Source organism: Heterodontus francisci, chromosome 41, assembly GCF_036365525.1.
Source record: "Heterodontus francisci isolate sHetFra1 chromosome 41, sHetFra1.hap1, whole genome shotgun sequence".
NCBI classification, from domain to species: Eukaryota; Metazoa; Chordata; class Chondrichthyes; order Heterodontiformes; family Heterodontidae; genus Heterodontus; species Heterodontus francisci.
The window spans coordinates 35196865-35341043 of record NC_090411.1 but is presented as its reverse complement, the minus strand read 5'-3'; the positions used below and the strand labels follow the sequence as shown (position 1 = coordinate 35341043).

The following is a 144179-nucleotide window of genomic DNA, read 5'->3' as shown; positions in this document are numbered from 1 at the left end:
TTCCCACCACTGATGTAAGGCTCACCGGCATGTAGTTCCCTGGCTTATCCCTGCTGCCCTTCCTAAATAAAGGTACAACATTAGCAATCCTCCAGTCTTCCGGTACCTCACCCGTGGCTAATGATGATACAAAAATCTCTGCCAGGGCCCCAGCAATCTCCCTTGCTTCCCATAGCATCCTAGGATACACCTGGTCAGGCCCTGGGGATTTAGCCACTTTAATGTGCTTCAATACCTCCAACACCTCCTCCTTTGTAATGTTGATATGCTCCAGGATATCGCTGTTCCCTCCCTTGAACTCACTAGCTTCCATGACCTTCTCCACGGTAAATACGGACGAGAAATATTCATTTAAGACCTCGCCCATTTCCTGTGGCTCCACACATAGATTGCCACACTGATCCTTCAGGGGACCTACTCTCTCCCTAGCTACCCTTTTACTCTTAATATACTTATAGAATCTTTTAGGATTCTCCTTTATCTTATCTGCCAGGGAAATCTCATGGCCCCTTTTCACCCTCCTAATTTCCTTCTTAAGTGCAGTCCTACATCCTCTATACTCCTCGAGGGACTCGCTCGATCCTAGCTGCCTATACCTTACATATGCCTCCTTCTTTGTCCTGACCAGACCCTCAATATCCCTCGTCAGCCAAGGTTCCCTAAACTTGCCAGCCTTGCCCTTCCATCATTGAGATTTCAATGAGATTATTTCTCATTCTTCTAAACTCCAGAAAGTTCAGACCCATTCTACTCAAACTCACCTCGAAGGACAGCCCTCTCATCCCAGGAACCAATCTAGTAAACCTTCACTGTATCACCTTCCTTAAATGTGGAGACCAAAACTGCACACGGTATTCCAGATGTTGTCTCACCAAAACCCTGTACAATTGTAGCAAGACTTCACTTTTACTCCAGTCCATTTGCAATAAAGGCCAACATTCCATTTGCCTTCCTAATTTCTTGCTGTACCTGCTTGCTGACTTACTGTGCTTCTTGTCTGAAGACAACCAAATCGCTCGGAACATCAACATTTTAAAGTTCCACACCTTTTAAAAAATATTCTCCTTTTCTATTCTTCCTACCAAAGTGAATAACCTCACATTTCCCCACATTATAATCCATCTCCCGTCTTGTTGCCCACTCACTTAACCTGTCAGTATGTCTTTGCAGCCTCTTTGTGTCCTCCTCACAGTTTACATTCCCACTTAGCTTGGTATCATCTCAGTCTCTTCATCTAAGTCACTAATATAGATTGTAAATAGCTGAGGCCCCAGCACTGATCCTTGCAGCACTCCACTAGTTGCAGCCTGCCAACTTGAAAATGCCCCATTTCTCCCGACTCTCTGCTTCCTGACAATTAACCAATCCTCCATCCATGCTAATATATTACCCCCAACTCCATGAACTCTTATCTTGTATATTAACCTTTTATGGGGCAGCTTGTAGAATGCCATTTTGAAAGTCAAATATACAACATCCACTGCTTCTCCTTTATCTATTCTTTTAATTACTTGCTTTAAAAAACTCGAATGAATTTGTCAGACATGATTTCCCATTCATAAAACTGTGTTGGCTCTGCCTAGTCATATTATGATTTTCCAAGTGCCTTGTTAACACCTCCTCAATAATGGACTCCAGCGACAACAGGTTAACTGGCCTGTAGGTCCCTGTTTTCTCCCTCCTCCTTTCTTGACTAGCAGTGTTACATTTACTACTTTCCAATCCATTGGGACCATTCTAGAATCTAGAATCTAGGGAATTTTGGATGATCAAAACCAATGCATTCACTATCTCTGTAGCCAACACTTTTAGAACCCTAGGATGTAGGCTGTCACGTCCAGGGGATTTGTCAGCTTTTAGTCCCATTAGTTTCTCTAGTACTTTTCCTCTACGATATTAATTACTGTCAGTTCCTCATTCTCATTAGGATCTTCGTTCCCCACTATTTCTGGTGTGCTTTTTGCGTCTTCTACAGTGAAAAGAGACACACAATTGGTTAATGCACCTGCCATTTCCTTATTCCCCATTATAATTTCTCCTGTCTCAGTCTCTAAGGGATTCACAATTGTTATTCTCGTCCTTGTTACATATTGGTAGAAGCTCTTACAGTCTGTTTTTATATTTCTTGCTAGTTACTCTCATATTCCATTTTTCCCATTTTTATCAATTTTTTGGTTCTCTTTTGCTGGTTTCTAAAACTCTCCCAATCTTAAGGTTTATTCCTATTCTTTGCAATATTATAAGCTTCTCCTTTTAATCTAATACTATCCTTAACTTCTTTAGTCAGTTACAAATGGGTCACTTTTCCTGTAGAGTTTTTGTTTGTCAATGCTATGTATTTCAGTGAGAATTTCAAATTATTTCTTTAAAAATGTTTACCACTACTTATCAACTCATACTTTTTAATCTATTTCCCAATCAACCTTAGTTAGTTCATCCCTCATACCTATGTAATTGGTTTTAATTAAACTTTAAGACTCGTTTCAGATTTAAGTATGTCACTCACAAATTTAACATGAAAGTATATCATATTCTTATTACACTGCCCAAATGATCCTTTACTATAAAATTATTAATTACCCTGTCTCATTACACAATACAAGATCTATTCCCTGCTTTGTTCCACAATTGTTCTGGAAAATTGTCTCGTTTGCATTATATGAACTTGTCCTCCAGACTACCTTTGCAAACTTGATGTGTCCAGTCTATATGAAGATTAAACTCGCCCACGATTATTGCATTACCTTTGTTACAAGCGCCTCTTTTTTCTTCATTAATGCTCTGTCCAACATTATAGCTACCTTTTTCTGTGGGAGGGGTGGGGGGCCGGGAGTGGGACAATAAACAATTCCCACCTTGTTATTCCTTATCTCCACCCATTCTGATTGTATTTCTTGTTCTTCCGAGCCAAGATTCTTCTTCACGACTGTCCTTACTTCATCATTTATCATCAGTGTTACTCCACATTCCCGCCCCAGTCCCCACTGCAAACACTGCCTTTTCCATTCTGCCTGTCTTTCCGAAATGTCAAGTACCCAGGAATATTTAGTTCCCAACCTTGGTCACCTTGCCATCACGTCTCTGTAATGGCTTTTAGATCCAACCCATTTATCTCAATTTGTGCGATTCATTCATCTGTCTTGCATATCCTTCCTGAAGTGCAGTGCCCGGAATGAAACACACTGTTCTTGCTGAGGCCTATCCAGGTGTTTTCTAAAAGTTAGAAACATAACCTCCTTGCTTTTGTACACCATGCCTCTTTTTACAGCCAAGAATCCTCTCTACTTTTTTAAACAGCCTACTCAGCTCATCCTGTCACCTGCAAAGAGCAGAGTGCAGACACCACCAGGTCTCTCTGTCCCCGCACCAGGAATAAAATTGTCACATTTAGTTCACATTGTCATGTCCCAGCCAACACTGCAGAAAAATGGTCCAGAGTTAGTGATCACAATTTGCTTGAGGAAGGAATGTAAAATAAGAACCATGGAACCAAAGAAAAATTAAGGCACAGAAGGAGGCCATTCAGCCCATCATGTCTGTGCTGGCCGAGAAGAAATAAAACAATTGCAGCCCAATCTAATCCCAGTTTCCTGAGTCACTCTGGGATAGTCTGACCCAGCGCACGGAAAATCACAATTATTTGCTTTAAAGTTTAATGACTCTCATTACATGGGTGATAATGCAAACATTCAGCACAGTGACAAGGTAGCCGCAAAAACAATGAGACAAGCGGCTAATTAGGGAGGAATGTTTACTTGGACAATTGCCTGCCCTTCCGACAGTACAGCGCTCCCTCAGTATCCCAGTCTCTACCTGGATTATGTGGTCAATTCCCAGAGTGGGGGCTTAAACCCACAACATCCTGACTTGGAGGCAGGATTGAGACAAGGAGAGTGGCTGGTGCTTGTGATTAATGAATAGTTCTGGATGATGGTATTTGTAGTTTAAACACTAATTTATCAAAAATGTCAGGGAAAGACTTCAATCATTTGTTGATAAATTCCCCCATCTAGTGGTTAATGCATTTTATCACAAGAAATGTTGGGTTAGTTTACGGTGGCCATTGTTTATATTTAGTCTGCATGAGGGGCAGCAGAGGTTTCCCTGTGTCCCTAATCCTGTTTCTCCACAATAATCTGTTACAATTGGGATTGTACAGCTCATTCACCTGCCTTTTTAAAATTATTTCTTTGTAGAATGAGATTGTTGCTGGCTAGGTCAGCTTTTACTGGCCAAACTTAATTGCCCTTGAGAAGGTGGTTGTGAGTTGCCTTCTTGAACCGCTGCTGTCCATGTGGTGTAGGCACGTCCACAGTGTAGACGGATATCCAGATATTAGAAATGTTCAAACCGGGATGGGAAAAATCAGCCAGGATTCCCAGTCCTGATCGCTGGGCCCCAATCCTACTTGAGTTCAACTATGATGCCCTGACCCTTTCCCAGGAGTCAGCCGTGGCTCATTGGGCAGGACTCAATTGTCTGAGTCAGAAGATCATTGGCTCATGTCTGACTCAAGAGACTTGAGTCCATAATTCAAGCTGACACTCCAATGCAGTACTGAGGGAGTGCTGCACTGTCAGAGGTGCTGTTTTGAAGATGAGACGTTAAATCAAGGGGAGATCTCCTCAGCATCCAGACCAATAATTATTCTTCAACCAATGTTGCTAAAACAGGTTATCTGGCTATTGCCTCAGTGCTGTTTGTGGGATCTTGCTGTGTGCATATTAGCAGTTGCATTTTCTCCATTACAATACCTAATTTACTCCAAATGATCAAATTTACCAGACTGTGCTGCCCCCTGTCTGTACCCTCAGACTGTGCTGCCCCTGTCTGTACCCTCAGACTGTGCTGCCCCCTGTCTGTACCCTCAGACTGTGCTGCCCCCTGTCTGTACCCTCAGACTGTGCTGCCCCGTGTCTGTATCCTCAGACTGTGCTGCCCCTGTCTGTATCCTCACTGTGCTGCCCCCTGTCTGTACCCTCAGACTGTGCTGCCCCCTGTCTGTATCCTCAGACTGTGCTGCCCCCTGTCTGTATCCTCACTGTGCTGCCCCCTGTCTGTACCCTCAGACTGTGCTGCCCCTGACTGTACCCTCAGACTGTGCTGCCCCCTGTCTGTATCCACAGACTGTGCTGCCCCTGACTGTATCCACAGACTGTGCTGCCCCCTGTCTGTATCCACAGACTGTGCTGCCCCCTGTCTGTATCCTCAGACTGTGCTGCCCCTGTCTGTATCCACAGACTGTGCTGCCCCTGACTGTACCCTCAGACTGTGCTGCCCCCTGTCTGTATCCACAGACTGTGCTGCCCCCTGTCTGTATCCTCAGACTGTGCTGCCCCCTGTCTGTATCCACAGACTGTGCTGCCCCCTGTCTGTATCCTCAGACTGTGCTGCCCCCTGTCTGTATCCTCAGACTGTGCTGCCCCCTGTCTGTACCCTCAGACTGTGCTGCCCCCTGTCTGTATCCACAGACTGTGCTGCCCCTGACTGTACCCTCAGACTGTGCTGCCCCCTGTCTGTATCCACAGACTGTGCTGCCCCCTGTCTGTATCCTCAGACTGTGCTGCCCCCTGTCTGTATCCACAGACTGTGCTGCCCCCTGTCTGTATCCTCAGACTGTGCTGCCCCCTGTCTGTATCCTCAGACTGTGCTGCCCCCTGTCTGTATCCACAGACTGTGCTGCCCCCTGTCTGTATCCTCAGACTGTGCTGCCCCCTGTCTGTATCCACAGACTGTGCTGCCCCCTGTCTGTATCCTCAGACTGTGCTGCCCCCTGTCTGTATCCTCAGACTGTGCTGCCCCCTGTCTGTATCCTCAGACTGTGCTGCCTCCTATCTGTATCCACAGACTGTGCTGTCCCCTGTCTGTATCCTCAGACTGTGCTGCCTCCTATCTGTATCCACAGACTGTGCTGCCCCGTCTGTACCGACAGACTGCGCTGCCCCCTGTCTGTATCCTCAGACTGTGCTGCCCCCTGTCTGTATCCTCAGACTGTGCTGCCTCCTATCTGTATCCACAGACTGTGCTGCCCCCTGTCTGTACCCACAGACTGTGCTGCCCCCTGTCTGTATCCTCAGACTGTGCTGCCCCCTGTCTGTACCGACAGACTGTGCTGCCCCCTGTCTGTACCCTCAGACTGTGCTGCCCCCTGTCTGTATCCTCAGACTGTGCTGACCCCTGTCTGTACCCACAGACTGTGCTGCCCCCTGTCTGTATCCTCAGACTGTGCTGCCCCATGTCTGTATCCTCAGACTGTGCTGCCCCCTGTCTGTATCCTCAGACTGTGCTGCCCCCTGTCTGTATCCTCACTGTGCTGCCCCCTGTCTGTATCCTCAGACTGTGCTGCCCCCTGTCTGTATCCACAGACTGTGCTGCCCCCTGTCTGTATCCACAGACTGTGCTGCCCCCTGTCTGTATCCTCAGACTGTGCTGCCCCTGTCTGTATCCACAGACTGTGCTGCCCCTGACTGTACCCTCAGACTGTGCTGCACCCTGTCTGTATCCACAGACTGTGCTGCCCCCTGTCTGTATCCTCAGACTGTGCTGCCCCCTGTCTGTATCCACAGACTGTGCTGCCCCCTGTCTGTATCCTCAGACTGTGCTGCCCCCTGTCTGTATCCTCAGACTGTGCTGCCCCCTGTCTGTACCCTCAGACTGTGCTGCCCCCTGTCTGTATCCACAGACTGTGCTGCCCCTGACTGTACCCTCAGACTGTGCTGCCCCCTGTCTGTATCCACAGACTGTGCTGCCCCCTGTCTGTATCCTCAGACTGTGCTGCCCCCTGTCTGTATCCACAGACTGTGCTGCCCCCTGTCTGTATCCTCAGACTGTGCTGCCCCCTGTCTGTATCCTCAGACTGTGCTGCCCCCTGTCTGTATCCACAGACTGTGCTGCCCCCTGTCTGTATCCTCAGACTGTGCTGCCCCCTGTCTGTATCCACAGACTGTGCTGCCCCCTGTCTGTATCCTCAGACTGTGCTGCCCCCTGTCTGTATCCTCAGACTGTGCTGCCCCCTGTCTGTATCCTCAGACTGTGCTGCCTCCTATCTGTATCCACAGACTGTGCTGTCCCCTGTCTGTATCCTCAGACTGTGCTGCCTCCTATCTGTATCCACAGACTGTGCTGCCCCGTCTGTACCGACAGACTGCGCTGCCCCCTGTCTGTATCCTCAGACTGTGCTGCCCCCTGTCTGTATCCTCAGACTGTGCTGCCTCCTATCTGTATCCACAGACTGTGCTGCCCCCTGTCTGTACCCACAGACTGTGCTGCCCCCTGTCTGTATCCTCAGACTGTGCTGCCCCCTGTCTGTACCGACAGACTGTGCTGCCCCCTGTCTGTACCCTCAGACTGTGCTGCCCCCTGTCTGTATCCTCAGACTGTGCTGACCCCTGTCTGTACCCACAGACTGTGCTGCCCCCTGTCTGTATCCTCAGACTGTGCTGCCCCATGTCTGTATCCTCAGACTGTGCTGCCCCCTGTCTGTATCCTCAGACTGTGCTGCCCCCTGTCTGTATCCTCACTGTGCTGCCCCCTGTCTGTATCCTCAGACTGTGCTGCCCCCTGTCTGTATCCACAGACTGTGCTGCCCCCTGTCTGTACCCACAGACTGTGCTGCCCCCTGTCTGTACCCTCAGACTGTGCTGCCTCCTGTCTGTACCCTCAGACTGTGCTGCCTCCTGTCTGTACCCTCAGACTGTGCTGCCCACTGTCTGTACCCTCAGACTGTGCTGCCCCCTGTCTGTATCCTCAGACTGTGCTGCCCCCTGTCTGTATCCTCAGACTGTGCTGCCCCTGACTGTACCCTCAGACTGTGCTGCCCCCTGTCTGTACCCTCAGACTGTGCTGCCCCCTGTCTATCCTCAGACTGTGCTGCCCCCTGTCTGTATCCTCAGACTGTGCTGCCCCTGACTGTACCCTCAGACAGTGCTGCCCCCTGTCTGTACCTTCAGACTGTACTGCCCCTGACTGTACCCTCAGACTGTGCTGCACCCTGTCTGTACCCACAGACTGTGCTGCTCCCTGTCTGTACCCTCAGACTGTGCTGCCCCATCTGTACCCACAGACTGTGCTGCCCCGTTTGTACCCTCAGACTGTGCTGCCCCCTGTCTGTACCCACAGACTGTGCTGCCCCCTGTCTGTACCCTCAGACTGTGCTGCCCCCTGTCTGTACCCTCAGACTGTGCTGCTCCGTCTGTATCCTCACTGTGCTGCCCCATCTGTATCCTCAGACTGTGCTGCCCCCTGTCTGTATCCTCAATGTGCTGCCCCCTGTCTGTATTCTCAGACTGTGCTGCCCCTGACTGTACCCTCAGACTGTGCTGCCCCCTGTCTGTACCCTCAGACTGTGCTGCCCCCTGTCTGTACCCACAGACTGTGCTGCCCCCTGTCTGTACCCTCAGACTGTGCTGCCCTCTGTCTGTACCCTCAGACTGTGCTGCCCCGTCTGTATCCTCAGACTGTGATGCCCCCTGACTGTACCCGCAGACTGTGCTGCCCCGTCTGTATGCTCATACTGTGATGCCCCCTGACTGTACCCGCAGACTGTGCTGCCCCGTCTGTATCCTCAGACTGTGATGCCTCCTGTCTGTACCCTCAGACTGTGCTGCCCCGTCTGTATCCTCAGACTGTGATGCCCCCTGTCTGTACCCTCAGACTGTTATGCCCCGTCTGTATCCTCAGACTGTGCTGCCCCCTGTTTGTACCCTCAGACTGTGCTGCCCCCTGTCTGTATCCTCAGACTGTGATGCCCCCTGTCTTTACCCTCAGACTGTGCTGCCCCCTGTCTGTATCCTCAGACTGTGCTGCCCCCTGTCTGTACCCTCAGACTGTTCTCTCTCAGTCCTCCTGTTGATTGCTACCACAGTCGGGAATTTTTTCTCTGAGGTTCTTTGCCCAGGAGGCAGTGGGCTGGGATGGTCAAACTCATTGTACATCGAGTCAATGGGGAGAGGAGACTGGGTTGGATTTGAACTGAGCTTCCACGGAGGAGAAGCCAGTTTGTGGAGAAACGACTCTAAGCACCAAACCCTGAAAGGGTCTCACTTGGTGCAGTCAACATTCCTTCCTGAAGCAATCAGCAGTTTATTGCAGTAAAATATATTTGTATTTCTCTTCAGATAGAAAGTGATCATCCGTCAGTAACAGGTTCCTGATTCCCCATTGGAGCTGTGGCCAGACACAATGATTTCCACAGCTCACAATTGCTCCCAGCTTGTTTCTGGGGCTCCATCTGCCAAAAGCTCTGGTGTTGCCCTCGGCCTTTCTCCTGATCTACACTTCCCGATCTCCAATTCTCTCCCCTTGTCTTCTGACCCTCACGGGTACAGTCCCACCCTTCAGTATCTCACCACAGTGTTAGCAGGGTGTATAACCCAGAGAAACGTCACAATGTCCTCACACAAACATTCCCGCAGGAGTTACTGGAAACTGATCAGGAATGTGAATCCTGGCTGATTTTCACCTCCCTATCCCAGGAAGTGGGATGGATCGAGGGAGCTGCAGTGTCCCAGGATGTGGATGGGTTAAGTGAGCTGCAGTGTCCCAGGAGCTGAGATGGGTTGAGGGAACCGCACTGTCTCAGGAGCTGGGATGGGTTGAGGGAGCCGCACTGTCTCAGGAGCTGGGTTGGGTTGAGGGAGCTGCAGTGTCCCAGGATGTGGATGGGTTGAGGGAGCTGCAGTGTCCCAGGAGCTGGGATGGGTTGAGGGAGCTGCAGTGTCCCAGGAGCTGGGATGGGTTGAGGGAGCTGCACTGTCCCAGGAGCTGGGATGGGTTGAGGGAGCTGCAGTGTCCCAGGAGCTGGGATGGGTTGAGGGAGCCGCACTGTCTCAGGAGCTGGGATGGGTTGAGGGAGCTGCACTGTCCCAGGAGCTGGGATGGGTTGAGGGAGCTGCAGTGTCCCAATTGTACCAGGTTGTTCATTCTACTCAGCTGGTGAAAAAAACCATTGAAATGTAAAGTGGGATTTTCAGCTGAATTCGGGGCCCTGAGTTAACACCCAGTCTGAGATTAGTTTTCGATCCTTCAGTAGATGCAGCCCCTGAATCCGAGATCAGAGCAACTCTCTCCATCACAGTGTTAGACAGTTCATTAATAGAGTCAAAATAGTTCAAACTGGATAGTGAAATATCATCTTCTAAATAACCAAATCATTTGAGAATTTTTATATTAAGGAAATGGTGATAAAAGAGCCTGATGAAACCCCAAGGGATAGGACAGAGTGTGTTGCCTTTTGCAGTAGAATAGCAGCATGTACTGGTCCCCCAGGGCTGGGCGTTTCATTGTGGGGATGGGGATTTCGGGGCTAAACTGGGGTTAATTCCACCTAGTGACCCCGAGCAGTCACCTGACACAAAACTAGGAGGGAATGTAAGTTGTGAGGAAGATGCAAGGAGGCTTCAAGGGGGTTTGGACAGGCTAAGTGAATGAGCAAACACATGGCAGATGGAATATAATGTGAATAAGTGTGAAGTGATCCACTTTGGTCGAAAAAACAGAAAGACAGACTATTTCTTAAATGATGAGAGGTTGAGAAGTGTTGGTTTCCAGAGGGACCTGGGTGTCCTTGTTCATGAGTCACCAAAAGGTAGCATGTAGGTGCAGCAAGCAATTAGGAAGGCAAATGGCATGTTGGCCTTCATCGCAAGGGGATTTGAGTACAGGAGTAAAGATGTCTTGCTGCAATTGTACAAAGCCTTGGTGAGACCGCACCTGGTGTATTGTGTACAGTTTTGGTCTCCTTATCTAAGGAAGGATGTACTTGCCATAGAGGGAGTGCAACGGAGGTTCACCAGACGAATCCCTGGGATAGTGGGATTGTCTTATGAGGAGAGATTGAGGAAACTGAGCCTGTATTCTCTAGAGTTTTGAAGAATGAGAGATAATCTCATTGCAATTTACAAAATTCTTACAGGCCGTGACAGGATGGATATAGATAGGGTGTTTCCTCTAGCTGGTGAGTCTAGAACCAGGAGACATAGTCTCAAGATGAGGAGGAATTTCTTCACTCAGAGGGTGGTGAATCTTTGGAATTCTCTACCCCAGAGGGCTGTGGAAGCTCAATCACTGAGCATGTTCAAGACAGAAACCGATAAATTTCTGGAGACAAATGACATCAAGGGATCTGGAGATAACACGGGAAAGTGACGTTGAGGTAGATGATCAGCCATGATCTAATTGAATGGTGAAGCAGACTCGATGGGCTGAATGGCCTACTCCTGTTCCTATGGTCCTAATTGTTGCTTTATTTGTATATTATCCCAATGGGTGGTAAGTGTTGTTCCCTGTGATGAGGGTCGTGCATCTAATGGGAACAAAAGGTTAAATATAAATGGGGTAAATCAGAAACTCAATATAATGACTTTGCAGAGTCCAGTCCAGTGATACCATTTGCTGCCAGTCCAAACCTCCCAAGAGAGTGGCCCTGTGCCAATGCCAACTGCCTGCGATGTCAGTACAAGATAAACTTTCCAATGCAAATTATTTTATATATTGTGAGCATCCGATTAATCTCTCTCTTGGGGAACTCAAACTGCTCATTCCCTCCACCTAGCTGTGGTGTGTATTTCTTCAGTTGTTAATGAACACCTTTTTCAAGCTCCATGTCCCCCACCTCTGCCAAACATGGAAGGATCACTCAACGGGGTTTCCTGTCTGAAGGGTAGAACATCGATTTTCAGGATCCTTTGATCATCTCACTTTGTAATAATCGGTGCCATGGTCATGGATGAGGTAGACGTGTTTAACCTGAAGAGAAAGAACTTGTATTTATAAAGCACCGTTCACAATCTCAGGATTTCCCAATATCCCCAATGTTGCATTTGTATAAAATATATAAATATGTTCAATGTACAAAAACCTCCCAAGGTGCTTACGGTGATATGAAGAAAAACAAACACTGAGCCAAGAGGGAGATGATGACCAAAAGCTTGGTCAAGGAGGACCCTGCAGAAACAGGTAATCTTTGCATTGCACTGACCCCTCCCTAGCTACTCAGCAAGGGGAGGCATCAAAAAGGGAAAAGGAACGGTAGCAATTTTGGGAAATCACTCGAAACCCTTGAGGCAATCATCAATCAAAGCTCAGGGAAATCCCTCATGATCGAGGATAACTAGTAATTCATTCTCTATGAACTGGATGCAACCTCTCCACTCTAGTTTTCTATTATATTCTACCTACCACATGGATTCATAGCATGGTTACAGCACAGGAGGCCTTTCTGCCCTTCCTGTCCGTGCCAGCTCGCTGCTGGATTTGCACTATTACAATGACCAAGATCTGTCAGGGGCTCTAGTAACCTGTCTGTGGGATCTTACTGGATGCACATTGGCTGTTGCATTTCCTACTTTACAACAGTGACTTCTGAACTAATTAATTAGCTGTAAAGCAGTTTGGAAATACAAGTTCCCTTTTTCCTCTTTCATGACTCTCAGCGTCAACAGTCTGTGATGATTGGTATTCACATTCCATACTTCTAATGTGGAAGAATGAGTTCAGCATTCCATCATGGTTAGAGAACAAGCTCTTCACAGGCAAAGATAACTGGGTTAGTTAGTTCCTGGGATAAATCCATATGGTTAAAACTGAAAACTGCCCTTACTCACAGTACAATAGCCCTAATGCATACAAACCTATACATACATGCATATATGGCTCATGAGCAACTCATACTTCTTGACCTGTCTACAGTCATTGACATAGTCGATAACACCATCCTCCTCCAACACCTCTGCTCCATTGTCCAGTTGGGCAAGACAGCACTCACCTGGTTGCATTCTTATTTAGCCAGTCGTAGCCAGAGAATCACCTGCAATGGCTCCTGCACCATTACCGCTGGTGTACCCCAAGGATCTATCCTTGGCCCCCTATTTCTCATCCACATGCTGCCCCTGACCGGCATCATCTGAAAATACATTAGATTCTACATGTACGCTGACAACACCCAGTTCTACCTCACCACTATCTCTCTCAACTTCTCCACTGTCTCTAAATTGTCAGATTGCTTCTCTGACATCCAGTACTGGGCAAGCAGAAATTTCCCCCAATTAAAAATTGGAGACCGTAGCCATTGTTTTGGATCCCCACCATAAACTCTGCTTCCTAACTGCTAACTCCACCCCTTTTGCTGGTAACAGTCTGATGCTGAACCAGACCATTCGCTACGTTGGTGTTGTATTTGACCGAGATGAGCTTTTAATCACATATTTGCGCCATCACTAAAACCACCTATTTCCACCTCCATAATATCGCCTTACTCCACTCTGCTTCAGCTCTTCTTCTGCTGAAACCCTAATCATGCCTTTGCTACATCTAGACTTGGCTATTCCAAAGAACTCCAGGCAGATCTCCATCTTGCACACTCTATAAACTTAAGTTAATCCAAAACTCTGCTGGTCGTTTTCTAACTCGCACCAAGTTCAGTTCACCCATCACCCGAGTTCACTGACCCACATTGAATCCTGGTTCAGCAACGCCTTGATTTTGAATTTCTCATCTTTGTTCTCAAATCCCTCCATGGCCACACCCCTCTCTATCTCTGTAACCTCTGCCAACCTTACAACCCTCCAAGCTCTCTGTTCTTTTCCAATTCTGGCCTCTTGAGCTTTCCCAACATTAATTGTTCCACCATTGCTGGTCGTACTTTCAGCTATCAAACGTCTAAGCTCTGGAATTCCCTCTCTAAAACACTCTGCCTGTCTCGCCTCCTTTAAGATTCTCCCTGTAATCTACCTCTGACTAAACTTTTGGTCATCTCCCCAATGTCTCGTGTGGTCAGATATCAAATTTTCTTTGATAAAGCTCCTGCGAAGCACCTTGGGACATATTACTATGTTAAAGGTGCTATATAAATGCAAGTTGTGTATTTTTGCAGGTGAATACGGGGTCTCTCCAGTCACAGTGAACAGCCCCTCTCTGTCTAGTCATCAGCACCTGTAACTTAAACAAAACCCACCCGTAGATCTCTCACACGGAATTACCCAGAGTAACAACCCAAGTAACATCATTGAGCCCCTCGCCCTCCCGTTGCTCGCTCTAAGTAGGTGCCAGCCACGATTGCCAAATGGGTAAGATTTTCCTTGGTCCCTGTTTTAAAGGATCCTGCCTCCTGAGAAGGGGGGTGATCAGGTGACTACTTTTACATCCATCCATTCATCACAAACATAAAAAAGTTTGAATCCTTTCTTCATCAGAAAAGATGCAACTGTAAATTGCATTTCAAACCGATCGATTCAGAATACAAGCTTCAAAGGACATGACATCACCTTCATCACCTGATTAAAGTTTAAAATAGTTTTATTAAAAACCATGAAGATACAAGTGAGAATATTTCTGTTACAATACTTTGAGAAGTTTTTTTTCAAAAAAAAAAGCAAACATTTTGAAACAAATCAACCAAGGGTTTACCTCGAAGGCTTGCGATATTCTCATCCCTATCTATGAAGCTGGTAACAAGTGAACCTGTACTGAGGGAGTGTTCGAATGCTGAAATATAGACCGGACTCTTCTCATCTCTCCTACCCATTTCCTCCTTCCTCTGGTCCCTGTAAGTTGCATCAAAAAATAAGCATGACAGAATCTCAGTTGAGTATCAAAATAGGTAACCATAGATAACTGGAACTGGAGACTTCATTTGTTGATCAGGGCGGGAAAGTCCCATTGTATTTTGCCTTCTCCCCTCTGCCTCCCCTACCTCGACACCATCTGGAAAATCTACCCGGTTCCACTTTAATCTAAAATGATGGTTTCCGCTTCAATAACATTATACTGATGAAGTCGAGGTTCTACTTCAGATGCCGTGGCAGAAAAATCCCTTTGGAAATTCATGCATTTTTTGGCTGCCATGTAAAGGAAATGAGATTTTAAAAATTACTTAATGCTATATAGAAGTGTACCCTTGCTATGGATTATTCACCTTGTTAATATTCCAGCCACATTACCAGGGCAGGAAACCCTGTTTGAATGATACCCAAGCCTGATGATGGCATCATTCATTTAACCATTTAGTTTTTGTACCTTGTTTAAAAACAGGGGATTAAAAATACTCAGTCTGTATTCCTGCACCAGCTGAAACCCAAAGAAATGCTTTGAATCTTTTCAAACAGCAAGTGGTCTCTTTGCAGCACGACCCATTGGATTGAATCGATGTCCTTTGTGCAGTTGTATTCAGAGACAAATTGGGATCGGAGGAGGGAGAAGGGGAAATCAGTGTTGCTGTTCCACGTGCAGTTCTTTCATGTTATGTGCACTTCCACACACACACTGCCATGTTGCCCCCGAAATACATGTATAGAATGTTCTTCATCTCATGAGTGACTTCAAACCCAAATCCTTCACCGACCACCACATGCCAGGAAGCACCAAACCTCTTGTCCATTGTTTCTTTAATCATTTTGGCTGCAGTCTGTGGAAAAGATGAAAAAAGTTGGGCTTTTAATTTAATAAGATGGGGAGTAAGATTGTCAACACAGAGGAAACTAGTCTCTCTAGACACCAGAATTAAGCTGTTTATAACACATGTATACGAGTAATTTGGGACACGATGTGTGCTGAGTGTATGAGTTTGGGAGGAACAGGTGACTTTAAACTGATGGTTCCCAAAGCTCTCCAGCACTGGGGGTTTTCCTCACCTCATGCCTGGGTCTGTTGTAGATTCATTGATAGAGATTGATCGCTGTGATTAGTCAATAACTCGATTATGATTGTTTCATGTGACTACTGGATGGTAGAAGGTGAACGAGATGAACTGTGGTCTTTCTTTTGCCCAGAAATTCAGATGTTAGAGCACAAAAAGCCTGGTATCTCCTTCACCCAGCTTACCTACACTACCAACAGCATTGTAGACCCATGTTACTAATGCGTTTCTGCTACGTTCAAATAAACGCGGGAGCTGCTGTCACATTTCGGACTCAGTCCCTGTATTAGCAGCAGAATCTAACTGCTCTACAGGGCCTGGTTTCCTGATAGAGAGCGGGGCAGATACGTGGAGATTACTCCAAAATAGGATCAAAACTCATTTGTGGTAGTATGTTGGTTCATTGAGTTGACAGGACAGAGCTGCTGCCTACAATGCCGGATACTCCAGATCCCTCATATCAGTCTATTGGGGAGACACACGAGCTGGGCAGATAGAAACATAGAAAAATAGGAGTAGGCCATTCGGCCCTTTGAGCCTGCTCTGCCATTCAATACAATCTTGGCTGATTATCCAAACTCAGTAACCTGTTCCCACTTTCTCCCCTTGATCCCATTAGCCCTAAGAACTATATCTAACTCTTTCTTGAATATATTTAATGATTTGGCCTCAACTGTTTTCCGTGGTAGAGAATTCTTTCCGTGGTAGATGATGTTCAGTTGTTTGCGACTGATCGAGTTGTGCCTTTCCTCCATGCATTACTTCCCAAGCCATTTACTCTAGTGAAATTGTACAGGTTGAGCATACACCAAATCAAGTGGTTAAGACATTGCCAGAGAGACCACACTTCTGCTAAAATATAGTAAAAGCAAGAGGCACAGTGACTCCTCCTCCCCTCCCACCCCAAATCATTCTGGGAAAATTTGCTCTTTGTTCACCCATATAAGTCAACACCATGGAATTCCTAATGACCAAATCGCATTGTGGGAGCAACACCACAACAAGGACTGTAGCCCTTCGAGAAGATGGCGCACCACCACTTTTCCAGGCAACTAGGGATGGGTAATTACTGCAGCTTTGTCAGCTTCACCCATATCCAGAGGAAAAAAATTAGAAAAGGGAACACTGTTTACCTCTAGTATACAAAGAAAGAAGAACTAAAGCGCGAGAGGAGGTGGTTTGAGAAGTGCAAACCAGTGTTGTTTTATTGGAAGTGGCGATGTTCTCTTTTCACAGGATCCAGAGAATAACCAGTCATGCCCAAGTTGGCAAGTGGAATTTTACAGCATGGATACATGAACACAAAGAACTGGTTCATACCTCTTCCACTATATGCAAAGCGGACTATTTATTTCTCCTCTCCTCTTCAAAAAGGTGCTGACTTTTGATGGGCCACAGTTCCACAAGCTCACGCACATGGCACAAGTGAGCACTGGCAGGCTATTTGATCACGAAGGGTATCATAGCCAAGCTCGACAGAGACACAAACAGGAATCTCCAGATAGTCGTCAGGACCAGGAACCCTGGCTTATCACAGTACTGAGATCGGCACCAATCAGATATCAAACCCATTACAGCTTCCTGATCTATATGGCTTAGTATTATGTGCAATGTTCCCTCTTTTTGTTGTTGTGTGCAGACTGTTTGCTGCCCTGCGCTGTCCTTTTAGGATTGCTGCGCAGCCGTGCACTCCCGCAGCTTATAGGAAACATTGATCATGTGTGGCAACACCTTCAGCAACTGAACTATCGGGGCAGCATCAACTGCCACAGCAGAACAAGGCATCTCAGTCAAACCCCCACCTTCGACCCTGCCCATCCAGAAACCTGCTGCATATATAAATCTGAAAAATAAACACTCACCTCATTGTTAGCAGAATACTTCTCACAAGCTGTGACACATAATTCCATTGTCTCCACTTTCATTTCCTCTGGCATATCACAATGCTGTAAACAAAAGACAAGAGACTAGGAAGCAGCTTCCACCGAATGGAGAACTTTGTGTGTAATTACACTCAAATTTGCTGTGGAGGTCACAACTAATCGGCATACTTTCCCATCTTTTAAATATACAGCAGTAATTTACACAGAAGGTTTTCGCTTTTGTAAATTTATTCTGAGGGATATTAGTATTGGTTAATGGAATAATTTTCTAATTTTGGACACTCTGCATCCAACATCCAGCAAGAAATTAAACCCCTTCTACTTTATCCCAACAATATTCTTCAACTCAACCTCTCAAGTGCAGTAATGTGATATTTCCCCCCTTTCCCACACTTCCCCCAAACTCCTGAAGGCATTTCAAAAAGCAAAATGCTGCAGGTGCTGGAAATCTGAAGGAGGTTGGCTATTTGAGGGAAATTAGAGGCAATTTACACTATGGGTAAATACCCATTTTGAACTGGACCAAGACTTCTCAAACTCATTTCACACATGAACCCGCACCCATCCCCCCAAAGCAGCACACCCAGGTTTAAGTGCACAAATATCCTCCACAATTTGGATTAATAATTTTTCACAAGATGAGAGTACATGGTGCCAGAATTTGGGCTACTTAACACAAAGCACACCACGAGTTTGTCAAAGATGAGACTGAAAGTAAAACCCCTGCGGAACTGTTAGATTCTTTGTTGGTTTTAACAGGTGAGACTTTGGTGGGCCTTCTAAAACCCGGCCACAGAGCTCTGCTGGGACAATCAGCCAATCATTGCTCGTTTTCACCATGACCAATGACTGACCAGGGAAAAAGATGTGTAGGTGCGACAAAGGCTCACCACCATGATCGACACCATTTACTAATAGTCCTCAAATATCTGGTGGCAAAAGATGTAAAACAACTTATCTTATTTGGCCCAATATAATGGCTTCAATTATAATAGTATCTAAATCTGGCAAGACAAGTCAGTTTCCCAAGGTTAAAATGAAATTCAAATTATTATTTTATAGCATGAAGCATCAGTTAATTAATTAATGAATGTTACAGCTACTGCCTGTGGGTCTGACCTTGATAAGATTGACAAGAGGTTAACTGACATTAATTGTGTGCTTGTCTAGTGCAAGGAACCCTGCCTTGACAAGTGAAGTTTTGCTCTGGATTTGGAAAGCTACATGCAAGGAACATTCAAGCATCAAAATGTTGGGAGACAACTCCACAAGCATAGGCAACATGTGACGCTTAGACTCCCAAGGCTGGGCTCGTTGAATTGAATGGGCTTTCTCAATCCGAACTGGGTACAAGCAGTTTGATTGGAGACTCACCCTGACGATGGGGAAGGTTTGAATGCGCCTGGAATCTGCATCTTCCTTCTTTCCCTCGGGCTCTGCCATTACACATAAACTCTACCCCTTTTAGGAAAGAAAGGGTCATTAATATTCCCATTTCAGAAAGATGATCACATTAAAAACTGAAGTGCTGGATTCCTTCTCAGTACTTTTAATCACACTGCTCCTCTTATGAGCAAACATCCCTTTAAGGCAATAAAACCCAGAACATACCATCTGCCACAGACAAACAGCAGTCAAAACACTCAATGGCCATTTGGGTGAGCTTCAGAAAGGTGCCTAGCATCAATGAAACTTTAAGCCAGCAGAAAAGGTAAAATATTCTCCAAAACTCATGAACCTCCCCATTATACGACAAAGCCTGAGGTTCACTAAGGCCTACAGGTGAGTAATATACCGCAGCATGAAAGTATCACTGAACCAAAAACTAGTCAAAAACCTCATTCGTAAACCCTTGGATTTTACACGGGTTCGACACCGCAGGATTAAAGGGATGTCAAAATCTGAAGGCATAAAAAGATCAAGGTGTACACAGGAAGGATTTACAATTCCCCACATCCATAATTAAATGCTCAATAATCTGCAGTTAAAGCAAGCAACTTATTTTTAAAAGGAGGTTTTTAACTAAAATGGAACTTTTCAGTACAACTCAGTATCACACAGGACAGTGCATTTACCAGGTGGAGCATCAGAATTAAGGAGGATTTGTTTTCACAGACCAGGAATCCAACCCAGGACATTCCTGGTCCGCAAGGCTCAGTATCACACCACACATTACATTTACCCACTAAACTACGGAAGGAGCTGGTTTCTACATTTCACCATTCTCCCCAGTCTAGCTCCTCCAGCTGAAACAAAGAAATGTATTTCCTAATAAAAAGCGTAATTAGATCCCCTTATCAAAAGCAAAGAAAACCAATCCCCTTCAAGTCTTACTAAAAGAATCCAACATATATTACTATCCCATCCAATGTAAACAGCACAGATCAGGCAGTTTTCTACCAAATGTCTTCCAGTCTACCCTGAATGCACTGCCTCATTCTAGAGCACTCTCTTCACATTCTCTCAGTGAAAGCCAAAACACTGTGAACAGAATATTCAACAGCAGAGATTCTCAAGCCCAAGTCCACCAGACATCACATACCCATCACTGCACAGTGATCGGGGGAATCCTGGTTGATTTTTTCCCCTTTCCTCAACCCAACAACAACTTATATTAATATAGAGCCTTTAATGTAATAAAACGTCCCAAGGCACTTCACAGGAGTGTAAATAAAATTATACACCATGCCAAATAAGGAGATATTAGGGCAGATGGCCAAAAGGCTTGGTCATAGAGGTAGGTCTTAAGGAGTGTATTGAAGGAAGAAAGAGTTATAAAGGGAGAATTCCAGAGCTTAGGGCCCAGGCAGTTGTAGGCACAGCTACCAATCACGCAACAATTAAAATTGGAGAAACCCAAGAGGCCAGAATTGGAATAGCGCAGAGATCTCTGAGGGTTGTGGGGCTGGAGGAGGTTACAGAGATAGGGAGGGGCGAGGCTGGGGAAGGTTTTGAAAACAAGAATGAGAATTTTAAAATCGAGGTATTGTTTGACTGGCAGCTGATGTAGGTCGGAGAGCATGGGGTGATGGGTGAATGGGACTTGCTGCATTAGGACACAGCAGTACAGTTTTGGATAACCTCAGGTTTACAAAGAGTAGAACGTGGGAGGCCAGCCAGGGGTGCATCAGAATAGTCACGTCCAGAGGTAATAAAAGATATGGATGAGGGTTTCAACAGCAGATGAACTGGGACAGGAGTGATGCTACCGAGGTGGAAATAGGCAGTCTTAGTGATATATGATCGAATGGACGTGGATATACGATCGAAAGCTCATCTCCGGGTCAGATATGACGTCAAAGTTGCAAACAGTCTGGTTTAATCCCAGACAGTTGACAGGGAGAGGGATGGAGTCGGTGGCTACAGTTTCTGATGGGGACTGAAGACAATGGCTTCGATCGTTCCAATATTTAATTGGAGCAAATTTCTGCTCATCCAGTACTCGCTGTCAGACAAGCAGTCTGATAATTTAGATGGTGAAATAATTTAGATTAGTGATGCAGTACCACTGGCAGGAGGTTGTAACTCTAAGGTTCCATAAGTGTGGATATTAGATTTTATAATGGAAATATAAAAATAAGGACATCATGTAGGACTTAAAATTGAGAGGGAAAAGGGGGTGAACTGCATCAGCAAACCATGTTCCAATTATCCCCCACCCTCTAACTGCACTTCACTACATCTCAGCTCCCAATATGCAACACAAACAAATCCTATATGTATAAATCCTTGTTCCCAATAGAATCTTCCAGCACAGAAGGTCACTCAACCCATCGTGTCTCTGTTGGCTGTTTGAAAGAGCAATCCAATTAGTTATACTCCCCTAGTTCTGTCTCCAAAACCATGTTTTTTTTTTCCGTTTGAAGTATTTATCCAATTCTATTTTGAAAGTACTATTGAATCCACTTCCAAAACCCTTTTCAGGGAGCACATTCCAGAACACAACTTAATATAAAACACTTTCCTCACCCCACCCCCACCCAGCTTCTTTTGCCGATTACTATCAATCCGCACTCTCTGGTTAACAAACCACCTGCCAGTGGACAGTTGCTCCTTCTTTCCTCTAGCAACATCATTAGATCAGATTAACCAGCCACTACCATACAGCTGCTTGTGGGATCTTGCTGTGTACAAAAGGGCTGCCGCATTTCCTACATCAGTAACTGCACTTTATTGGCTGTAAAGCACATTGGGACATCCGAAGGATGTGACAGGTGTTATAGAAATGCAAGTCCCTGTTTGTTTCTTTGAAGCACCTTGGGAGCTTTTCCACATGAAAATGCCAGTTATTTGCTCTATCCAAACCCCTCATGGTTTTGAGCCACTCGACTAAATCTCCCCTTAACCTTCGCTGCTCAGAGAAACAATCCCAGCTTTTCCCCGTCACTGAAGCCCCAGAGCCCCGCATGGCCCCCTTACTGTGAACCGGGGCTGCTTGAGGCCTCGACCCGCAGCCACTACGGGCAGCCCAGCCCCAAGCAGGGTCTGGAGGCCGGGGGAGGGTGCACTCACCTCAGCCACGGCCTGAAGCTGCTCCCGTTGTTAGGGGCAGAATCCGGGTCCCAGTAACAACACAGGAAGTACCGCCCTTCCAAACACCGGATTGACTGCACCGATCCTACATCGGCTTTTCATTGGCTAGAGGCGATGCCACTCAAATCACCTTAGGGGGCGGGGCCTAACGGCCCGCCTCCCTCTAAAGCTGATTGGCTCCTACTTTAGAACCACGCATCTCATTGGCGTCCTGGAGTGTCAGTCACCAGCTGGCGGACAGCCTCGATCACCGGGGGATTTGATGATCTTGAAGCGATTCCCGCGCTCGGATAATTGGATGTTATTTCTGTTTTTATTGTTGATAAATATTTGCAAAAACTGCAGCTTTTCCCGGTCCTTTCAGACAAGGGGGCCGGTTGGTTGTCAAGGCGCAGATTTGCGCCCTAGCAACCATTTAGCGGAAGTTCCGCCTCTGGCCCACACTGATTGGTTAAATTCGATGTCAATTTAAAGTGAGTTTGAGAGGCTTTAAAGTGAAAAAAACAAACAAGTGGAGAGAGGAGGACTTGCATTTCTATAGCACCTTTCACAACCAAGGTCTCCTAAAGTGCTTTACAGCCAATGAAGGGTAGTCACTGTTTTAATGAAGGAAACATGGCAGCCAATTTGAGCACAGAAAGATTCCACAAACAGCAATGTGACAATGAAAAAATAAAGAAAAAAAAAGAAAAATGACTAGATCATTTGTTTTATTGATGTTGGTAGAGGGATAAATAGTGGCCAGGACACCGGCGAGAACCCTCCTGTTCTTTTTCCAATATTGGGATTTTACTCCCAGCTGAGAGAGCAGACAGCACCTCAGATTTATGTCTCATCCGAAAGACGGCACCTTGGCCAGTGCAGCACTCCCTCAGTACTGACCCTCTGACAGTGCGGCGCTCCCTCAGTACTGACCCTCCGACAGTGCGGCGCTCCCTCAGTACTGACCCTCCGACAGTGCGGCACTCCCTCAGTACTGACCCTCCGACAGTGCGGCACTCCCTCAGTACTGACCCTCCGACAGTGCAGCACTCCCTCAGTACTGACCCTCCGACAGTGCAGCTCTCCTTCACTACTGACCCTCTGACAGTGCAGCACTCCCTCAGTACTGACCCTCCGACTGTGCAGCACTCCCTCAGTACTGACCCTCCAACAGTGCAGCGCTCCCTCAGTACTGACCCTCCGACAGTGCAGCACTCCCTCAGTACTGACCCTCCGACAGTGCAGCTCTCCTTCACTACTGACCCTCTGACAGTGCAGCACTCCCTCAGTACTGACCCTCTGACAGTGCAGCAGTCCCTCGGTACTGACCCTCCGACAGTGCAGCGCTCCCTCAGTACTGATCCACCAACAGTGCGGCATTCCCTGTGTACTGAACTGTGGGTGTCATCCTCAATTCTGTGTTCAAGAGGAGGGAAAAGCTCTATCTACCAATGTGGCAACAGCACTAAGAACAGCCATTTCCAACTTCCATGAAATTCAAACAGGTCAAGTCAGTGACTGAGAGATATAACGACAAATCATCTGAGTTGCTGGGCTGGGAAAGCCAGATTGGCGGGGGGGGTGAGGGATTGCTCAGTTAATTGACTGTTTAACCAATAACAGGCCGAGCCACTCAGGACTGAGATTTGCCCTCCAATCTCTACTGACTCACTTGATCACAGAGACAATTCCTGCTGCAGGTTTGCATACCTGGTCCCGAGGAGAAGGAAGAATTGAGGTCGGCCATGATACCCCTGTGGTCAAATAGCTTGCTGTCTGTCAAAGTTCACAACTAATGATTTGCTAACTGCTTTGGCAACAGACTGGAGAGCAACTGGCCCATTCGAACCAAGCCAAACAGTTAGCACCCTCAGGAGAGGGAAGTGGGCAGAAACTGCCAAGAATAGAAGGTATAAAGCTTAGTCACATCCAGTACCACATGAAGCCAACCTTTAGACGGAGCACTGTCAGCAGTGGCTCATCAATAATGCGTGTGTTCTCTGCAGCAATGGCCTCAATACAGGACTAGGGGGAGAAAATGCTCTTTGCATCACAAGGACTCATTGACACAGAAAAGAATGTTCTCAGCGTTAGCCAACAGCCTCGGTGGGAGGTAGAGCACGGAGGCTGGCCACCTCATCCCTCACCACAGGCAAGGTGGAATAATTGGAGATGCGTCATCTCAGGCTGTGTTCAAACATTTCTTAGCAGAATGAGGTGTCAATGATTAAAGGAGTTGATGGATAAGATAGAGAGAAACTATTTCCTCTGGTGGGGGGATCCAGGACAAGGGGCATAAAATCAGGGCTAGCTCATTCAAGGGTGATGTTAGGAAACACTTCTTCACACAAAGGAATATGGAGCCAAGGAGTTAAATGGAGTTAAGTTGCAGATCGGCGATGATCTAATTGAATGGCAAAATGGGCTCAAGGGACTGAATGTCCTCCTTACGTTCCAATTTTCCTAGATGGCAGAACTGAACAAGAGAGAGTGCCATGGAATAGCCACCTCCTTTCCCCTTAAACGGGATTGTTCATGCAGTGTGGCGGATTCAAAATGGACAGGACAAAAATCATTTTAAAAAATGAATGTAATATGTTACAAGATAGAAAGAAATAAAGAACTTTCATTTCTATAGCACCTTTTGCAACCTGAGGACACCCCGAAGTGCTTTTCGGACCATAATTTACTTTGTTACTTAGTATAGGAAACATGGTAATGCAATTTGCACACAGCAAGCTCCCACAAACAGCAATGTGATAATGACCAGATCTTCTCCAGATGTTGGTTAAGGGGGTAAATGTTGGCCCAGGACGCTGGGGAGAACTCCCTGTTTTTCCTCGATATAGAACAAACAAAGAACAAAGAACAAAGATAATTACAGCACAGGAACAGGCCCTTCGGCCCTCCAAGCCTGCGCCGATCCAGATCCTCTCTCTAAACATGTCGCCTATTTTCTAAGGTTCTGTATCTCTTTTCTTCCTGCCCATTCATGTATCTGTCTAGATACATCTTAAAAGACTCCATCGTGCCCGCATCTACCACCTCCGCTGGCAATGCGTTCCAGGTGCCCACCACCCTCTGCGTAAAGAGCTTTCCACGCATATCCCCCCTAAACTTTTCCCCTTTCACTTTGAACTCGTGTCCTCTAGTAATTGAAACCCCCACTCTGGGAAAAAGCCTCTTGCTATCCACCCTGTCTATACCTCTCATGATTTTGTACACCTCAATCAGGTCCCCCCTCAACCTCCGTCTTTCTAATGAAAATAATCCTAATCTGCTCAACCTCTCTTCATAGCTAGCGCCCTCCATACCAGGCAACATCCTGGTGAACCTCCTCTGCACCCTCTCCAAAGCATCCACATCCTTTTGATAATGTGGCGACCAGAACTGTACGCAGTATTCCAAATGTGGCCGAACCAAAGTCCTATACAACTGTAACATGACCTGCCAACTCTTGTACTCAATGCCCCGTCCGATGAAGGAAAGCATGCCGTATGCCTTCTTGACCACTCTGTTGACCTGCGTTGCCACCTTCAGGGAACAATGGACCTGAACACCCAAATCTCTCTGGACATCAATTTTCCCCAGGACTTTTCCATTTACTGTATAGTTCACTCTTGAATTGGATCTTCCAAAATGCATCACCTCGCATTTGCCCTGATTGAACTCCATCTGCCATTTGTCTGCCCAACTCTCCAATCTATCTATATTCTGCTGTATTCTCTGACAGTCCCCTTCACTATCTGCTACTCCTCCAATCTTAGTGTCGTCTGCAAATTTGCTAATCAGTCCACCTATACTTTCCTCCAAATCATTAATGTATATCACAAACAACAGTGGTCCCAGCACGGATCCCTGTGGAACACCACTGGTCACACGTCTCCATTTTGAGAAACTCCCTTCTACTGCTACTCTCTGTCTCCTGTTGCCCAGCCAGTTCTTTATCCATCTAGCTAGTACACCTTGGACCCCAAGCGCCTTCACTTTCTCCATCAGCCTGCCATGGGGAACCTTATCAAACGCCTTACTGAAGTCCATGTATATGACATCGACAGCCCTTCCCTCATCAATCAACTTTGTCACTTCCTCAAAGAATTCTATTAAGTTGGTAAGACATGACCTTCCCTGCACAAAACCATGTTGCCTATCACTGATGAGCCCATTTTCTTCCAAATGGGAATAGATCCTATCCCTCAGTATCTTCTCCAGCAGCTTCCCCACCACTGACGTCAGGCTCACCGGTCTATAATTACCTGGATTATCCCTGCTACCCTTCTTAAACAAGGGGACAACATTAGCAATTCTCCAGTCCTCCGGGACCTCACCCGTGTTTAAGGATGCTGCAAAGATATCTGTTAAGGCCCCAGCTATTTCCTCTCTCGCTTCCCTCAGTAACCTGGGATAGATCCCATCCGGACCTGGGGACTTGTCCACCTTAATGCCCTTTAGAATACCCAACACTTCCTCCCTCCTTATGCCAACTTGACCTAGAGTAATCAAACATCTGTTCCTAACCTCAACATCCGTCATGTCCCTCTCCTCGGTGAATACCGATGCAAAGTACTCGTTTAGAATCTCACCCATTTTCTCTGAGTCCAAGCATAACATTCCTCCTTTGTCCTTTAGTGGGCCAATCCTTTCTCTAGTTACCCTCTTTCTCCTTATATATGAATAAAAGGCTTTGGGATTTTCCTTAACCCTGTTTGCTAAAGATATTTCATGACCCCTTTTAGCCCTCTTAATTCCTCGTTTCAGATTGGTCCTACATTCCCGATATTCTTTCAAAGCTTCGTCTTTCATCAGCCGCCTAGACCTTATGTATGCTTCCTTTTTCCGCTTAGCTAGTCTCACAATTTCACCTGTCATCCATGGTTCCCTAATCTTGCCATTTCTATCCCTCATTTTCACAGGAACATGTCTCTCCTGCACGCTAATCAACCTCTCTTTAAAAGCCTCCCACATATCACATGTGGATTTACCTTCAAACAGCTGCTCCCAATCTACATTTCCCAGCTCCTGCCGAATTTTGGTGTAGTTGGCCTTCCCCCAATTTAGCACTCTCCCTTTTGGACTACTCTCGTCTTTGTCCATGAGTATTTTAAAGCTTACGGAATTGTGATCACTATTCCCAAAGTAGTCCCCTACTGAAACTTCAACAACCTGGCCGGGCTCATTCCCCAACACCAGGTCCAGTATGGCCCCTTCCCGAGTTGGACTATTTACATACTGCTCTAGAAAACCCTCCTGGATGCTCCTTACAAATTCTGCTCCATCTGGACCTCTAACACTAAGCGAATCCCAGTCAATGTTGGGAAAATTAAAATCTCCTATCACCACCACCCTGTTGCTCCTACATCTTTCCATAATCTGTTTACATGTTTGTACCTCTATCTCACGCTCGCTGTTGGGAGGCCTGTAGTACAGCCCCAACATTGTTACCGCACCCTTCCTATTTCTGAGTTCTGTCCATATTGCCTCACTGCTCGAGTCCTCCATAGTGCCCTCCTTCAGCACAGCTGTGATATCCTCTTTGACCAGTAATGCAACTCCTCCACCCCTTTTACCTCCCTCTCTATCCCGCCTGAAGCATCGATATCCTGGGATATTTAGTTGCCAATCATGCCCTTCCCTCAACCAAGTCTCAGTAATAGCAATAACATCATACTCCCAGGTACTAATCCAAGCCCTACGTTCATCTGCCTTACCTACTACACTTCTTGCATTAAAACAAATGCACCTCAGACCACCAGTCCCTTTATATTCATCATCTGCTCCCTGCCTGCTCTTCCCCTTAGTCACACTGACTTCATTATCTAGTTCCTTACAGGCTTTTGTTACTACCTCCTTACTGTCAACTGACCTCAATTGGTTCCCATCCCCCTGCCACATTAGTTTAAACCCTCCCCAACAGCGTTAGGCTCAGATCAAGAAGGCCCTTCAGCCCATCCAATCTTATCTTTGCAAAATACTATCCTCTTCTCCCAGTTACAACACCTCAATTTTAAAACTCTCATCCCCGTTTTCAAATCCCTCCATGGCCTGGCTATATCTCTGTAATCTCCACCAGCCCCACAACCCTCTGAGATCTCTGAGTTCCTGCAGTTCTGGCCTCTTGAGCATCCCTGGTTTTAACCGCTCCGCCATTGCCTTCAGTTGCCTGGGCCCTAAGCTCTGGAACGCCTTCCCTGAACCTCTCCACCTCTCTATCTCTTCTATCTCTTTCTCCTCCTGGAAGACATTCCTTAAAACCTACCTCTTTGATCAAGTTTTTGGTCATCTGCCCTAATATCTCCTTATGTGGCTCAGGGTCAAATTTTGTTTAATAACACTCCTGTGAAGCACCTTGGGACATTTTACTATGTTAAAGGCACTATATAAATGCAAGTTTTTGTTGCTTTCAAAGTCTACTTGAGCAAGAAAACTGAAGTTTTAACACCTCATCCAACAGCCGGTCATTCATTTGATGGACAGGCAGACAGTGTAAACATGAAACAGCTCAGCGCCATCCAAAAATAACCCCAGCTCCCGGTAAAAAAATTACCTCAGCCACTGGAACTCCGAAACAGAGAGCTTACAGCAACACAGTATCAGCCACATGCACCAATATTAGTAGAAAACATCTTGCACACAATACTGGTAAATGTACATTACAAAAATCTCCTGCTATTCAGTAACCAGGGAGGTAAAGCACTCAACTATCAAAAACACCGTTTCTCATACCATCATTTTACCAATAAACACGCAGAAAGGCTGAACTTCACATGCACACACCATGTGAATGAGTATTGAGATCACATGACCAACAACAGTGTCTATTACTCGTTTTTTATTTACTGACCAGAGATGAAGATAAGCACATCTGGATTCCCAATCAGCCACGTCTGGATAGCAGCTAATGTATCAGACAGCACTTTGTTAATGGAATAGCACCTGTGTCAAAATAGCACAGACAGCAATTTGTTGAGAGTAGGGTAAGCATTCGCAGAACAGTGCTGGACCATGACTTCTGTTCTTAGATACAAGTGCAGCAGGAAAGGGACCAGATATTGCACTCCTGCCCTAGATTGATAGGGAACGAGCGGGACCCTCTGTTTCATCACACAGAGCAACAGCCACAGCCTCCATGCCAAGCTCACGCCAGAAAAAGGCAATTGGAAAGGAAACTGTTAAAAAATCTAGTGGCGAGATTAATATTTTGCTTTCAGCAATGAATTTTTTTTTTGTTGCAAATCTGTCTGCAGGAGGCAGGCAGGAGACATAAATTTTTAATGCTGCGCCATAAAATCTAATTTGACAAGGCGTGTTAAAGATGCAGGCAAAGAGCAGTGCCGTTTGTTTGCAGCCTACTTCTCTTAGTGTGAAGAGGGGACATCCTGGGATACCTAGTGAAACAAATAGGAAACAAAATCTTAGCTCTGACTGAAATCAATTTATTTTTACGAGTACTGATTATGCCTTTGCATCACTGAATTAAATCACACACGTCTCCATTTATTGTACAAAGGAACAGTCTAGTCTTCACCGACGGCTGATTGTGTGAGTAGGCTGCCTGGTGTGGTACTCAGCCACAATCAGGCTCCTGATTGTACCCCTGTCCTGTGCTGAGTTGGCCCATCAGAGCTGGTATGGATAAGCCTGGCTAACTGGCCTATAGTGCTTGGATAAGGAGGGGCAAAATCAGCTTGGGTTCCCATCCCTGATCACCATCCAAATGGCTCGCCCCCTTCTTGAGTGGATGCATAGGAACATAGGAGTAGGCCATTCAGCCCTTCGAGCCTGTTCCGCTGTTCTAGATCATGGCTGATTGTCTACCTCAACACCATATTCCCGCATTATCCCCATATCTGTTGATGTTATTAGCAACTAGAAATCTATCGATCTCTGTCTTGAGCTTACTCAGTGACTGAGCTTCCACCACCCTCTGGGGCAGAGAATTCCAAAGGTTCACCACCCTCTGAGTGAAGAAGTTCCTCCTCATCTCAGTCCTAAATGGCTTGCCCTTTATTCTGAGATTGTGTCCCCTGGTTCTAGACCCCACAGCAGGGGAAACATCCTTTCTGCATCTACCCTGTCTATCTCTTTAAGAATTTTGTAAGTTTCTATGAGATCGCCTCTCATTCTTCTAAATTCCAGAGAATACAGGCCCAGTCTCCTCAGTTTCTCCTCATGGGATAATCCCACCATCCCAGGAATCAGTCTGGTGAACCTCCGCTGCACTCCCTCTATGGCAAGTATATCCCTCCTCAGGCAAGGGGACCAGAACTACACACAATATTCCAGGTACAGCCTCACCAATGCTCTATACAACTGAAGCAAGACTTCTTCATTCCTGTACTCAAATCCTCTTGCGATAAAGACTAACATACCGTTTGCCTTCCTAATTGTTTGCTGCACCTGTATGCTAGCTTTCAGTGACTTATGAACAAGGACACCCAAGTCCTTTTGGACATCAACACTTTCCAATCTCTCACCATTTAAGAAATACTCTGCACCTCTATCCCTCCTACCAAAGTGGATAACCTCTCACTTATCCACATTATATTCCATCTACCATGTTCTTGCCCACTCGCTCAGCCAGTCCAACCCCCTCAAGCCTCTTTGCATCTTCCTCACAACTCACATTCCCACCAAGTTTTGTGTCATCCACAAACTTGGAAATATTACAATTGGTCCCCACATCCAAATCATTGATATAGACTGTAAACAGCTGGGCCCCAAGCACTGATCCTTGCGGTACCCCTCTAGTCACAGCCTGCCAACCTGACAATGACCCATTTATTCCTACTCTCTGTTTTCTGCCTGTTACACAATCCTCAATCCATGCTAGTATCTTTGGCCTCCTTGTCTCGAGAGACAATGTGTAAGCGCCTAAAGGTAGTCAGTGGTTTGTGGAGCAGTGCCTGGAGTGGCTATAAAGGCCAATTCTAGAGTGACAGACTCTTCCACAGGTGCTGCAGATAAAATTGTTTGTTGGGGCTGTTACACAGTTGGCTCTCTCGTTGCGCTTCTGTCTTTTTTCCTGTCAACTGCTATGTCTCTTCGACTCGCCACACTTTAGCCCCGCCTTTAGGGCTGTCCGCCAGCTCTGGCGATCACTGGCAACTGACTCCCACGACTTGTGATCAATGTCACAGGACTTCATGTTGTGTTTGCAGACGTCTTTAAAGTGGAAACATGGACGGCCGGTGGGTCTGTTACCAGTGACGAGCTCGCTGCACAATGCGTCCTTGGGGATCCTGTCATCTTCCATGCGGCTCACATGGCCAAGTATATTATCCCCAATTCCATGTGCTTTAATTTTGCTTAGTAACCTCCTATGGGGAACTTTATCAAAAGCCTTCTGAAAGTCCAAATACACCACATCCACTTGTTCCCCCTTATCCATTCTGCTAGTAACATCTTCAAAAGCCTCTAACAAGTTTGTCAAACATGATTTCCCCTTCATAAATCCATGCTAACTCTGCCCAATCAGATCATTATTTTCTAAGTGTCCAGTAATCACATCGTTTATAATAGATTCCAGTATTTTCCCTACTACCAACATCAGGCTAAAAGGTCTGTGGTTCCTCGTTTCCTCTCTCCCTCCTTTCTTAAACAGTGGGGTTGCATTTGCAACCTTCCAATCGGAGGCACCATTGCCAAATTTATAGAATTTTGGACGATAATCACCAACGATCACTATCTGTGTAGCCATCTCTTTCAACACTCTAGGGTGAAGATCATCGGGTCCTGGGGATTTGGCAACTTTCAGTCCCATTAATTTCTCCAATACTACTTTTTTTCTAATCCTAATTTCTTTCAGTTTCTTAATCTCACTAGATGCTTGGATCTCAATTATTTCAGGGAGACTTCTTGTATCTTCCTCTGTGAAGACAGACACAAAGTAATTATTTAGCTTCTCTGCCATTTCTCTATTTCCCATGATAAATAATCCTGTCTCTGCTTGTAACGAATCCACATTTGTTTTTGCCAATTTTATTCCTTTTTACATACCTATAGAAGCTTTTACAATCAATATTTATATTTCTTGCCAGTTTACATTCATATTCTATTCTCTATTTCTTTATCAATTTCTTGGTCCTCCTTTGCTGATTCTGAAATTCTCTCAATCCTCCAGCCAGCAACTTTTTTTTGGCAACTTTATAAGCACACTCCCCCCACCCTTGATCTAATACTATCTTTAACTTCCTTTGTTAGCCACGGCTGAATCACCTTTCCTATTGGGTTCTTTTGCCTTAAAGGAATGTACGTTTTTTGAAAACCATTGTCATGCAGGCCGCCACCTGCCTAAGAATGAGGCATATTAATTTCACCACATGAACATTGATTTTTAAACTGGAGTAAAGAAAGAACTTGCTTTAAAAAAAAACACCAGACACTTGACTGGAAAGACATTTGCATATTACAGACAGAGCTTAAAAGGGACAAAAGACCATTTCCTGTCACATTCAATCCACAATGGACTTTTGATTACCAGACGTTGGGGGTGGAGGAGCTCACATTCCAGGTTAACTGCTAAGATGGCCGAATACACAAACAGACGTGGTCAGACCAGTTTAGTTACATGACTAACTGGCTGTTGGAGGTTTTTTTTTGAACTCGCCACGGAGAATTTGAACTCAGGAAGCTGTTTGCTCCTGGACTGAAAAGACCTCTCATGGCTGGCTTGTTGGAGCCTCTCCTGTCTGCTCTCATCTCTTTCTCTCGGAACTGAAGAGCCATTGAAGACACAGGAACCCCAAAAGAGAAAAGTCTCCTACAGCGAACAAGGTTTAAGAAGACTACTGGGCCCCAATGAAAAGCAATAATTACCCACAAGCAAGGACTACAGCAAGCTCGAAACAAAAACCCCTCCTCAGATATTGCATCAAACTGTTCCACTTTATCTTTTCTTCTGCTCTTTTCTGTCTCTACTTCCATGTGCGTATTGCATTTGCATGCTAGCATGGGGCATGGCGTGTATCCATAGGTGTTAACCAAATTAGAGTTTAAGTTTAAGTTTTAATAAATTTCACTTTTCTTCTTTAAACCTAAGAAAGCCTGTTTGTGCTCATTTCTTCGCCTTATAATTGGAAAGTGGTGAGCAAGGATTCACCAAGGGGGAGCTCTAAACACAGTGTGTTTAAAATTAAACCCTGTTACAGTAAGACCAGATGAAGGCTGAAAGCGAATCCCTAGACCTCTTTCTCACCTGGTGGTAACACCATGCATTAATTCTTTAAATATTAGCCATTGCCTATCTACCATCAAATCTTTTAAAGTATTTTTCCAATCCACCATAGCCAACTTGCTCCTCATACCTTCATAATTGCCCTTGTTTAGATTTAAGACCCTAGTTTTGGATTGAACTACATCTTTTTCAAACTTAATGGAAAGTTCTATCATACTATGGTCACTTTTCCCTAAAAGTTCTTTAACCACCAGATTGTTAATTAGCCCTTTCTCATTGCATAATACTAGATTCAAAATAGCCTGTTCTTTCATTGGTTCCTCAATATATTGCTCCAGAAAACCATCTCAGACACATTGCAGCAATTCTTCTTCCACAGCATTAATGCTGATTAAATTTACCCAGTCTATATGTATATTGAAATCACCCATGATTAATGCATTGCCCTAGCTACATGCACTTCTAATTTCCCGATTTATACCATGCCTTACATTACCACTACTTTCTGGTGGCCTGTAAACCACTCCTACCAATAATTGTTGCCCCTTGCTGTTTCTTAGCTTCACTTATACAGATTCTACATCCTGTTCTTGCTGAATGAAGACAGCAGCAGCCTTGTCTGTGGTGCCCTCCCTGGTCAAATAGCCTGCCAACACGTGAGGAACATCTTAAAGAGGAAAGAGAGGTGGAGATGTTTAGGGAGGGAAATCTAGAGCTTAGGACCAGGCAACTGAAGGCACAGTAGCCAGTGGGGGAGTAGTTAAAATCGGGGATGCTCAAAGCAATGAACTCCTGCCAGAATCATTGAGGATCAAACTGGACTCGAAGATGCATAAACTAACACAATTTTATTCAGTGACATCTATAATAACACACCTAACACCATTACAAGGTTAACCAGTGAGCACTTGAAGCACTTAGGTATATATTATTAATCAGTGTTGAATCACCATTTGCTCAAATGTTAAATATACTGCAGTATTTCAGCATTAGCTAGATTTTGCTTTACAACAGTGTACCAGAGTCACAGTCAATGGCCAAGATTATAACACAGGTTTGCAAGGTTGAGTTTACATTTTATCTCATCCTAAGCTCTGCTGCCCATATCCTAACACACAAATTCCTGTTCATCCATCACCTCTTGTTCACTGACCTACATTGGCTCCCAATTCAGCAGCGTCCTGATTTTAAAACTCTCATCCTTGTGTTTGTATCCCTCCATGGCCCCACTGATCCATATCTCTGTAACCTCCAGCCCTGCAGCCAGCTGAGATCTCTGCGTTCCTCCAATTCTGGCCTCTTGTGCCTCCTGTGCTGCCTTCGCTCCATCATTAATGCAGTGCCTTCAGCTGCCTTGGAACCTAAGCTCTAGAATTCCCTCCCTAATCCTCTCCCACTCTCTACCTCTCTCATTTCCTTTAAGATAGGTGTTACAACTGCTCAGGACAATGCCCCCGATCAAAATATAAAATTCTGATCGCGGTGGGAGCAACGCACTGTCAATTCAGTCCCGTTGCTCCACGGGTCGCATTATATTTCTTTAAGCTTTCCAAATCGGTAAAGAAAACAGCCAAATTGAACAATCTAGTAACCCCCAAAGGAAGTGAACCAAACCAATTATCTTTAGATATCAACAAATTATTTCTTTAAAAAACTAAAATCTTAAATTCTCAGATAAACCAATATTTAAAGACCTTCTTATTTAAAAATCTAACTCCCGTATTCATGTACATATACTCAAATTAACAGTGGTTTGGTTTTTAATTAGCTGCTCGAAAAATTTTTTTAAAAGCCTTTGCAAGTTACGTTCCTGATGAATGGAGTTTTCCAATACAACACAGTCAAAATTCACATGCAGTCTTCCAAGATCTGATGAAACCTAAGGTCCTTCCAAAGATAGAAATTCAGCAGTTCAGTTCAACAGTTGTAGCATAAATTGTCCCTTCAGTGATAAACACAGCAATACTGATACTTTGTTAAGTAAGAAAAGCTTTTCTTATTTTCTTAGGGAATTAATTCATCTTGTTGCTTTGTAGAATCTTCTTGAGAGAGAAAAAGCACAGCTCTTTCCCCTAGTTTAAATTGTCTCTTAGAGAGCTCTCTTTCTTCCTTCAATTGCTGGAACAGTCTGTCTCTGTCCAAACCGGTTTTTTGCCAGCTAGTTTTCAAAGTCTAAACTACTATATTGAATCTCTGTCCTCTCTCACTCCATAGCTGTTGTTTGGCAACCAGAAGGCACTTTGGCTCACTTTCTCCGGAGAGTTCTTAAAGATGCATCGATCTCTTTACACTTTTAAAAGCTCACCACAATATTTCTGAGGAGAGAAAAAAAAACTCAGGACCATGACACACTCTTGAAACCTACTTCTTTGACCAAGCTTTTAGTCATCTGTCCTAATATCTCCTCATGTGTCTCACTGTCAAATTTTGTTTGATAACATTCCTGTGAAGTGCCTTGGGACATTTTACTATGTTAAAAGCACTATATAAATGCAAGTTGTTGTTTTAGCATTCTACAATTTCAACATTGAAATATGAGCACTGGTGTATAACCTTCTTCATGTGGGTTGGTTGTGATTGAGTTTGGCTTTTCCTGCTCCCTCAGGTACAATCTGATTCAGCTCTGGGGATGTCTGTGACCAGGCACCATCCATGACCTCTTTAGTCATCTTCTTCTCATCCTAGCTTAACCTAAAATACCTTGCCTTTCGCTATTGTTATTTGACACAATCACTGTGCTCAAAGACTTCAGTTTCGAACATTTGTGATCCATTTTACACGTCAAACTCTGTCAAATTAATCTCTTAACTTTCCAACTTCACCATTAAGACTTTGTCTGTTTATAAGACCTGTTTCTTAAACTCCTCAAAACCTACTGGAATGTTCCACCACCTCCTGATATGCTTGCACAAAGTATGAAAGGGTAAATTGGGAGAAACTATTTCCGCTAGTTGGGGAGTCTAGGACGAGGGGGGCACAGTCTAAATATTAGAGACAGATCTTTCAGGACTGAAATTAGGAAACACCTCTACACACCGAGGGTGGTAGAAATTTGGAACTCTCTTCCGTAAAAGCAATAGATGCTAGATCAATTGTTACATTTTAAACCTGAGACTGATAGGCTTTTGGTACCCAAATGTGTTACAGGAAATGAGGCAAAGGCAGGTATCTGTAATTAAGCCGCAGATCGATCATCATCTCATCAAATGGCAGAAGATGCTTGAAGGCTAAATGGTCTCTTCCTGTTCCTATATTCCTATGATCTTCCATTCAACACGTTCCTTTTAGTGACTTCATTACTGATGGCCAAGCAAGGTGATGGATTCTGTCATGTGGTCCATTCTCAGGTGTCATACGATGAGGCAGACACAAGTCCAGGACTGTATTGGTCAGGTGTTAATTGGTCTGATGTTTGATACCAAACTGTCTGTCTTTTCCGAGTACCTTAATCAAAATATAAAAGATTCCTCAGTCTTATATCGAGGGTATGTTAAAGGCCTTCTTCATAACAACTGACTCATAAATTAGTTTGGAAAGTTAGTAATGTTGACAAGTCTCATTCCATTGGTACCAGTTCTTGGGAAGATCTGATTATTCCTAAAGAATCCTAAATTTGCCTGGGATTTCCCAGAATTCCAGTATTAATCCTTCATTTTTTCCTAGAATTCCACAGGAAGATTCAGCCCCTTGAACCTGTTCCACTAATCAGATAGATCATGGCTGACCTGCATTTTAACTCTCCCACCTTGGTCCCATAACCCTTAATACCCCTACCTAACAAAACCTACCCATTTTAGTTTTGTCGCAGTGTGATTTAGAAGGGCCACTCGTCCCACAGGTAATAAACAGTCATCGATAAATAGGAGCAGGCAAAGACCCATCAGCCCACTCAGTGATTACATTCGTGTTGCGACCCTCCTACCTTGACTCTGAGTCCCACTTTCTCCACTCTGCTTCCATTTCCCAGGCGAGTTTCTGTTGTGTTTATCAGAATGAACAATTTCTCCAATCTCAGTATTGCCTTTAAATCGATTCCTGGATTACCCTGTGCAGTGGCAAAGCGAGCATTAAGTGTATTTTTTTTAACTGCTGTGAATTGCCTCTCCATCAAGAGCAGAGAAAATATTGATTATTACGGCTGGATAATGAAATGGCATATTTGTGCATGAGAGAGAGAGGAGTTTTAATCGCACAGGACCTCAGCTGTAAACTTCAGCTCCTACATGAAATTGGATAATATGTCAAGACAACTACAAACTAAAACCAAGTTCACAGTTTAGAGAGGGAGCCTTGCTAATGATATGAGGAATAATTTCATTGTAGCATCCATACATTTTATTTCATTGCATATTTGAATCTTTTAAACCAGGACTAAGATTGTTACTGTGTTCAGCTCTGGTCTCCATATTACAACAAGGATATCCCAGTAGTGGAGAAGATGCAAAAAAGATTCACAGGGATGATTCCAGAACTGGCACAATCTAAACAGAAAATGCTAGAAATACTCAGATGATGAAGGGTCATCGACATGAAATATTAACTCTGTTTCTCTCTCCACAGATGCTGCCAGACCTGCTGAGTATTTCCAGCACTTTCTGTTTTTATTTCAGATTTCCAGCATCTGCAGTATTTTGCTTGTGACACAATCTAAAGATGAATAAGCTTGGGATTCTTTTTTTCTAGAAAAGGGAAGAGTGAGGGGACGAGCTGATAGAGGTCTTTAAAATTACAAAGGGGCTTGATAGGGTAGACATAGAGGATAAGTTTCCATTTATGAGTAAAACCAAAAGCTAGGGGCCATCAATATAAGATAATCAGTAATAAACAAAACAGAATTCAGGAAAAACTTCTCTACCCAGATGGTGGTGAGAATGTGGAACTCGCTACCACATGGAGTATTTGAGGTAAATAGCAGAGATGCATTTAAGGGGAAATTAGATAAGCACATGAGGGAGAAAGAACTAGAAGGGTATGCTGATAGGGTGAGATGGAGAGGATGGTAAACACTTACATAGACCAGTCAGACCAAGTAGTCTGTTTCCGAAGAAGGGTCACTGACCCGAAACGTTAACTCTGCTTCTCTTTTCACAGATGCTGCCAGACCTGCTGAGTGATTCCAGCATTTCTTGTTTTTATTTCAGATTTCCAGCATCCGCAGTATTTTGCTTTTATTTATGGTCTGTTTCTGTGCTGTACAATTGACGTCCTTGTACAATTGGGAGAATTAGTTTGAAGTAGTGACTCAGCAGAGCCATTAGCCCCATGGCATGTCACTGACCAAGTGCGTCACTTCAGCTGTGAATGCTTTCAGTTCCTCTCACACTCTCAGTTGCAAGAAGATTCGTCAGTTCCCCCAATTATACCATCACCCATCTAGGTTTAAATAAAAAGCAATGCAAAAATTAAAGGATCTGGATTGATATAGAGGAAGAAAATGACAACTGAAAAAGCAGAAAACACTGGAACCACTCAGCAGGTTAGACTGGGAGATATTACAGATTAATAGCTTCATGCTCAAAATTATGATAAAGTAAATAAAGACAAACTGTTTCCACTGACAGGAGGGTCGGTCACCAGAGGTCACAGATTGAAGATACCTTGTAAACGAATCAGAGGAGAGATGAAGCAAAATTGGGCTGAGTTTTACCCCGGGCTTCAGGAGCCAAAAAGTGGGCCCCAAGTCCACACTTGCCAGCAGCGGGACCAGCTTGGCGATTTTACTGCAGGCGGCCTCCTAATTGACCATCTGTGGGCTTGCTGTCCAATTAAGGACAGAGGGCGGGCTCCTGATGCTGCCAGTCCAATCAGACGGCAGGCAGCTCTAGACCCTTAGCAGCGTCACCAGGAGTGATGGGCATTGCTGAGGCAGGCAGGAGACTGCAGGAGCACCTCAAAATGGAGATGCCCTCATAGACGGTGTGTACAAATTAAAATTCAGGATGGCCAAGGGGAAAGGCCCCGTCAATCACAGGGCAAAACCATCTGGGGATCGTTGGAGCAATGGGGGCTGACTTTCATCCCTGTAGCCCCCTCTGTGGGGCATGAAGTGTCAGGCTGTGACAGCCTCCCAGCCTGCTGCAGGGAGGCTGCCTCGATGAAGCTGCTGGCCTCCCCATGTGGTGGGGGCTGCCCCACCGCTGGCAAAATGCCGTTGGCCCATAAAATGGCCCTTGATAGGGGCTTTAATTATGCAAATTGGCTGCCTTCCTCCTGGGAGTGCCCAACCTATCCACCTCACAGCCTGCCACTGGGAAACTTACCCGACAGCGGGACTGCATAGGACAGCCATCCCTACACAACTCCCCATTATTTTACCAGCTCCCCCACCTCTGTTCAGCCACCCAGGGGCCGGTGAAATTCTGTCCGTTTTTTACACATTGAGTTATGATCTGGAATGAGTTGCCTGAAAGGGCAGTGGAAGCTTTCAAAGAGGAATTGAATAAATAGTTGAAAAGGAAAAGATTTACAGGGCTACGAGGAAAGAGCAGGGTGGATTGGGAATAATTGAATAGCTGAAACGGCTGAATGGTCACTTTCTGTGCTTCAGGATTCTCTGATTCTAAGAAGGAACAGAGCGAAGGAAGGCAGGAGGGAAGAGAAATGACAACATAGACAAGAACAGGAAAAGAGTGAGCTGTAGATCAATTAGGTGGAGAAAGGTCAGTTGGTTAAATGGTAGAAGCAATAATAGAGTTATGCTGCAAAGAGGAGAAGAGGGTGAGGTATTTGTCCTATGGCAGAGCAAGTGAGGAGAGTTCAGGTGAGCAATGACTTGGTAGGATTGATAAATGAGATCCTGAGAGCCCTGGATATTGTGATTTTTTTTGTTTTAAATTAGTGTGTGAAGCCAGATAAAGGGCCAAGACCCACAGACCAGGACTGAAATGAGGAGGAGAGAACACCAAGTCAATCTGGGTGTAATATTTATACATAACTACTTGCTGAAAAGCAACCCTGGACCAGTACGCATTCACCAAACCTGTACATGTGTAAGATTCCATGTCCTGCATGGTCTTCGCAAATGTGAAGGAATCCTTCACCGTGTATGTGGAGAACCAGGCCATGCTTGCAAAACTCAAAACACAGTGTCCAACATTTGATGTGATTCCACGATTGGACAACATTTGCTAAATAATCTGCAGTGTGCTAAGAATTACGCTGACAACCAAAAAAATTGTCAGTAGGACTTGCAGTGTGGCACATTTGCGCGTATTGGAAGCTACATATATTAATACACAGGGCCCTGTTCTTTGCAGACAGAAAGAACACGTACACACATTATGCCTGTTTCAGCTGAACAAAATAAGTGACAGCCATTTGCTGGTTCATTCCTCAGGGCAATGCCTTCACCAATCAAAGTCAAGCTGCCTGGTTTAAATTTCAAACAAAGCTTGGCAGTTAACTGTCAGTCACCGTAAACTGGTGCATTCTCCATGGCAACGCCTCTACCAATCAGAGTTCACTTGCCAACCAATCAACACTCTCTTCTCTTGCAGTATAAGTTGCTGTGTTTCCTTACATTGGTATTCTTGCGAATTGTCCTGATGAGTGCAAGACCAAAAGCTTCGACAACATGTCTCTATTTTCAGCAATTTTGCAATGTCTTGTATCATTCTGGTTGCAAACGAGGATTAAGTGACTGTCTTTGAGGCCATAAAATGCGATTCTCAAACTATTCCTTACTCAAAGTTTGTGGGACTAACACACTGGGATAAAGATCCCCCCTTATATGCCAATGAAACCTCCTACGTGCATCTTTGCTGAAATGCCACTGAATCAGGATATTTGGTCGATGCTGCCAGATTGGAAATTTTGACATTTCAGGATTATGAAACTTGGCTCAGTCAGTAGGATTCTCACCTCAGCTGTGAGTCAGGAAGTTATTTGAGCCCCACTTCGGGACTTGAGCACACAATCTTCTCTGACAGTTTAGTGCAACAACAACTTATATTTATATAGAGCATTTAAATGATAAACATCCCAAGGTGCTTCACAGGAGCGTAATCAAACAAAATTTGACACCAAACCACATAAGGATATATGAAAACATTTGGCCAAAAGCTTGATCAAAGGTTTTAAGGAGCATCTTAAAGGAGGAGAGAGAGGCGGAGAGGTTTAGGGAAGGAATTCCAGAGCTTAGGGCCCAGGCAAGTGAAGGCTCAGCCACCAATGGTGGAGCGATGAAAGTCAAGGGATGCACAAGAGACCAGAATTGGAGGAGCGCAGAGACCTTGGAGGGTTGTAGGGCTGGAGGAGATTACAGAGATAGGGAGGGGCAGGAACATAGAGAGATTTGAAAACAAAGATGAGACTTTTAAAACCGAGGTGATGTTGGACTAGGAGCCAATGTAGGTCAGTGAGCACAGGGATGATGGCTGAACGGAACTTGGCGAAAGTTGGAGCTGCCATCCGTTGAATGAGGAGTTCAAGCCAAGTCCCTTTGAACTACACAACTAGAAAGAAAACAGAGTCCTGGCCAGCCTTCCCTCTCCAACCAGCAGCACCAAAACACATCAATTGATAATTTATTGCATTGCTATCATGGGATTTTGCTGTGTGCAAATTGGCTAACGTGTTACATAATGACAACTGAACCACTTCAAAGCAATTCTTTGTCTGTGTGGAGATATGTCCAAGAAGTGAGGGAAGGATAATGGATTGTTACGTCTAACTTTATTCACGTCAAATAATTTGTCAATAATTGTCCATTTATTATGAAAAGTCTGACACAACATGCACAAATATTCTTTCTTTCTTTGGGCCTCCTTATCTCGAGAGACAATGGATACGCGCCTGGAGGTGGTCAGTGGTTTGTGAAGCAGCGCCTGGAGTGGCTATAAAGGCCAATTCTAGAGTGACAGGCTCTTCCACAGGTGCTGCAGAGAAATTTGTTTGTCGGGGCTGTTACACAGTTGGCTCTCCCCTTGCGCCTCTGTCTTTTTTCCTGCCAACTACTAAGTCTCTTCGACTCGCCACAATTTAGCCCTGTCTTTATGGCTGCCCGCCAGCTCTGGCGAACGCTGGCAACTGACTCCCACGACTTGTGATCAATGTCACACGATTTCATGTCGCGTTTGCAGACGTCTTTATAGCGGAGACGTGGACGGCCGGTGGGTCTGATACCAGTGGCGAGCTCGCTGTACAATGTGTCTTTGGGGATCCTGCCATCTTCCATGCGGCTCACATGGCCAAGCCATCTCAAGCGCCGCTGACTCAGTAGTGTGTATAAGCTGGGGGTGTTGGCCGCTTCAAGGACTTCTGTGTTGGAGATATAGTCCTGCCACCTGATGCCAAGTATTCTCCGAAGGCAGCGAAGATGGAATGAATTGAGACGTCGCTCTTGGCTGGCATACGTTGTCCAGGCCTCGCTGCCGTAGAGCAAGGTACTGAGGACACAGGCCTGATACACTCGGACTTTTGTGTTCCGTGTCAGTGCGCCATTTTCCCACACTCTCTTGGCCAGTCTGGACATAGCAGTGGAAGCCTTACCCATGCGCTTGTTGATTTCTGCATCTAGAGACAGGTTACTGGTGATAGTTGAGCCTAGGTAGGTGAACTCTTGAACCACTTCCAGAGCGTGGTCGCCAATATTGATGGATGGAGCTTTTCTGACGTCCTGCCCCATGATGTTCGTTTTCTTGAGGCTGATGGTTAGGCCAAATTCATTGCAGGCAGACGCAAACCTGTCGATGAGACTCTGCAGGCACTCTTCAGTGTGAGATGTTAAAGCAGCATCGTCAGCAAAGAGGAGTTCTCTGATCAGGACTTTCCGTACTTTGGACTTCGCTCTTAGACGGGCAAGGTTGAACAACCTGCCCCCTGATCTTGTGTGGAGGAAAATTCCTTCTTCAGAGTTTTTGAACGCATGTGAAAGCAGCAGGGAGAAGAAAATCCCAAAAAGTGTGGGTGCGAGAACACAGCCCTGTTTCACACCACTCAGGATAGGAAAGGGCTCTGATGAGGAGCCACCATGTTGAATTGTGCCTTTCATATTGTCATGGAATGAGGTGATGATACTTAGTAGCTTTGGTGGACATCCGATCTTTTCTAGTAGTCTGAAGAGACCACGTCTGCCGACTAGGTCAAAGGCTTTGGTGAGATCAATGAAAGCAATGTAGAGGGGCATCTGTTGTTCACGGCATTTCTCCTGTATCTGACGAAGGGAGAACAGCATGTCAATGGTCGATCTCTCTGCACGAAAGCCACACTGTGCCTCAGGGTAGACGCGCTCGGCCAGCTTCTGGAGCCTGTTCAGAGCGACTCGAGCAAAGACTTTCCCCACTATGCTGAGCAGGGAGATTCCACGGTAGTTGTTGCAGTCACCGCGGTCACCTTTGTTTTTATAGAGGGTGATGATGTTGGCATCGCGCATGTCCTGGGGTACTGCTCCCTCGTCCCAGCACAGGCATAGCAGTTCATGTAGTGCTGAGAGTATAGCAGGCTTGGCACTCTTGATTATTTCAGGGGTAATGCTGTCCTTCCCAGGGGCTTTTCCGCTGGCTAGAGAATCAATGGCATCACTGAGTTCCGATTTGGTTGGCTGTATGTCCAGCTCATCCATGACTGGTAGAGGCTGGGCTGCATTGAGGGCAGTCTCAGTGACAGCATTCTCCCTGGAGTACAGTTCTAGGTAGTGCTCAACCCAGCGGTCCATCTGTTTGCGTTGGTCAGTGATTATGTCCCCTGATTTAGATTTGAGGGGGGCGATCTTCTTGATGGTTGGCCCAAGAGCTCTCTTCATGCCATCATACATTCCTCTGATGTTTCCGGTGTCTGAGGCCAGCTGAATATGACTGCATAGGTGTTGCCAGTAGTCGTTTGAGCAACGCCTAGCTGTTCTTTGTGCAGTACTTCTGGCTGCTTTAAGTGCTGTGGATGTTAAATCGCTGGGGATGTTAAATCATAACCTCTGCATCACCAACTCGTTCTTTCACACTAAACCCTGTCACCAGGTTTCATGGAGGCACCCAAGATCGCGTCGTTGGCACCAGCTAGACCTCATTGTCACAAGGCGAGCCGCCTTAAACAGTGTTCAAATCACACGCAGCTTCCACAGTGCGGACTGCGACACCGACCACTCCCTGGTATGCAGCAAGGTTAGACTCAGACCAAAGAAGTTGCATCATTCCAAGCAGAAGGGCCACCCGCGCATCAACACGAGCAGAATTTCTCACCCACAGCTGTTACAAAAATTTCTAAATTCACTTGTAACAGCCCTTCAAAACATTCCCACAGGGGATGCTGAGACCAAGTGGGCCCACATCAGAGACGCCATCTATGAGTCAGCTTTGACCACCTACGGCAAAAGTGCAAAGAGAAATGCAGACTGCTTTCAATCTCATAATGAAGAGCTGGAACCTGTCATAGCCGCTAAGCGCATTGCACTGTTGAACTGCAAGAATGCACAAATATACTGTGGCTTAAAGTGTTCCCCATTTATGAACACACAAACATATGAATTAGGAGCAGGAGTAGTCTATCGGCAACCTCGGGCCTGCTCCACCATTCAATAAGATCATGGCTGATCTGATAGTAACCTCGACTCCACATTTCCACCTACCCCCAATAAACTTTCATCCCCTTAATTATCAAGAATCTATCTACCTCTGCCTTAAAAATATTCAAAGACTTTGTTTCCACCTCCTTTTGAGGAAGAGAATTCCGAAGACTCACGACCCTCTGAGAGAAAACATTTCTCCTTATCTCTGTCTTAAATGGGCGACCCCTTATTTTTAAACAGTGACCCCTAGTTCTAGATTCTCCCACAAGGGGAAACATCCTTTCTACATCCACCCTGTCAAGACCCATTAGGATCTTATGTTTCAATCAAGTCACCTTGTACTCTTCTAAACTCTAGCAGATACAAGCCTCGCCTGTCCAATCGTTCCTCATAAGACAACCCGCCTATTCCGGGTATTAGTATAATAAACCTTCACTGAACTGCTTCCAATGCATTTACATCTTTCCTTAAATAAGGAGACCAATACTGTACACAGTACTCCAGATGTGGTCTCACCAATGCCCTGTATAACTGAAGCATAACCTCCCTACTTTTGTTTTTTTAATTCATTTTTGTAGGATGTGGGCATTGCTGGCTAGGCCAGCATTATTGCCCATCCCTAATTGCCCTTGAGCTGAGTGGCTTGCTGGGCCATGTCAGAGGGCATTTAAGAGTCAATCACACTGCTGTGGGTCTGGAGTCACATGTAAGCCAGACCAGGTGAGGACAGAAGATTTTGTATTCAGTTTCCCTTGCAATAAACGATAACATTCTATTAGCTTTCCTAATTACGTGCTGAACCTGCATACTAACCTTTTGTGATTCATGTACTAGGACACCCAGATCCCTCTGAATCTCAGAACTGTGCAATCTCTCACCATTTTGATAATATTAAACAGAAACTCTCTGATTATCCTGAACCAAAGTTGACAAGATTTCCATCCCCAACAAAATATGACATGAAATGTGTTGGTGAAGTTTGGGTGGAGTGTAGTGCTGCCTCAGTTAGCTTTCCCCAAATTGCTGAAAAACATGTCTGTTCACTGGTTCATCAATTCATGGCCTAGTGTGGGAATAAGCTGTTGGCCTCAATTTCAACCCTCAGTCTGAACTGCCTCAGCAACCCTGAGCCAGAAAGAGTAAGAATGAACTTACTCAAATAACTACTTATCACATATCTCATACTTCTGAACTTTGACATTAGGCAAAAGCAGCAGCCATTTTGTGCACAGGAAGATCCCACGGACACCAGTGCAATGAATGATCAGTTTTGATGGTCTTGTTTGAGGGAAGAATGCTGGTCAGGATTTTTTCTTTATTCAAGCTCAGAATGTGGGCATCACTGACAAGGACAACATTTATTGCCCATCCATAATTGCCCCTGAGAAAGTGGCTTCTTGAATTGCTGCAGGTTTGATACAACTGAGTGGCTCACTAGACCACTTCAGGGAGTGGTTAGGAGTCAGCCCCGTTGGTGTGGGACTGGAGTCACATAAAGGCCCAGACTTGGCAAGGTCGGCATGTTTCCTTCCCAAAGGCCCATTAGTGAACCAGTTGGGTTTTTACAACGATCTGACAACTTTGTGGTCGTTTTTACTGATCCTAGTTTTGTACTTCCACATTTTAAAACTGAATTCAAATTTTCAAACTGGCTATGAAGTGATTTGAAATCAAAATCTCTGGATTCCTAGTGCAGTAACATAACCGGCACCATACCCGATACCTGACCCCCACTATCAGGAAGTTTCTCTGCTGTTCTTCAAATACAACCATGGAATCTTTCATGCCTTCCTGAGGAAGCTGAACAGGCAAGCTGGGCCTCAGTTATTTGAAGAACTGCGTCACCAACAATGCTGGACCCCCTCAGTTTTGTTCTCAGTTGACAGCCTAAGTTGCACACTCAACTCCTGCAGTAGAGCTTAAATCCGCAATCTAGAGAACCGGTTGCATATCCTCGAATTTTATAACAAGCTGCTTCTCCTTGGTGGCTCATTACTGATGCAATCTAACAGTGACTCACATTTCCAAGTTGTAGGTGAAAGCCAAGCAACAGTGAATATCATTTACAAATGGACTTAGCTGGAATCCATTTGCACTATGACAAGCCTAACATTACTATTGCATCATAATTAAAGGGCTCGTCTTTTGTGCTCATACACGCAAGGGATATAAGTGATGGAGGATGAAACATGCTGAAACTGGTGCTCAGTGTCCCATCAAACACTCCCAGGGCAGGTACAGCATGGGTTAGATACAGAGTAAAGCACCCTCTACACTGAACCCATCAAAAAAAATTTAAAAATGGGTTAGATGTAGAACAAAGAACAAAGAACAGTACAGCACAGGAACACGCCATTCGGCCCTCCAGGCTTGCGCCGATCTTGATGCCTCCCTAAACTAAAACCTTCTGCACTTCCGGGGACCGTATCCCTCTATTCCCATCCTATTCATGTATTTGTCAAGATGCCTCTTAAACGTCATTATCGTATCTGCTTCCACCACCTCCCCTGGCAGCAAGTTCCAGGCACTCACCACCCTCTGTGTAAAGAACTTGCTTTGCACATCCCCTCTAAACTTTGCCCCTCTCACCTTAAACCTATGTCCCCTAGTAACTGACTCTTCCACCCTGGGAAAAAGCTTCTGACTATCCACTCTGTCCATGCCGCTCATAACTTTGTAAACCTCTATCATGTCGCCCCTCCACCTCCGTCGTTCCAGTGAAAACAATCCGGGTTTATCCAACCTCTCCTCATAGCTAATGCCCTCCAGACCAGGCAACATCCTGGTAAACCTCTTCTGTACCCTCTCCAAAGCCTCCACGTCCTTCTGGTAGTGTGGCGACCAGAATTGCACGCAATATTCTAAGTGTGGCCTGACTAAAGTTCTGTACAGCTGCAGCATGACTTGCCAATTTTTATACTCTATGCCCCGACCGATGAAGGCAAGCATGCCGTATGCCTTCTTGACTACCTTATCCACCTGCGTTGCCACTTTCAGTGACCTGTGGACCTGTACGCCCAGATCTCTCTGCCTGTCAATACTCCTAAGGGTTCTGCCATTTACTGTATACTTCCCACCTGCATTAGATCTTCCAAAATGCATTACCTCACATTTGTCCGGATTAAACTCCATCTGCCATTTCTCCGCCCAAGTCTCCAACCGATCTATATCCTGCTGTATCCTCTGACGATCCTCATCACTATCCGCAACTCCACCAACCTTTGTGTCGTCCGCAAACTTACTAATCAGACCAACTACATTTTCCTCCAAATCATTTATATATACTACAAAGAGCAAAGGTCCCAGTACTGATCCCTGCGGAACACCTCTAGTCACATCCCTCCATTCAGAAAAGCACCCTTCCACTGCTACCCTCTGTCTTCTATGACTGAGCCAGTTCTGTACCCATCTTGCCAGCTCACCTCTGATCCCGTGTGACTTCACCTTTTGTACCAGTCTGCCATGAGGGACCTTGTCATAGAGTAAAGCTCCCTCTACACTGTCCTCATCAAACACTCCCAGGGCAGGTACAGCACGGGTTAGATACAGAGTAAAGTTCCCTCTACACTGTCCCCATCAAATACTCACAGGACAGGTACAGCACAGGGTTAGATACAGAGTAAAGCTCCCTCTAAAAAAGAAAAGAAAAAAAAAGAAAAAAAAATGGGTTATATACAGAGTAAAGCTACCTCTACACTGTCCCATGAAACGCTCCCTTGTAAAAAATGTTCCTCTGTTGCACAAGCCTGATATTCCCATTTGCTGCACCAGCTGCTCAGTGACCTGTGAGTGGGAATTATTGCCAAATACTCCATTGGGACACACGGATTCCACACTGCTGACGTCACGCATGGCATTGTGGGATACATCCAGCCAGGGTCAAATAGAGGGAATGTGGGATGGAGGAATAGAGGAAATGATGGATAATTTGAAGTTTCGGTGCATTATCTATCAGAGTCAGAGGGGAAATATGAAATATTGCTGTCACTGTGTGGGTGGAACACACTGATGGAGCAGATTGTGTCAGTATTGGTGATGGGCCAAATGGCTTAGGTTCTCATGGCCTCAGTGTCATTTCCCACTGTGAGCTGAATATTAGCTGCCAGTATCTACCCTGTATGTCTGTGCCCATGGAGTCAACACATTACTTCCTCAGCAGCTCCCTGCACACAGTGCCAAATCCAGAACCATCCAGTGTTTTATTTTTGTCGTCCCATCAAATTAATATAGAATTTAGAATTGGAGTTCCTGGAATCTCCTATGCAAGTTGCTTGGTGTCAGCTCAGTTGAAGGTTGTGAGTTGAATGTGTCTTGAGAGATTTCTAATATTGTTCCCCTCTGTATGGTAGCCTCTTAGGACTACTGTTCTATTGGAGACTCCATGCTTTGGGTGACTGCCACTGCTATGGGATGAGTTCCCAGGGCACTAGTTGCAAAGAGGTGCAGGTAATATTCTCACAAGAACAAGATTAACATTGTCCAGTTATTTTCCAAGCCCCTATGCAAACACTGCAGCCTGGGTAGAGTATTCTTTTCAATCTGAGGCCTCTGATTAGATTCTGAGACACACACACACACACACACACACACCAGAGATTCCAGGATCAATTCCTGCTCTTTGACGAGCTAGTTGATCCCAATTGGGATGCTATGGTTGCTCTTGGAATCCTTGGCTTTAGAAGGAAAAATTCAACTGGCATAGGCAGCTCCAGGTCACTAGCCAATGACCCCGACTGTATGTTGACATCGGGTAGGGCTTTGGCAGGGGTTATCTTGACCATGATACTGTCCAGGGCTTCAGCCCTAACATGCTGGGGGCAAAGGGTAATTTTAATCTAACCCACCCCAACAAGAAACTGATCAGATCAGCCATTGAAGTCCGTGGATAGGAGAATCAAGTGGAGTGTAGAACTGGTGGCCGATTCTGTCAGTTTATGGCCGAGCGGTTTAGGTTAAAATGATTCCCTCACCATCATGATCAAAGTGCCATTGGCTTGGTAACCCGGGAAAACTTCAGGAGTGAGGGGAGGAGAGCAAAAGAAGGGTGTTTTTACATGAATACGATAGTGTTGCCTTGTGGTGATGTATTTATCTGGTGGAGGGGAATCTTCAGGGAAATGGTTTCACAAAACATTAGCCCAGCCCCCAACCGTTACTACCACCAAACACTTTACCAATCAAAATTTCCTTCAACATTTCTATATCGCCTTTCATATCCTCAGAACTTCCCAAAACACATCATCCTACTAATTACATAAAGTCATCAGCCATCAATTTAAAGTCATTGTAAAAGTTTTTCTTCATTTCCTGCATGTTCCTGTCAGATTTCCACTGTTGACACCGTACTCAGCCCGTTCAGCTGGAAGTGGGGAGTGACAGTCTGCAGCAAGACCTGGACAATATCCAGGCTGATAAGTGGCAAGTAACATTCGCGCCACACAAGTGCCAGGCAATGACCATCTCCAACAAGAGAGAATCTAACCATCTCCCCTTGACATTCAACGGCATTACCGTCACTGAATCCCCCACAATCAACATCCTAGGGGTTACCATTGACCAGAACCTGAACTGGAGTAGCCATATAAATACCGTGGCTACAAGAGCAGGTGAGAGGCTAGGAATTCTGCGGCGAGTAACTCACCTCCTGACTCCCCAAAGCCTGTCCACCATCTACAAGGAACAAGTCAGGAGTGTGATGGAATACTCTCCACTTGCCTGGATGGGTGCAGCTCCAACAACACTCAAGAAGCTCAACACCACCCAGGACAAAGCAGCCCGCTTGATTGGCACCCCATCGACAAACATTCACTCCATCCACCACTGACGCAGTGGCAGCAGTGTGTACCATCTACAAGATGCACTGCAGCAATGTACCAAGGCTCCTTCGACAGCACCTTCCAAACCCTCGACCTCTACCAACTAGAAGGACAAGGGCAGCAAATACATGGGAACACCACCACCTGCAAGTTCCCCTCCAAGACACACACCATCCTGACTTGGAACTATATCACCGTTCCTTCAGTGTCGCTGGGTCAAAATCCTGGAACACCCTTCCTAACAGCACTGTGGGTGTACCTACCCCACATGGACTGCAGCGGTTCAAGAAGGCAACTCACCACCAACTTCTCAAGGCAATTAGGGATGGGCAATAAATGCTGGCCAGCGACGCCCACATCCCATGAATGAATTTTTTTTAAAGTCTATGCTTTGGATCACGCAAGTGGTGTCTGCAGGATTGACCCATGACAAGATGACAAGTTCTTTGCTCTATGACAGAGATCTGTCCCTCAGCCTCCTCCCAGGTGGGTGTAACTGCTCCCAATCCACATACATGGCTTAGCTGAAAACCGGTGAAGTTACACACAGTGGGTAGCTGGGTGAATTGACCAGAGCCCCTTGAATAGACATCCTGAACATTAACTGAAAAACTCTTAAAAACTGCCCTTTACAATATCGTCTCAAATAATATTCCCCCAGTTTGAAACCCATTAAAATATCATAAATGATGTATTTAAGGGGAAGCTCGTAAAGGGAAGCTAAATAATCAGAGAAAGCAGTTTGAAGAGGATTTGACAAAAGAACAAGAGGCGAGATTAGGAAACATTTTATTTACACAGTGAGTTGTTGTGATCTGGAACGCACTGCCTGCAAGTGCGGTGGAAGCAGATTCAATAATAACTTTCAAAAAAGAATTGGATAAATACTTAAAAGGAAAAAAAAATGCAGGGCTATGGGGAAAGAGCAGGGGAGTGGGACTAACTCTACCAAAGAGCCAGCACAGACACAATGGGCCAAATGGTCTCCTTCTGTGCTGTATCAGTCTATGATTCTATGATAAGCACATGAGGGAGAAAAGATATGTTGATAGGGTGAGATGATGTGGGAGAAGGCTCGTGTGAAGTATAAACACCAGTATGAACCCATTGAGCTAAATGGACTGTTTCCATGCTGAGAATCTGATGTAATTCAATGTAATAAAGTCCAACAACTCCCTTATGACCAGAACTAAACTCCAGAAATCCTTTTCCAGCCTCTGACTTCAGTCAGCTCTTCAGTAACAAATCCCTTTCTTTCACCGAGTTCTCCTGTGTAGCTGCCCATTAAAGGAGAGGTGGTGGTGTAATGGTAATGTCACTGGGCCAGGCATCCTGAGTCCAGGCTAATGCTCTGGGGACATGGGTTTGTATCCCGCCATGGCAGGTGGTGAAGTTCAAATTCAACTAACAAATCCGGAATTCAAAGCTAGTCTAGTCGTGACCATGAAGCCATTGTCAATTGTTGTAAAAACCCATCTGCTTCACTAACGACCTTTAGGGAAGAAAATCTGCCGTCCTCATCCAGCCTGACCTACCAACAGCAATGTGGTTGACTCTGAAATGGCCTAGCAAACCACTCAGTTCCTGGGCAATAAATGCTGGCCTAGCCAGTGACACCCACATCCCACAAGAGAATAATTTAAAAAAAAGGGTGGTGAGAGTTGGCAGCATTGAAGGTCATGGGAGAATAGAGAGTTCATCACTGTAATTAACTGTGGAAGTTCATACTGAGGGACACAAATTACATCCAGATGACCCATGAGGAGGTCACCCATGATGCTGGAAAGCTGGCTGTATTAAATTGGGATGTGATAGTGTGTGTATCACTGAGACTGGAAATCAGGTGTCAGGGACTGACAAGAGAACATGCCATAAGCGAAGATGGAACCACTTAAAGGCATCCAGTAATAACTGACCATTAGCAATGTAATTGGACTGTCAGGAGAGCTCTACTCACATTTTATGTATGTTTAAAAGGACAAAGATACAAAATGGAAATTGCTTAAAAACTATATAGTAATAGATGACACAAAATGTGCCCCAAAAAATTGGAGAAATAATTATTGATTGCCATCCTGTTACTATTCGAGTAACACTATGAATTACTATCGCAAATTAGGAAACATTGACATGGTTTCCTCTTCAGCAAATGCTAAGCATCCCAAAGGGATCCAGATGGAGTCACTAGTCTGAGGCTTGTGTATTCAAGTTAATGATGTTTGTGGCTAAGTGGCCCTTAGATTATTGAAATGAGAGATGGAAACTTTGCATTCTTCAAGCTCTCACTGCTATGCTGCCTCTCTGTGTATATGGCATCTTTTTCTCACTGGCAGCTGTTCAGTCAATGAGCAATACAAACACACCACAGGCTCAGCATTATGACTGTGGCACTGTCGACAGTTGGTGGGGAGAAGGAGGTAATTGGGAGCACCAGTTACGTTCGGAGAGAATGCAGCTGGGAATCAGGCTGAGCTGCTTATCCTCTTCAATCAATCCCATCAGGGAGAAGGGTGCTAATTCCAAGAGCCATTATGATAGGCTGCCCACTTCAGAACTGCACCCATTCCGCCCTCCTAATTTCCACCAGAGTTAAAATCAGTTTTGAGATTCTTTCTAATGAAAGACCTGCATTCTTATAGCGACTTTCGTAATCGCAGGGCATCCCAAGCACTTTACAGCCAGTGAGGTACTTTTGAAGTGTTGTCACCATTGGAATGTAGGAAATGCAGCAGCCACTTTGCACACAGCAAGATCCCACAAACAGCAATGACCTAATGACCAGATTATCTGTTTTTAGTGATGTGGTTTAAAGCTATATATTGATCAGGATACTGCGAATATTGCCCCTGCTATAGTGTCAGGTTATCTTCTACATCTGCCTGAGGGGGCAGAGAGGGCCTCAGTTTAATATCTCATCTGAAAGACAGTGGCCAGAATTTTATTATGGTGGCAGGGGTCTCGACATCTGGGAGAAGCAGCGCCCAGATCCCAGCGTCACCTCTCCTCCAGAAGGCCCACTGAATTTAGAGCCAAACAGGCACTTAAGTGGACAGCGGCTGGCCTTCCATACGATCAAAGACCCTGTCGCCAGAAGTCCCGCCCTTGGAGAGCTGCCGGCCAATCAGAGGCTGGCAGCTGCAGCACTACCGCAATGGCAGTGACCATACCGGAGGCCGAGGAGCATTGCAGGACCCAGGCCACAGGTAGGTCTGGGTCTCATGGGGTGCAGGGAGGGGGGGGGTCAGGAGAGGGGTCAGGAGCAAGAGCCCCCCTCCCTTCCTGATGCTGGGTCCCTCATTCGGGCACTAAGTGCTTTTTGAGTAGGGACACCACCTCCACCCCACCCCTGGAGCCGGGAAGCAGCCTGCGTGGTTTTTTGTGCCGTGCTTCCCTTGCGGCAACAGGGCCGCCCGCCGATTTTATGCTCTCACCACTTCCAAACCTGCCATGGGGGAGAGCATAAAATTCCCCCAGCACCTCTCATAGTGCAGTACTCCCTCTGTACTAACACTGGGAGCATTCGCCTGGATTAGAAAGTCACTGGAATAGGACTTGAACGCACAATGTCCTAACTCAGAGGCAAGAGTGCAACCGACTGAGCCACTGCTGACATATTTAACCTTTGGATTTGCATTTCTTCCCTGTGTCTCATAAGCAGCAGTGGCCAGAGCACTGAAGCTGTGGTCTGACTAGGACATGACTTCCTTCGAGTTATGGTGTAGGTGAAGCCGAGAATCCAGACACTCAACAGGAACCGTAGTTTCCACCAATCAGTGTTTATGGCTTTAGGTAAGTGACCTTTCTGGGTCAAGGTGTGATGCATTATAATTCCAATAGACGAGACTGGAAGTTGCAAATTCCACAAGTTGACGACCACGATCTCCTCCTGTGTGGCAGGAGATTTCAGTAAAATCAGGTAGTAGCAGGTTGGTGCTTCTTTGACAGCATCTCCCAAACCCGTGATCTCCATCACCTAGAAGAACAAGGGCAGCAGATGCATAAGACCTGCAAGTCCCCCTCCAACTCACACACCATCCTGACTTGGAAATATCTCATCCGTTCCTTCATTGTTGCTGGGCCCGAATCCGAGAACGTCTGGTCTAACAGCACTGTGGGAGTGCCTGCACCACACGGACTGCTGCGGTTCAAGAAGGTGGCTCACCATCACCTTCTCAAGGGGCATCTAGGGAGGGGCAACAAATACTGGTCTTGTCAGTGACACCCACACCCTGTGAATAAAAAGTGTCAGTGCACCTACCTATTGCCACATTGGAATGATGCGGACTGCCTATTGGAAGGATTTTTACTGAAGCTGAACAAGATGGATACCTGGATTTGCAAATAAATATGACGAATTGCTGTTGTATCTTTAGCCCGTTTAATGGTTCAGGATGTAATGGAATCAATATTAAAACACCACAAATTATCTCACTGTATTAAAAGATATGAACAAGTTGTCATTTAAAAAGGCAGATCAACAATATTCAGCATTTGGGCATTGAGAAACATGAATAACTGATGCAAAGTTCACACTAGGAGCAGGGCTCAGTGTGCTGGTGTGAGTATCCTCGCAATTACCATGTCACAATCAATGACAACACATTAACACACGCTGACAAGACACTGTTACTTTACTCAAGAGAAAAATTCTAGAAACTTATGTATTGTATCATTTACAAGCATCGGCCAACAAACTACTGCCAGTGATATTAGCAAATAGACAGTGACTTAACGCCTTCAATTGTTACTAGGTTATCTTATCACCCCCTTTAACTGGCAGAGTGATATCACTCAGGGGTTGCCAACCCCTCTGGAATTGCCCTGGAGTCTCCAGGAATTGAAGATTAATCTGTAGGAGACTGCTGCAAACAACACCCAGGAGAAAGATCCGAGGGACGTCAACAAGAATGAGTGCCTTTATTCCTTTTCTATGAAACACTTTGGTTGATTGATTATCAAAAAGATAGAAGATGAGGGAAAAAGGGCTGTTTGACCAGGTGTGGGGGGGAAGATCATGTGATAAAACCTCCAGGAATAGGTCCAATCAGAGTTGGCAACCTTAGGTCATTGGAACACATTGATAGCGTCAAGATTGGGTTACTGTCTATGACATTCAGACTGTTGTTAATGATCAGCTTTGTAGACTGTACAGCTCTTAAACTCAGGGACTGCACTGCATAATGTGACGGTGCATTTACAGCTCAGTGTGAGGAGCATAGTTTGTTCCTTCTGTCCGGTCCCAGCAGGTAATCATTCACACTTACTCAAGTACTGTCAACTGACGCCACTTAACAAGCCGGTGGTTAAACCACTCTCTTGTGTCATGATGCCTCCTCAACCAGTTAATGTGCCAGGTAATCCTGGCAGGGCTCAAGTCTCTGTGACATCGAGCATGGCAACAAGTTCCCATAGTGTTCTGCTATTCCCACATCGGTTCAAACCAAACGTGACTGAAATATTTGCGACTGTTAAACTTTGGCAACAATAGTGATATCAGCAAAAAATAAAGGCCACATGAAAACAAGCCGGTGGCTAAATCTCAGTGATAACAAGCACCTCGTTCAGTCCTCTATATACCTATCTCTGATTTAGTCCTGTGCCGATACTTACATGTGTACTGATTGGTTTAGAGTTCTCTCATGTTGCCCTACAGACCCTGTTTAATTCGGTCCAGCGGAGGGTTGGGTCACTAATGTTCACTAATGTTCCACATTTAATATTGAAACTTTAACTTATCTTTAAAAATCAATGCAATCCTCAGAAACATTAAGAAACAAAAGGGACAAAGTGAAATGCACACAATGAGAACTGGTATATCTTGTGGATTTTTCTACTTTGGCCATTGACAAATCACCACAGCGGCACCTTTCTGCTCCTGCACTCGTCAGGAACAGCGATCAGAGAATCGAGGGACAATCAATGAATTGGAGGTCAATTGAGGGTTAATCGGTAAATTGAGAGTCAATCAAGGGGGAGACGGTGGTGTAATAGCAATGTCACTGGACTAGTAATCCAGAAGCCCAGGCTAATTCCCTGGGGACATGGGTTCAAATCCCACCACTGCAACTGGTGGAATTTAAATTCAATTAATTAATAAAAATCTGGAATTGAAAACGAGCCTCAGTAATGGTGCCATGAAACTATCATCGATTGTTCACTAATGTCCTTTAGGGAAGGAAATCTGCCGTCCTTACCTGGTCTGGCCTACATGTGACTCCAGACCCACAGTAATGACGTTGGCTCTTAACTGCCCTTTGAAATAGCCTAGCAAACCACTCTGTTGTCAAGGGCAATGAGGGATGGGCAACAAACGCTGGCCTTGCCAGTAACACCCACATCCCATGAAAGAATATAAACAAATCAAGGGTCAATCAATGAATGGAGGGTCAATCCAGGGTCAAACAGGGAATCCGGGGCTGATTTGAGAATCTACTTCCATATGCACATCAGGAGCATGAAAGCAGAAACCAAACCCTATAGGATCATAAATAATGGTCTGTTAAGGGGGAAAAGGAGCGAGATTTCCTTTGGGCTCTGGGCATTACTGACATCAGAAATGGAAGATTTCCTACATTCAAAATGATGGAAATATCAGAATAGAACATTTATAATCTCACTAGGAGAATGAGAGGACACCTTCCCATGATGACCAGAGGAACTCTCACCCACCATCCCCCAGTCCATTGATCCATACGAGGGGTAGGTGAACTGCTATATACACTGTAATGGTATTCGATGCAGTACTGGTGCCTACAGGGGTTCATTTTCTGATCAAACACTCCGGGTACTCGCCTCGTAGGTATCAGGAAATCGTGAACACACAACCCACGATAGGGAAATTATGAGCAGATTTGTGCTTTGGGTGGGCAAGGCTTCCTGTCACTCTTAATCAAGCTGATTTTTACAGAATTCCTGTTAGAACTAAGCAGGTGCACAAGCCACTCAGCCCTGGGAGGTCAGGTCACCCCCCGTTCACTGGATGTTATGGCCCCTGTAGGTGCCCGTACCACTTTCGAAGGATGGTGAAGAGTGCAGAAGCTGGTTTGGTCAAGCCTGGTCCAGTAAAGTGCAGATCAGTTAATTCTCCTCCAGGTCTTTACTTTCGCTGCATCTCTGGAAAGGCCACTTTGTGGCCCCCCCGAATAGGTCGATGCTGCCGCCCTGCCACGAGAGGACATTGCCTGCTGCGGTGGCGGAGCAGTTGGCAATGCTCTGGATCTCGGCCGCAGTCAGGATCCGGTCCCAGATGTTAAATTCTGCAAGCTCCCCGACAAAGGCTTGTGTAGCATCATATCTTCCCCCGGCCACATCCTGCACAATGAAAGGAAAGATGAACTTGTATCGGCACTGCCCAGTTAGATATAACATATGCAGGCAAGACATGAAACAGCTAAAGTTACAGCCGGGTGATACAAGCAAGGTTTCCAGCACAGGGCTGTACCAGGTAGGGATGGTACTCGCTTTTCCCCTCCATGTATGGAGTTCCCATTCAGGTTCAGTCACCTCAGGTGTTGGATCCGAGGACGGGACCGCGCCCATCATATAATATTACAAACAGGGGGAGGCCAATCAGCCCCTCGAGCCTGTTCCAGCCATCAGTTAGCTTAATTCTCCAAATGTTTTTATATTTTTAAGGCATTTAGTCACATACCAAGGGAAAGGATGGAAGAGGGAAATGAAATGATCAGGGACAGAGGCGGGGAGAGGAGGGGAAAGGAAGAGGAGGATGAGGGCAGCAGAGGAGAGGAAGAGGGAGAGGGCAGAGAGGAGGGGAAGGAAGAATGAGAAGGAAGCCAGGGAGGGGAGGAGGGAAGGGGAGGAGGAGGGAGGGGAGGAGGAGGAGGAGGGGAATGTTGCTGAGTAGTATTATTATTTTGGTTGTTATGAGATAAACTGCTTTATGTAGATGAGTGAGTTTGGAGTTTTTTATGTAAGATGTTAGTGATTCTGTAATCGGCTGATTGAGACAGTTTTCCAAATAGTAATTCTTGACTGGTAGTTAATAATGGTCAGAGAGGCCAGGTTGGGACTGACCGACTAACTAAGGTCTTAGTGCAAAATGTACACAATTGGAGTTTGCGAGTCTCAGGCCTGCTGTAAGTGGCTGAGATTTATCCATTCACAGATATATTGACTAGAGGAGACCACAGGGAGTCCCAGTCCTGGTCAGAACTGAACAACAGGCAGTAGGAAGGAAAACTGAGGACCACATGTCACTTGTCCAAAGCATTACCTCTCTGCCGTCGAAACACAAATCACTGCAGCCTGCTCAGATGTTGATGAGCTTCAGTACGTACCTGCTCCTGGCCAAGAACTAGAGTCCCGCCTGGTTTGATTGGGTGCCAAGGAGCCAGATTATCTCCCGATCCCTGCTGCTTGCCATCCTGATACACCTCCCACACACCATCTCTGGTGGTCCAGGTAATGCATACGTGGTGCCACTGTCCATCTTTAACCTCCAACGGGAGGCGAGTCACCTACAAACACAACAATTTGCTCTTATTTTACCCTTCCTTGCTCAGATACAGCAATCTCCCCAATAAACATCAATATCCCCAATAAACATCAATCTCCCCAATAGACAGCAATCTCCCCAATAAACATCAATCTCCCCAATAAACATCAATCTCCCCAATAAACATCAATCTCCCCAATAAACATCAATCTCCCCAATAGACAGCAATCTCCCCAATAGACAGCAATCTCCCCAATAAACATCAATCTCCCCAATAAACATCAATCTCCCCAATAGACATCAATCTCCCCAATAAACATCAATCTCCTCAATAAACATCAATCTCCCCAATAAACAGCAATCTCCCCAATAAACAGCAATCTCCCCAATAAACATCAATCTCCCCAATAAACATCAATCTCCCCAATAAACATCAATCTCCTCAATAAACATCAATCTCCTCAATAAACATCAATCTCCTCAATAAACATCAATCTCCTCAATAAACATCAATCTCCCCAATAAACAGCAATCTCCCCAATAAACATCAATCTCCCCAATAAACATCAATCTCCCCAATAAACATCAATCTCCCCAATAAACAGCAATCTCCCCAATAAACAGCAATCTCCCCAATAAACATCAATCTCCCCAATAAACATCAATCTCCCCAATAAACATCAATCTCCCCAATAGACAGCAATCTCCCCAATAGACAGCAATCTCCCCAATAAACATCAATCTCCCCAATAAACATCAATCTCCCCAATAGACATCAATCTCCCCAATAAACATCAATCTCCTCAATAAACATCAATCTCCCCAATAAACATCAATCTCCCCAATAAACATCAATCTCCCCAATAAACATCAATCTCCCCAATAAACATCAATCTCCCCAATAGACAGCAATCTCCCCAATAGACAGCAATCTCCCCAATAAACATCAATCTCCCCAATAAACATCAATCTCCCCAATAAACATCAATCTCCCCAATAAACATCAATCTCCTCAATAAACATCAATCTCCTCAATAAACATCAATCTCCCCAATAAACAGCAATCTCCCCAATAAACAGCAATCTCCCCAATAAACATCAATCTCCCCAATAAACATCAATCTCCTCAATAAACATCAATCTCCTCAATAAACATCAATCTCCTCAATAAACATCAATCTCCTCAATAAACATCAATCTCCCCAATAAACAGCAATCTCCCCAATAAACATCAATCTCCCCAATAAACATCAATCTCCCCAATAAACATCAATCTCCCCAATAAACAGCAATCTCCCCAATAAACAGCAATCTCCCCAATAAACATCAATCTCCCCAATAAACATCAATCTCCTCAATAAACATCAATCTCCCCAATAAACATCAATCTCCTCAATAAACATCAATCTCCTCAATAAACATCAATCTCCCCAATAAACATCAATCTCCTCAATAAACATCAATCTCCTCAATAAACATCAATCTCCCCAATAAACAGCAATCTCCCCAATAAACATCAATCTCCCCAATAAACATCAATCTCCCCAATAAACATCAATCTCCCCAATAAACAGCAATCTCCCCAATAAACAGCAATCTCCCCAATAAACATCAATCTCCCCAATAAACATCAATCTCCCCAATAAACATCAATCTCCCCAATAAACATCAATCTCCTCAATAAACATCAATCTCCCCAATAAACATCAATCTCCCCAATAAACATCAATCTCCTCAATAAACATCAATCTCCCCAATAAACATCAATCTCCTCAATAAACATCAATCTCCCCAATAAACATCAATCTCCTCAATAAACATCAATCTCCCCAATAAACAGCAATCTCCTCAATAAACATCAATCTCCCCAATAAACATCAATCTCCTCAATAAACATCAATCTCCTCAATAAACATCAATCTCCCCAATAAACAGCAATCTCCTCAATAAACATCAATCTCCCCAATAAACATCAATCTCCTCAATAAACAGCAATCTCCTCAATAAACATCAATCTCCTCAATAAACATCAATCTCCTCAATAAACATCAATCTCCCCAATAAACATCAATCTCCTCAATAAACATCAATCTCCCCAATAAACAGCAATCTCCTCAATAAATATCAATCTCCCCAATAGACAGCAATCTCCCCAATAGACAGCAATCTCCCCAATAAACATCAATCTCCCCAATAAACATCAATCTCCCCAATAAACATCAATCTCCCCAATAAACATCAATCTCCTCAATAAACATCAATCTCCTCAATAAACATCAATCTCCCCAATAAACAGCAATCTCCCCAATAAACAGCAATCTCCCCAATAAACATCAATCTCCCCAATAAACATCAATCTCCCCAATAAACATCAATCTCCTCAATAAACATCAATCTCCTCAATAAACATCAATCTCCTCAATAAACATCAATCTCCTCAATAAACATCAATCTCCCCAATAAACATCAATCTCCCCAATAAACATCAATCTCCCCAATAAACATCAATCTCCCCAATAAACAGCAATCTCCCCAATAAACAGCAATCTCCCCAATAAACATCAATCTCCCCAATAAACATCAATCTCCCCAATAAACATCAATCTCCCCAATAAACATCAATCTCCTCAATAAACATCAATCTCCCCAATAAACATCAATCTCCTCAATAAACATCAATCTCCTCAATAAACATCAATCTCCCCAATAAACATCAATCTCCTCAATAAACATCAATCTCCTCAATAAACATCAATCTCCCCAATAAACAGCAATCTCCCCAATAAACATCAATCTCCCCAATAAACATCAATCTCCCCAATAAACAGCAATCTCCCCAATAAACAGCAATCTCCCCAATAAACAGCAATCTCCCCAATAAACATCAATCTCCCCAATAAACATCAATCTCCCCAATAAACATCAATCTCCCCAATAAACATCAATCTCCTCAATAAACATCAATCTCCCCAATAAACATCAATCTCCCCAATAAACATCAATCTCCTCAATAAACATCAATCTCCCCAATAAACATCAATCTCCTCAATAAACATCAATCTCCTCAATAAACATCAATCTCCCCAATAAACAGCAATCTCCTCAATAAACATCAATCTCCCCAATAAACATCAATCTCCTCAATAAACATCAATCTCCTCAATAAACATCAATCTCCCCAATAAACAGCAATCTCCTCAATAAACATCAATCTCCCCAATAAACATCAATCTCCTCAATAAACAGCAATCTCCTCAATAAACATCAATCTCCTCAATAAACATCAATCTCCTCAATAAACATCAATCTCCCCAATAAACATCAATCTCCTCAATAAACATCAATCTCCCCAATAAACAGCAATCTCCTCAATAAACATCAATCTCCCCAATAAACATCAATCTCCTCAATAAACAGCAATCTCCTCAATAAACATCAATCTCCTCAATAAACATCAATCTCCCCAATAAACAGCAATCTCCTCAATAAATATCAATCTCCCCAATAAACAGCAATCTCCTCAATAAACATCAATCTCCCCAATAAACATCAATCTCCCCAATAAACAGCAATCTCCTCAATAAACATCAATCTCCCCAATAGACAGCATATCCCCAATAAACATCAATCTCCCCAATAAACATCAATCTCCCCAATAAACAGCAATCTCCTCAATAAACAGCAATCTCCTCAATCGACAGCAATATCCCCAATAAACAGCAATCTCCTCAATAAACATCAATCTCCCCAATAGACAGCATATCCCCAATAAACATCAATCTCCCCAATAAACATCAATCTCCCCAATAAACAGCAATCTCCCCAATAAACATCAATCTCCCCAATAAACATCAATCTCCCCAATAAACATCAATCTCCCCAATAAACATCAATCTCCTCAATAAACATCAATCTCCCCAATAAACATCAATCTCCCCAATAAACATCAATCTCCTCAATAAACATCAATCTCCCCAATAAACATCAATCTCCTCAATAAACATCAATCTCCTCAATAAACATCAATCTCCCCAATAAACAGCAATCTCCTCAATAAACATCAATCTCCCCAATAAACATCAATCTCCTCAATAAACATCAATCTCCTCAATAAACATCAATCTCCCCAATAAACAGCAATCTCCTCAATAAACATCAATCTCCCCAATAAACATCAATCTCCTCAATAAACAGCAATCTCCTCAATAAACATCAATCTCCTCAATAAACATCAATCTCCTCAATAAACATCAATCTCCCCAATAAACATCAATCTCCTCAATAAACATCAATCTCCCCAATAAACAGCAATCTCCTCAATAAATATCAATCTCCCCAATAAACAGCAATCTCCTCAATAAACATCAATCTCCCCAATAAACAGCAATCTCCCCAATAAACAGCAATCTCCTCAATAAACATCAATCTCCCCAATAGACAGCATATCCCCAATAAACATCAATCTCCCCAATAAACATCAATCTCCCCAATAAACAGCAATCTCCTCAATAAACAGCAATCTCCTCAATCGACAGCAATATCCCCAATAAACAGCAATATCCCCAATTAACATCAATCTCCCCAATAAGCATAAATCATCCCAATAAACAGAAATTGCCCCAATAAACAGCCATCGTTCCAGATAAACAACAATCTGGACATGTTAATCTCTTGGGAATGGATGAAGTATGATGGGCTGAATGGCCTTCCTCACTCGTAATTATTTTGTGATTTTGTGAAAAGTCTATTTCAGGAGCAGGAAGCACTGCTGTTTCTCCCTCCCTAGTCAGGGCGCTCAGAAAATTGCAGCATCCCTCGCCCTGACGAAGCTGCAATTCTCTGTCAACCGTAGCCTTTGATTAATGAGCTCAATTACCAATGAAATCAGTACTTACTTTATCATTGATCAGCAGTTCAATGGGATTCTTCCCCCACTCCAGTAAGACCATCTCATTCGCTTGCCCAGGGACCGCGTAGGAGAATGGGGTTCCAATCCCTACAGTCGCCTTGGATTTCAACCACAAGCAGACAGTTATTGTGTACAGCTCTGGCAGGCTCTGCTTCAATCTAGCATACATGTAGTTCGTTCGCACTGGGAATGAGATTTTGTAATCTTCTTGCAATCTATAAACTGCAGTTTCTGTCGGGAAGAATTAAAAAAGCTTGAATTTAGCTTTTGTGATAACTTTATGATCACTCGCCTCCGAGTCCGAAGGTTCTGGTTTCAAGTCCCATCCAGAGACTTGAGCACAAAAATCTAGGCTGACATGCTCAGTGCAGTACTGAGGGAGTTCTGCACTGTCAGAGGTACTGTCTTTCGACTGAAACATTAAACCGAGGCTCGGTCTGCCCTCTCAGGTGGATGTTCAAGATCCCACAGCCACTGTTTTGAAGAAGAGCAGGGGAGTTCCCCCCAGTGCCAATACTTATCCCTCAACCAACATCACTAAAACAGATTATTTGATCACTGACACATTGCTGTTTGTGGGAGCTTGCTGTGCACAAATTCCACCCTCACTGTGTGTCATCCCTACAGGACTGAGGCATCATGTCTCCTTGTCTGCAATTCCCAAAATGATGAACTTTCAATCTAAGCAGTGTTCTGAGGGAGGAGCTACGAGCTTTAATAGCTTTTAATGGGAACTGGAAGTCTAAGCCTGTCAATAAGGACTGGAATTCTTCCCAATAGCTCCAGATAATGCTGCAGCTAATAGCCTCACTCTCCCTCAACCCCATCTCTGTAACTTCCTACAATCTTCCGAGATCTCTGCACTCATCCAATTCTGGCCTCTCACACATCCCCGATTTTAATCGCTCCATCATTGGCGGTTTTGCCTTCAGCTGCCTGGGCCCTAAGCTCTGAAATTCCCATGCCAGCCTCTCTGTCTCCCAGCCAATGGTTGGAGGAGTTGGAGGAACGTAAGTTTCTCGGAGGGTTGCAGGGCTGGAGCAGGTTTTAAAGGAAGTATCTGACTCAGGTTAGGAAGGATCAGGACCCAGGTAATTTAATAATTAATTAAATGCATATTTGTACATTGCTACTTCCTAAACCCTGCACTCTTGCCAGCTTTATCTCCACCTTTTCAAATTTCCTTCAATCCTACACTTTCCACCGTGCTTTCAGTCACCTCAAAGCCCCTCAACTGCTCAGTGTCAGCTTTTGCTCCATGAACCTCCTTGTGTCACTTAGTCCACCAAAGGCACTAAATAAATACAAGGTGTTGTTGCTGTGAAGCAGTTGACAGTAAAATGTCAGCTCTAACTCAGGAAACTAGTGATGCAGGAAGCCATGGCACGTTAGATTGCCTTGTGGAGTCACCCCGGTTTGCACTCACTGCAGTATAACTCCAGCCTAAAGACCACTTAAGTTAATGAATGTAAAACTTCTAGAAGAGGGGCACGCCCGCATTCGCTCGATGTGTACTCCCAGGTGGCAAGGCTCCTTGCCAGGAAGGCACGTGGGAGAACCAGCACTATTATCACCCGCATCCATGACCTGACCATTAACCTTTAACCTGCCCCAAGCCCTACCTTTCTCCAGCTTGTCGATGCGCTGGTGAAGGGTTTCCAGCTGTTCCTCCAGTCGATGCCTCTGCCGGTCACTCTTGTTCTGCAGCAAAGATCGTTCTTTCTCCAGTTCAGAGAGTTTGGATAGCAGCTGAGCCTCCAGCTCCTGGACCTTCAGGTAGAGGTGACCCCGGGGATGGCCAGAGAGCGCAAATGTCGAGGACGCGTTGCCCCGAGCTAACAACTCCCCCTGCTCCCCGGGTGAGAGAGAAGACAAGAATCAGCACCATTGTAATCACAGGTGAGAAAACAGGTATTACCATCAGTCAGGTGGGTGTAGACATGGTAACTGCCTGGGCACTGGAGGCAAGGCCACAGCAACCCAGCACTAACAGATCCAGTCTACATTATGTCATGGGAACACCTTCTAAGCTACAGTCAGGTGACTCTTTAGCTCTCAATTGCAGTGGGGTATTTGTCGGGCAGTGGGTTACGTGTCGGGCAGTGGGTTACGTGTCGGGCAGTGGGTTACGTGTCGGGCAGTGGGGTATGTGTCGGGCAGTGGGTTATGTGTCGGGCAGTGGGTTATGTTTCATAAAAACATAGAAAAATAGGAGCAGGAGTAGGCCATTCGGCCCTTCGAACCTGCTCCGCCATTCAATACGATCATGGGTGATCATCCAAACTCAGTACCCTGTTCCCGCTTTCTCCCCATATCCCTTGATCCCTTTAGCCCTAAGAACTATATCTAACTCTTTATTGAATATATTTGATGATTTGGCCTCAACTGCTTTCTGTGGTAGAGAATTCCACAGGTTCACCATTCTCTGGGTGAAGAAATCCCTCCTCATCTCAGTCCTAAATGGCTTACCCCTTATCCTTAGATTGTGACCCCTGGTCCTGGACTGCCCCGCCATTGGGAACATCCTTCCTGCATCTAGTCTGTCCAGTCCTGTTAGAATTTTGTAGGTTTCTAATAAAATCCCCTCTCATTCTTCTAAACTCTAGCGAATACAAGCCTAATCAACCCAATCTCTCTTCATACCTCAGTCCTGCCATCCCAGGAATCAGTCTGGTGAACCTTCGCTGCACTCCCTCCATAGCAAGAACATCCTCCTTCAGATAAGGAAACCAAAACTGCACACAATACTCCAGATGTGGTCTCACCAAGGCCCTGTATAATTGCAGCAAGACATCCTTGCTCCTGTACTCGAATCCTCTCGCTATGAAGGCCAACATACCATTTGCTTTCTTAACTGCCTGCTGCACCTGCATGCTTACTTTCAGCGACTGGTGTACAAGGACACCCAGGTCTCGCTGCACCTCCCCCTTTCCCAATCTATCGCCATTCAGATAATAATCTGCCTTTCTGTTTTTGCCTCCAAAGTGGATAACCTCACATTTCTCCACATTATATTTTGGGCAGTGGGTTATGTTTCGGGCATTGTTATATGTGTTGGGCAGTGGGATATGAGTTGGGCAGAGGGGTATGTGTCAGACAGTGGGGTTTGTATCATGCACTGGGGTATGTGTCGTGCAGTGGGGTATGTTTTGTGCAGTGGGGTATGTTTTGTGCAGTGGGGAATGTGTTGGACAGTGGGCTATGTGTCAGTCAATGGGGTACATCGCCCAAATGGTGTTTTATACCAGTGTTTAAAACACTCTGTCAAATTTCTCTCTGCTGTATTCTAAAGCAGCAGAGTTTAGTTCGAGTACATTAAATTTTAACATGAACTGCACCAATTGGGGAATGTCCCCTCGGTTGACCAGGTTACCACAGAGAGTGTGAGCTAGAATGGTTCCTGTACCATCTCAAGTCGACCCACGAGCACAACAGATGGGCTCTCTGGAGCTGTCAGCACTGAGTTATATTCACAGTCTGTGAGATTCCATCTGCTTTCAGTTTCAGTCCAACATTACTGTCACAGCAACAAAAAAAAGACTTGTATTTATAGAGTGCCTTGCACAACTTCAGAATGTCCCAAAGCTCTTTACACCCAATGAAGTACTATTTTTGAATGTAGTCACTGCTATAATGTAGGAAACACATCAGTGAAAGTGCACATAGCAAGATCCCACAAAAAGCAATGGGATAAAGAATTTAGTGGTGTTGGTTGAGGAATAAAGATTGGCCAAGACAACGAGCGAACTTCCCTGTTCTCCATTAAAATAATGCCATGCAATCTTTTACATCCACCTGAGAGGGAATATGAGGGATTGGTCTAACATCTCATCCAAAAGACGGCACCTCTGACTGTGGAGCACTCCCTCAGTACTGCACCAGGATTATGCCTTGATTATATGCTCAAGTCTCTTGAGTTGAGCTCTAACCCACAACCTTCATGACTCTGAGGCATATCTGTATCAGCTTGTACCTGTCATGATGTGTACCTGTCACACTGTGTACCTGCTACAGTGAGTATCTGTCACGGTGTGTACCTGTCACACTGTATACCTGCTACAATGTGTACCTGGATCAGTGCGTATCTGTTTCAGTGTGGACATGTGGCAGTATATACCTGTGGCAGTGTGTACCTGTAACAGTGTGTACCTGTATCAGTCTGTAGCTGTATCAGTGTGTACCTGTTACAGTGTGTACCTGGATCAGTGTGGACCTGTCATAGTGTGGACCTGTCACTGTATACCTGCAGCAGTGTGTACCCATCACATTGTGTACCTGCAGCATAGTGTACCTGTATCAGTAAGTACCTGCATGTACCTGTCACAGTTTGCATCAGTAGCAGCATGTACCTGTCACAGTGTGTACATGTGGTAATGTGCACCAGAGCTGTGTGCATGGCCAGCAATAGAATCTCATGTTTGCTTTTTTTTCTTTTCGGATTCCATGCAGGATTGCTGCACATAAATATTCCCTAGAGTAATGACATCATCTGTTATTAAATCCTTCACAGCAAAGCCATTCAGCAGTGAGATAGGTGGAGAGGGAGAAAGAAAGAACAGGAGATGGAGAGAAAAAGGAGGAGAAAAGAAAGAGCAGAAGATAGAAAAAGTGGAAGTGAGAGAGAGCGCGGGAGAGAGAGAAGGAGAGTGCTACTATGTCTGCTTGTCTCAATGCTGCTGTCTCTACAAACACATAACTTCAAAATCAAACTGGGTGAAATCAAGGAGTTAAAACAGGAAAGAAAAGGAAAGACAGTGAATGGAGGTAAAAGAGAAAAAATTAAGAGATGCACCAAGGCTCCTTAGACAGCACCTTCCAAACCCGCGACCTCTACCACCTAGAAGGACAAGGGCAGCAAATACATGGGAACACCACCCCCTGCAAGTTCCTCTCCAAGTCGCACACCATCCTGACTTGGAACGATATCGCCGTTCCTTCACTGTCGCTGGGTCAAAATCCTGAGACTCCCTTCCTAACAGCACTGTGGGTGTACCTACCGCACATGGACTGCAGCGGTTAAAGAAGGCAGCTCACCACCACCTTCTCAAGGGCAATTAGTGATGGGCAATAAATGCTGGCATAGCCAGTGACACCCACAACCCATGAATGAATTTTTAAAAAGTGACAGACAGAGAATAGCAGAGAGAAAAGGAAAAAGAGATGGAGAGACCAAAAGACAACATCAAAGAGTGTAGCCAAGAGAGACGAGAGAGACAGTGAGAGAGATCTGAAGTAAGAGAGAGGAATGGTAGAAGTGGAGATTAGGGAGAGAGAAAGTAAAGGCGAGAGACTGATGGTAGAGTGAAGGAGAGAGAAAGAGAGAAATGGATGTAGTGCCAAGCTCACTGTATAAAGTAAATCGATTACTCCCGGTTTACTCCCGGTTCTGCCTAATTCGAATGTGGTTGAATCAGACCCAGGTCCACTCACTAGTTGTGTTTCAAGGATTGAGATAGCGGACTTATTCTCCATCCCCCTCGTGCCCCCCCCACTCCCCCACACCCCTCCTCCACCACTACTAGTTCTTTGCTGGCATTTCCCTTAGTATTCATTAATTAATTATAAAATGATCTGACTGCTGGAGCAATCCTTGGAGAATTCCTTAATGGCAATTTGGGATTTTTTTATTAGTTCGAAATGATTAATGTGTTGTAAGAGTTATGCCTGAACTTTGTATAATATGAGGAGTAAAGTCTAATCACCCAGATCCAACCAGGGATGTTTAAAAATAGCATTTGAATGATGTGCTGAAAGTGTTCAATATGTAATGGGAAGCTGTCACCATTGATCAGTTGGCTAGCTTAAAGAGTGTATGGCAGTGCTGTGCTTACGTTGCTGGACAAATAATCCATGAGTTCAAATCCCACCAGGATAGTTTGTGAATTTGAGCTGAATTTAAAAAAAAAATCCTACAAATAAAAAGCTGGCCTCAATTAAAGTGACCATGAAGTTGATAATTTCTTTCATTAAAACTGATTCACTGAAAGACTTGCATTTCTATAGCGCCTTTCACAACTTCATTATGTCCCAAAGCACTTCACAGCCAATTAAGTAATTTTTTGAAGTGTAGTCACTGTTGTAATGTAGGAAACAGGGCAGCCAATTCACACACAGCAAGATCCCACAAACAGCAATGTGCTAATGTTCAGATATTCTATTTTAATGATATTGATTGAGGGATAAATATTGCCCAGGACGCCACGGGGAACTCCCCTGCTCCTCTTTGAAATATTAGTCATGACATCTTTTACATTCACCTGAGATGACAGATTAGACTTCAGTTTAACATCTCATGAGAAAGACAGCACCTCTGACAGTGAAGCACCCACTCAGTACTGCACTAGGACTGTCGGCCGAGATTTCTGTGCTCAAGTCATTAATTCTTTAGGGAAGGAAATCTGCTGTCTTCGTCCAGTCTGGACCTATAGGTGATGCCATCAGTCCCACACCCACATGGTTGCATTGTGAAGTGATAGCAATGGATTACGTACATGGCTCACCATCACGTTCTCAGGACAAGTAGGGATGGGAAACAATACTGGTCTTGCCAGTGATGCTCACGTCCCAAGAATGAATAATATGTTTTTTTATTTATTGCACCTACTGATTGTGTGACACCACATAGAGTCAGTCTGCGGAGGGGGAAGGCGGAGGGTCAGACACCATACAGCAACCTGTGTCTCAGGTTATAACTGATAGCTGTGGTATAACTGGAAGTTTGGAACAGACTGAAACCATCGCAGGTTGAATTGCTGATTTGTTTTATTGGTTCTTGGGATGTGGGCATCGCTGGATAGGCCAGAATTTATTACCCATCCCTAATTGCCCTTGAGAAGGTGATGCTGAGCTGCCTTCTTGACCCGCTGCAGTCCTTGGGGTGTAGATACACCCACAGTGCTTTTAGAGAAGGGAGTTTCAGGATTTTGACCCAGTGCCAGTGAAGGAACAGCGATATAGTTCCAAGTCAGGATGGTGTGTGACTTGGAGGGGAACTTGCAGGTGGTGGTGTTCCCATGCACTGCTGCCCTTGTCCTTCTAGGTGGTAAAGGTCACAGGTTTGGAAGGTGCTGTCTAAGGAGCTTTGATGCATTGCTGCAGTGCATCTTGTAGATGTTACACACTGTTGCCACTGTGCGTCGGTGGTGGACGGAGTGAATGTTGAAGGCGGTGAATGAGGTGCCAATCAAGCGGGCGGCTTTGCCCTTGATGGTGTCGAGCTTCTTGAGTGTTGTTGGAGCTGCACCCATCCAGGCAAGTGGAGAGTATTCCATCACACTCTGTAAGTGTGCTTTGTAGATGGTGGACAGACATTGGGGAGACAGGAATTAGTTACTCACCGCAGAATTTCCAGCCTCTGACCTGCTCTTTTAGTCACAGCATTTATGTGGCTGGTCCAGTTTAGTTTCTGGTTAACAGTAACTCCCGGGATGTTGATAGTGGGGGATTCAGCAATGGTAATGCCATTGAACATCAAGGGTAGATGGTTTAATTCTCTTTTGTTTGAGATGGTCATTGCCTGGCACTTGCCACTTTATCAGCCCAAGCCTGGATATTGTCCAGGTCTTGCTGCATTTCTACACGGACTGCTTCAGTTACAGAGGAGTCATGAATGGTGCTGAACATTGTGCAATCATCAGTGAACATCCCCACTTCTGACTTTATGATGGAGAGAAGGTCATTGATGAAGCAGCTGAAGATGGTTGGGCCTAGGACACTACCCTGAGGAACTCCTGCAGTGATGTCCTGAGACTGAGGTGATTGATCTCCAACAACCACAACCGTCTTCCTTTGCGTTAGGTATGACTCCCATTGACTCCAGTTTTGCTAGGGCTCCTTGATGCCATATTCGGTCAAATGCTGCCTTGATGTCAAGGGCAGTCACTCTCACCTTACCTCTGCAGTTCAGCTCTTTTGTCCATGTTTGGACCAAGGCTGTAATGAGGTCAGGAGCTGAGTGGCCCTGGCAGAACCCAAACTGAGCATCAATGAGCAGGTTATTGTTGAGCAAGTGCCGCTCGATAGCACTGTCGAAGACCCCTTTCATCTCTTTGCTGATGATCGAGAGTAGACTGATAGGACAGTAATTAGCTGGGTTGGATTTGTCCTGCTTTTTGTGGACTGGACATACCTGGGCAATTTTCCACATTGCTGGGTAGATGCCAGTGTTGTAGCTGATGTCAACTGGAGCAAACATCATCTTATAACACATCAGTGTCCACACGGACACTGATGACACCCAGTTCTAGCTCACCACCACCTCTCTCGACCCTTCCACTGTCTCTAAATTATCAGACTGCTTACTTATCCAACATCCAGTACTGGATGAGCAGATATTTCCTTCAGCTAAATATTGGGAAGACTAAAGCCAATGTCTTCGGTCCCTGCTACAAACTCACTCGCCACCGATTCCATTCCTCTCCCTGACAACTGTCTGAGACTGAACCAGACTATTCACAACCTTGGTGTCATATTTTACTCTGAAATGAGCTTCCAACCATATATCTGCATCATTACTATGACTGCTTATTTCCACCTCTATAACATTGCTTGCCTCTGCCTCAGCTCTTCTGCTGCTGAAACCCTCACTCAGGTCTTTGCTCCCTCTAGTCGTGACTATTCCAATGCACTCCTGGCCGCTTTCCCATTTTTCACCCTCCATAAACTTAAGATCATCCAAACCTTTGCTGCCCCTGTCCTAACTTGCACCAGGAACTATATCGCCGTTCCTTCACTGTTGCTGGGTCAAAATCCTGGAACTCCCTTCCTAACAGCACTGTGGGTGTACCGACCCCACATGCACTGCAGCAGTTCAAGAAGGCAGCTCACCACCATCTTCTCAAGGGCAATTAAGGGTGGGCAATAGATGCAGACCTGGCCAGCAATGCCCAAATCCCAGGAACAAACAAAAAAAAGTTCAATTCGCCCATCTCCCCTGTGCTCACTGACCTACATTGGCTCCCGATTAAGCAAGGCCCCGATTTTAAAATTCTCATCCTTGTTTTCAAGTTTCTCCATGGCCTCACCCCTCCCTATCTTTGTAACCTCCTGCAGTCCTACAACCCTCTGAGATGTCTGCACTTCTCCAATTCTGGCCTGTTGCACATTCCTCATTTTAATCACTTCACCATGGGAGCAGTACCTTCAGCTGCTGAGGCCCTAAGCTCTGGAATTCCTTCCCTAAACCTCTCTGCCTCGCTACCTCTCCCTCTCCTCCTTTAAAACCTACCTCATTGACCACATTTTTAGTTATTTACCCAAATATTTCCTGATATGGATCGGCCAAATATTATTTGATAACACTCCTGTGAAGCACCTTGGAATGTTTTATTATGTTAAAGTCGCTATATAAATGCAAGTTGTTATTATTGTTGAATAAAGATTATGCTCAGATCAGGAGTTATTCAACCCACAGATTACAAAGATCTAGTTTGCAAATTGCTGCACTCTGCAGCTTAGACACCCACAGCAATATACTGTAAGCAAATAGATCAGGGACACTTACCAAATAACACAATTCACTAAACTCATTAGAACTCGATATTCACCAAGACAACTGATGAGAACTAGCAACATGTCAACTAAATACTGGGGCAACCGTGTGCCTGGGCCACAGATTTATATATAAACCTAATACTCAGAACATGTGTTCTCTGAAATGGGTCTGAATGACAAATGAGTTCACTGTCATTCGACACAAATCAGACTGAATCTAGAATACACAACGGGAATGGACGGAACAACCCTTGAAAATTTAGTACATGTGGAGTGAAAGGTGCTATAGAAATTCAAGTTCTTTCTTTACATTTGGGAGTGAATGTGGAGAGATGGTCAATTAGATTCTATAGGGAGTGAATGAGGAGATCTGCTACACTGTAATTCATCTCCCTTATGTTGGCTGTGTGATTTCGACATAGTTCTTTAATTATGCATTAACATGTTTGATGAGACCAATTTCTGACTCTATTACAATAGGTTTCAGTCCTTTCCATTCAGGTGCAGCAATCCTTCTCAATGTCAGCGCCTCATAACAGACAGATTTTTTTCTTAATTAATTAACCTGGAAAGTCCAAGGATATAAATTTATAATGTTGCACATTTATAAAGAAAAATATTTATTTCATCATGTTAAGATTGTAAAGGATTGGAGGTACTGATAAAATTATATTTTTTGTATTCATTCTTTCAAAATGTGGCAATGCTCAGCCTCTTCCTGTGTGTCTTTAATCTTCTTTGATTTTGTCCCCACCTCTCCAGCTTCTCTTCCAATTACCTATTGGTCAGGGATTGTTGACAGGCTATTCAACCATGAGGGTGCCACAGACGAGCCCAACATTGGCCTCATCCGACATGCTTGGGTTTTCCATCAGGATCCACCGGCTCAATCAGGAGCAGGAACCCTGGTTGATTATTCCTGCTGTGGGACCCTTACTCCAGGCTGCGATCGGTGAACTCGGCACAGGACAGGGAGCCTACTGGGTGAATATGGCCCTGTGACTGCCTGCCTGGTATATACCTCTAGGGCAGGGTGACCATACACAGAGAAAAATAAAATGCTCGATTGCTTGAGTTTGTTTATATTCCAACGCAATGGTAAAAGTCAGAGCCTTGCAACATGGGGCTCAAACATTTCAGGAAAATGAACACACAAAAATAACTGGAGGAAACATCCATCTAAACCATTAGGTCAGCCCATATCGTCATGATCCCTCAAGCATTGTCATTAGACACCTCATCCCCGAATCACCTCCGTGTGACACCCCCTCCCCTCCCCTCCCCTCCCTGACCCACAAACCCACCCCGCCAAACTACTCCAGCGTAACTGAACCGCTGAACCACCCCCCCCCCCCCCCCATGACCCTTAGACAGTCGGAACTGGTCCAGGAGATGATGCGGACCCTGCCTTTCACTCTTTCTTTTTCTTCTTTTGGGCCTCCTTATCTCGAGAGACAATGGATACGCGCCTGGAGGTGGTCAGTGGTTTGTGAAGCAGCGCCTGGAGTGGCTATAAAGGCCAATTCTGGAGTGACAGGCTCTTCCACAGGTGCTGCAGAGAAATTTGTTTGTTGGGGCTGTTGCACAGTTGGCTCTCCCCTTGCGCCTCTGTCTTTTTTCCTGCCAACTACTAAGTCTCTTCGACTCGCCACAATTTAGCCCTGTCTTTATGGCTGCCCGCCAGCTCTGGCGAATGCTGGCAACTGACTCCCACGACTTGTGATCAATGTCACACGATTTCATGTCGCGTTTGCAGACGTCTTTATAGCGGAGACATGGACGGCCGGTGGGTCTGATACCAGTGGCGAGCTCGCTGTACAATGTGTCTTTGGGGATCCTGCCATCTTCCATGCGGCTCACATGGCCAAGCCATCTCAAGCGCCGCTGACTCAGTAGTGTGTATAAGCTGGGGGTGTTGGCCGCTTCAAGGACTTCTGTGTTGGAGATATAGTCCTGCCACCTGATGCCAAGTATTCTCCGAAGGCAGCGAAGATGGAATGAATTGAGACGTCGCTCTTGGCTGGCATACGTTGTCCAGGCCTCGCTGCCGTAGAGCAAAGTACTGAGGACACAGGCCTGATACACTCGGACTTTTGTGTTCCGTGTCAGTGCGCCATTTTCCCACACTCTCTTGGCCAGTCTGGACATAGCAGTGGAAGCCTTACCCATGCGCTTGTTGATTTCTGCATCTAGAGACAGGTTACTGGTGATAGTTGAGCCTAGGTAGGTGAACTCTTGAACCACTTCCAGAGCGTGGTCGCCAATATTGATGGATGGAGCATTTCTGACATCCTGCCCCATGATGTTCGTTTTCTTGAGGCTGATGGTTAGGCCAAATTCATTGCAGGCAGACGCAAATCAGAGGATTTGAACGCATGTGAAAGCAGCAGGGAGAAGAAAATCCCAAAAAGTGTGGGTGCGAGAACACTGCCCTGTTTCACACCACTCAGGATAGGAAAGGGCTCTGATGAGGAGCCACCATGTTGAATTGTGCCTTTCATATTGTCATGTAGCTTTGGTGGGCATCCGATCTTTTCTAGTAGTCTGAAGAGACCACGTCTGCTGACGAGGTCAAAGGCTTTGGTGAGATCAATGAAAGCAATGTCGAGGGGCATCTGTTGTTCACGGCATTTCTCCTGTATGTGACGAAGGGAGAACAGCATGTCAATAGTCGATCTCTCTGCACGAAAGCCACACTGTGCCTCAGGGTAGACGCGCTCGGCCAGCTTCTGGAGCCTGTTCAGAGCGACTCGAGCAAAGACTTTCCCCACTATGCTGAGCAGGGAGATTCCACGGTAGTTGTTGCAGTCACCACGGTAGTTGTTGCAGTCACTGAGACTGCCCTCAATGCAGCCCAGCCTCTACCAGTCATGGATGAGCTGGACATACAGCCAACCAAATCGGAACTCAGTGATGCCATTGATTCCCTAGCCAGCGGAAAAGCCCCTGGGAAGGACAGCATTACCCCTGAAATAATCAAGAGTGCCAAGCCTGCTATACTCTCAGCACTACATGAACTGCTATGCCTGTGCTGGGACGAGGGAGCAGTACCCCAGGACATGCGCGATGCCAACATCGCCTTTCACTAAACTGGCCTTAAATACAATTGAGAGGAATCTCTGCACTGGAAGCCAGTTCAAAATGTTGCCGTGTGATTAAATCTTTTACTGACAAAGCAAATGTCCAATTTCATGCTTTGCTGGGGGTCCAATTCTATCAGAAGTTTCGATCACTGTTGGATACCAGAGGGGGACAGGGCTCTTAGAGGCACTATGTTCCAGCGACTATACAATCAATCTGCTAATTATACTGAGGTACATCCTTTCCATTGGCTGCCTGACTGAATGAGTTGAATGTGCTGCTGTCTATTGACAATCTTTATCTATTGATATTGCCTATCTATTGACAATCTCTCTATCTATTGATACTGCCTATCTATTGACAATCTCTCTAGCGATTGACAGTCTCCTGTCTATTGACACTATGTATTGACAATCTCTCTGTACAGCTCCATTGAGCAGTTTATGGATCCCAATGATTTTGTTACTGAGATATATACAATGGAAGGGCCATCCTTCCTGGAGCTACATATGTAGCCTGGTGCTTATGTGATTTTATGATGTGATTTCTCTCTTTGACTATAAACAGACTAATGTCTCCACTTAAGTACCAAACAGTGGAATGTCATACATGAAATCAACCGCAGAGATCATTGACAGTCAATTCTATTTTAATCTTCATCATCCACTTGTGCTGCCTTTACACACAGTTTTATCATCTGGATTGGGCCTCAGTTGTGCTTTGCTCCACAGTCAGAGAGCCTGCCCACATTCACAGTCTATACTTACACACGGCGAAGAGACTTGTTGATAAGGGACTGACTGAAAGCCAATTAACCATTGTGGAATTGTCACCCTGCGAGTGTCAACACATCTGGGAGGTGGAAATGGACAAAAAGTGTTGCACAGTTCAGGAGTCTAATATCCAAAAAAGGCAGATGATTGCTGGGCGGTTTATTGAAGCCATCCCATAATGACATAATGGTCTAATTAATGATTAAATCATTGGGGCCAGTGTTAATGAAGACGGGGATCGGTGAGTCATAGAGTCATAGAGTTATACAACACAGAAACAGGCCCTTCGGCCCATCATGTCTGTGCCAGCCATCAAGTAACTAACTATTTTAGTCCCATTTTCCAGCACTTGGCCCATAGCCTTGTATGCTATGGTGTTTCACGTGTTCATCTAAATACTTCTTAAATGTTGTGAGGATTCATGCCTCTACCACCCCTTCAGGCAGTGTGTTCCAGATTCCAACCACCCTCTGGGTGAAAAAATATTTCCTCAAATCTCCTCTAAACCTCCTGCCCATTACCTTAAATCTATGCCCCCTGGTTATTGACACTTCCGCTAAGGGAAAAAGTTTCTTCCTATCTAACCTATCAATGCCCCTCATAATTTTGTATACCTCAATCATGTTGCCCCTCAGCCTTCTCTGTTTTAAGGGAAACAACTCTCGCCTTTTCAGTTTCTCTTCATAGCTGAAATGCTCCAGCCCAGGCAACATCCTGGTGAATCTCCTCTGCACCCTCTCCAGTGCAATCACATCCTTCCTGTAGTGTGGTGCTCAGAACTGTACACAGTACTCCAGCTGTGGCCTAACTAGTGTTTTATACAGCTCCATCATAACCTCCCTGCTCTTATATTCTATGCCTCGGCTAATAAAGGCAAGTATCCCATATGCCTTCCTAACCACCTTATCTACCTGTGCTGCTGCCGTCAGTGATCTATGGACAAGTACACCAAGGTCCCTCCGACCTTCTGTACTTCCTAGGGTCCTACCATCCATTGTATATTCCCTTGCCTTGTTAGTCCTCCCAAAATGCATCACCTCACACTTCTCAGGATTAAATTCCATTTGCCACTGCTCCGCCCATCTTACCAGCCCATCTATATCGCCCTGTAATCTAAGGCTTTCCTCCTCACTATTTATGACACCACCAATTTTCGTGTCATCTGCGAACTTACTGATCATACCTCCTATATTCATGTCTAAATCATTAATGTACACGACAAACAGCAAAGGTCCCAGCACCAAACCCTGCGGTACACCACTGGTCACAGGTTTACACTCGCAAAAACAACCCACGACCATCACCCTCTGTTTCCTGCCATTAAGCCAATTTTGGATCCAATTTGCCAAATTGCCCTGGATCCCATGGGCTCTTACCTTCTTAACCAATTTCCCATGTGGCACCTTATCAAAAGCCTTACTGAAGTCCATGTAGACTACATCAACTGCTTTACCCTCATCTACACATCTAGTCACCTCCTTGAAAAATTCAGTCAAGTTAGTTAGACATGATCTTCCCCTGACAAAGCAATGCTGACAATCCCTGATTAATCCCTGCCTCTCCAAGTGGAGATTAATCCTGTCCCTCAGAATTTGTTCCAATAGTTTCCCAACCACTGACGTTAGACTCACCGGCCTGTAATTACCTGGTTTATCCCTACTACCCTTCTTGAATAACGGCACCACATTCGCTGTCCTCCAATCCTGTGGTACCTCTCCTGTGGCCAGAGAGGATTTGATGATTAGTGTCAGAGCCCCTCCTATCTCCTCCCTTGCCTCACAAAACAGCCTGGGATACATCTCATCTGGGCCTGGGGATTTATCCAATTTTAAGCCCACTAAAACATCTAATACTTCCTCCCTTTCAATGCTAATATGTTCATGTATATCAGAATCCTCCCTGATCTCCACACCTACATCATCCTTCTCCACAGTGAAAACAGATGAAAAGTAATCATTTAAAACCTCACCCATGTCCTCTGGCTCCACACACAGATTGCCACTTTGGTCCCTAATGGGCCCTACTGTTCCTCTGGTTATCCTCTTGCTCTTAATATACTTATAAAATGCCTTAGGATTTTCCTTTATCTTGCCCACCAATGTTTTTTCATGCCCCCTCTTCGCTCTCCTAATTACTTTTTTCATACCCCCTATACTTTCTATGCTCCTCTGGTGCCTCCTCTGTTTTCCGCACTCTGAAACTGCCATAAACCTCCTTTTTTTTCCTGATCCAATCCTCTATATGCCTTGACATCCAGGGTTCCCTGGACTTGTTGGTCCTCCCCTTCACCTTAACAGTACATGTTGACTCTGAACTCTTCCTATTTCCTCTTTGAATGACTCCCACTGGTCTGATGTAGACTTTCCTACAAGTAGTTACTCCCAGTCCACTCTGGCCAGGTCCTGTTTTATCGTATTGAAATCGGCCTTCCCCCAATTCAGTACCTTTATTTCTGGCCCATCTTTGTCCTTTTCCATAACTACATTAAATCTTACGGAGTTATGGTCACTATCCCCGAAATGCTCCCCCACTGACACTTCTACCACTTGTCCAGCTTCATTCCCTAGGATTAGGTCTAGTACCGCCCCTTCTCTTGTAGAACTTTCTGCGTACTGGCTCAAAACGCTCTCCTGTATGCATTTGAAGAATTCCTCCCCCTCTAAGCCTTTTGCACTAAGACTATCGCAGTTGATATTTGGGAAGTTGAAATCCCCTAGAATATTACCCTATTATTTTTACACCTCTCTGAGATTTGCCTACATATCTGTTCCTCTATCTCTCCCTGACTGTTTATAGGCCTGTAGTACACTCCCAGCCAAGTGATTGCCCCCCTTTTGTTCTTAAGTTCTACCCATATGGCCTAATTTGAGGAACCTTCTAAAATATCATCCCTCCTTACTGCCGTTATTGAATCCTTGATCAACAGTGCAATACCACCTCCTCTTTTACACCCTCCCCTGTCATGCCTGAAGATTCTATACCCTGGAATATTGAGTTGCCAGTCCTGCCCCTCCCTCAGTCATGTCTCTGTGATAGCAATAATATCATAATCCCATGTGCTAATCAATGCCCTCAATTCATCTGCCTTACTAGTAAGACTCCTTGCATTAAAGTAAATGCAATCTAGCCTTGCATTTTTCACTTGTGCTTTAACAGGTCTATATTTGCTCTGCCTTCCAGACTGAAGGTGAGGTCAAGGTTCAAGGGGTCAAGGTGGAGAGGAGAGCTCCTCAGTGTGAGGCCCAGGAAGTTCTAGGAACAGGAGGAGGCCCTTCAGCCCCTCGAGCCAGTGCCACCATTCAATTAGATCCTGGCTGTCTGTATCTTAACGGGGTCATTGGGGTCCAGAGAGGGGGGATGGGGATCAGAGTGGGGCAGTAGTGAGGGAAGCCCAGTGAAGGGGAGCTCCAAGTTATCCTTGTGGAAGGGAGGGGGGTGGAGGTGGTGAGAACTCAGTCCCATTTTGGGATGGTGATGAAACCCCAGATGCAGGCTGGGGTTAAGATTACATTCAGGTTCTGATTACATCATCAGAGCCCGATCTGCATTTTTAAAGCTGGACGGTAATGGAATTGGAGGAGGAAAGTCACATGGGGCACTTCCTACCAGGCAGGGAATGGGTTAAAAATCCCCCCCTTTGTGTTGATATATTATGGTCATATTATTGCTCATTTGGAGAGCCAGTGCAGACACGATGGGCCAAATGGCCTCCTTTGGTGCTTCACAATTCTGTGATGAGAAATTATCGTAGTAAATGAGATTTGTTATAATGATAGCAAACATGAATCTAGGCACTTCACCAGAAGCACTAAGTGAACAAACAGGACTGCAGCCAATTCAGTTTAATAACTTTGGCACAAATTTAAAGTGTTTCTGTTATTAATTTGGATTGAGAACATTTAAAGGAGAAATGTTTCTGCTGCCCTGTCTATTGATCCAGTGACCTACTGTAGTGCATTTGTCACACTCCACATGTCACAACAAGAGAACGAAGGCCAGTCATTTTTGTAGATATTCTGAGTTCGGATAACCCAGCCTCTTTCTGAGGGCAGGACAGGAGCTGTCAGTGCAGGGGAATTCCCAGAGTTAAAATCAGCCCTTAACGATTAGTTTTGTGGCCCTTTCTAACAAGACTAAGACTTGCATTTCTGTAGCGCCTTTCACAACCTCGGGATGTCTCAAAGCATTTCATAGCCGATGAAATATTTTTTGACATGTAGCCACTGTTGTAATGTAGGAAACATGACAGTCAATGTTGTGCACAGCAAGCTCCCACAAACAGCAATGTGGCAATAACCAGATAACCTGTTTTTAATTCTAGTGGTTGAGAAATGAATATGGGGAGTACTCCCTGCCCTTGTTCAAATAGTGGCTGTGAAATATTTTACATCCACCGAAGAGGACAAACAGGGACTCAGTTTAACCTCTCATTCAAATGACAGCACCTCTGACAATGCAGCACTCCCTCAATACTGGCACTGGGAATATCAGTCTAGATTATATGCTAAGGTGTCTGGTGTGAGGTTTGAACCTGCAAACCTAAAGCTACACAGGCCACAGCAAACATTTTCATAAGTTCCACCATTGTCATTGCCTGAATCAGCTGGTGTGTCTCCTGAACTCAGGGAGCTGGGTGAGTTGCTGGTTGTGACTGATATCACAGCCTAGAGAAAGTTACTGGGGTATTAGCCGAGTTGATTCATGGTCACTGCATTCCCCTGGAACTGCTTTTAGTTGTTTTCACTGGGCAGTGAGGAATGTTCCAAAATATTTATTCACTGAATTGCCCTTGGGATTTTTTAATCACCTGTCCCAGGAGGTTTGTGGCTGCTGGTGGGTGAGATTATGGGGGAATCATTGATGTTCATTTGCACCGTGACTGTTTGGAAAGGTTAAAAGGAGCAGATGGTCTTTTCTTGTCTTGTCATTTCTATATGTTCCTGTGGAAGTTCCATCACTTCCTGCCCTCAACTGATTCCAAAGTCAATGTTCTGGTCCTTTCATCCCAGTCTATCCTGGGAATAAACTTGCTGTTGTGCAGAAACTGGAAAAAAGCCCAAGATGCTGAGAAGGATAAATGGAGGAGTCTGGTGAACTGTTGAGGTGAGGTCGTAGCGACAGGGGAGTCAGTGTCTGAATTAGAGATGATGGGCACATACTTGGGTTGGGATTCCTCATCATAAGGGTGCCCCAATCAAGAAGCCCTTATCAGCAACCCTACTCTTTCAGAGACTAGTTAACTAGCCGTGCATTTGCAGCATTTTCTATTTTAACTTAATGCATCGGAATGCACACGAACACACACACATAGGGACACATATACACACTCATCTACACGTGCATATACATATGTGTGTACACACACAGAAAATTGCAAAAAAAATTCAATAACATTTATTCTTCCTCAAATTGTGAACTTGAGAATAAAATTAAAGGGCTCCTTTCAATCTTCCCAAAATCTGACCTAATGGAACAGGGCCAATTAAATCAGTGTGGGCCCCACATTCAGTAAAGCAAACCACAGCTTTCGCTCCAGTGATCTCCTCCAACAGCATCGCAGGGTGGCAGATGTTAAAATGTTTTTTTGCTCTCTGACACTCTCCCTTAATTTGTTGTGAATTTAATAATCCGACTGCAAGCCAGTACTCACTGTTCTCAATCTCTACAATGGAATCTCGCCTTTCTCTCCCCTTTTACAGTTCAGTTTTATTTGCATTCACTCCATCTGACATTTCAGAGCATTTGTAATCTTCAAAGGCTGCAATTCAATGTGGGGTTTCTTTTTGAAGTGGTTAGTCTGTTGAATCCAGCAATGTCATGCCGACAGAATGAATAAACTCGGAAGAAAGTTTCAGAAAAGGGGGAGACTAAGTAAGGCAAGTTAATTGTTAACCTTTAATTAAACTTCAAACCCAGCCCTCGGCTGCTGGAATGAAAGCTCTTTGTGTCCGGCTACATGCGTCCAATGTGAAATGTGTCTGAACAGTTGTTTGCAGTTCCCAGAGGACATGAAACAGAATGAATTCAGCCCATCGAGTCCATGCCGGATTCTTCACCATTGCATCAGAAAATGCGAAAATGTCACACTGGCACATGCACAAGTGAATGCACACACACATTTCAGGCAACAGCAGGAGTGAATGACCTGATCAATTTCCAATGGTAAACAGAAATTTGTTAAAGAACTTTATGCAGAGCTGGTTTAGTCAAATGGCAGTTTCTCATTTAAATACCTAATCACTCAGTCGAGGTTATAATTCCATGAAAAATTATTGACTCCACTCTCAAGCCTTTGGTTGACTCTCCACTTCTGGAGAGACTAAACATGGCTTTAGAATGGGTTTAGAAGAGATCTTGTGTGAGCAATCTCCTAGAATGTTTAGGAGAAGGTAAATCTCAGTTTGACGAGACAGAGAAGGCCTTTCATGCATTGTCCTTTGAAAAAGAACCTCATGAGACTGACCCAGGTGTCAGAGGACAAACTATGAGGAACAACTCAACAAACTGGGACTCTTCAGTCTCAAAAAGAGACAACAAAGGGGATTTTACAGAGGTGTATAAGACACAAACCTCCCAAGCAGTCCCTCTGCTACACGCGGGCACAAGGTCAAGGCCAGATGTCAGGAAGTGTTTCTTTACAGAAGTGGAGGATAAATAGCTGGAATTAGGTTAGCAGGAAGGATGGTTATGGCCAGAACTGAACTCAGTTAAGACTAATCTGATCAGTTAGCTCATTGCTGTTTATGGGATCTTGCTGTGCCAAAATTACCTGCTGCAGTTCCTACATTACAACAGTGAGTACACTTCAAAAGTACTTCATTGGCTGTAAAGCGCTTTGGGACATTGGGAGGTCCGGAAGGGCGCTATAGAAATGGAAGTCCTTATTCGTTTTCTTTAACAGTTACCTATCTATACTATTGACTGATGAATCAAATCAGGAGCAAAAAGCTAGAAAGACATTGAGAAAGTTTATAAGTATGGACTATATGAAGCATGTTTCACTTTCATAACATCTAATTATTACACATAAAGCCCAGTGAATTAGAAATCTTCTGTTAACTATGCTCGAACACCAATCATTCCAGCAATGCACAGCCCACATTACTCAATGTATAAAACTATGAGGGTCTAGATAGAGAAGATGGTTATTCCCCTTGCTTGAGGGGTCCATAACCAGGGGGCATAAATTTGGGGTAAGAGGTAGGACGTTTTGAGGGGATTTGAGGGGAACATTTCTCACCCAGAGGGTGGAGGGGATCTGGAACTCACTGCCTGAAAGGATGGTAGAAGCAGAAACCCTCATAACATTTAAAAAGTACTTGAATATGCACTTGCAATGTCATAACCTACAAGGCTACAGACCAAGAGCTGGAAAGTGGGATTGGGTTGGTGGATACTTGTCAGAAGGTAGGTACATGATGGCCTCCTTCCTTGCTGTAAATTTCTATGATTCTATGACTACGCCTCAAGTTCAAACTTGCAAGTTACAGCTGTTACATCAGAACATCATTTATTAACCTGATGGAGGGCTGCCTATAAATGTGGCCTGCCTAGTCAACATTAACCACACATTTAGATGAATGCTTCATACTCTGTCTAAATGCTAAAGTAGTTTTCTTGTTGGTAATAGTGAATATGGGAATTAGTGTAGCTGAGGCAGTGTATATTATAAATCAACAAGATTCTGCTACATTCACAAATCTCAGTTTGCTGTAATTTTAAAAGGCAAACACAAATGTCTCTCTGCTGCAGTCTTGGCAAAGTATTTTCTCCATTAATATTTACTGATTTTCATATCACACTTTAATGTTTTCTTTATTTTTATCTGAAGAATCTTCATGCATGTGATATGATCCATACATATCGCCCTGATTTCCATTTCACTACAACTATTTTTATTGCCTATCTCCACCCCTGCCTCAGCCCATTTGCTGTTGAAACCCTCATCCATGTTCTTGTTGCCTCCAGACTCAACTATTCCAATGTTCTTTTGGTTAGCCCCCCATTTTTCATCCTCCATAAACTTGTTCAGAACCACTGTGCTCGCAGACCTATATCGTCTCCAAGTCCACAAATGGCTTGATTTTGAAAACAATCATCCTGGTGTTCAAATCACTCCATGTCCTCACCACTCCCTACCTCTGCAACCTCCTCCAGCCCTACAACTTCCAAGACCTCTGAGTTCTTCCAAATTTGGCATCTTATGTATCCCACACTCCTTTCAACCCTTCATTCACAACCATGTCTTCAGCCAGCGAGACAATAAGCTCAGGAATTGTCTCATTTAAGGCACTGCTCAAAACCTACATATTTGACCGAAGGTTTAGCGACCTGTCCGAATGACTCCTTCTTTGGCTTGGTGTCATTTTTTCGTCTGAATCAGCTTGGGGCATATTACTACAATAAATGAAAGTTGTTGTTGTATAAGTATCAAGAGACTCATAGGCCGGAATTTTACGCTGGGCAGACGGGAGCTGGATGTCAGTGCCGATCCCACACCCGCCCAGCCTGGGGATCTGTCCCGTATTTTACGAATCCCCAGGCTTTAATTGGCCCGAGGCGGGACTTCCACCTGCTTGAGGGAGGAGGGCCTGCCTCAGTGAGCTGCCAGCCAATCAGTGAGCCGGCAGCTCTTAATCTCAGCAGTGCCACCGGGAGCGGTGGCCACTGCTGAGACTGCAGCCCAGCCAACCGAGGAGAACGTAATGGAACTGGGACAGAAGGTAAGTTCGGGCAGCCTCACCAGGGGAGTCGGTCGTGCCCTGGTGAGGCTAGGGTGGTCATTTGGGGGAAGGGGGGCATCTTGGATCCCGGGGTTGGGTTGGGAGGTCGGGGCGGCCCTCAATCGGACACCCTGTGCCCGATTGCCAGGTGCCCCCCCCCCCACCTCTCCACGGGGTGCGGAAAGGTCAGCAGCTATAGCTGGGCGGCCTTTTACATCCCCGGCACACCCGCTTGCCATGGGTAAAATACCCGTGGAGGTGGGCGAGGGCCCTTAAGTGGCCGTTAAGTGGCCACTTAAGGGTCTTGATTGGCCTCGGGTGGGCGGGCTGCATCTCACCCCCCTGCCACCCACCCAGCCGGACCTCCGTAAACTTGGTCAAAGGCGGAATCAGGGCGGTTAGGCCTCCCGGAACCTGCCACTCAATTTTACCCTGCCCCCACGCCACCATCCGACCCGCTGGGGTGGTGTAAAATTCTGGCCATAGATCCTGAGGAGCGCTTGCACCAACAAGTTGTGAAGAGTTTGTTTTCACTCACAGGTGAAAGATATTCATTCTTCCCCAAGATCAGTGAGACAAACAGAATGCTCAGTGTATCACTGATTAAGAATGTATCACATTAAGAGTAAGAGGATAACTAAGGAGAGAGTAGGGCCCATAAGAGATCAAAAAGGTAACCTATGTGTAGGAGTGGAAGATGTTGGTATGGTTCTCAATGAATACTTTGCGTCTGTCTTCACAAAAGAAGGGGGCAATGCAGATATTGTAGTTAAGGAGGAAGAGTGTGAAGTATTGGATGTGTGATAAACATAGGGAGAGAGGAAGTATTCATGGGATTAGCATCCTTGAAAGTTGATAAATCACCAGGGCCAGATGAAATGTATCCTAGGCTGTTAAAAGAAGCAAGAGAGGAAATAGCAGAAAGTCTGACCATCATTTTCCAGTCCTTACTGGATACAGATGTGGTGCCAGAGGATTGGAGAATTGCTAACATTGTACCTCTGTTTAAAAAGGGAGTGAAGAATAGACCAAATAATTACAGGTCAGTCAGTCTAACCTGAGTGGTGGGAAAATTATTGGAATCTATTCTGAGAGACAGGATAAACTGTTACTGAGAAAGGCACAGGTTAATCGAGGATAGTCAGCATGGATTTGTTACAGGAAGATCTTGTTTGACCAATTTGATCAAATTGTTTGAAGAAATAACAAGGAAGATAGATGAGGGTAGTTCAGTTGATGTGGTCTACATGGATTTTAGCAAGGATTTTGACAAGGTCCCACTGGCAGACTGGTTAAAAACATAAAATCCCATGGGATCCAAGGAAATGCAGCAAGGTGGATACAAAATTGGCTCAGTGGCAGGAAACAAAGGGTAATTGTTGACGGCTGTTTTAGCGACTGGAGGGCTGTTTCCAGTGGCATTCCGCAGGGCTCAGTACTGGGTCCCCTGCTTTTTGTGGTGTATATTAACGATTTGGGTATAAATGTAGGGGGCATGATGACACAAAGATTGGCCATGTGGCCGATAGCGAGGAGGATAGCTGTAGACTGCAGGAAGATATTGATGGTCTGGTCAGATGGGCAGAAAAGTGACAAATGGAATTCAACCTGGAGAGGTGTGAGGTGATGCATTTGGGGAGGAAAGGCAAAGGAATACACGATTAATGGGAAAATACTGAGAAGTGTAGAGGACGTGAGGGACCTTGGAGTGAATGTTCACAGATCCCTGAAGGTAACAGAACAAGTCGATAAGGTGGTTAAGGAGGCAGATGGAATCCTTTCCTTCATTAGCTGAGGTATAGAATACAAGAGCAGGGAGATTATGCTGGAACTGTACAATTCATTGGTTTGGCCATAACTTGAGTAATGTGTGCGGTTCTGGTCACCTCATTACAGAAAGGATGTAAAATAAAAACAAGAAATGCTGGAACCACTCAGCAGGTCTGGCAGAATCTGTGGAAAGAGAAGCAGAGTTAACGTTTCGGGTCAGCGACCCTTCATCTGGCAGATGCTGCCAGACCTGCTGAGTGGTTCCAGCATTTCTTGTTTTTATTTCAGATTTCCAGCATCCGCAGTATTTTGCTTTTATTACAGAAAGGATGTAATTGCACTGGAGAGGGTACAGAGGAGATTTCCAAGGATGTTGCCAGGACTGGAAAAATGCAGCTATGAGGAAAGATTGGATAGGCTGGGGTTGTTCTCCTTGGAACAGAGAAGGCTGAGGGGAGATCTGATTGAAATGTACATTTTGAGGAGTCTGGATAGAGTGGAGGTGAAGGGTCTAATCACCTTGGCAGAGAGGTCAGTGACGAGGGAGCATAGATTTAAAGTGATTGGTAGAAAGATTAGAGTGGCAGTGAGGAAAACTTTTTTCCCCGAGAGGGTGGTGATGGTCTGAAACTCACTGTCTGAAAGGGTAGTTGAGGCAAAAACCCTCAACTCATTTAAAAGGAGTCTGGATATGCACCTCAAGTGCTGTAATCTGCAGGGCTACGGACCAAATGCTGGAAAATGGGAATAGACTGGGTGGCTTGTTTCTCGGCCAGCGCAAACACGATATGCCAAGTGGCCTCTTTCTGTGCCTTAAACTTTCTATGATTCTATGATCACTGGGAGATTTCAATTTATTTGCACTGATCTTGGCAGCAGATCTGCTCAGCAATGAATTACTGCACAAGTTGAACTGCCACATCTGGAAATGTAAAACATATTGCACACAATGCACTGATTCTGTTTATTATGCTGACTGTCTTTCTGAGGTTTAGAAAATATTTCTGTAGTTTATTAAGAAAAAAAATCTCTTCTTGTCCTGAAAGCAATGATCAAAGCTAGGAGTTCAGAAACATGAGTATTAGCAATGCTCACAGAAGAGTTGGTTTTACATGTGTTTGCTTACACAATGATTGTCAGAGGGTTATTCCACCATAGAAAAAGGGGGCATTCTTGCCAGCCCTTCTCCTGTCCTCACCCAATGTCCATACACATATAATTCAAGCAGGGGCCACAGGAGAAAGAAAGCAATGTGAAAGGGTGTGGGGCAAGCTCAAGGTGATGGATCCAAGTGGATAGCTCTCTCACAAAGGCATGCAAAGGCAAGGTGGGCCTTGGCCCATTGCTACGCTGTAAAGGTCTACAATTGACAGTGGAACCCTGGTTGATTTCCCTTTCCTAGCCTAGGGTACTGAGGCCTATGTCAATGCCTGCAGTGCTGCCGGATACAGACCTGGGATCAAACCCAGGGCCTTCCTGTGCAGCTCAGTAATGTGGTCGTTTGTTAAGCTGAAAAGCAGATAAAACCATTATAATCGGGTATATTCAGTCGGGACAGGGGGGATGAGAATAGAACAGATACCCTGGGGAGCAGAGTATGAACAGTAACACACTGAGAGGAAAGCAATTCGTCGGTTGAATGTAAAGTCACAAGTGGATTTCAAGGCCCTCTGTTTTCTCCCTCCCTGTTTAAACCAGTAAATTGCCAGTGATCGGTTTATTTTATTTGAAAGGCACCTATTAACCGAGAGAATAGGGCCCCTATCGCTTAACAGTCCCAGCTCGGGTTGGTCCAACAGGTCCCTGATCGATTTCACACAATTTGGAGGGGAGGGATATTTCAAGAACAATCTAACATATAAAGTCTATCGCTGTGGACTTATATTAACGTGAAATAAATCACCATTTGTTTGTGAACATTGACTAATTTGTATTACATACCATTCCAATGAGAACCTGTTGCTGCGGTTCTATGCGTGTTCAAAGTAAAATATAATTTACCTCCAGATTTTCTATGCTGTCCTTTAAGGAGTGTATGGTCTGTTCCAGCTCCAGCACTGTCCGGTCAGATTCTTCAGTCCCATCTTCCAAGCTATTTCTTCCAACGTCCCACGCATATTCCTCGGGGTTATTTTGGAAAAAGCCCAGCTCTTGCCCGTTCTCGCACCGGCTGAGTTTGCCGGTCAGTTCCCTGATGGTTTCCTGGTCATTGAGGATCTGCTGCTCCTGTTGAATGACCATCTGGCGGAGATGGTCAGCCGTGGTTCTCAGCAGCAGGAGGTCTTCCCTGATCGATGGAGAAGGGCAGTCTTGAGCTAAAGGCAGGCAGAGGAAGCGGCTGGTGGTGCCAATGTCTGAATCAGAACCAAAGACGGATCCTTGGCCAAGCTCTGAGCCCACAGAGGCTTTGTCAGTCTCAGGTTCCAGGACGTAGGCTTTGCTTGCTGTGGTTGGGTGAGCTCGGGTGCTGTCCGTTTCAGCACCGTGGACAGCTCCGGCACCGCCTTCAGTGCCATACAAGGCTCCCTCTTCATTTCCAGCACCGGGGACAGCTCCTGGGGAACCCGGGGCGATGCTTGCAATGATGCAAATAATTGCACCCAGAAAAGCAAGCATGCCTGCCCCGAGCAGAATGGTTAGATACTTCAGGGTGACGGAGTTTATAGAACACAACCAGAGAAAGAATCAATCAAAAACAGGAGAAAAAAGCCGCAGCTTGAGGGCAGCTTTGAGGCAGAGATGGGACACTGACAAGAGATAAGAAATGCAATGGCAATCCCTGGGAATCAGATTTGTCAATCACAGCCCACGAAGACGTCATTGATTCCCAGAAGAGCGTCCCATATTCTTAAAAGGGAATTCTTTAAAAAAAAATCTACTTAAAAGGGCAACACTCCTCGGATCTAATTATTTGAAGAACGCATATAGTGTTTCAGCAACAGGCTTTGAAATATAATTTAAACAGTCACTCTAATCTCCCAGAACATTTAAAATGCCTTCAAGAGGAAACATGATAAATACGTGAGGGAGGAAGGAGTAGAAGGATTTGTTGATTGGGTGAGTTGAGTCTTGCGCGAAACAAAAACATCGACACAGACCAGTCGGGCCGAATGGCCTGTTGCCGTGCTGTAAATTCTATATAATTCTATGAACGATAAGCACTGTGTTTCTCTCATTTGCTGTATAATTCCAGAAGACTCCAAACTGCTTCTCCATGCAGTGGATGGTACATTGGTTTTGTACCTGTAGAAAAATCATAAATTTGACGGTTTACAATTTGACTTTACCAAACACACACGGAAAATTCCACTACCAATCCCAGCACCCCCACCCCAACCCAGGGGAGGTTTATGAAGAATTACCTTTTGCTAAAATGAAGGAAAGTACCTAAACAGCCTGAGTTCATTCATTGTTTCTTTAATATTTATGACTCGGAACAGCCTCTCGGTGTTGATTCAAACTGGAAGATTAAAAAAGGCTAAATAATAAAACACTCAGTAAATATTGCAGGAGAGACGATTATTAAGGTGCTCCCCTCAGTTAGCTAATTGAGATATGTAGAGTTAGGGGAGGGATGGGGGCATCGAGAATGGGGGAGGGGGGGGGGGGGCAGGCAGGGTGGGAGTGAAGACGTACCCCTGCCATCGTTTGCACCCCCTGGTTTCCAGCCACTGGGGCACCAGTGACCACATCCTATGCCCGAACTCTCAACTACAGGCAACCGGTTCTAAACAGAATAAAAAGTAAAAATATAAAATGCAAATGGAGGAAAATGATGAAAGGAAAAGATTTCTAGAGCCCTTTGAAGACAGGAGGGAAATAGCTGGATGGGGAAATGCTTGGTAATGGGCTGATCTTAGTGCTGTTTAAATCCGAACGCCGAGACTTGTGTATCAGCAACTTGAATATAGTTACATTCAGTTCACTGATCTCAGTCAAAGAAAAAGTTGGGTCATTACAGTTTGCCTCAGTGTCTATTGCATTAGGCAGAGGGAAATCCGCTGTTCATGATTCCAGTGTCCATCAATGGAAGATATATGTGAACGGATGTGGACGTGTCTAAGTATGTGAGTGTATGTCTGTATGATGGGTGCCAATGGGCGAGAAGCTGGAGGAACAGAATCCTCAGCCTCTGGCCAAGTGTATGTGTGTATATGTGTGTATGTGTTGGTGTATGTGTGTATATGTGTATGTATGTGTGAGTGTGTGTGTGTGAGTATATGTGTTTGTGTGTGTTGGTGTATGTGTGTGAGTGTGTATGTATGTGTGTGTGTGAGTGTGTGTGTGTGAGTGTGTGTGTGTGTTGGTGTGTGTGTTGGTGTGTGTGTGTGAGTGTGTATGTATGTGGGTGTGTGTGTGAGTGTGTATGTATGTGGGTGTGTGTGTGAGTATATGTGTTTGTATGTGTTGGTGTATATGTGTGTTGGTTTGTGTGTGTGTGTGTGTGTGTGTGTTGGTGTATGTGTGTATGTGTGTGTGTGTGTGTGTATGTGTGTACGAGTGTGTGTGCAGTTGAGCACGTGTTTATGCATGCACACGTGCAGGTGTACGTGTGTGTGCATTTGTCTCTGTCTACGTGAAAGTGTGTGTGAGGTGTGAGATGGAACCTTTGGGTGAGGACAGGAATAGGCTGACTTGTGATGCCTGGTACAGTTGAATATCCTGCTGACACTCAACATTCAGTCCCTCACATGAAAAAAATGGGTGAGGTATGAGAAGGCAGCACCCTGGGACTGAACTGGGGCATGTGGTCATCTTAGGAGAAGAGTGAATAAAAGGGAGAAAAAAATGCACATGATGTCTTGGCCAGAGGTTGAGGATTCAGTTCCTCCAGCTTCTCGCCCATTGGCACCCATCATCTTTACAATAATCAGCATGGATAATTCAGCAGGCAAGGAACACTGATTCTTCTCAACCTGTGGTGTCATGGGGGAGGGTTCAGATGCCTCCTTTAATATCACTCAGTATTTGACAGCTTTTCACTCTAGCTCGACATGGCATCGCAACCACATAAATCCATTAAGTCTAATTGTATCACAGAGTACGAACCCTACTACAAATCAGTGATAGGCAATGTCACCTTCTGAGCAATAAAAACAGAATACTTGGGAAAACAAGCAAACAGGTCCATGCATTTTGTTGAACTGACCACAGAACATTAATAGCATGAAGAGCAACTGGTGTTATCTGAATGCCAGGGTGAATCCCAGCATTAGCAACAGATCAGGCCTCCTCCAAGGCACTTTTCAAAGTGTTCTCCAAGTGTCCTGGCCAACATTACTCCCTCAACCTACACCATTAAAGCAGATACATTGATATTCCATTTATGTGATCTAGATTACTTGATTGGTCCCTGGGATGGGAGGGTTGTCCTATGATGGCAGGCTGAGTAAATTGGGCCTGTACTCCCTGGAGTTTAGAACAACAAGAGGTGATCTCATTGAAACATACAAGATACTGAAAGGGCTTGACAGGGTGGATACTGAGAGGTTATTTCCCCTGGCTGGGGAATCCCTGCACTAAAATGGTGGCTATAGCAATGTGAGATGGGGCATCTCCATGATGACTATTTCACTGGCAGATTACTCATTGTGAATAGGCCAATTGCTACATTAAGATTGGGACAGAAGCATTATTCTGTGTAGTTCACCGTGTATTAATCTGCTGTGATTTGGGCTATGTGTTGCCTTTAAGGTGATATTGCTGTAATTTAACACCCCCTGAGATCAATGGAAATTATTCCCTGTTGATGGGAAAATTTCTTTGAAACTAGCAGCAAAAACTCTTGGTTTCCTTTCTCTTGTTTAACATTCTGTTATTTCAGGACCAGTTGGAAAAAGGTGGCATTAGTTTCCCCGTGATGGCAAACTCCTTGAAGATTTGCTCATGTTTGTTAAATAATTCTCCTTTCAACCTATTTATTGTATAAAGTGTCTGAGCTTTAATGTTGGCTTGACTCAAGTTACAATGTTGAGTGTGTCAGCCTTTCATTTGTAACTGAGACATCTGGAGCCAGTAAGTGATTGATTGCCAACAGTCTCAGGGATCGATCTGTTTCTCGACCTGAGATCTGCCTATATGGTGCAGTATTGTTCACATCAAGTCAGAACTCCCTGTGCACTCACTTAGCCCAATTACAAACGTGAAAGCAACAATGGATCTCGGCCACAACTTTTATGAGTTCATAAATCATCCGACCAACATTAGTTTGACTAAATCAACATCACTATGAAAATTATCAATAAACTACATGTGTACAAAGCTTCAAAAGTGAATTTAATATATACTTGAAAAGGAAAAGAATTGCGGGGCTGTGGGGGGAGAGCAAGAGGGATGTGTCCAATTGGACAGCTCTTTCAAAGAGTCAGCACGGGCACAATGGGCCGAATGGCTTCCTTCTATGTTGTAGGATCCTCACTCTAGAGACTTGAGCAAATAATTTAGGCTGACACTCCCAACTCCAGGACAGAGGGAGTGCTGCACTGTCAGAGGTGCCATCTTTCGGATGAGACATTACACTGAGGCCCCCATCTCACATTGCTATAGCCACCATTTTAGTGCAGGGACGGGATGTTTTCACTCAGAAGAACAAGGGCAGTAGATGCATGGGAACACCACCACTTCCAAGTTCAGACCTGAGACCCACACCATCCTGACTTGGAAATACATCAGCACAGGGACAAAATCCTGGAACTCCCTCCCTAACAGTAGTGTGGGAGAGACTTGACCACAGAGGTTCAAGAAGGTGGCTCACCTCCACCTTCTCAAGGGGCAATTAGGGAGAGTCAATAGATACTGGCATTGCCACTGACTCCCAGATCCCATGAATGAATAAAAAGAAAAATGTGTGTGACACAGCCAGAACCAGTAATTCTGATCTATTCTGACATGTGGCACTATTTTAAAGAAGAGCAGGGGAGTTCTTCCTGGTGTCCTGGCCAATATTTATCCCTCAACCAACCTCACTAGACTATTTATCTCCCTGCTGTTTGTGGCATCTTGCTGTGCAGAAATTGGCTGCCACATTTCCTACATTACAGAAAGATACAAGTGAATCCGCTTCCGCCTTCATTTCAGGAAGTACAGATTGTAGCAGCTCAGCAATACAAAGTGCAGGAGTACATGACTCTAAAGGGTATTGTCTGATTGAATAACCTCATCAATGCAATATGAGGCATAAAGGAGATTAAAATCTGAAGTAATATGTGAGAACAGAGATACATACAAACCTAACCAACCCTGTCATACAAACTACTACTGCATGATAGAGGAGTTTACAATGCAACTGAAGTCAGGAAGCTGAGCATTGCACAAGATAACAACTGGTATTTATTTACTGAGGCTAAAACATAAAACATACTAAGGCTTATGACAGATTCAGAGGGCTGAAAACAGCGGAGGCCCAAGAAGAGTATAGAAAGTGTAGGGGGGTACTTAAAAAAGTAATTAGGGGAGTGAAGAGGGGACATGAAAAATCACTGGCAGACAAGATAAAGGAAAATCCCAAAGCGTTTTATAGTATGTTAAGGGCAAGAGGAAAACCAGGGAAAAAGTGGGGCCCATTAGTGATCAAAGAGGCAATTTGTGTGTGGAGCGGGAGGTGAGGTTTTGAATGATTACTTTTCATCTGTGTTCACTATGGAGAGGGATGATGTAGGTGTAGTGACCAGGGAGGGGGATTGTGATATACATGATCAAATTAGCATTGAAAAGGAGGAAGAATGAGCTGTATTAGTGGGCTTAAAGGTGGATAAATCCCCAGGTCCAGATGAGATGTATCCCAGACTGTTATGTGAGGCCAGGGAGGAGACAGCAGGGGCTCTCACACAAATTTTCAAATCCTCTCTGGCCACAGGAGAAGTACCAGAGGACTGGAGGATAGCAAATGTGGTACCATTATTCAAGAAGGGTAGCAGGGATAAACCAGGTAATTATAGGCCTCTGAGTCTAACCTCAGTGGTAGGGAAATTATTGGAAAAAATTCTGACAGACAGGATCAATCTCCACTTGGAAAGGCAGGGATTAATCAGGAATAGTCAGCATGGCTTTGTCAGGGTGAGATCTTGTCTAACAAATTTGATTGAGTTTTTCGAGGAGGTGACTAGATGTGTAGATGAGGGTAAAGCAGTTGATGTAGTCTACATGGACCTCAATAAGGCTTTTGATAAGGTCCCACATGGGAGATTGGTTCAGAAGGTAAGAGCCCATGGGATCCAGGGTAATTTGGCAAATTGGATCCAAAATTGGCTTCATGGAAGGAGGCAGAGGGTGATGGTTGAGGGTTGTTTTTGCGATTGGAGGCCTGTGACCAGTGTGGTAAACATAGAAACATAGAAAATAGGAGCAGGAGTAGGCCATTCAGCCCTTTGAGCCTGCTCTGCCATTCATTATGATCATGGCTGAAAATCCAACTCAGTAACCTGTCCCGCTTTCTCCCTATATCCTTTGATCCCTTTTGCCCCACGAGCTACATCTAACTCCTTCTTGAAAGCATACAATGTTTTGGCCTGAACTGCTTTCTGTGGTAGTGAATTCCACAGGCTCACCACTCTCTGGGTGAAGAAATTTCTCCTCATCTCAGTCCTGAAAGGTTTACCCCGTATCCTTAGACTGTGACCCCTGGTTCTGGACTCCCCCACCATCGGGAACATCCTTCCTGCATCTACCCTGTCAAGTCCTGTTAGAATTTTATAGGTTTCTATGAGATCCCCCTCACTCTTCTAAAATCCAGTGAATATAATCCTAACCGACTCAATCTCTCCTCATGTCAGTCCCGCCATCCCAGGAATCAGTCTGGTAAACCTTCGCTGCACTCCCTCTACAGCAAGAACATCCTTCCTCAGATAAGGGGACCAAAACTGCACACAATATTCCAGGTGTGACCTCACCAAGGCCCTGTATAATTGCAGCAAGACATCCCTGCTCCTGTACCCGAATCCTCTCGCTATGAAGGCCAACATACCATTTGCCTTTTTTACCGCCTGTTGGACCTGCATGCTTACCTTCAGCGACTTGTGTACGAGAACACCCAGGTCTCGCTGCATGTTCCCCTCTCTCAGTTTATAGCCGTTCAGATAATAATCTGCCTTCCTGTTTTTGCTACCAAAGTGAATAACCTCACATTTATCCACATTATACTGCATCTGCCATGCATTAGCCCACTCACTCAACTTGTCCAAACCACCCTGAAGCCTCTCTGCATCCTCCTCACAACTCACCCTCCCACCCAGTGTTGTGTCATTTGCAAATTTGGAGATATTACATTTAGTTCCCTCATCTAAATTATTAATGTATCTTGTGAATAGCTGGGGTCCTAGCACCGCTCCCTGCGGTACCCCACTAGTCACTGCCTGCCATTGGGAAAAAGACCCATTTATCCCGACTCTTTGTTTTCTGTCCGCCAACCAATTTTCTTTCCATCGCAATACACTACCCCCAATCCCACGCGCTTTAATTTTACACGCTAATCTCTTACGTGGGACTTTGTCAAAAGCTTTCTGAAAGTCCAAATAAACCACATCCACTGGCTCCCCCTCATCAACTCTACTAGTTACATCCTCGAAGAATTCTAGTAGATTTGTCAAGCATGATTTCCTTTTCGTAAATCCATACTGACTCTGCCCGATTCTACCATTGTTCTCCAAGTGCTCTGCTATAAAATCTTTGATAATGGACGCCAGGCTGACTGGTCTATAATTCCCTGCTTTCTCTCTACCTCCCTTTTTAAATAGTGGGGTTACATTAGCTACCCTCCAATCTGTAGGAACTGTTCCAGAGTTTAGAGAATCTTGGAAGATGACACCAATGCATCCTTAAGTACTTCCTTAAGTACTCTGGGATGCATACCATCAGGCCCTGAGGATGTATCGGCCTTCAAGCCCATCAATTTCCCCAACACTATTTCTCTACTAATACTGATTTCTTTCAGTTCCTCTTTCACTAAGCCCTGTGTTCCTCAACATTTCTGGTGTATTTGTGTCCTCCTTTGTGAAGACAGAACCAAAGTATGCATTTAGTTAGTCAGCCATTTCTTTATTCCCCATAATAAATTCCCGTTTCTGACTGTAAGGGACCTACATTTGTCTTCACCAATCTTTTTCTCTTCACATACCTATAGAAACTTTTAGTCAGTTTTTATGTTCCCCGCAAGCTTGCTCTCGTACTCTATTTTCCCCTTCTTAATCAATCCCTTGGTCCTCCTTTGCTGAATTCTAAACTGCTCCCAATCCTCAGGTCTGTTGTTTTCCTGGCAAATTTATAGACCTCTTCCTTGGGTACCGCAGGGATCGGTGCTGGGACCCTTACTGTTTGCAGTGTACATTAATGATTTAGGCGTGAATATAGTAGGTACGATTAGTAAGTTCGCAGATGACACAAAAATTGGTGGTGTCGTAAATAGTGAACAGGAAAGCCTTAGATTACAGGATGATATAGATGGGCTGGTAAGATGGGTGGAGCAGTGGTAGATGGAGTTTAATCCTGAGAAGTGTGAGGTGATGTACTTTGGGAGGACTAACAAGGCAAGGGAATATACAATGGATGGTAGGACCCTAGGAAGTACAAAGGGTCAGAGGGACCTTGGTGTACTTGTCCATAGATCACTGAAGGCAGCAGCACAGGTACATAAGGTGGTTAGGAAGGCTTATGCCTTTATTAGCCGAGGCATAGAATATAAGAGGTTCTATCTGTCCCCGGTGTTGCGAAGGATGGGCCTGGTCACATTGCCATGGAGCGCTCCATGCAGTTGGACCGTGCCATACCACCTATCGTTCGTGGAGCAGTTTCTGCGGGAAAACACCTTTGACCACCAATCCATCAGGCAGTGGTCTGCATGGAATGTCCTCAAGGCCCTGCGGGAAAAGGAGAGGGTGGATCCTGTCGGATGGTTCCCTGAGCAGACCACCAAAGTCATTTGGCGGAATGCCTCATCACCAGAACTTTCAAACAAGCACCAAGATGTAGCTTGGCTGGTGGTGAGAAGAGCCCTCCCCGTCAGATCCTTCCTGCACACCCGAAGTCTCACCCCCTCCGCACAATGCCCTCGCGGTGGCTGTGATGGGGAAGAGACGGTTGCCCACCTCCTCCTGGAATGTGTCTTCGCAAAGCAGGTGTGGAAAGAGATGCAGTGGTTTTTGTCGAGGTTCATCCCAAGCAGCTCTGTAACACAGGAGTCTGTGCTCTACAGGCTGTTCCCAGGGACACACACCGAGACAAACATCAACTGCTGCTGGAGGACTATCAATTCGGTGAAAGACGCCCTTTGGTCTGCCCGAAACTTGCTGGTCTTCCAGCGCAAAGAGTTGTCCACCACCGAATGTTGCAGACTGGCACATTCCAAGGTCCAGGACTACGTGCTGAGGGACGCACTAAAGATTGGGGCAGCCGCAGCAAAGGCTCAATGGGGAAAGACCACAGTGTAAGGTCCCCCCCACCAAGCTGAACGGAGGGACTGGATCCATGGGAAGCCCCTCGAACTGTATCGGAAAAAAAATTTCATTTGCTGTAAAATGTAAAAATGTTAATGGCATGACAAATGAAATGGAAGGGTTGTGAGACAACTCATGATTGTATTGAAGGAAACTGATCTCCTTTGCACTGTTTGTATTTTTTGACTTGGTGCTGTTTGAAACAGTTTGGTAATGTATTTTTAACAGATTTTTATGAATAAAGTATATTTTGGGGGAAAAAATAGAATATAAGAGCAGGGAGGTTATGATGGAGCTGTATAAAATGCTAGTTGGGCCACAGCTGGAGTACTGTGTACAGTTCTGGGCACCACATTATAGGAAGGATGTGATTGCACTGGAGAGGGTGCAGAGGAGATTCACCAGGATGTTGCCTGGGCTGGAGCATTTCAGCTATGAAGAGAGACTGGATAGGCTGGGGTTGTTTTCCCTAGGGTCGGAGAAGGCTGAGGAGGGACCTGATTGAGGTAGACAAAATTATGAGGGGCATTAATAGGATAGCTAGTAAGGAACCTTTCCCCCTAGCAGAGGGGTCAATAACCAGGGGACATAGATTTAAGGTAAGGGGCAGGAGGTTTGGAGGGGAATTGAAGAAAAAGTTTTTCACCCAGAGGGTGGTTGGAATCTGGAACACGCTGCCTGAAGAGGTGGTAGAGGCAGGAACCCTCACAACATTTAAGAACTATTTAGATGAGCACTTGAAACGCCATAGCATACAAGGCTACGGGCCAAGTGCGGGAAATGGGATTAGATTGGACAGGTGCTTGATGGTCGGCACGGACGCGTTGGGCCGAAGGGCCTGTTTCTGTGCTGTATAACTCTATGGCTCTATGATTAATTGAGGAGACATCAGGGTTTTAACTACAATAGACAAGCAAGAGCTCAGTAAAGCAGGAGATGTGAGTGATTTACTCTTGAAGCCCCTTATTTCACAGAGGAGAATGATTTGCATTTCTATAGTGCATTTCACAACCTCAGGATATCCCAAAGTGTGTTACAGCCAACAAAGTACCTACCGGACCAAACAGCAATGAGATAATGACCAGATAATCTTTTATTAGTGATATTGTGAGATATTTTACATCTATCTGGCAGTGCAGAGGGGGCCTCGGTTGAACATCTCCTCCAAAAGACTTCACCTCTGACAGTACAGTGCTCCCTCAGCACTGCACTGGAATGTCAGCCTAAATTATGCGCTCAAATCTCCAGAGTGGGACTTGAATCCACAACCTTCTGACTCAGAGGCCAGAGTGCTGTCTACTGAGGCACGACTGACAAGCAAAACCATGTCAAGAAGCACCTGTACAAAGTGTTGCAGCCAGACTGCTCTCCTACATGGCTCGCTCCATGTGTTTCGATCTGGCGGGCTGCCAGCACTGACTGTCTTATTATTAATGAGAGACTTGGGCGACCGCCAGGGATTCTGGCCTACACATGGGTGCTTCCTGACCCAGAGCAGAGCCAGTCACCTCTGCACATCTCTCATGCGAAAACAGATGGCACAGAACAGAGGTGGATATCAGTGCCAATGTGAGCTCCATTGTTTTCATTCTTTTGTTTGGCTGCAGTGGGTGCAGGACTATTGGAAAGTGTGTGAGGTCTGCAGTTCAGAGAGGAAAGCAGGATGTATTAGTGATTACAATTCCCCTTCCCGTCCCCGTCACAATTAGACCAGACTCAAAGTGTATTCCAGGGCCTGCCCCACACTCATCCCTCTTCATCTCACTATATCAACATATCCTTCTATGCCTTTCTCTTTCATCTGTTTATGCAGCTTGCCCTTAAATGCATCTATGTCATTCACCTCAATCACTCCCTGTGGTAGTGAGTTCTACATTCTCACCACTCTAAGCAAAGTTCCTCTGAATTTCCCAATTGGATTTATTCATGACTATTTTATATTTATGGCCCCTAGTTTTGATTTCCTCACAAGTGGAAACATTTTCTCTACAGCTACCCTATTGAAAGTCTTCATAATTTTTAAGAACTCTATCAGGCTACCCCTTAGCCTTCTCTTTTCTAGAGAAAAGACCCCCAGCTGTTCAATCTTTCCTGACAGATATAACCTCTCAGTTCTGCTATCATTGTAACTTTTTTTTGCACCTTCTCCAGTGCTTCGATATCCTTTTGGAATATGGAGACTAGAACTGTTCACAGTGCTCCGAGTGTGGGATCCTGCCCCTCCCGTCCTCCCTCCCCCTAAATAGCTCCCAATACAAGGCCCAATAGGGCCTGGGAATGCATCACAACTACATAAATAAACTAACTCGCCAAAACCAGGCAGTGTTGACACTCTAACAGGAATTAATAACACCTTCTCCATTAAAATAAACTTAAACATTCACTCCCTCCATCACTGACACACAGTGGCAGCAGTGTGCACCGTCTGCAAGATGCACTGCTGCAACTCACCAAGGCTCCTTTGACAGCACCTTCCAAACCTGTGACCTCTACCACTTAGAAGGACAAGGGCAGCAGACACATGGGAACACCACCACCTGCAAGTTCATCTCTAAGTTCATCCCAACTCGGAAATATTGTCAAAATTCTGGAACTCCCTCTCCAACAGCTTTGCGCATGTACCTACACCACACGGACTGCAGTGATTCAAGAAGCAACTCATAACCACCTTCTCAAGGAGAAACTAGGGATGGGAAACAAGTGCTGGCCTTGACAACGCATTTTAAAAATGGGACAGCTGTTGGAGTTCCCAAATTCAAAGAGGCTTTCAAAGTGGAAGGAAGTTGCTTTGGAGAACTTCTGCATGTGCTTGCAAGGGATTAAAAAAGAAACTTCATGACAAATTTACTAAATGTGGATGTGTTTCATCTATCACTACTAATTCTGGACATTTAGTTTGCGAACAGAACAGAAAGTGGTAGCTACATCCCATTGCCATAAGACTTAGTGTCCAAAAGAGGAAGTCTCCCTCGTTGTGTAATGAAGCAGAGAATGGTGTTTTGCGTGTGAAATCTGATAGATTACAGACATCAGCAGCTTGAGGCTTTTGCCAGCTTGTGGCTTAGGATGTGGACATCGCTGGCCAGGCTGACGTTTATTGCCCATCCCTAGGCACCCTTGTGAAGGTGCTGATGTACCTCCTTCTTGAAGGTGCAGTCTGTGTGGCGGAGGTGCTCCCACAGAGCTCTTAGGGAGGGAGTTCGAGGATGTTGACCCAGCCATGGTGATAAATGTCTGAGTTTGGACAATGTGGGTCTTGACACTCCCGGTGCAGCACTGAGGGAGTGTTGCACTGTTGGAGGTGCCAACTTTCAGATGAGGTGTTAAATGGAAGCCGCATCAGCTCTCTCTGGTGATGTAAGATATCCCAGTGGTCACTATTGGAAGAAGAGCAGGGAAATTCTCCCCTGGTTCCTGGCCAACATTCCTTCTTCGACCAACGCCATCAAAATTAGGTAATTCATGCTTGTGGGATCTTTCTGTGCACAAATTGGCTATCACAAATGTCTCCATAAGGAGAGAGAGTACATTTCAAAAGTAATTTGTGGTGCTTTGGGATGTCCTACGGATATGATCAGCCATTGTATTAATACAAGATTTTTCTGCCCTACTGAGAAATGCCATAGTAAACTTCTCCAAATCAACCGCATCAGAATGAAACTACGAGTATTAGTACACACAACTTCCTCATTAAACTGGAAAGAGTTTGAAAACCAGCACATGGGGCCAGCAGCAGTTAAAGACATTCTCAGCACACAGCACACAGAAGTTCAAGCGTGAATCTATACACGAAAGCAAAGGATAAAACTTTCAAACTCCAATCGTTGCTCTCACTCTGACTGGTCTGCATTGGGGAAAAGAAATCCCTGCAGAATATCGAGTTGGATAGAGATCTGAACTAAAGAATCTGGGAGGATCACAAGTGAATGAAAACTGTGAAACTACTGGTCGGAATGGTATCTTGTCCTGGGAAATTGCTGGTCAGAGTCTTTCAGCTGCTCGGGCAGTTGCAAACAGTGAGCTGCCTTGCTTTCCAGCACTGTGTTAGTGACCTGCAAAGGGAGGCCTTCACCTGTACACACAAAGGCATCTCACACCTGAGGGAGGCCGTCTCAGACCTTCCTGCAAATATCAAGGTTCTTAATGTTTCTCTCAACATGATCAGGGATTTACCTCCCAATGGATTGGAAAATCTAACGCAACTGGAGCATCTGAGATTGGACAACAATCAGCTGGAGAACATCCACAGTGGAGCCTTCAGCAAACTCAGTAACCTACAGCTGCTCAACCTGTCCTGTAACCACCTGGAGTCTCTCAGCCAAGAAATCTTCAAACCCCTGCATAACCTCACCAACTTAATCCTTCGACGCAACAAGCTGCTGGGCATCTCTGGGGAAAGTCTCTTTCCATTGAAAAGGCTGCAAATGCTGGATATTTCTTTCAACAGTTTAAAAAACGTTTCATCTTTTTTTGCTGCTCTTTCCAATCTTCCTGGTCTAAGAACTCTCAATGCTGAAAGCACCAACATCAGCTCTTTGGAAATCTCCAAGCATTTCCCTCCAAACCTGACCCACCTGCTTCTGGCCCACAATCCCATCTCCAAGCTCCGGGCACCTGCTGCTTTTCTGGCTCACATTGTTCACTTGGACTTGTCCCACAATAACCTGTCCAGAGCCGAGGACTTGACTTCAGTGAACTTCTCCCACCTTCGCTTCCTGAACATCCAAGGTAACCCCTTGGATAAGAATGGGGTTCTCAGCACCATTCAGTATCTGAAGGCCCCGCTGACCAACATCACATTGTCCCATCTGGAGCTGGACAAGGGGGAGACAATAAGGCAGCTGTGTGCAATAATGCAGCGCAGAGGGATTCAGGGAGTGCAGCTAATGGCCAATGGGCTTCAGAAGGTAAGCAAAGCCTTCAACAACTGCAATGATATTGTGTATTTGGACTTGTCCTACAATAAGATCAAACAGCCAGACATTTTTGCCAGTTCGTGTGTCCCTAGCAACCTGCAAACATTAAATTTAGATCATAATGCCATTCGAGATCTTTCTTTATGTGGCTTGGGGCAAAATGTAACAGACAATGGATGTGCTGCATGTTTACAGAAACTACAACACCTGTCCTTCAGATCCAACCACATTTCTGCCATTAGATCTCATGCGTTCCAACATTTAAAAAACCTCCTCTATCTTTCCTTGGCTTTGAATGAAATTAATTTTATCAACATCACTGCCTTTGTGGGTCTGACCAAGTTAAGGTTACTGTCACTCACTAACAATGCTATATCAGAGATTTTTCACAAAACTTTCTCTCACCTCAGAAATCTGCAGATCCTGAAGATCAGGAATAACAGAATTCCCATTGTCTACAATTTCACTTACTCCAGCCTTTCACATTTAACCATCCTTGATCTGGGAGGAAATCACATTCAGATGATTGAAAAGGGAGGATTTCGAGGACTCAAGTCTTTGAAAAATCTTTACTTGGACAAAAACTGGGTGTCACAAGTTTGTCCGGAGATGTTTGAAGATCTCGAATCGCTGGAAGTGTTGGACCTTGCCAACAATAAATTATCCTTTCAAGTCACTCACTTAGAATTTCCTCCATTTTTTAATCTTCGCAATCTTCGAATGTTGAAATTACAATCTCAAGAACTATTTCTTAAAATGTTACCTCATAATCTGTTCGCTGGGCTTCGACAACTGAAGATACTCGATATCTCCAGCAACAAGTTTATAAATCTCAATACTCTACCCTTTCACCCACTCACTAGCCTAGAAGAGTTGCACATGAGTGATATTTGTAACGGATTCCAGATCATGAACAACTTAACTTTCGCCAAGCTGGTCAACCTCCAGCTTCTGTATCTGGAGAACGTTGGCTTGGAATCCATCAGGAAAATCCTCTTTCAAAATCTGACCAGCCTCTCCACCCTAGTGATAAAGAGCAACATGATCCGCGTGATAAGAGAGAGTGATATTCCCCCACTGCACAATCTGAACATTCTGGATCTGCAGTTTAACCCGGTTGCTTGTGTATGTGATAATTTATGGTTTCAGCGATGGGCAGTCAGCTCCAATGTCCAGGTGGCTCTCTTCTACCAGTATCCATGTGTGGACTATGGGGTTGAGAAAACAAAGTTCTTTGCAGAGTTTGACAGCTCAGTGTGCAATGATGACTTCCTGATGTTTTGTGCAACTGCCCCTATCATCTTTGTTTTCATGTTAACAGCTGTGATCTACCAGAAAGGAAAATGGAATTTCCACTATGGATACTACTTGCTCCGGGCTTGGATTCACGAAAGGAAACTCCAGAGGAATAGCACCAAAGGCTACAAGTATGATGCTTTTGTGTCCTACAACTCAAAGGATGAAGCTTGGGTGTTAGACCAACTAATACACAACCTGGAGAATGAGGGACCTCCATATCACCACCTCTGTTTCCACCACAGGGATTTTGAAGTGGGAAAACCTATTGTGGAAAACATTGTTGATGCTATCTACAGGAGCAGGAAGACAATTTGTATCATCTCCAAGAATTATCTTCAAAGTGAATGGTGTTCCATGGAGATGCAGGTGGCCTTGTACAGACTCTTCGACGAACACAATGATGTCCTCATCTTGGTCTTCCTCAATGAGATCCCTGGCCATGTGCTCTCATCTTACCACCACTTACGGAAGCTGGTAAGAAAGAAGACCTACATTAACTGGCCTGCTGATAAGGCTGGGCAGAAGCTCTTCTGGACTAAGTTAAGAAATGCTCTCAAGAAAGCATACGCAGCCTCTGAAGATACAAATCATCAACTGACCCAGTATGCAAGTTAATTCCATGGAATAATCCATAGGCCTCCAAAGAGGAACATTATACCAACATTACATTTACTGTGGAGCTGGACCAAAGGTTTAATCACTGACCTTTCACCTCTGGGACCTGAGTTTAGGAACAGGACGAGGTCATTCAACCCCTTGACCTTTCTCCACCGTTCAACTAGGTCATTACTGATCTGTACCTCAACTTCATTTACCACCTTTGTTCCATATCCTTGATACCCTCACACAACAAAAGCCTGTAAATTTTAGTCAAAACTATTTCAATTGACTCCCAGTGTTCACAATCTTCTGGGGGAGAGAGAGTTTCAGATTTGTGTGAAAAAGTACTTCCTGTTCCTCTCCAAATGTCTGGTTCTGATTTTGAGATGATGCTGTCAGGCAACACCACCCACCCCACCCCCCCACCCCCCCACCTGCCAGGACTGAGGCACACATTACTTTGCCATATGAACATTAAACCTTAAAACTGTGGCTGGGAAGAGAGCCTATCACAAGGACTTGCCAGGCCCTCGACTGGAAAGACATTTGCATGTTGGCAGACAGAGACCCAGTCCTTGCTTCCCCAATACACAGAAGAAGTGGTCAGACCAGTTTAGACACATGACTGGTCATGTTGGGTTTTTTTTTTAATTTGAACTGACCACAGAATTTTAAACTCAGAAAGCTGTTTGCTCCTGGACTGGAAAAGACTTCTTTCCTGTCTGCTGTCATCTCGCTCTCTCACCAGCTTCAGAAACCATTGAAGACACATGAAATCCAAGTCTCCTACGGTGAACAAGTTTTAAGAAGAATACTGGGCCCCAACGAAAAGCAAGACTACTTACAAAAGGACTACGGTGAGCACGAAGCACAGTAAACAAGAAACTTTTCTGATATTGCCTCAAACCTCTCCATTTTATTTTTCTTCTGCTCTTTTCTGTCCCTATTTGCATGCGTGTATCGTGTGTACACGCTAACGTGGGTGCATCGAGTATCTGTAGGCGTTAACCGTATTAGAGTTTAAGTAAATTTAATAAATTTCACTTTTCTTCTTTAAACCTAAGAAAACATGTTTATGCTAATTTCTTTGCCTTATAATTGGAAAGTGGTGAATAAGGATTCTCAAAGAGGGAGCTCAAAACACAGTGTGTTTAAAATTAAACCCTATTACAATAAGACCAGGTGAAGACAGTAAAAATTCCCTAGACACCTTTCTCACCTGGTGTAACAATGCACTCTTGTTTTGGATTTTCCACAAGAGGAACTAGTTTCTCTGTGATTACCTTATCAAATCCTTTTACCATCACAATCAGATCACTCCTCAACTTTCTAAACACAGAGGAATAAAAACCAAGTGAATCCAAACTGTCCTCATAATTTAACCATTTAAACCCCAGTATCATTCTAGTTAATCGGCAACTACCGCCTTCAAGGCCAGTATATCCCTCCCAAGCTGCGATGCCCAAATCTGAACCGAGTACTCCACAGCTCTGTACAATTGAAGTATAATTTCCTCACTTTCATATTCCAACTCCTTTGGGAATAAAGGCCAGTATTCCATTAGTTTTTCAATTACTTTTTGTTTCAGTCCATCTCTGCCCGTTAGGATGAGAATCCCCTCTGCTGGCTGTAAGGATGCAACATGAAAGGATATTTTGGCAGTAGCACCTCCCGTGACAGGTTTACATTGCCAGATCCTATTATAAAAGTGCATATAGGAATTTATAAGGGAAAAGCTTGACAGAAAGTGCGTACAGAGATATGATTTTTAATATGGTATAGATACATATTGTACATTATTCGTCTGAATTGGTAGAAACTGAGTTAGTGCAGATTTAAAGCTCTTGATGTCTGAATATCATGAACTTTCCATATTGCCTTTTTGTTTTGTTCACATTACATTTAACGACTGAAATAAATACCTCACTACCTTCATGTTTATGCTTTGTTTTTTTTAATGAAACATCTTCCTCTGTTTTTGTGTTCCTGGTATTTTTCATTCCCAACTCTTGTTTTGGCTGACACGCTAGAATATCAGTTATCCCAGTTAAACGACTTTCACAGTCAAAATTACACTGGCTGCCATGACTGAGGTGAGTACAGTTACTGTTAGCTTGCTGTCAGTTAATAGTCTTGTACTGTGCTGTTTCAACAGGCTTCTATACCAGCAAACCTTTAATAAGTTTGTTATTAAACTTTTGGGTGTTTGGCCTATTGTTTCTCTACTAACCAGCATCATAAGGACTGTGAACATAGTTCTCTTTATTGTTATCTCTTATTTGTTTACTCTGTTTAAAACAGGGCAAGGTCTCAAACCAACACCTCGTCTCATTCTCTTTCAGCTGAGATGTTGAACCAAGCTCCCGTCTGCTCTCTCAGCTGAACGCAAAAGATCCCACGAATCCAAAGAGCAGGGGACTTGTTTACATGGAATTTACATCAAATTTACAGCACAGAAACAGGCCATTCGGCCCAACTGGCCTGTGCTAGTGTTCATGTTACACATGAGCCTCCTCCCGCCCTACCTCACCTCACTATCAGCACATCCTTCTATTCCTTTCTTCCTCATGTGTTTATCCAGCTTCCCCTTAAATGCATCAATATTCTCTTCACCTCAACCTTTCCCTGTGGTCCCACATTCTCACCACTCTCTGAGTAAAGAAGTTTCTCCTGAATTCCCTACTGGATTTATTAGTGACTATCTTATATTTCTGCCCCTTAGTTTTGATCTCCTGCACAAGTGGAAACATCTTCTATACGTCTACACTATCAAACTCCTTCATTATTTCAAAGACCTCTATTGGGTCACCCCTTAGTCTTCTCTTCTAGAACAAAAAGCCCCAGCCTGTTCAGTTTTTCTTGATAGTTATAATCTCTCAGTTCTGATATCAGGTTGAATAGACCCGCCAGAGGTAGCGGCACAAGGTATATAGTCAGGTGGGAGTCCTCAACATTAACTTCGGACTGAATGTCACAGCATCAGGTCAAACACGAGCAAGGAAGCCACATACCACTCCACCAACCCCACCCCCCCCCCCCCCCCCCACCCCTCCCTTAGCACTACCACCGTGCTAAGTGATATAGATTTCGAACAAATCTAGCAGCTCAAAACTGGGAATCCATGAGGCATTGTGGGCCATCAACAGCAGTAGAGTCGCATTCAACCACTATCTGTGACCTCATGGCCCGGTATATCCCTCACTCTACCATTACTATCAAGCCAGGAGACCAACCCTGGTTCAATGAGCACTGTAGGAGGGCAAGCCAGGAACAGCACCAGGCATACCTCAAAATGAGACTCCAACCTGGGGAAGCTACTACACAGGACTACATGCATGTAGTGGCATCCTATATACAGAGCTAAGTGATCCCACAATAAACAGATCAGATCAAAGCTCTGCAGTCCTGCCGCATCCAGTATCACTCTACTCTCAATCATCAGCATAGTGATAGAAGGAGTCACTGACAGCACTTACTCAGCAATAACCTGCTCACTGACGCTCAGTTTGGGTTCTGCCAACCAATGACATCCACACCCCAAGAACAAATTAAAAAAATACTGCCTAGGGGAGTGACAAATAGATTATTTTAATTATTCTGGGGTTAACAAGGCCATCATTTATTGCCCATCCCTAATTTCCCTTGCAGGTGGTGGTGAGCTGCCTTCTTGAACCGCTGCAGTCCATGTGGTGTAGGAAGGGAGTTCCAGGATGTTGTCCCAGCCACAGTGAAGGAATGGCTTAGGTCAGGACAGCGTGTGACTTGGGGAACTTGGAGGTAGTGGTGTCACCATGTGTCTGCTGCCCTTGTTCTTAGAGATCGCAGGTTTGGAAGGTGCTGTCAAAGGAGCCTCAGTGCGTTGCTGCAGTGCATCTTGTAGATGGTACACACTGCGGCCACTGTGTATTGGTGGTGGAGGAAGTGAATATTTACCCAACCCTATCCTCACCCTTCACCTACATATATCCACTCGAATCGGGATCAGGACCCGGAGCAGTTTGCCGAGGCTGGGGCCTAACTCTCAGCGGTATCATGGCTCCCGTTTCTGGGGTCAGTGCATGGAACTGGCAGCTGGTGTTTCCACTCCAGCTTGTGCACATTCACCTCAGCCATATCAGCTTAGCAAGAGAAGGATCCAGTCCCACAAAGCTCGAGCGTGGCCCTTATCAACTGAGATTCACAGATACCAGGAGGCAACATTAGGTGTTACCTAATTGCTGGGAAAATTTAAATTCAAAGCTTTCTCATGTCTGTCCCGTCGATTTAGTTTCCTTGATTCTACCGAACTTCACCAAAACAGAGATTTGCTTCGTTTGGATCTCCCCAACAAAAACAAGCAGTCAAGGAAATTTAAAAACTGAGCTTGATAAGTTTTTTTGTTGGGTAAGGGGATTAGGAGTTACAGAACCATGGTGGGTGGATGGAATTAAGATACAGATCAGCCATGATCTAATTGAACAGCAGAACAGCATGAGAGGCTGAGTGGCCTCCTGTTCCTATGTTGAACACATGCACTGTAAGCTTGTTGTGCAGGGTCCTGCCCCTATTGAGGAGTCTTGCTGGGTGGGAGTAGGGGACGGTAGAAATGGACCTGTAACAGCCCAGCTCTGACCCTGACCTCCATCCAACCAGACACTGTGTCGAGCACCTGTAATGATCCAGCTCCCAAACCCAGTGCAACACTGCCACCACCTGGCTGTCACAGTCAGTGCAACCTCCAGCCCCAGTCACTTTAACCTGGATCCTGGTCCTTTTCACCCCAGACCCAACACCAATTTGGAGGGGCCTCTTCACTTGTGTTAAAACTGCAAGAGAAGGCAAGAAAATCTCACTCCAAACTAAACTGTAACTCAATAGATAAGATTCCAAATTAGTAGTTACTAATCTGTCCCTGAAAGGCCACCGCTGTTAATCAGTAATTCCTGGTAACCTGATTTTTTGCTGAAGATAATCAGAGGCTGGTTACAAGCAACAGAAGTTGCAGGGCACAGATTTATTTTTACATTTTTTAAACAAGATTGTTTTGAGACTTTAATAATGTGCGGTGGAACACAGTAGCTAATCTCCATTAAATACAAGGATTTGGGGTCATGGAGAGATGCGGAGTTGTGATTGGCGAATAGGGTGAGGGGTGTATATGGGAAACTATTTCCTCTGGTGGGCAAACAAGGAGGCATAATCTTAAAATTAGAGCCAGGCTGTTCGGGAGTGAAGACAGTGAACCTTTGCACTCAGAGACTGGTGGAAATGTGAAACTGTCCTCAAAAAAGCTGTGGATATTGGGAGACAACAGGACCAATTTTTGTTGGGTAAGGGTATGAAGGGATAAGGGGCAAAGGTGGGTAAATGGAGGGGGGGTACAGATCAGCCATGACCCGACTAACATCACAGGCTCAAGGGACTTAAATGTCCTCCTGTTAAGTTCTAGAAGGTTCTCATCTTGCTGTGAACACGTGTTCTTCTGCAACACCACTGGATACAATCTCAGAATATACTTATTTATTTAATCTAATGTTTTGATTGTTTGAATTCAATCTTAGCAAGTAGACACAGGACAGCAGCCCAGCTATTCACATTCGTGAGATTTCAAACCTCTCCCATACATTTTTCCTTCTTGCTCCTTGTGTGAATCTCACCACCATCTTGGCTTTTGCCACTTGAATTCATTATTTTAAATGCTTTCATAATAGATTCAATGATATCAGAGCTCATGAAGTATTTTACAGGTTATTTACCTCATTGACATTCCCATGACTATGACATGTCTTCAGACCCAAGAAGCTCATCGTAACAAATAGAAGTAGGCCATTCGGCCCCTCAAGCCTGCTTGCTCATTCAATAAGATCTTGGACATCAACTCGACCTTTCTGCCCTTCGATATACTCACAATGCAGGGCAGCACAGTGGTGCAGTGGTTAGCACCTCAGCCTCACAGCTGCAGCGACCCGGGTTCAGTTCTGGGTACTGCCTGTGCGGAGTTTGCAAGTTCTCCCTGTGACCGCGTGGGTTTCCGCCGGGTGCTCCAGTTTCCTCCTACAGCCAAAGACTTGCAGGTTGATAGGTAAATTGGCCATTGTAAATTGCCCTTAGTGTAGGTAGGTGGTAGGAGAATGGTGAGCATGTGGTAGGGAATATGGGATTAATGTAGGATTAGTATAAATTGGTGGTTGTTGGTCGGCACAGACTCGGTGGGCCGAAGGGCCTGTTTCAGTGCTGTATCTCTAAATAAAAAAAAATAAATTATTGAGAACCAATCTAGTCTTTTTTGAGGCCAATCTGGGTATTCCCAGCATTTTCTGTTTGAAGTTGAAGTTTAAATTTGAGTCTCGATTAGCTCCCTTAAACACACAAAAAAACACAACTTTCCAGCTTGTTTTAGGAACATGAACATTTATTTATTCCAAATTCACAAAGCGTGATAGAAGTGCTGGGTGCCTGCGTACAATAATGCAAATTCAAAAAACCATCGCAAGAACAGCAACAAATCTCATCAACATACAATTTCCAAATGCTAATCATTTTACGAAAAAAGTGTTACAAAGAAATCAGGGAAATGAGAGCGGGGGGGGGGGGGGGGGGGGGCGGAGTATCACAAGGTTCATTCAGTATTTATTAAATGCACTGGATTCAAACAACAATTAACATTTCCAGAGACCATTTCAGAAGATCAGCTGTTCCATTTCCCTCTCCTGCACAGACTACACTGTTGATTAGAACTGGACTGATACCAAGTAATCCCCAACCCTCCCCTTTCTCCAACTGGCCATCCTACAAGTCCCCTACCTCAGGAGGCCGTTCTTGTTGTCTGAGCCAAACAGCGAGTCTCAGCAGGATATTCAAACATAGAATGATGGCAACCAACTGCAAACCCCTCTCACCTGGTATCCTGTGGAGAGGGTACCAAGACAGCTACAAGGAGCTGGGACCCTGGTTGTAAACTATACCCCCTCCCACCACGCCCAGAGTTGGAGTTTGTTGGACCATTGAGTGTAGTCCAGACCGAGATGAGCTGATTCAGCAACAGGTCAAGAATCAAACCTGGCTTCTTCTTTCTCCATTACAGGCCTTTAGTAACTGTCTCCTCCATCACTGGCGTTCTGGAGAAGAGAAACTCTCTAACACAGTCACCCTGAGCCAAACACAAAGGCAGCAGGAAAATGGCTCATGTTCATACTTCCACTCCTGCGAATGAAGATTAATTGATCAATTATTACACCTTCACAGGATTCAGAGCATCAGATGCGTTCAGATGACCTGCTGAAGCATAAGCCTGCTCAGTCCAAGGCCTCTCAGTGAGGCCCAAACAACTCTCACCAGTCTTTGGCGTTCAGGGTCCTTCTCCATTCATTACCAACTGTTACCACCTCCCTTACCCCTGTTGCCTGCCTCAATTTGATATTCTTTTGTTAAACAAAACCTCCGATAGTAATGGAGGCTGTTTGAAGAGGCTGCTTCTGGTTTTGGGGCACCAAAGCTCACTGGAATGTTCCAATAAATAAAAATCAAATATCATTCAGCTGGCTTCAGGCGCATCACAGACACCCGGGGAACTTCAGGAAGACCCGTCCCGTTTGGTCAGTGCTGACAGTCCGAGTGGAGGTGGAATATCCAGGACAATGACCAACACTGACCACCTTCACCTCCTTCTGCCTTGTTCATTACCAGCCCTTGGCTACACCTCCCACCCCCCACAAGTAGAAACCATCGAATCCTAAAACTACCAGCTCCCTGCCCTCTCACTACTGGGGTCAGGAAACCAACTAAATGTGGGAGAGAGAGTGAGCGCATGCGAGAACAAGCGATGAGCATCACACTTCCTAATTGGTAAGGAATGGGGGCCTTTACTGCACAAGTTCATTGCAAAGGCTTTTTTGGATTAAAAAGTAAAATGTAAGAGACAAGCTTACAAGCTCAAATTTTTCACCGTGTCTGCCTCAGTTCTCTCCCTCTCTCCTTCTCAGAGGTTTCCCCTAAACAACATTCCTGCTTTTCCTATAGTTCATGAATTTCCCCAACACTGACTGTACGGGGTCAGTGCGAGGCCGTCAAATAAGAAAAACCCAGTTAGAGGCAAACAGAAACACCGCAAATCCTGAAGTGCAGGATCAACTCTAGCTGCGAGACTTATGAAAATACCTGACTTTTGAGTTAAGTCCAGGGATCGATCACTCCCGTGACTATATCCACTTGTAACGTCGAGCAGACCTTCATCCTGTCTGGGATCTTCCTGATCACAAGCCAAGTGGTTAAAAAGACACCTTTCCAACAAACTTTGCCATCTACAGCAGTGCCTCTCTCGAAGCCATCACTCTCCTCTCTCCCTCACATCCCACCCCAGACAACCCAATACAAAGGCCAGCAGTTTGCGAGTTCCATAGAATTACATGGAGGATTCCCAAAATGCAGAACAAGTCCCAGAAACCCATGGAATCAAAAGGAAACGGGTCCAGTTCTGTTCCAGGTAAAGCAGATGATCTTGATTCCATTACATTAGAGCCCCAGCAGGTAAATGGTGCAGCTCCTTAACCCCACAACACGAGCAAGTGTCACAACTCGATTGTCATTTTAAATCAAGAGATACACAAGCAAACCAGTACCTCTACTCGGGCAATCAGCTACAGGGTTGCATGCTCTAACTATATAAGGGGCACAGTCTAACACACAGCAACAAACAAACAAGACAACCCTCCCCACTCACACACTCCCTGTTTCAATCAGACAGAAGATTCCAAAATATCACAGGTAAATAAAATCTGACCTTTTTATATTCCACTCCCCACCCCTGTACAATAACTCACCCGCATGGAGTGCGTTTTCCATTAAAAGGACTGAATTTCTGCAGCATCTTTCTGGTCCTCAGGACTTTCCAAAGCTCTTTACAGACAATTAAGTGCTATTGAAGTTTGGTGACTGTTGTAACGTAGGAAACACAGCAGTCTATTTGCACACAGCAAGATCTCACAAACGGCAATGAGACAATGACTAGATCATCCGTTTGTGATGTTTATTGAGAGATAAATAATGGCCGGGACACCGGGGATAAACCTCTGCCTTTCGTCAAAATAATGCCGTGAGACCTTTTATGTCCGCCTGAGAGAGCAGACAGGGCCTCAGTTTAACGGCTTATCCCAAAGATAGCACCGCCAACAGTGCGGCACTCCCTCAGTACTGGCCCTGCGACAGTGCGGCACTCCCTCAGTACTGACCCTCCGACAGTGCAGTACCCTCTCAGTACTGACCCTGCGACAGTGCAGCACTCCCTCAGTACTGACCCTCCGACAGTGCAGCACCCTCTCAGTACTGACCCTCCGACAGTGCAGCACTCCCTCAGTACTGACCCTCCCACAGTGCCAACCCTCCGACAGTGTGGTGCTCCCTCAGTACTGACCCTCCGACAGTGCAGTGCACCCTCAGTACTGACCCTCCGACAGTGCAGCACCCTCTCAGTACCTGACCCTGCGACAGTGCAGTGCTCCCTCAGTACTGACCTTCCGACAGTGCAGTGCTCCCTCAGTACTGACCCTCCGACAGTGCAGCACCCTCAGTACTGACCCTGCGACAGTGCAGCACTCCCTCAGTACTGACCCTCCTACAGTGCCGACCCTCCGACAGTATGGTGCTCCCTCAGTACTGACCCTCTGACAGTGCAGTGCTCCCTCAGTACTGACCCTCCGACAGTGCAGTGCTCCCTCAGTACTGACCCTCCGACAGTGCAGTGCTCCTTCAGTACTGACCCTCCGACAGTGCAGTGCTCCCTCAGTACTGACCCTGTGACAGTGCAGCACTCCCTCAGCACTGACCCTGTGACAGTGCAGCACTCCCTCAGCACTGACCCTGTGACAGTGCAGCACTCCCTCAGCACTGACCCTGTGACAGTGCAGCACTCCCTCAGCACTGACCCTGTGACAGTGCAGCACTCCCTCAGCACTGACCCTGTGACAGTGCAGCACTCCCTCAGCACTGACCCTGTGACAGTGCAGCACTCCCTCAGTACTGACCCTGTGACAGTGCAGCACTCCCTCAGTGCAATAAGTCCCTGGAGTGAGCTTTGAACCGATGAGGTTGTGACTCTGAGAGAACAGTGCTACCCGTTGAGCCAAACTCACAGCCTAAACATTATTCGGAGTTATTTCCAAAGCAGACAGATGTGCAGCAGTTCTGGCTCCCGTTCATTAAACTCCGGGATGTCTTTGCTGAGAATGAAACATCTCCATTCCTCATGTACTGTGTCAGCAGAAAGCTCTCCATTGTCAGCAACAGTCAGGTGCAGGGAACCCCTTCAGTCTGTTCCGACAATGCTTTAAACCCCAACCCCTCCATGTGAAAAAGGAATCTGGAATTCTCATTTTTCACAGTCGGTCATCCTCAGTGTAAGGCAGGACTGAATTATGGGCTGTTTGTGGAGGTCAGATAACATTCTCCCAGCACTATCCTGACGAGGGTCATATTCGGAGCCTTTACTACGTAATGCTTTCACCAAACAGAGCTACATCAAGACCAGGCTCTCAACTCGCTGCTCCAAAGGGATTCCGTTTTTCATCCAAACCTTCGCTTCACCCGTTCAAGTGCAGCCATAGGGCAGTCAAGGTAGATTAGCTGCGATCCTACTGAATACGAAGCAGGCTCAAGGGGCCAAATTGCCATTCCTGTGCCCGCCCCCTGAAAGTTGAGAAGTTGCAGCTGTGTAAAATTCATCAATTTTAATGAATTAATTGCGGAGGAAGGGGGCCCCGGGTATGAAAACAGCACCGGCTGCCTCCAACACAAACATCTCATTAAAATCTCCTGCTCCAAGTTCAAATGGATACCAGCAAAACGTAATCACAAGTCAGCTATTCAAACACAACCAGCCCTGACTCCCAGCCTCAGTAACTGTTTTAAGTTCAGGGACAAATTCTCAAGACGCAAAAACTTGCAGCAATTTTATGCAGTCCCAAAATCTGGTGCAATCTCACTGACCTTTGCTGAATGAAGGCTCCATGCATGATGTCAGACCTCCTGCTGAGCACAGACCATTCCGTGCCGCTCTCCCTGCGCCCGGCGCCGTGCCGCTCTCCCTGCGCCCGGCGCCGTGCCGCTCTCCCTGTTCTAGGTAGCTTCTCAACTAAACATTCTCAACTGAAACACTCCCACCAATCACTTGCTCAGTAAAATTCTGCTAAATTGCACCTTAACAACAGCCAGACTTCCGGACTCACTGTAAATAAAAACCCAGCAACTGACAGACCCTGGTCATTTGTGTGTCTATCTAACTTGTCGACGACCATCCTCATAGTAAAACTTGCATTTCTATAGCACCTTTCGCCAGCTTCGGACGTCCCAAAGCACTTTACAGCCAATGAAGCACTTTTCTGAAGTGCAGTCACTCTTGTAAGGCAGGAAACACAGCAGACAATTTGTGCACAGCAAGATCCCATAAACAGCAATGTGATAAATCACCAGATCATGATTTTTTTTTTTAAAGTGATGTTTGTTGAGGGATAAATCTTGACCCCAAGATACTGGGGAGAACTTCCCCCCTGCTCTTCTTCGAAATAGTGGCTGTGGGATCTTCTTGATCCATCTAAGGGAGCAGACAAGTCCCCAGTTTGCAGACAGACAGCCCCTCCTGCAGAGCAATACTGGATTAGGAGAAACGGAGTTTGAACCCACAACCTTCAGAATTGGAGGTCAAAGTTTGATCTGTGAGAGAGGAAGGGCAGTAAGCAGCTCCGAGACAATCACTTCTTTCATTGCAAACATCCAGAAATAGCCACACTACACACCTGCTCTCTTCCACCCCCCCCCCCCTCCCAACACAAATCCATTACCAGATATATTCGGAACTATGACGGCAGGGATCTTGTGTTCCTGATTTTAGTCTGTCTGCTGTGTTAAGCGGACGAGCATCAGCCATTGCCAGGCACACGGAGGGACTAGGTCATTTCTGGCCGCACTCATCGGCCAATTACAACTCCATACCAAGAGGCCTGGGAAGAGGTGGCACCTCAGCCACAGGAAGAGGGTGAAAGGGAGAAAGAGTCTCCAAACTCAGCAACAGCCTCCAGCATGGCAAACCGAAGCAATGCGACAATGGAGCAAATATTTTTCTCTGAAAACAGAACAGGTTCCCGTTACTTACTGGCCCTTTAGACACACAAACCAGAACCACAATTAATACACATCTGTCTTAAACAATATATATATATATTGTTGCAAAAATCACTATTAAATCCAGAAAACTACTGAGCAGAACCCTCTCCAAATCAAGTGCATCTCTACATAGTTCACACAAAGAAAATTGTACCATCTATTCAACCTTTCAGGAAATTGCCACTTTTACATTTTACAGCAAAACATTTTTTCAGTTGGGGGGGGGGGGGGGGGGTTGATGTGATCATTCCCACTCCACTGCGACAGGACAACTGGCCTGGATAAGATCAAGCACAAATAATGAGAAACTCTTGCGCTCTTGAAGGACCCCCAACTCTCGACAGGACAGTGCTTCACAACAAACATTTCGAATATTGCACCACTGACTGTAACCCTTCTGATTTCCAAAAGGAGGACTTCTGGGCTCAGTGAGACAAAGAGAGACACGAGAGCAGGGAAGAGAGTCTGTCCCACTTCAGGGAGACAGACTGGGCAGCAAAATTAAATAAGCTCCCACTAAGTCTGCCCAACGCAGCCTTCCGCACTCTCTCGTCGCAACCATCTCAGGGATCTCTCCCGAGCAAAATTACAATTTTAGGGACATGTTCAACACCACCGGGGACTGGATTGAGACTAGGCCTGTTACACACACGCTCAAAAAGGGTTGTTCACATGGGCCTTTGGAATGGACCTCGCTTGCCAGAACGGTTTACAATCTCAGTAACCGAAACATGGAGTAACATTCAATCTCCAATTGTCAAAAATGGCAAGAAAATCGCTGCCAGCCCAATTAACAGTGGATCAGAAGATCTTCCCTTCCTCAGAGGTGAGCAGCTCAGTGTCTCAATATCCCAACACTCCCAAGATTCGACATCAGATAAAGGATGAGATTACAGGGCTGATGCTGAAGGGACAGGAATGTCCAGTCACAGAGTTCCTACCATCACCAGTGTAGGGCAGCACTGAAAGACCAGCCTGCTCCATCGATCAATAGCTCATTACATCAAAACACTCCGTCTGATTCAGACTCCACCTGATGAGGTTGCAGACATTTGCCATTTGAACATCCTATAGTTACGCTGAAATCACATTCTCCAAATTAAATCCAAATCCAAGAGATTTCATCCAACATTCCACTAAACAAGACCATCACAGAATACAGCACAGGAGGCCATTCAGTCCATTGTGTCTGTGCTAGCCACTAAAAATGAGTCTCCAAATCAGCTCGAACATCAAGATCTGGTTGATGATTGCATTGCTCTCCAGGAAGGAGCTATGACCCTCATTTGACCCTTGACGCTCCACGAAAACCCCAAACTACTGGTGTAAATCCCCCTCCAGATATAACTGGCCTTTTTGCCACTTCGAAGCAGAACGGCGGAATCGATCCCTTCTCCACCTTCTAACACTCCGGGAGCAGTTGGAAGTTAAGCAGCCTCAGGAACAGTGTCCCTTCGCTGTGAGATCGATCTTGGAGGAAGACCACAGGACCAGAGTGTATAGACAACATCGGGCTTCAGTTTAATAAAACTGCTGCCAGGTTTCTCCCCCGTAATCAACAGGCTGTCCTCAAACACTCGATCGCACAATAATTGCACCCCATCACCTCTGCAGGAGCCGCAGGGCGCAGGACTCCTCATTGCTCGCAGGGCGCAGGACTCCTCATTGCTCGCAGGGCGCAGGACTCCTCATTGCTCGCAGGGCGCAGGACTCCTCATTGCTCGCAGGGCGCAGGACTCCTCATTGCTCGCAGGGCGCAGGACTCCTCATTGCTCGCAGGGCGCAGGACTCCTCATTGCTCGCAGGGCGCAGGACTCCTCATTGCTCGCAGGGTGAACCCCCAGTATTAGTTGCTTCAAGATTAATTCATTCTGTATCGTCCTATCAGAGCCCAGTGGATGCAGCACAAGTTAGGCTGTTCCTTTAAACATGGCTTGCAAAATGAATTGGAAACACTGAATTCAAAACGGCAAATGAAACAATTCTTTCTACACTTCTCCTTTCTCATATTCTCCCTCACCCCCACTGGCCAACATGTTATTTAACCAACTCAGATCCATGTAACACAGGCACAAACACCCAGCCACAATAAACAGACTACCTGACAACCCTGTTCACATTAGTCCGACCGAACACAGACACAATCACAGAGGCCCCCGATTAAGAACAGCTTCGTAAGCATCTTTTAAGCCTGACTGCTGTCCTTTATTCTCTGATGAAACATCAGCCCAGCTCCAGAACATGCGTGCGGATTGTCACCACCAGACTCATTCTCCCCAACCCCCTCCCAAATATCTCTCATAAGCTTTAGAATCTTATATATTGTGCAATGGGAGCAAGCTTTAAAAATCAGCCTCACCCGTTCAGCGATGAGGCTTGCATGGATCCCTCTATTATCACGTCACATAACGTTACATGGGGGTCCGACTGTCAGATCTCCACAGTAGAGAACGTCCGCAGATTAGCGACTGTGGCAATGCAACAGCATCGGGAGAGTCGGGGGAAAATGATACAGACCCTCTTCTCCCTGCTGTACCCCAAGCGCAGGAGACCGGGAGTCCGTTTCCAACAGCTCCTCCCAGAGGTCCAGCGGCCCTGCTCTTACACCAGTGATGGGACACTCTTGGCGCTGAATATCTTCCCCCATTGTCGGCTCCAGCCCACACTCGCCCCCAAAGGAATTACACCAAAACAATCCTTTGGAATCTATAATTCCAAAGCCAGACTAGTCCTAACCCCAGCTGTAAACAGCTATCCCTGTGTTAAAACAGAGTGCTAAGAAGTGCGTTCAGCTTTTTCTCATATAATAAAAATTAATTTGTACTAAAAGTTTATTACGACCTTTTTAAAAAAAGCCGCTGGAAAGATTTCAGCCAGCTCAGTCGAGCTGGACAGCGGAGATGGCACACGGGTTAATTCTCATCTCCATAAAGTGGCTGTGGTCTACTGCAGATTACAAATAAAAAGGGGTCAAAAATGGAAGAAGCTGCACAAAGGTTTATAAAAGCAGAAAGCGCCAAAAGCACAGCTCTGCATTTCCAGCACTTTCTGCTCCCATTCACCATTTTCAGCATTTGCAGTTTCTCTCTCCGTTTCTAAGCTTTATGTGTTATAATAATCGGTAGTGTCACTGGAAGCTCCCCGAATGGAACACTCGAGAGCTAGAAACAGATAAACATTAAAACATAACAGTCCAGCCTCCATATTTGCTCAAGAGAAATTCTAATGTGGGGTGGAGAGGTGGGAAGATGAACATGAGAGGGAGGGTAGAGAGCGGGCAGTGGGGGAGGGGACAAGGGGCGGAGCCCAGGAGAGCAAGGGGCGGAGCCCGGGCACAAAGTGGGGGGGCAGGGGAGAGGGGATTGGGACAGAGATCAACAAAATGAGAGTGCGAAAGAGAGTGTGAGCAGAGAAAGAGTGCCCCGAGAGGAAAGCATTATTGGGGGAACAGACGCAAGCTTTAAATAAAATAGAAGCCTGCGTTAGGAGGATGGCACCAACTGACTGGGCCAAATGACATCAACATCCACCCAACTAGAAGAAACGAGCCCTGGAGCACCTCTGGAGGCAGGAGTGCTGGACTGACCGACGTCCTGGGAGGTCCCCGGCCTACTTATTCACAGTGGCAGTTTTCACAAAGTTGTCAGCATTGCAGAACTCTTTGATGGTGACGGTGAGGAGATTGGTCGTCACATCTGTCACCACCACATTGGAGCAGGGCGACATCTCCGGCCGCCAGTCCGACACGTCCTGCTCCATGTCCGAGCCCGAGCCGAGCCCCTGACCACCGGGAGGCGACCGTCTGCCAGCTGCAGACTCCGGAGGGAGCGAGAGGTCGAGAGCCTCAGCTTCCCGCCAGTCGGGTACCGCCGGGCTTGGAGACTCACCAGGGAGCTTGGGCCCGCAGTCTCGCGCATCCCCCGACCGCTGCCACTCGCTGCCGGCGGGGACTGGGTCGCTGGCGTAGCGGGGGGAGCAGGGCAGGGCCGGCAAGGGTTCAGGCCGCATGGCAGGGCCACGGAAGATTGGCTCAGAGCGCGAGGTGCCCGGGTCACTCTCCATCCTCCTCTCGTCCCTGATTGGCGTCCGGAAAGATTTGTCGTAGACGGAAAAGTTATTAAACTTCATGTGACGGATCTGGCTGCGGAGGATGCTGTCACTGAACTTCTTGCTCTTGCCAATCACCCGGTTACGCGAAGGGATCTTGGCCTTGCTCAGTGTCTTGCTGCTCTTGTCGATCACCTTCAGATTGAGAATGATGCGGTTACGTTTGCGTTTTCGAGGTTCTACCTTGCGGTTGATGATGCGGACGGTCTCGGGGAGGGGGAGTTGCGTCCGGCTTGGCCCACTCAGGCCTGGCTGTGGGTCAGTGCGGGTCAGGTTCCGTTTGGACGCCCGGTAACAGTGGCGTATGTTCTTCTTCAGCTTGTAGGCGGCGAGGCTGCCGGGAATCTTCGCTGCCGATCCGGATCCTGGCTTCATGGAAAAGTGCATCTCCCCGATCCTCAAGGCCTCAGCCTGGGCACGGGCCTGGGAGAGGGATGGAGAGCAGTTACAACATAGTAGAGAGCAGTTACACCAAAGTGGGCAAGGGCTACATGAGAACAAACTCAGGAGTGAGGAAGAGCAGGCAGGGATACTGTACATTCATTCCCGAGTGTTAACTTTGCCTGGATTCCTTTAACCAATTCCTTTCACAATCCCAAATTTTTCATTAATTCAAATCACAATGAGCAAAGCTCATTATATTTATATTACTGATGGGGAGGTGGGAGATGTATATTAGTGGTGAGAAATATGCAATAAAGCTCCAGAAACAGCTCACGTCTATTGCATCCTCCCACTGACCCCTACTTCAGTGCACAATAACATTTGTTCTCATCCATCCCCTGGAAAATACCTAGCAGTGCTGAAAATCTCTCAACCCCTCTGCCTCAAACTGTGGAACATAACCCAGAGTAATACGGGTGGCACAGTGGTTAGCACCACAGCCTCACAGCTCCTGCGACCCGGGTTCAATTCTGGGTACTGCCTGTGCGGAGTTTGCAAGTTCTCCCTGTGTCTGCGTGGGTTTCCTCCGGGTGCTCCAGTTTCCTCCCACCTCCAAAAGACTTGCAGGTTGATAGGTAAATTGGCCATTGTAAATTGCCCCTAGTGTAGGTAAGTGTTAGGAGAATGGTGGGGATGTAGTACAGACTATGGGATTAATGTAGGATTAGTATAAATGGGTGGTTGTTGGTCAGCACAGACTCGGTGGGCCGAAGGGCCTGTTTCAATGCTGTATCTCTAAATAAATAAATTAAATAAATAAATAAATAATACAACTCGACAATTCTAATCTTCCCAACTTGGGCTGCATCTGAAGAGTATTTTGAGGTGCCACATGCAGGCAAGAGTAAAGTGGAGTGACAGGTTTGGGGGCGGGGCAATCTGGAAAGATTAGCTAAGAGTTGCGTTCGCTTACGTGTGGCCGTGTGTTCAGAGAACACACAGTGCGTCAGGGATTCTCCCAGAATGGGCTGGACACCGGGAGACAGCCGCGGCCCAATGGGCTGGACACCGGGAGACAGCCGCGGCCCAATGGGCTGGACACCGGGAGACAGCCGCGGCCCAATGGGCTGGACACCGGGAGACAGCCGCGGCCCAATGGGCTGGACACCGGGAGACAGCCGCGGCCCAATGGGCTGGACACCGGGAGACAGCCGCGGCACAATGGGCTGGACACCGGGAGACAGCCGCGGCCCAATGGGCTGGACACCGGGAGACAGCCGCGGCCCAATGGGCTGGACACCGGGAGACAGCCTCGCCCCAATGGGCTGGACACCGGGAGACAGCCGCGCCCCAATGGGCTGGACACCGGGAGACAGCCGCGGCCCAATGGGCTGGACACCGGGAGACAGCCGCGCCCCAATGGGCTGGACACCGGGAGACAGCCGCGCCCCAATGGGCTGGACACCGGGAGACAGCCGCGGCCCAATGGGCTGGACCCTGGGAGACAGCCTCGCCCCAATGGGCTGGACACTGGGAGACAGCCGCGGCCCAATGGGCTGGACACCGGGAGACAGCCGCGGCCCAATGGGCTGGACACCGGGAGACAGCCGCGGCCCAATGGGCTGGACACCGGGAGACAGCCGCGGCCCAATGGGCTGGACACTGGGAGACAGCCGCGGCCCAATGGGCTGGACACCGGGAGACAGCCGCGCCCCAATGGGCTGGACACTGGGAGGTAATTAACACGACGATGCCTTCATAATTCGATCAGCTACTGAAGGCCCAGTTAGTAACTAGCGAGTGTTTGAAGCAATGAAATTCACAACAGGACAAAATTTGATTTGCAACAGTAACATCCTACACTGATCATATGATGCCAACATTCTACTTTGATTGGCTGGAATGACATCATTGCAGTAGTATCCTACAGACTGGACCATTGTGTGGAGTTGCTCACAGCCACTGTGTGGAGGGGGGGGGTTCCAGGAATTTTTGCCAGCATTTTGGGATCGCACTTTGCAACTCCACCCATTTCTTAATGAAAACGTAGGGCTCTCGGTTTGCGGTCACACCCTGAGGTGTCAGTCGTGGCTCAGTGGGCAGTAGTCTCGCCTCAAGTCTCACTCCAGGAGCTGAGCACATAATCCACATTGATGCTCCCAGTGCAGCAAGGTCCTGTGACAATATACTGAAGAGCTCCCGGCCAATATGCATTCCTCAAACAACACCTAAAGGCAGATGTCTGTGGGATCTTGCTGTGCGCAAACTGGCTGTCATTTTTCCTACAAAAAAAATTAGCATTTCATGACCTCAGGATGTCCCAAAGTACTTGACAGCCAATGAAGTAGAGCCCAAGAGGGGCCGAATGGCCTGTTTCTGTGCTGTATAACTCTATGACTTTAAGTACTTTTTGAAGTGCAGTCACTGTTATGCAGGAATCACAGCAGCCAACCTGCACACAGCAAGATCCCATAAAGAGCAATGTGATAATTAGTGATGTTAGTTTCAGGATTGATATTGGCCCCAGTTCACTGGGAACAACTCCACAGCTCTTCAAAATAGTGGCCGTGGGATTTTCTTTAAAGACACTACACAAATGCAAGTTGTTGAAATAAAAAGGCCCAAGGTGGTCACAGGAGCATCATAAAGCAAAGCCCGACATCGGGTCAGAGGAGGAGATTGGGGCAGGTGGCCAAAAGCCAAATATAGGTTTTAAGGAACACATTAAAAGGAGAGGGAGGGACAGAGTTTCAGAGCTTAGGGCCCTGGCAGCTGAAGGAATGGCCTCCAATGCTGCAGCAACTAAAATCAGGGATACGCAAGAGGCCGGAATTAGAGGAGTGCAGCAATCTGGGAGGGTCGTGGGGCTGGAGATTACAGAGCAGGAGGATCAAGAACCTCACGTGACCGTCACAAGGCAGACAAAGCCTGTTTAACGTCTCATCCAAAACACAGTCCCTCCGACAGTGCGGCTCTCCCTCAGTACTGACCCTCCGACAGTGCGGCTCTCCCTCAGTACTGACCCTCCGACAGTGCGGCGCTCCCTCAGCACTGGCCCTCCGACAGTGCGGCGCTCCCTCAGTACTGACCCTCCGACAGTGCGGCACTCCCTCGACAGTGCGGCACTCCCTCAGCACTGGCCCTCCGACAGTGCGGCGCTCCCTCAGCACTGGCCCTCCGACAGTGCGGCGCTCCCTCAGCACTGGCCCTCCGACAGTGCGGCGCTCCCTCAGCACTGGCCCTCCGACAGTGCGGCGCTCCCTCAGTACTGCACTATGACTGTCAAATCTCTGCAGTGGGACTCGAACTCAGAACGTTCCAAGCCAGAGGTCAGATTGTGCTGTTACTGACTGAGCCATTGCAGACACTGAGTGAAACATCAGCTCTCTTTAAAGTATCCCTCTCTGAACCCCCATTCTCATAACCCCGTTTCCACTGGCTGCTGAATAACCTTCCACAGGCTTTTATCAAATGGAAATGCAAGCATTAAAAATGAAGAAAAATAGAGAAACAAAGAAAATGTCAACTCCCACTTTCTGTAGTTCCAGGACCAAAGCATCCTGCAAAATGCAAGAACCCCTCTTAATAATAAAACCCAAAGCAAAAGAGAATCAACAGAAATAATGAATTTAATGTATAGGAATCTGTAAAATGCAAACAGGATCATTTTAAAAATCCTGCCAACTGTATCATTTATTCAAAACAGGACGCGTTATGTCACCTTGCTGTGAGGAAGCACACACAATAACAAGTATATTTTGCTTTGTTTTTGTTCATTTTTTTTTAATGTCAAAGACTCACTTTTAACAAGAAGGTTTTGGGTTTGGGGCCTCGCTTCTTTGGCCCGTACAGCTCCCTCTCCCTCTCTCTGCAAGAAATGCAAAGGATAAACAACAGAAATGCACATTTTGCAATATGCACGGCAACGGGAATATATTTTTTTAAATATAAAAAAATAAATAAATCCAAAATGGACCCGATCCAGGGCAGGAAGAAAAATTTTCCTCCGCCTCCCACTGTACCTCTGCTCAAAGGCTGCAATCAAACGGGCATCCAAGATATTTTCCTCGGGCTCCCAAGTGCTGTATCTAAAAGCGGAAAGTGGTTGATTATTGCATCTTTGTAAAGAATACAGATTTAATTTTATTTTGCATTTGTTTTCTTGGCCCGCCACTTACTTGATAGCCCATCCTTTCCACTTCACCAGATACTCGATGCGGCCCTGTCAGAAATGCAAAAGGGAAAGGTTATTCGGGCCGGCGGCTGCGTGCACCGGGCGGCTCTTTCTGCATTGCTTACGGTGCATCCTACCTTCCGGACCCGCCGCTTGATGATCGATTCTGCCGCGAACACCCGCTCCCCCACCGCCGAAAGCTCCATCTTGGCTCCAGCCCCTTCGCACCAGCTCAGCGCGCAGCCGCCGAGTCCCCGCGCACGTGACCGCACCGTTGCCAGGGACCGGCCGCGCCCCCGGAGGCGGTTGCCAGGGACTTCTCCCGGGCGCCAGAGGGTTTGCAGCGCAATGTGTGTGTTTGCAAAGCCCCCAGATTGAGGAATTATCACCAATTGTAGAGTTTTCAGCCCCCCCAGCGGGTTTGCCAGCTCCATCCTGCAGCCAGTGCAATCTTTCACTGCTCTGTGCATTGTTCTCCGGTTGCATTGAGTCCAGTCTGCAAAGAGAAAAGGCCATTCAGTCCATCCAAACCTACCCCCCAGTTGTTGGACGGTGCAATAGTTTATTCACAGGGAGAGGTTGAGTCAGGACCCAATCCAGCCTTTAAGGGAAGGGTTGAAAAGCTAATTGATGCAGATGCAGAGAGGTGCAGTGGGATTCATTTTGGAGCTTTGACAGGACGATGGGGAACAGTTCAAAGAAGCAGCATCTTATCTAAATGGTGAGAGATTGCAGAGCTCTGAGATGCAGAGGGATCTGGATGTTCTAGTGCATGAATCGCAAAAGGTTAGTATGCAGGTACAGCATATACATAAAATTATAAGATATAGGAGCAGGAGTAGGCCATTCAGCCCATCAAGCCTGCCCCGCCATTCAATAAGATCATGGCTGATCTGTCCCAGGCCTCAACTCCTCTTTCGGGCCTACTCTGCATAACCCCCGACTCCCCGAGATTTCAAAAATCTACCTACCTCCTCCTTAAATACATTTAGTGACCCAGCCTCCACAACTCTCTGAAGCAGAGAATTCCAGAGATTCACCACCCTCTGAGAGAAGAAATTCCTTCGCATCTCAGTTTTAAATTTGTGCCCCCTTATTCTGTAACTATGTCCCCTAGTTCGAGATACCCCCACCAGTGGAAACATTCTCAACATCTACCCCTTAGAATCTTATATGTTTCTATAAGATCACCCCTCATTCTTCTAAACTCCAATGAATAAAGGCCTAACCTGTTTAGTCGTTCTTGATAAGACAACCCCTTCATCCCAGGAATCAACCTAGTGAACCTTTTCTGAACTCCCTCCAATGCCAGTATATCCTTCCTTAAACACAGGGACCAAAATTGTATACAGCACTCCAGGTGTGGCCTCACCAACACCCTGTACAGTTGTAATAAGACTTCCCTATTGTTAAACTCTAACCCCCGAGCAATAAAGGCCAAAATTCCATTTGCCTTCCTAATGACTTGCTGCACCTGCATGCTAACGTTTTGTGTTTCATGTACAAGAACACCCAGATCCCTCTGTACTGCAGTATTTTGTAGTCTTTCTCTATCTAAAATAATAATCTACCTTTTTATTCTTCCTACCAAAGTGGATGACCTCACACTTTCCCACATTGAACTCCATCTGCCAAGTTTTTGCCCACTCACTTAACCCATCTATATCCCTTTGCAGATTCTGTGTCCTAATCACAACATGCCTTCCCACCTATTTCTGTATCAGCAAATTTGGATACACCACCCTTCCTCCCGGTCATTGATAAAGATAGTAAATAGTTGAGGCCCTAGGACCGATCCTTGTGGCACCCCACTAGTTACAGCTTTCCAACCTGAAAAAGACCCATTGATCCTGACTCTGCCTTCTGTGTGTTGGCCAATCTTCAATCTATGCCAACACATTACCCCCAATACCCTGAGCTCTTATTTTGTGTAATAACCTTTTATGTGGCACCTTATCGAATGCCATCTGAAAATCCAAATACACTACATCTACCAGTTCCCCTTTATCCACTCTGCTCGTTATATCCTCAAAGAACTCTAACAAATTTGTCAAACATGATTTAACTTTCATAAAACCATGTTGACTCTGTTTGATTGCATTATGTTTTTCTAAATCACCTGCTATTTCTTCCTTAATAATGGATTCTAGCATTTTCCCAATGACAGATGTTAAACTAACTGGTCTATAGTTTCCTGCATTCTGTCTCCCTCCTTTCTTGAATAGAGGCGTCACATTAGCGCTTTTCCAATCCGCTGGTACCCTACCGGTATCCAGTGAGTTTTGGTATATTATGACCAATGCCTCCACTATCTCTGCAGCCACTTCTTTTAAAGCCCTTGGATGCAGGCCATCAGCTCCTGGCAACTTGTCTGCCTTTAGTCCCATCAGTTTGTCCAGGATCTTTTCCCTCGTGATAGAGATTGTTACACGTTCCTCCCTCCCATTTACACCTTGCTCATCTATTATTGTCGGGATGTTCATTGGTTCTTCCATCGTGAGGACCAATGCAAAATATTGGTTTAAATTATCTGCCATTTCCCTGTTGTTATTAATTCCCGAGTCTCATCCTTTAAGTGTCCCACACTTACTTCAGTTATTCTCTTCCTTTTTATATACCCGTAGAAGCTCTTAATGTTTTTTTTAATATTTCTTGCCAATTTAGTCTCAATCAATTTTCTCTCTCAATTAATTTTTGTGTCATCCGCTGCTGGTTTCTAAAAAATTCCCAATCCTCTGGCCTATCACTAGCTTTTGCTGCTTTGTACGCCTTTGTTTTTGATTTGATACTCTCCTCAACTTCCTTTGTTATCCATGGGTGGTATCTCGTTCTCATTGAGTCCTTCCTTCTGACCGGAATAAATGTTTGCTGAGTGTTACGAAATATCTGCTTAAAAGTCTGCTACTGCTCCTCTACTGACTTTCCCCTGTAGTCTATTTTCCCAACCCGCTTTAGACAGCTCTTTCTTCATACCTCTGTAATCGCCCTCGTTTAAGTTGAAGACACTGGTTTGAGACCCGAGTTGCTCTCCCTCAAACTGAATTTGAAATTCTACCATGTTATGATCGCTTCCTCCTAAAGGATCCTTAACTACGAGATCTCTTATTAATCCTAACTCATTACACATTACCAAAACTAAAATAGCCTGTTCCCGGGTAGGTTTTGCAACGTATTGTTCTAAGAAACAATCCCTGATGCACTCTACAAATTCGTCTTCCATGCTACCCTTGCCAATTTGATTTGTCCAGTCTATATGCAGATTAAAATCAACCATGATAATTGCGGTGTCCTTCTTACACGCCTCCATTATTTCCTGATTAATATTTTGTCCTACAGAGAGGCAACTCCTCGGGGACCTCTAGACCATTCCCACCCATGATTTCTTTACCTTGCTATTCCTTACTTCCACCCAAATTGATTCTACATCCTGATTCATGACACCTATATCATTATTCACAACTGCACTGATCCCTTCATTTAATAACAAAGCTACCCACCTCCTTTTCCTTTCTGCCTATTCTTCCAGAACGTCTTATATCCTTGAACATTGAGTTTCCAGTCCTGGTCATCCTGTAACCATGTCTCTGTGATAGCTATCAAATCAAATTCATTTGTTTCTATCTGTGCCGTCAGCTCGTCCACCTTGTTACAAATGCTATGTGCATTCAGATAAAGAGCCTTAAGCTTTGAATTTTTACCATTTTTACCTACTCTGCTTCTAATTTCTGCTGTACTCTTACACTTGTATTCTCTGTCCCTTCCTAACACACCCTGATTGATGTATGCCCCTTCACTACCCTGCACCTCTGCTCTCTCATTATGTATTGACTTTTTAAACTTCCTTTCAATTGAACCCTGCCCCCCCCCCCACTATTTAGTTTAAAGCCTTATCTACAACCCTAGTTACAGATTCATAGAGAGATATAGCACTGAAACAGGCCCTTCGGCCCACTGAGTCTGCGCCGACCATCAACCACCCATTTATACTAATCCTACATTAATCCCATTTTCCCTCTCACATCTCCACCTTCCCTCAATTCTCCTACCACCTACCTACACTAGGGGCAATTTATAATGGCCAATTTACCTATCAACCCACAAGGCTTTGGCATGTGGGAGGAAACCGGAGCACCCGGAACTGAACCCGAGTCGCTGGAGCTGTGAGGCTGCGGTGCTAACCGCTGCGTCACTGTGCCGCCCCATTATCCGATTTGCCAGGACACTGGTCCCAGCATGGTTCAAGTGAAGCCCATCCCAACGGAACAGCTCTCTCTTTCCCCAGTACTGGTGCCAGTGTCCCATGAATCGGAACCCATTTTTCCCACACCAATCTTTGAGCCATGCATTTATCTCTCTAATCTTATTTACCCTATGCCAATTTGCACATGGCTCAGGTAGTAATCCGGAGATTATTACCTTTGAGGTTCTGCTTTTTAATTTAGCCCCGAGTTGCTCATAGTCCCTCAGCAGAACCTCTTTCCTAGTCCTACCTATGTCGTTGGTACCTACGTGGACCACGACAACTAGATTCCTTCCCTCCGACTCCAAGTTCCTCTCCAGCCCAGAAGAGATGTCCTTAACCTTGGCACCAGGTAGGTAACACAGCCTTTGGGACTCTCTATCTTTGCTGCAGAGAACAGTAGCTATTCCCCTAACTATGCTATCCCTTATTACAACTACATTACTCTTTTCTCCCCCCACTTGAATGGCGCTCTGAATAACAGTGCTGTGGTCAGTTCATTCACGTAATTAGGAAAGCTAATAGAATGTTATCGTTTATTGCGAGGGGAATTGAATACAAAAGTAGGGAGGTTATGCTTCAGTTATACAGGGCATTGGTGAGACCACATCTGGAGTACTGTGTACAGTATTGGTCTCCTTATTTAAGGAAGGATGTAAATGTGTTGGAGGCAGTACAGAGAAGGTTTACTAGACTAATACCTAGAATGGGCGAGTTGTCTTATAAGGAAAGATTGGACAGGCTAGGCTTGTATCCGCTGGAGTTTAGAAGAGTAAGAGGCGATTTGATTGAAACATATAAGATTGTGAGGGGTCTTGACAGGGTGGATGTGGAAAGGATATTTCCCCTTGTGGGAGAATCTAGAACTAGGGGTCACTGTTTAAAAATAAGGGGTCGCCCATTTAAGATAGAGATGAGGAGAAATTTTTTCTCAGGGTGGTGAGTCTTTGGAATTCTGTTCCTCAAAAGGCAGTGGAAGCAGAGTCTTTGAATATTTTTAAGGCAGAGGTAGATAGATTCTTGATAAGCAAGGGGGTGAAAGGTTATTGGGGGTAGGTGGAAATGTGGAGTTGAGATTACAATCAGATCAACCATGATCTTGTTGAATGGTGGAACAGGCTCGAGGGGCCGAGTGGCCTACTCCTGCTCCTAATTCATATTAACTATTAGTTTGGATTAAGAACAGACTGTGGGTGCAATTTGTTTTAACTTGCCTTTATATAGCAACTGTCACAACCTCAGGACATAGAAATGGATGTCAAGGAGCTTACAGGGTAAGATAAGATAGAAAAGGAAAGCTTATGTCTGACACCGAGAATTCAATACTACAGAAAGCCGAGAGGAGTATAGAAAGTGGAGGGGTGAAATCAAAAAGGAAATTAGGAAAGCAAAGAGAGGGCTTGAAAGAATATTGGCAAACAAGATCAAGGTGAACCCAAAGATGTTTTATCAATACATTAGGAGTAAGAGGATAACGAAGGAGAGAGTAGGGCCCATAAAAGACTAAAAGGTAACCTATGTGTAGGGGCGGAAGATGTTGGTATGGTTCTTAATGAATACTTTATGTCTGTCTTCACAAAAGAAGGGGACGATGCAGATATTGTAGTTAAGGAGGAAGAGTGTGAAGTATTGGATGTGATAAACATAGAGAGAGAGGAAGTGTTAATGCGATTAGCATCCTTGAAAGTTGATAAATCACCAGGGCCAGATGAAATGTATCCCAGGCTGTTAAAAGAAGCAAGAGAGGAAATTACAGAAAGTCTGACCATCATTTTCCCGTCCTTTCTAGATACAGGTGTGGTGCCAGAGGATTGGAGAACCGCTAACCTTGTACATTTGTTTAAAAAGGGAGCGAGGGATAGACCGAATAATTACAGGTCAGTCAGTTTAACCTTAGAAGTGGGCAAATTATTGGAATCTATTCTGAGAGACAGGATAAACTGTCACTTAGAAAGGCACAGGTTAATCAAGGATAGTCAGCATGGATTTATGGGAAGATCTTGTTTGACCAACTTGATCGAATTTTTTGAAGAAGTAACAAGGAAGATGGATGAGGGTAGTACAGTTTTTTTAATTCATTCAGTGATGTGGGCGTCGCTGGCGAGGCCAGCATTTATTGCCCATTCCTAATTGCCCTTGAGAAGGTGGTGGTGACAACTGAGTGGTTTGCTTGGCCATTTCAGAGGACATGTAAGAGTTAACCACAGTTAACCACATTGCTGTGGGTCTGGAGTCACATGTAGGCCAGACCAGGTAAGGATGGCAGATTTCCTTCCCTAAAGGACATTAGTGAACCAGATGGGTTTTTACAACAATTGACAATGGTTTCCTGGCCATCATTAGACTAGCTTTTAATTCCAGATTTATTAATTAAATTCAAATTCCACCTTCTGCTGTGGTGGGATTTGAACCCATGTCCCCAGAGAAATACCCTGGGTCTCTGGGTTACTAGTCCAGTGATAATACCACTACGCCACCGCCTACCCTACAGTTGATGTGGTCGACATGGATTTTAGGTCCCACTGGCAGACTGGTTAAAAAAATAAAATCCCATGGGATCCAGGGAAATGTAGCAAGGTGGATACAAAATTGGCTCAGTGGCAGGAAACAAAGGGTAATTGTTGACGTGTGTTTTAGCGACTGGAGGGCTGTTTCCAGTGGCGTTCTGCAGGGCTCAGTACTGGGTCCCCTGCTTTTTGTGGTATATATTAACGATTTGGATGTAAATGTAGGGGACATGATCAAGAGGTTTGCAGACGACACAAAGATTAGCCGTGTAGTAGCTAGCGAAGAGGATAGCTGTAGGCTAAAGGCCTGATACCCGACCCAAACCTGACAACGTGTCGGGTCCGGGTTGGGTCGCATTTCCGGGTCCAGCATTCGGGCTCGGCTCGGGTCAGGCCGGATCAGACATGCTCTAACACCACCTCGGGTAAGTGACTCTAATGTTAATTTAATTTTTGGACTTTAAAGGTGGTCTTGTCACAGTTTTATTTTTCTTGTGCAGGTAAGGAACAAAGTGAAAAACGGAAGGTAAGTTAACGGATGGTCGGGTCAGGCTTGGGGTCAGTAACCTGTCTCTTGATGCAGAAATCAACAAGCACATGGGAAAGGCTTCCACTGCTGTGTCCAGACTGGCCAAGAGAGTGTGGGAAACTGACACGGAACACAAAAGTCCGAGTGTATCAAGCCTGTGTCCTCAGTACCTTGCTCTATGGCAGTGAGGGCTGGACAACGTATGTCAGCCAAGAGCGACATCTCAATTCATTCCATCTTCGCTGCCTCCGGAGAATCCTTGGCATCAGGTGGCAGGACCGTATCTCCAACACAGAAGTCCTCGAGGCGGCCAATATCCCCAGCATATACACACTACTGAGTCAGCGGCGCTTGAGATGGCTTGGCCATGTGAGCCGCATGGAAGATGGCAGGATCCCCAAGGACACATTGTACAGCGAGCTTGTTACTGGTATCAGACCCACCGGCCGTCCATGTCACCGCTTTAAAGACGTCTGCAAACGCGACATGAAGTCCTGTGACATTGATCACAAGTCGTGGGAGTCAGTTGCCAGCGATCGCCAGAGCTGGCGGGCAGCCATAAAGGCGGGGCTAAAGTGTGGCGAGTCGAAGAGACTTAGCAGTTGGTAGGAAAAAAGACAGAAGCGCAAGGAGAGAGCCAACTGCGAAACAGCCCTGACAACTAATTTTATCTGCAGCACCTGTGGAAGAGTCTGTCACTCTAGTATTGGCCTTTATAGCCACTCCAGGCGCTGCTTCACAAACCACTGACCACCTCCAGGCGCTTACCCATTGTCTGCCGAGACAAGGAGGCCAAAGAGAGCCGGGTCAGGCTCGGGGTCGGATCTCATTTGCAGACCCGAGCAGGCCTTTACTGTAGACTGCAAGAAGATATTGATGGTCTGGTCAGATGGACAGAAAAGTGGCAAATGGAATTCAACCTGGAGAAGTGTGAGGTGATGCATTTGGGGAGGTCAAACAAGGCAAAGGAATACACAATTAATGGGAAAATACTGAGAAGTGTAGAGGAAGTGAGGGAGCTTGGAGTGAATGTCCACAGATCCCTGAAGGTAGCAGGACAGACTGATAAGGTGAAGAAGGCATATGGAATCCTTTCCTTTATCAACCGAGGTATAGAATATAAGAGCAGGGAGGTTATGCTGGAACTGCATAATTCATTGGTTAGGCCACAACTTGAGTATTGTGTGCAGTTCTGGTCACCTCGTTACAGAAAGGATGTAACTGCACTAGAGAGCGTGCAGGGGAGATTTACGAGGATGTTACCAGGACTGGAAAAATGCAGCAATGAGGAAAGATTGGGTAGGTTGGGGTTGTTTTCCTTGGAACAGAGAAGGCTTGTTAAACAGGCACATGTCCAGTCACCAAAATGAGGAAGCCTCTGATCCACACAGTTTTATTGGCAATTCATAGTTCAGTCCAAACATCAGTTCCCACTCTTCCCCCTGGCCGTACTCTCTGTCCAAAGGCAACTCCCCAACTGGGCAAAAACCCAACTCTTAAATACAAAACTATAATGGAGCATCACCTACTCTCTATTAACACTGAAATGAGTCCTGTTTAATTAAAGGAACCAGCAATTTCAATATTGTCAATGCTGCATAGAGATCAGACTGAAATGTACAAAATTGTGAGGGACCTGGATAGAGTGGAGGTGAAGGGTCTATTCACCTTAGCAGAGAGGTCAGTGATGAGGGGGCATAGATTTAAAGTGATTGATAGAAAAATTAGAGGGGAGATGAGGAAAAATCTTTTCGCCCAGAGGGTGGTGGGGGTCTGGAACTCACTGCCTGAAAGGGTAGTTGAGGCAGAAACCCTCAACTCATTCAAAAGGAGTCTGGATATGCACCTCAAGTGCCGTAATCTGCAGGGCTACAGACCAAATACTGGAAAGTGGTATTAGAATAGGTGGATCGTTTTTCAGCCAGCACAGACACGATGGGCCAAGTGGCCTCTTTCTGTGCCTTAAACTTTCTATGATTCTATGACCTCGGGACATTGCAAAGCATATTACAGCTAATAAATACTTTAAGTGTGGTCCTGTTTTAATGTAGGAAACGCAGCAACAAACTGGCAGACAGCAAACTTCCAGAAAAAAATCTGATATTGACCAGATCATCTGTTTTGTGATGTTGATTGAGAAATAAATAATGGCCCAAGATCAGAGGGAGAACTCCCCAACTCTTCGAAATAGTGCGGCACTCCCTCAGTACTGCCCCTCCGACAGTGTAGCATTCCCTCAGTACTGCCCCTCCGACAGTGTAGCATTCCCTCAGTACTGCCCCTCCGACAGTGTAGCATTCCCTCAGTACTGCCCCTCCGACAGTGTAGCATTCCCCCAGTACTGACCCTCCGACAGTGCAGCATTCCCTCAGTACTGACCCTCCGACAGTGCAGCATTCCCTCAGTACTGCCCCTCCGACAGTGCAGCACTCCCAGTACTGACCCTCCGACAGTGCAGCATTCCCTCAGTACTGACCCTCCGACAGTGCAGCACTCCCTGTACTGCCCCTCCGACAGTGTAGCATTCCCTCAGTACTGCCCCTCCGACCGTGCAGCATTTCCTCAGTACTGACCCTCAGACAGTGCAGCATTCCCTCAGTACTGCCCCTCCGACAGTGTAGCATTCCCTCAGTACTGACCCTCTGACAGTGCAGCATTCCCTCAGTACTGCCCCTCCGACAGTGTAGCATTCCCTCAGTACTGACCCTCTGACAGTGCAGCATTCCCTCAGTACTGCTCCTCAGACAGTGCAGCACTCCCTCAATACTGCCCCTCCGACCGTGCAGCATTTCCTCAGTACTGACCCTCCGACAGTGTAGCATTCCCTCAGTACTGACCCTCTGACAGTGCAGCATTCCCAGTACTGCCCCTCCGACAGTGCAGCATTCCCTCAATACTGCCCCTCCGACAGTGCAGCATTCCCTCAATACTGCCCCTCCGACCGTGCAGCATTCCCTCAGTACTGCCCCTCCGACAGTGCAGCACTCCCTCAGTCGTGCAGATTAGTTGCTTAACTCCCTGCAGTGGTGATCCAATCCAAGAGCATATGACTCAGAGGCGAGTTACCCACTTAGGCACTGCTGACACATACATTGTGTTACATTGCTGGTAGGTGCCCATGCAGTCACTGTACTTGTCTGGCCTTTGTTACACCATGAAAGGCAGCCTCCTACAGTCAGTGTAACCCAGCCAGGACCTGTTGCAGGCCCATCTGGTGAATCCAGCGTCTTCTGGCCCAATGACTTACTCTTTGATATTTGGACAGATGAAACCTCCAGACACTTCGCATTGCCTCTTCACATTACGCGATGTGCAGCATCCATCTCCCCAAGCACAAATGATGGTTGGTGGCTGTCATCAGGTACACTGGGCCCTCTATCTCCAATAAGCAGTGAACACAGCAGAGTTGGGGGTGGGGGGGGGAAGGGCACAAACCCTGTATCCCTGTATCTAACACAACATAACTGTGCCAGACACATGTTCATAGCACAGCTGATGGGGAATATTGAACAGGGAGTGAGCAGAAAAATGGGATTAGACTTTAAGCATAAGGGGAGTGAGATGAATGCACACACATACACAAAGTTCCTGCTGCAAATACATCACACTCAATTGGTACAAACCACTTTTTATTTTCAGAAAGAGTAACAGGAAACATGAAGGACATCCCAGGAGACACCACAATCCTCACTGTTGAGGAGAAAATGGAATTAAATACAAACCAGAAATACTTGGATAGAATCTGCACGTGATCACGGAATTCTCCATGAGGCAAATCAGGGAAAATAAAAAAATCAGGCCAGAATTGCAGAGACAGCAGTAACTGATCAGAAAAGCAAAATATCACAGTCACTGCTATATTCACTCACAACTTGTGCCCAGTTACTGATGTGACTGAAATGATGGGAGTCAGTAGCAGAGCAGTAGCTGCGTTTTCACAGGTGATATTCCAATTTGCAAACCTGCATTCAATGTAAAAAAATCAATTATTTCACAATGCGACCATGGAAACTAACGTTCCCTCTAAGCTGCGTGGCTGCACAGCACCCATGCAGACCACGCACACAAGTCAGCCCCTTTGTTACCACACGTGCGTCGCTACGCACTTAAACAAAATCACCAGCACACTCCAAAAAAAGAATTGGAACCTACGGTGATCAGAAATATCCATGGAATGAAGACTTGCATTTCTATAGCGCCTTTCACGACCTCAAGACATCCCAAAGTGCTTCACAGCCAATGAAAATCTTTTCACAAGCACAGTAACTGATGTCGTTTTACTCGAAGAGCAGGAGGTAAGACTCCTGACAAGCTCAGAATCCACCATATCACAGGCAAGGTGTTCAAACAATGGAAATGATGTGAATACACCTGTCACTGCTCACTGAAACTCTACTATAGCAACTTCACACCGCGATAGATATTCATACATTCAAAAAATATGGACCACCGACAGTAACAGAGCTTTGACAGAATCCATACAGTGCATCGCAAAAAAGCAGTGGCTATTTGCTTAGACAACCCAGCTTAGACGTGGAAACCTAAATACACAGGACGTGTGTGAGGAAACAGCTGGGAATGTTTGGGGACTTGGCACTCCCAAAATACACCTCAACAAGCAATGCACCACCAGTAAGGAAACTGGCTATGATAACCCCGCTTCTCATTACTCCTAGTCACTGTGAACATACAGACTGGTCCTGACCCAGCCAGGTAACAGGATCACACGCTGTATTTGTATTTGTATGGGGTATATTTATATTTAAAAGGGTACAATTCTGAAGTGGGTGCAGGAGCAAAGGGACCTGGGTGTATATGTGCCTAAGTCATTGAAGGTGGCAGGACAGGTTGAGAGTGCGGTTAATAAAGCATACAGTATCCTGGGCTTTATTAATAGGGGCATAGAGTACAAGAGCAAGGAAGCTATGTTGAACTTTTATAAGACACTAGTTCGGCCTTGGAGTATTGTCTTAGTTCCGGGAGCCGCGCTTTAGGAAAGACGTGAGGACATTGGAGAGAGTGCAGAAAGGATTCACAAGAATGGTTCCAGGGATGAGGAATTTCAGTTATGAAGATAGATTGGAGAAGTTGGGACTGTTTTCCTTGGAGAAGAGAAGGCTGAGAGGTGATTTGATAGAGGTATTTAAAACCATGAGGGGTCTGGACAGAGTAGATAGAGAGAAACTGTTCCCACTTGTGAAAGGATCGAGAACGAGAGGAAACAGATTTAAAGTATTTGGTAAGAGAAGTAGAAGTGACATGAGGAAAAGCTTTTTCACACAGCGAGTGGTTAAGGTCTGGAATGCGCTGCCTGAGAATGTGGTGAAGGCAGGTTCAATTGAAGCATTCAAAAGGGAATTAGACTTATCTGAAAAGGAAGAATGTGCAGGGTTACGGGGAGAAGGCAGGGGAATGGCACTAGATGAATTGCTCACTCGGAGAGTGGGCGGCACAGTGGCGCAGTGGTTAGCACCGCAGCCTCACAGCTCCAGCGACCCGGGTTCAATTCTGGGTATTGCCTGTGCGGAGTTTGCAAGTTCTCCCTGTGTCTGCGTGGGTTTCCTCCGGGTGCTCCGGTTTCCTCCCACATGCCAAAGACTTGCAGGTTGATAGGTAAGTTGGCCATTGTAAATTGCCCCTAGTATAGGTAGGTGGTAGGGAAATATAGGGACAGGTGGGGATGTGGTAGGAATATGGAATTAGTGTAGGATTAGTATAAATGGGTGGTTGATGGTCGGCACAGACTCGGTGAGCCGAAGGGCCTGTTTCAGTGCTGTATCTCTAAACTAAACTAAAGAGCTGGTGCAGACACGAATGGCCTCCTTCTGCGCTGTAACAATTCTGTGATTGTGATTTATAGAGACAGAGGTATCATGAGGTCTGTGCGCAGATGTGGGGCATTAACTTGTTATATACTGTCTCTCTCTCCCACTCAAAACACACGGAATTAAAGGAAACTCAAGGACGAGTGGAAACTCTTCAGTTACACAGTAGGCAGGACAGAAAGCAACTAATCATTCTGTTAAAAAACGAATTCTGGCCTTATATAACAAAGACAAGGCTGTCAGTGGATTATGACAATTAGTCATTTGGCTGTACAGACCTTCAGTATTGCTGAAAAGAGAGATATTTTGTTGAAGCTTTTCATCTTGCACTCATCAGGACAATTCGCAAGAATACCAATGTAAGGGAAAGCAACAAATTTATACTCTATGAGAAGTCAAGCTGCCTGGTTTAAATTTCAAACAAAGCTTGGCAGTTAACTGTCAGTCACCATAAACTGATGCATTCACCAAGGCAACACCTCTACCAGAGTCCACTTGCCAACCAATCAGCACTCTCTTCTCATATAGCATAAATTTGTTGCCTTCCTTTACATTGGTATTCTTGTGATTGTCCTGGTGAGTGCAAGATGAAAAGCTTCGACAAAATATCTCTGTTTCAGCAATACTCAAGATTATGACAATCACAACTTCAGGATATCCCACAGCGCTTCACAAACAATTTCGCAAGTGTTGTCAGAGTCGCAATGGAGGAAATGCAGAAGACAATCCACAACAGCAATGTGATAATAACCAGATCATGTTTGTGATGCTGATTTGAGGGCGAAATATTGACCAAAAACCAGGGTGATTTTCCCAGCTCTGGGAATTTGATCTTTTACGTTGCCACCCGAGAGGGCAGATAGGACCTCGGTTTAACATCTCATCTGAAAGACGGCACCACAGACAGTGCGGCGCTCCCTCAGAACTGACCCTCCGACAGTGCGGCGCTCCCTCAGAACTGACCCTCCGACAGTGCGGCGCTCCCTCAGAACTGACCCTCCGACAGTGCGGCGCTCCCTCAGAACTGACCCTCCGACAGTGCGGCGCTCCCTCAGAACTGACCCTCCGACAGTGCGGCGCTCCCTCAGAACTGACCCTCCGACAGTGCGGCGCTCCCTCAGAACTGACCCTCCGACAGTGCGGCGCTCCCTCAGAACTGACCCTCCGACAGTGCGGCGCTCCCTCAGAACTGACCCTCCGACAGTGCGGCGCTCCCTCAGAACTGACCCTCCGACAGTGCGGCGCTCCCTCAGAACTGACCCTCCGACAGTGCGGCGCTCCCTCAGAACTGACCCTCCGACAGTGCGGCGCTCCCTCAGAACTGACCCTCCGACAGTGCGGCGCTCCCTCAGACTGACCTCCGACAGTGCGGCGCTCCTCAGAACTGACCCTCCGACAGTGCGGCGCTCCCTCAGAACTGACCCTCCGACAGTGCGGCGCTCCCTCAGAACTGACCCTCCGACAGTGCGGCGCTCCCTCAGTACTGACCCTCCGACAGTGCGGCGCTCCCTCAGAACTGACCCTCCGACAGTGCGGCGCTCCCTCAGAACTGACCCTCCGACAGTGCGGCGCTCCTCAGAACTGACCCTCCGACAGTGCGGCGCTCCCTCAGAACTGACCCTCCGACAGTGCGGCGCTCCTCAGAACTGACCCTCCGACAGTGCGGCGCTCCCTCAGACCTGACCCTCCGACCTCCGACAGTGCGGCGCTCCTCAGAACTGACCCTCCGACAGTGCGGCGCTCCCTCAGAACTGACCTCCGACAGTGCGGCGCTCCCTCAGAACTGACCCTCCGACAGTGCGGCGCTCCCTCAGAACTGACCCTCCGACAGTGCGGCGCTCCCTCAGAACTGACCTCCGACAGTGCGGCGCTCCCTCAGAACTGACCCTCCGACAGTGCGGCGCACCCTCAGAACTGACCCTCCGACAGTGCGGCGCTCCCTCAGAACTGACCCTCCGACAGTGCGGCGCTCCCTCAGAACTGACCCTCCGACAGTGCGGCGCTCCCTCAGAACTGACCCTCCGACAGTGCGGCGCTCCCTCAGAACTGACCCTCCGACAGTGCGGCGCTCCCTCAGAACTGACCCTCCGACAGTGCGGCGCTCTCCATCTGACCAGTCTGACCCTCCGACAGTGCGGCGCTCCCTCAGAACTGACCCTCCGACAGTGCGGCGCTCCCTCAGAACTGACCCTCGACAGTGCGGCGCTCCTCCTCCTGACCCTCCGACAGTGCGGCGCTCCATCAGAACTGACCCTCCGACAGTGCGGCGCTCCCTCAGACTGACCTCGACAGGGGCGCTCCCTCAGAACTGACCTCACAGTGCGGGCAGAGACCGACAGTGCGGCGCTCTCCAAGACATCCGACAGTGCGGCGCTCCCTCAGAACTGACCCTCGACAGGCGGCGCTCCCTCAGAACTGACCCTCCGACAGTGCGGCGCTCCTCAGCACTGACCCTCCGACAGTGCGGCGCTCCCTCAGAACTGACCCTCCGACAGTGCGGCGCTCCTCAGAACTGACCCCGAGAAGTGCGGCGCTCCCTCAGCACTGACCCTCCGACAGTGCGGCGCTCCCTCAGAACTGACCCTCCGACAGTGCGGCGCTCCCTCAGAACTGACCCTCCGACAGTGCGGCGCTCCCTCAGACTGACCCTCCGACAGTGCGGCGCTCCCTCAGAACTGACCCTCCGACAGTGCGGCGCTCCTCAGCACTGACCCTCCGACAGTGCGGCGCTCCCTCAGAACTGACCCTCCGACAGTGCGGCGCTCCCTCAGAACTGACCCTCGACAGTGCGGCGCTCCCTCAGCACTGACCCTCCGACAGTGCGGCGCTCCTCAGCACTGACCCTCCGACAGTGCGGCGCTCCCTCAGCACTGACCCTCCGACAGGTGCGGCGCTCCTCAGCACTGACCCTCCGACAGTGCGGCGCTCCCTCAGCACTGACCTCCGACAGTGCGGCGCTCCTCAGCACTGACCCTCCGACAGTGCGGCGCTCCCTCAGCACTGACCCTCCGACAGTGCGGCGCTCCCTCAGCACTGACCCTCCGACAGTGCGGCGCTCCCTCAGCACTGACCCTCCGACAGTGCGGCCTCCTCAGCACTGACCCTCCGACAGTGCGGCGCTCCCTCAGCACTGACCCTCCGACAGTGCGGCGCTCCCTCAGCACTGACCCTCCGACAGTGCGGCGCTCCCTCAGCACTGACCCTCCGACAGTGCGGCGCTCCCTCAGCACTGACCCTCCGACAGTGCGGCGCTCCCTCAGCACTGACCCTCCGACAGTGCGGCGCTCCCTCAGCACTGACCCTCCGACAGTGCGGCGCTCCCTCAGCACTGACCCTCCGACAGTGCGGCGCTCCCTCAGCACTGACCCTCCGACAGTGCGGCGCTCCCTCAGCACTGACCCTCCGACAGTGCGGCGCTCCCTCAGCACTGACCCTCCGACAAGTGCGGCGCTCCCTCAGCACTGACCCTCCGACAGTGCGGCGCTCCCTCAGCACTGACCCTCCGACAGTGCGGCGCTCCCTCAGCACTGACCCTCCGACAGTGCGGCGCTCCCTCAGCACTGACCCTCCGACAGTGCGGCGCTCCCTCAGCACTGACCCTCCGACAGTGCGGCGCTCCTCACTGCTCCGACAGTGCGGCGCTCCCTCAGACCTGACCCCCGACAGTGCGGCGCTCCCTCAGAACCTGACCCTCCGACAGTGCGGCGCTCCCGAACCTGACCCTCCGACAGTGCGGCGCTCCCTCAGAACTGACCCTCCGACAGTGCGGCGCTCCCTCAGAACTGACCCTCCGACAGTGCGGCGCTCCCTCAGAACTGACCCTCCGACAGTGCGGCGCTCCCTCAGAACTGACCTCCGACAGTGCGGCGCTCCCTCAGAACTGACCCGACCTCGACAGTGCGGCGCTCCCTCAGAACTGACCCTCCGACAGTGCGGCGCTCCTCAGAACTGACCCTCCGACAGTGCGGCGCTCCCTCAGAACTGACCCTCCGACAGTGCGGCGCTCCCTCAGAACTGACCCTCCGACAGTGCGGCGCTCCCTGACTGACCCTCCGACAGTGCGCGCGCCCCTCAGAACTGACCCTCCGACAGTGCGGCGCTCCCTCAGAACTGACCCTCCGACAGTGCGCGCTCAGACCCCCGACATGCCCTCCTCAGAACTGACCCTCCGACAGTGCGGCGCTACCTCAGAACTGACCCTCCGACAGTGCGGCGCTCCTCAGAACTGACCCGTCCAGACTGACCTCGACAGTGCGGCGCTCCCTCAGAACTGACCCTCCGACAGTGCGGCGCTCCCTCAGAACTGACCCTCCGACAGT

General features: G+C 46.0%; 4 protein-coding genes and 1 long non-coding RNA gene across 5 annotated transcripts; 1 reads left to right on the top strand and 4 right to left on the bottom strand.

The window, feature by feature from the left end:
• Window positions 1–14274: 14274 nt before the first annotated feature.
• Window positions 14275–22107, bottom strand: LOC137353707 (dynein axonemal light chain 4). The gene is made up of 4 exons (XM_068020068.1): window positions 22027–22107; window positions 18889–18975; window positions 17494–17577; window positions 14275–15400 (listed from the first exon to the last, which is right to left on the bottom strand). The coding sequence occupies exons 2-4, from the start codon at window positions 18955–18957 to the stop codon at window positions 15236–15238; spliced, it is 318 nt and encodes a 105-aa protein (XP_067876169.1). The 5' UTR covers window positions 18958–18975; window positions 22027–22107; the 3' UTR covers window positions 14275–15235.
• A 12050-nt stretch (window positions 22108–34157) lies between these two features.
• Window positions 34158–38289, bottom strand: LOC137353706 (uncharacterized). The gene is made up of 3 exons (XR_010969869.1): window positions 38214–38289; window positions 37125–37247; window positions 34158–35517 (listed from the first exon to the last, which is right to left on the bottom strand). It is a non-coding gene; the product is annotated as an uncharacterized lncRNA (long non-coding RNA).
• A 16652-nt stretch (window positions 38290–54941) lies between these two features.
• Window positions 54942–90542, bottom strand: LOC137353592 (neuronal pentraxin-2-like). The gene is given in 6 exon segments (XM_068019952.1): window positions 54942–57829; window positions 58816–58995; window positions 63869–64113; window positions 65505–65730; window positions 89723–90475; window positions 90477–90542. Coding segments are annotated over 6 exon segments (1704 nt in total). The 3' UTR covers window positions 54942–57595.
• Window positions 90543–102824: 12282 nt separating this feature from the next.
• On the top strand, window positions 102825–107884 carry LOC137353480 (toll-like receptor 13). Its single transcript, XM_068019807.1, has one exon. It carries the CDS (start codon window positions 103074–103076, stop codon window positions 105975–105977), a length of 2904 nt encoding a protein of 967 aa, XP_067875908.1. The 5' UTR covers window positions 102825–103073; the 3' UTR covers window positions 105978–107884.
• Window positions 107885–112352: 4468 nt separating this feature from the next.
• cbx6a (chromobox homolog 6a) lies at window positions 112353–127004 on the bottom strand. Its single transcript, XM_068019806.1, has 5 exons — window positions 126897–127004; window positions 126764–126807; window positions 126608–126673; window positions 126387–126453; window positions 112353–122624 (listed from the first exon to the last, which is right to left on the bottom strand). The coding sequence occupies exons 1-5, from the start codon at window positions 126963–126965 to the stop codon at window positions 121704–121706; spliced, it is 1167 nt and encodes a 388-aa protein (XP_067875907.1). The 5' UTR covers window positions 126966–127004; the 3' UTR covers window positions 112353–121703.
• Window positions 127005–144179: the final 17175 nt, after the last annotated feature.

Bases quoted from the DNA above. Each gene is read 5' to 3' on its own strand.
- LOC137353707 (XM_068020068.1), bottom strand. From the start codon at position 18,957: ATGGCAGAGCCCGAGGGAAAGAAGGAAGATGCAGATTCCAGGCGCATT. The intron at 17,578-18,888 runs GTGAGTCTCCAA...TTTTGTTTACAG, and splicing joins AAACCTTCCCCATCGTCAGG to CATTGTGATATGCCAGAGGA. The intron at 15,401-17,493 runs GTGAGTGTTTAT...TCTTTTCCACAG, and splicing joins AGTATTCTGCTAACAATGAG to ACTGCAGCCAAAATGATTAA.
- LOC137353480 (XM_068019807.1), top strand. From the start codon at position 103,074: ATGAAAACTGTGAAACTACTGGTCGGAATGGTATCTTGTCCTGGGAAA.
- cbx6a (XM_068019806.1), bottom strand. From the start codon at position 126,965: ATGGAGCTTTCGGCGGTGGGGGAGCGGGTGTTCGCGGCAGAATCGATC. The intron at 126,808-126,896 runs GTAGGATGCACC...CATTTCTGACAG, and splicing joins TCAAGCGGCGGGTCCGGAAG to GGCCGCATCGAGTATCTGGT. The intron at 122,625-126,386 runs GTGAGTCTTTGA...TCCCTCTCCCAG, and splicing joins CCAAAACCTTCTTGTTAAAA to GCCCGTGCCCAGGCTGAGGC.